The 126652-nt window shown below is 48.3% G+C and overlaps 4 protein-coding genes across 13 annotated transcripts; 2 read left to right on the plus strand and 2 right to left on the minus strand.

Moving 5' to 3' along the window:
- The first annotated feature begins 15578 nt into the window (after window positions 1-15578).
- On the plus strand, window positions 15579-31378 carry CCDC113 (coiled-coil domain containing 113). 2 transcript variants are annotated; one of them, XM_054048548.1, is made up of 9 exons: window positions 15579-15679; window positions 17734-17860; window positions 19481-19642; window positions 21514-21669; window positions 22237-22317; window positions 22962-23117; window positions 25215-25358; window positions 26722-26877; window positions 31152-31378. In XM_054048548.1, the coding sequence occupies exons 1-9, from the start codon at window positions 15582-15584 to the stop codon at window positions 31242-31244; spliced, it is 1173 nt and encodes a 390-aa protein (XP_053904523.1). In that variant the 5' UTR covers window positions 15579-15581; the 3' UTR covers window positions 31245-31378. The 2 variants fall into 2 exon arrangements, with proteins under 2 accessions (XP_053904523.1, XP_053904524.1); XM_054048549.1 differs by having other exon boundaries at window positions 25215-25322.
- Window positions 31379-32079: 701 nt separating this feature from the next.
- Window positions 32080-43332, minus strand: PRSS54 (serine protease 54). 2 transcript variants are annotated; one of them, XM_054048562.1, is made up of 6 exons: window positions 39175-39304; window positions 38477-38556; window positions 36750-36921; window positions 35327-35583; window positions 33280-33407; window positions 32080-32735 (listed from the first exon to the last, which is right to left on the minus strand). In XM_054048562.1, exons 1-6 carry the CDS (start codon window positions 39213-39215, stop codon window positions 32244-32246), a joined length of 1170 nt encoding a protein of 389 aa, XP_053904537.1. In that variant the 5' UTR covers window positions 39216-39304; the 3' UTR covers window positions 32080-32243. The 2 variants fall into 2 exon arrangements, with proteins under 2 accessions (XP_053904537.1, XP_053904536.1); XM_054048561.1 differs by lacking the exon at window positions 38477-38556 and having other exon boundaries at window positions 36750-36877; window positions 39175-43332.
- Window positions 43333-46355: 3023 nt separating this feature from the next.
- On the minus strand, window positions 46356-91719 carry LOC128848703 (diacylglycerol O-acyltransferase 1-like). 8 transcript variants are annotated; one of them, XM_054048792.1, is made up of 18 exons: window positions 91228-91719; window positions 86551-86671; window positions 76297-76384; window positions 75163-75203; window positions 73308-73393; window positions 70006-70058; window positions 69400-69505; window positions 66882-67007; window positions 65132-65215; window positions 62578-62681; window positions 61478-61516; window positions 59802-59843; window positions 59660-59704; window positions 55786-55898; window positions 51336-51401; window positions 49469-49556; window positions 47952-48014; window positions 46356-46944 (listed from the first exon to the last, which is right to left on the minus strand). In XM_054048792.1, exons 1-18 carry the CDS (start codon window positions 91415-91417, stop codon window positions 46777-46779), a joined length of 1623 nt encoding a protein of 540 aa, XP_053904767.1. In that variant the 5' UTR covers window positions 91418-91719; the 3' UTR covers window positions 46356-46776. The 8 variants fall into 8 exon arrangements, with proteins under 8 accessions (XP_053904767.1, XP_053904766.1, XP_053904768.1 ...); XM_054048791.1 differs by having other exon boundaries at window positions 65132-65218; XM_054048793.1 differs by lacking the exon at window positions 66882-67007.
- A 3-nt stretch (window positions 91720-91722) lies between these two features.
- Window positions 91723-97667, plus strand: GINS3 (GINS complex subunit 3). Its single transcript, XM_054048799.1, has 3 exons — window positions 91723-91913; window positions 93391-93624; window positions 95797-97667. Exons 1-3 carry the CDS (start codon window positions 91734-91736, stop codon window positions 96025-96027), a joined length of 645 nt encoding a protein of 214 aa, XP_053904774.1. The 5' UTR covers window positions 91723-91733; the 3' UTR covers window positions 96028-97667.
- Window positions 97668-126652: the final 28985 nt, after the last annotated feature.

Genomic DNA, 126652 nt, shown 5'->3' on the forward strand with positions numbered 1-126652 from the left:
CAAGAGAGTCCGCGGCGGAGACCGGCTGGGCGCGCGGGCGGGGCACAGCGACCCCTGCGGCCGGGGGGACTCACCGCAGCCGCTCGCGCCCTATTACTCCCATGAGCCCCACCTACCCTAGAGCCTCTAACTCCGCCCACCCCTAGAGCCTCTAACTCCGCCCACCCCTAGCGCCCCGCCCACCTCTAGAGCCCTCTAACTCCGCTCCACGGCCCCACCTACCCTAGAGCCCCGCCCACCCCTAGAGCCTCTAACTCCGCCCATCCCTAGAGCCTCTAACTCCGCCCACCCCTAGCGCCCCGCCCACCCCTAGAGCCTCTAACTCCGCCCATCCCTAGAGCCTCTAACTCCGCCCACCCCTAGCGCCCCACCCACCTCTAGAGCTCTCTAACTCCGCCCCACGACCCCCACCTACCCCTAGAGCCCCACCCACCTCTAGAGCTCTCTAACCCCACCCCACGACCCCCACCTACCCCTAGAGCCCTATAACCCTGCCCACACCTTGAGCTCTCTAACCCCACCCTACAACCCCCACCTAGCCCTAGAGCCCCGCCTACCCCTAGAGCCCCACCCACCCCTAGAGCCCTCTAACCCCACCCTATGACCCCCACCCACTCCTAGAGCCCTCTAACCCCACCTACCCCTAGAGCCCCACCCACCCCTAGAGTTCTCTAACCCCACCTACCCCTAGAGCCCTATAACCATGCCCCTAAATCCTAAATGAAGCCCCTAAATCCCCATGAACCCCAGTTTCCCCACCTATCCCTAAAGCCCTATAATCCCTTCGACCCCCAACCTCCCCTCCTACTCCTAGAGACCTGTAACCCTTCTCCAAACCCAAGTGGTATAATCCCTTTTATCTCAAAACCCTATAAATCTCCCACATCCCTGCTATGCATAGAGCCCTATAATCCACAATCTTCACTGTCCTATGATTACCCAAAGATCTACAACCCCCAGTCTCCACTACTAGCTTTCAAACACTAAAGCCCTATAACCCCTCACCTCCCTTCCTAATCCCTCTAGTCCTATAATCCCCTATTCTATTGCCCCAGACTCTGAGCCTTACTGAGCCTCCACTCCATTCCAGCTCCATAACTCTGAAATCCAACATGTCCCTAGAACCCCCTACAAGCCAAAGGTCCCAGAGACCTGCAACTCCCCATCCAACCAGGTCCCATCCCACATCTCAGAGCCTAAGAACTCCTTCCTAGTTCTTCAGTCCCCACAAAGTCTCCATCACACATCCTCTGTCACCTACTCCTCCATCTCCATCCAACCTTACTGCTGCTTCTACACCATCACCTCCTACATACCCCACCACCATTTCAAGCTAAACACCATGGCACCTCTCACACCATCCCTAACATGCAGTGGTGGCTAAAAGACACAACGGAGCTCAAAATAAAGGGAACCATTTTAAACCTAGCCTGGCCTGGTCTCCTTTGAATCCTTTCTATAGCAGTTTAGAAGGGCACCCCTTTCCTCCTAGATTACTGCCATTATTACAGGGAATCCAGGTAATAAGTAGGGTTCTGTTGGTATTTTAAGCCAAAAAATTATGATTCACTGATTCCCCTATGATGCCTCTCAGAGAAGAGGAAGTGAAGTTGGTTAATTAATACATAGCAGTAAATATTCTCTCTGGAACATACACAACACAATATCAGTAACTACTACCTTAACTTGTGGCTACCGCTCCCAAGTCCCTCTTTGTAGTAAATCAAACGCGGAGTTAAGATTGACCTGCAGCGCCATATCCTTCCAGAACATCTAATGCACCTACACTTAAACCTCTGAAAACTAGGAAATACACCCTTGAGGCAGGGCCGGCTCTAGGATTTTTGCCCCCCCAAGCAAAAACAATTTTGGCTGCCCCCCCCACCCCGTTTTTTTCTTACCCCGGCCCCGCCTCAACTCCGCCCCTTCCCCAAATCCCCAGCCCTGCCTCCTCCCCCCAGGCTCTCAAGCCTAGGAGGGAGGGAGGGAGAGGGAGAAGCAGCGCGTGCGCCGCGGCCACTCGGGGTCTCCCCCTCCCTCCCAGGCTCTCAAACCTGGGAGGGAGGGGGAGATCCCGAGCGGCCGCGGCGCACGAATCAGCTGTTTTGCACGCCGCGGCCACTCGGGATCTCCCCCTCCCGGGTTTGAGAGCCTGGGAGGGAGGGCGAGCAGCGGCGTGCGAGCGGCAGCAGCAGAGGTGAGTTAGGGCGGCCGGGCACATTTTTAGGTGCGGCATGGCCCGTGCCAGAATGCTGCCCCTAAAAATGTGCCGCCCCAAGCACCAGCTTGTTTTGCTGGTGCCTAGAGCTGGCCCTGCCTTGAGGTCTGCTATCTGAGATCAATCCCAAGTGGGTGATACAGACTTTAAAGTCAGAAGGGACCATTATGATCATCTTGTCCAACCTCCAGCACAACGCAGGCCACAGAATCTCACCCACCCACTCTTGTAACAAACCCCTAACCTATGTCTGAGCCACTGAAGTCTTCAAATCATAGTTTAAAGACTTCAAGGTGCAGAGAATCCTCCAGCAAGTGACCCGTACCCCACGCTGCAGAGGAAGGCGAAAACCCCCAGGGCCTCTGCCAATCTGCCATGGGGGAAAATTCCTTCCCGATCCCAAATATGGCAATCAGCTAAACCCTGAGCATGTGAGCAAGACTCACCAGCCAGACACCCAGGAAAGAATTCTCTGTAGTGACTCAGATCCCATCCCATCTAACATCCCATCACAGGCCACTAGGCATATTTACCGCTAATAGTCAAAGATCAATTAATTGCCAAAATTAGGCTATCCCATCATACCATCCCCTCCATAAATTTATCAAGCTTAGTCTTGAAGCCAGATATGTCTTTTGCCTCCACTATTCCCCTTGGAAGATTGTTCCAGAACTTCACTCCTCTGATATCAGTTGTGAGTGTGTGTGGAGGGGAGGGGGATCAGAATGACAATTTGAGCCCCATTTGTGTGCAGAAAAACGTAAAAGTGCAGTAAAAGACCCTTGAATTTTTGGGCGGAGGCTATATTTTAGCAACTCCTTGCCAAATACCCTCAGATACAGAGCACTGACCCTACCTTAGATCCCCCTGAGGCACAATAAATGTCAAGACAATCTCAGTAAGCATGTAGATTTTACAGCACTAGGAACAACCAGCCGTTAAACAGTAAGCCAGTCTCAACCTTAACTATAGTGGTGGTACCATCCCACTATGGTAGCTGGGAGTACGCAGGGCAAAACGCACCGGGACAATGCAGAGTGGTGCAAATTAGACCCCCTTTCGTTAGTTTTACGATTCCTTTATACTAGTTAATAGGGCTGGTCTAGCCTATGGAAATTTGCATAGGTACTGCTCCATAGATGTAGCTACTTTGAGGCAAACCCCTAATGTAGACACAATGCACTGGTGAAAACAGTGCTTGTGTTGGTGCGATTTACCCCAGTGATTCACTGAGATAAATTGCACTGGTGCATTCCCTGTCTTTCCCCAGTGCAGTGCCCCAGCCCGGGGAGGGTTGGCTGGGGTATAGCTACACTGGTGCAAAATACTCCAGAATAGACAGAGCTTTAGACTCCCGAAGGCCTATTTACATTAGCTCTACCAATGTGTTCCTGTGCCTAAGTGATTTCACTGGGAGCAGGACTGGGCTCAAATTCTGTGGAGTAAACACAACTGCAGCTACATAAGGGCTAGATTCTAACACCCTTACCCACACGAGCAGTCCTACTACTTGTGGAGCAAAGTACGACTCAAAAGGAGTAAAGGGGCCAGAATCTGGTCCTAAAATGGATACAGATAGCTACATAGCGCCAGGGATAAGCACCACACAGGCTTTCCGATAACCCTGGGTCAGACTGAGAACCTCTTACTCCCACTGGTGAGTAATTACTCACACAGTCCCAAGGACTTCACTGGAACTGTTTGAAAGAGTAAGTGCCCACCAGAGTCAACAAGGGCTCCACAATCTGACCTGTGGAGGCTCTTCTTGGTAAGGTCTAACTTTTGCCTAAGTATCTTGTGAAAGTAAGAGGCCTCTCCCTTAACTGATGTAGTTTTCTCAAAGTCATGAGTTTCTATGACTTGTTTTCCTTGGTCTCCAGTGCAACACATTCCACTTCTCCCTGGAACATATACGTAAAATGCTGCTTTATGCTTAATCCAATTCCTTAGACCTTCGAATGAGTCAGTGAACTTTGTGTGAAAGAAGCATTTGTTTTATGTAAGACCTTGAGTCATTCACTCCAGGGAGCCTATACCAGGCACTCTTGGTTTAGAAATGGGTAGACCCATTATTCTAGTGCCTAGAGCAAATCGGCTTTGCATTCTCGCTCTTTTTTTATTCTCCTTATCTTGACCCAAGAGTTATAAGTTGCCACCATTACTGGGCTATTTCTAGAGCTGCTCAGAAAATGGTGTTTTCTGTGAGCGTTTTTGAAAGAATTTTTTTTAATGGGTTTTCCATTTGTGGAAAAAAAATTAAATTTTGGGGAAAAAAAAAGTTTTCAGTTTTACATTGAAAACCAGGAACTTTCTAACACAACAATCTTTTTTTTCCTGTGAAAATTTCATTTAGAAAAAAAGGCAATTAAAAAGAAAAAAGGTTTCAACGGAAAATTTTCATTCAACTCTAGTTATTTCTCGTTTGGCCTGGGAGCTCTTGTTATATACAACATCAGATAACATATTGATTAACGCCATTTCGGTCTGTCGGGTGACCAGATGTCCCGATTTTATAGGGACAGTCCCGATATTTTTTCTTTTATAGGCTTTTTCTTATATAGGCTCCTATTACCCACCACCCCCGTCCCGATTTTGCACACTTGCTCTCTGGTCAGCTTATCAGTCTGCAGGAAGGGCCACACCAGAGCTGGCCAGTGAAACCTCTAGCTGAATACCCTGTCTCTTATATTGGCTAGTACCAGCTGCTCCTGAGGAAGGGGACAAGAACCACATAGTGGACAACTATGGAACAATCTGCTCATAAGGGAAAATTCTCCCTAACTCTCCTCAGTTAATGTTTGGCTTTTGCCCTGCTGCATGACAGTTTATACTACTTTTAAAAATTATCCTAACATATCTATGCATGTTCTCTTATCCATACAAATGGTTCCTCTTTTTTGAATATTCTTAAACTCTTGATTTCTATGATGTCCTGTGGTGGTGAGTTCTGCTGGCTAAATAAGGGTATGTCTATACTCCGGCAGGTAGTGTTCGATGTATCGCGGATCGATTTATTGCGTCTCATCTGGACGCGATAATTCGATCCCCGAATCGACGCCCGTACTCCACGTCGGCAGGAGGAGTAACTGGAGTCAACGGGGGAGCCGCGGCAGTCAACTCGCCGCCATCAGGATGTCCAGCTAAGTCAAACTAAGATACTTCGACTTCAGCTACGCTATGTAGCTGAAGTTGTGTATCTTAGTTTGAACCCCCCGGCTAGTGTAGCCCAGGCCTAAGGTGAAAAGTATTTCTTTGTCTAGATCCACCATTCATTGGTTTGTCTACTTTACCTTGTCCCCTTACCATTCTTCTTCTCTCTAAACTAAGCCTGACTGTGGATGTTCCCCTTGATTTTTATTTCTTTGACAAATTTGGATTGCCTTCTCCTCCTTTCCCATCCATAGCCATTTGCTCTCCAAGGGCTTCACTTCCATAGCTGCTCCATCTGGGGTTTCTGGTTTCTCTGTATCCCTTTGATCTCCATGTGCCCCCTCTGTTAGGGTGGGGGGAGCTGGTGCAGGAGTGGCTTTATGCTGAGAGCTCCCCCACCCTAGAAGAGAATTCTCCATTGGTCACTAAGATCTTTAGCGGGGCATAGGAGGTGGATAAGAAATAAAAATCTGGGCAGTTCTTTGAACATTGCTTTGCAGATGACTAGTGCTAATCATTGTGTGACAAAGCCCTTGCCCTCACTTAGGCAATGCTCCCACCGAAGTCAGTGAGAGGGAAAAGTGCTAAGGGTCCCATCCCCCATCATCAGGAGTTTTGCCTGAGCCAAGCTGTCAGCACTTGGCTCTCTGACTTTCATGCGCCCGTTTGTTTCCCCCATTCTTGGTGACTCATGCCAGGGAGTTGTTAAATTCAGCCTTCCCCCCGACCCTCACTCTTTGGGGATGGGGGGACGAACATGCGAGCGATATCAAGAGCTTCTGAAAGGTTAAACTGTTGGTTATTTGGCAGCTTTTCCAGCCTCCAGCAGCTGGGTGTGGAGAGAGACTGACTGAGCTGAAGTTTTATCCATTGATGAGGCTAATTTGCAGACACTTAAAACCAGCCCTTCTAAATACAGCCACTGTTTGCCGGAAGCTTCCCCGCTAAGACATCATGATTCTCATCTCAGACCGCATGAGGAAGCCCTTTCCTAGAATTCTTCTGATGGAAGGAAGCGGTGTCAGGGCTGGGAGCTGGCTTTCAGTGACAGGCTCTGTCATCTGGATTTAGGCCCTGGAGCCCCTCTCAGCTGCTAGACACGGAGGAGGAGAGACAGTAAAAATCAAAGGAATGGGGCAGAAATGCCCCAGAAGCAGTGAATAGAAGGAGAGGGGAGTACAGGCAGTGCTGCTTGTTCCCTCCTCCCCAGGAAGGTCCCTTAGGGTGTGTCTACACTGCAGCTGGGAACCAGCCTCCCAGACCCAGGAGAGGGACTCCCGCTGGCAGAGGTTGAGCGAGTGTGCTAAAGATAGCCGTGTGGATGTGGCAGCCCTGGGGGCTGAGTGGAGCTGCAGCCTGACATGCAATGTCCACACGGCTATTTTGAGCACTCTACTCAAGCCTGGCTAGCGGGGGTCTGTCTCCCTGGCCTGGGATGCTGGCTCCCCCCGCAGTGTAGACATACCTTAGGCAACAGGGCTCTGAGGAGGGGTATGTTGGAGGGTGAAGATGTGGCGCACTGCAGACAGTTTATGTGGAGGGCTCCCTTTAGATTAACCCAGGTGAGTGAAAGCAGGAGGGGTTATGGCCACTAGAAGCAGCATTAGCTCCGGCTCTGTGCTGTCCTTTCCCAGGGAAGGGCGAATACACTGCATGTGTGGCCAACAGCAACACTGCTTCTCTGGGAGCTGTGAGGGACCGCTGGGTTCCTGACTGCAGAACAGAGGGGCAGGCAGCCCATCAGTGGGACTGGAGCAAACCCATCTTTCTTTCCCCTGGAAGGGGCATGTCCATCAGGAACTCCGTCTAGTAGGCTTGCTTGGATGTATTCCCAGAGGTTTCATCACATGACTTAATCTTTAAAGATTGATCTTTAGTTCCTGGAGATTCCAGGACAATCCTGGAGGATTAGTAACCCTACTAGGGAACTTCCTGCAGTGTCCTGGGATCTATGTACAATCCTGCCTTTGGGCTTCATCACAAGAGGGGATAATATGGACTGGACAAAGGGAAATGAAAAGAAACAGAACAGAAAATAAAGGAGATACAGGGAGGAGGAGCTGGCAAATGGGGAAAGAAGACATATGGGGAGAGAGTCAGCTTGTTTGGGCATTTCTGTGCTTCCCTGGTGCATCTGTTTTTCAGTATTCGCAAATGCTAATTGGTACAAACTCCACCACGCTGATGCTTTCCGTGGGAACTTCTGTCCTCTTTGCCTTTGGCTGGGCCTGGAGATTACGTTTAGGAGCTTTACAAGCACCAAAGGATGGCGCCCTTCGTTCTCTACTGAGAAACTGCGGCTCTATTTTCATCGGCTGAAGAAAACAGAACTCCCTCGTGCTTTGCTTCAACCAGCCCCCAAAGACCAACCAAACCAGTGAAACAATGGCAAAGCCAGTGCAGGTGCCATTTGGGACCCGTTACCTAATGGCTGGGAGAGAGAGAGTGAACCTCCGGCTGTGTGCTGTGGTGTGTAAGGCCGTTATCATGTAGAGGGTCAAACTCACTGCTGGCACACAACTCCATTGAGGCCAATGGAATTGAGCCTGCTTGTGCCAGGAACTGCCAATGGTGTGGGATCTGCTGAGAAAGGAGAGTCAGCCAGAGAACAGATGCAAGAGTAAGTGTCCATCTCTAGCTTCAGAGAGGAGCTGGGGAAAGGAATCAGTATCAGTCACAGCACAGCGATGGTCTTTTTTTAACCCATCAGCCCCTGGTTCCCAACTAACACACTGTTCTTTTACTGGGGGGGATTTTGGAGCAGTGTTACGGTATTGTTAGTTACCTAGTATTACGGTGCTTTTGTTCCTGAATAGCCCTGATGCAAACTTAGACTCATCTGTTTACTATTACTGCTGCTCTGTCACTGAACACCTGGGACGCACTCAGCCCTGCATAAAGGGACACAACTCCATTGAGCTCCACAGAGCTGTGCCCGCTTATACCAGCATTGCATTTGACCCATGCTGATGCAGAGGAATCAATTCTATTTCTCTTCAGTTTGGTGTTTTACACCATGCCCATCAATGGTGGCCCACTGGTCAGATTTAAAGCTTTGTGCACCTCCAGAAGGAAAGGTGCAATAGTAGCTTTAAATCAACTTTACTGCCTGCCAATCCTGGGGCTGTCCAAGCACCAATTCAGACCCTGATGGAAATTAGAGCAGCCACGGGGCTGCTCTATTTAATGCTGGCTACCCATCGCACCCACAGGGCCTTTCCAGCAATCAGCTCATAAAGGCTCTCTAGCCCCACCCTCTTTCCCTGGAGACATCCCATAGATTGGGAGTCACAAGGAGGGTGGTGTAGGAGCCTTTACAATGGCTTTATGCTACCCAAGGATTTAGAGCTGCTTTGCACTGCTGGAGGGCCAAAAAGCAGCCATAGTGAAGCCGAGGCTCTGGCCCATACAGTACATCAAGTCCTGGAGTGCATTCCCTTACAGAGAAAATAGCATGGAAAAGCACACAGTGGGCCTGATTCTCTTCTCACACGGGTGTAAGTCCGGCAGAACTCTAGTGCAGTCAGATGAGTTGGATAGTGTGATGTGAGATCAGAATCAGGCCCATAGAGTCTTCTGGGATGAGAGCCGAGGCAGCGTCGGAAATATTTCAAAAAAATAAAAGAGACAGATGGAATCTACCATGCACCGGATGGCAAAATCCTGTAAAGCTTCCGCTTCATGAAATTGACTAGAGAACCAAATGAGACTTTATAATAACAGACGTCAGGGCCTACCTCGCCCCGATGTGGGACACAGCACTGAAGGGAAATGTCAGAGCTATCTACCACTTCAAGAGGCCTTCGCAAAGGAAAAGAAAAGTTGTCCTTGGAAATTCAGGATAAGATGATTAGGTGCTGTGTATGGTGGAATAAGAATCTGAGGGATACAGAAATGCATTATCTTTGCTTTTGATTAGAGAAAGGGAATCAGTGATTCCTACCAGGGTCAATTAGATTTCATGATAGTGTATGAAAAGGGTTGATTCATACTACCATATGGTATAAAGTAGCTCTGTGATACTGGCATGTCTGAAGTTCTGCTCTTAGTATAGATCACAGAATATCAGGGTTGGAAGGGACCTCAGGAGGTCATCTAGTCCAACCCCCTGCTCAAAGCAGGACCACTCCCTAGATTTTTGCTCCATATCCCTAAATGGCCCCCTCAAGGATTGAACTCACAACCCTTGGTTTAGTAAGCCAATGCTCAAACCACTGAGCCATCCCTACTCCAGGGGCTAAAGCAACAATATCATGTAGTTGAACAGTGCATATGACACAGACAATTCTAGCTAGTGATGAACCCAAATCAAAATCCAGCTCCAAACACCCTCAGTCCTTGAGAAGGTTTGGATCCAGGTCTGGCCCCGACTTCCCCAAATTCAGTTACATTTCTGCTTCTGACCAACACCAGAGCATGCCGATAATATTCCAAACAGTCATATTAGCAGACTGACACAGTTGTATGTTGCAGCACCATCAAGTTAACATTAGAGATAACTCACATCACCCCATGAATGTAAACAAATTATGCAGGTAAGTGTGTCTAGCTGCTATGGCTGCACGTGCAGGTCGGGCAAGTGTACATACAAATGACTAATTATGGTAACTTGCGTGCACAACCACCTGACCTGTATGTGCAAACTGAGTAACTAAGCAAACATGTTAGGCATGAAATTACAAACCTTATTTAAAAATGAGGCTAAAACTGTCCATCTTTTGGCTACTCTCCTATTTGGAAGTATGTACTTGTACCTATTAGTACAATCCCAAGGGATTTTGAGGGACTCACAGAAATATAGGGCCAGCTCCTCATCTGGTGTAAATCAGCTAGGGTGACCAGATGTCCCAATTTTATAGGGACAGTTCCCATTTTTGGGTCTTTTTCTTATATAGGCTCCTATGACCCCCCACCCCCGGTCCCGATTTTTCACATTTGCTGTCTGGTCACCCTAAAATCAGCATAGCTCCGTTGAATACACTAACATAAATTCCTGGATAAGACTCCTTGCCAAATCTTCCTTCAGTACCAATCTGACTTTCTCCTTTGAACATGCTCTGTTACTTTTTTATTGAGAACCAAACTGGACCCTTTGCTTAGCTTGATGTTTGATCATCACCTCCCAACACCCCCAGTTTGTTCCCCCTGAAAGGTGGATACTTTAACCTCTAAGAATTGACTTACTGTCTATTCTAGTTCTTGATCATTTGGAGGCCCATATTGCACATGGTAACCTCAAGAAGAATCCTGAAGTAATTTTTAGTTAGCTAATGGTACAGGTCAATATATATATTAGTTATTAAGGTTGCCTGGCACTTCCCATTATAAGACCTTGTTTTGAGCTGCTTATAACTTTGCCAAACTTTAAGCTTTTGGGCTAAAATTTTACATACTGGGTTCCGTCTCAGACTGATTGTTTTTGATAAGTTCCAGCCAAAATGGTTCAGCCCCTTCTGAGAACAAGGCTAGGGAAAAAAATACATTTTTTGCCATTTAAAAAGTTTGGATGAACTTTTATTTTAAACACGCTAGCATCCCCTTCAGAACATTAAGGTTACAAAGCACCCAAAGGTTAGGAAATGCCAAAATTACCTAAAGGTTAGGAAATGCCAACCTTGTTTCAGCTCCCTGGGCATACGCACTAGGAGACAATCTTTAATTACATGATCACATACTATTTTTCCACAGGACCCGTGCCTGATTCAATGCACAGGATGGGCTTGCCTTGGGGATGAATCAGGGTTGTGCAGTGAAGGAGGCTGTTGTCTGTAGAACCCCTGCCTTATTTGGTACAGAAGTTGGGAGGTGTGTGGTAAATGAGGCAGGGGATTGCAGGAAGAGAAAGGATGGTATCAGGTTAAGGCAGTTGAACACTGCCCTGGAGTCTATCCCTGCCTCTGCCACAGAGTTCCTGTGTGGTGCTGGGCAAGTCACTTAAACCAGACTTTTCACTAATGGTCGCTAATTGGGTGTTCCACATTTTCTGGATACCCAGCTCGAGACTCTGAGGTCTGATTTGCCAAAGTGCTGAGAAGTCACAGTTGTGACTGAAAATCAATGGGAGCTGCACTTGGAACGTGTAAGTGCTATATAATGTGAAGTAATCTGAAAAATCAAGTCCTAGGTGGCTCAAACTGGGCACCCAAAATCAATGGATACGTTTGACCTTAATCTCTGTGTGTGTCAGTTCATCATCTGTACAATGGGATTAACACCACCCTCTCACCTCATAGGGGTTCTGTGACGATAAATTCATTAATATTCTGGAATACTCCAATACTATAGCAATGCACACGATAGAAAAGACCATGAGGAAAAGAATAATTCTGTCTGCATAGTTTGAATGGTGTGCAGTAAATAAGGCATAGGGTCACACATTGAACAACGAGGATAAAACAAAATACAGAATAGCTGCTCAATAATTGAGCACTGCCCATCCTGTGCACTGAATGAGGTAGGGTTCCTGTTGAAAAAATAATATCTGATCATTAATTAAAGACAAGAGGGACAAATGAAGGTTGCACAGGCAGCTTAATTGTGGCATTTCCTAATTTTTGAGTGTTTGATTTTTGCAACCTTAATGTACTTTTAAATGAATTGTTTTGTATGTCTATAGACACACACACACACACTCCCGTAACCTTTTTATAAAAAGCATAGCTTAGAAAGCTTTGTTACATTCATAGCCAGTCTCTATAAGTGATATAAGACCACAAGTAGGTGGCCATCTTGCTGGAATAGTAATGAGGCCACAGAGCTTGTTTGTTTGCTGAAGGATCCGATCTGATTATTCCTAAGATCTGTTTTGTACATGGGTTTTGACATATTCCGGCCATTCTGTGAATATGCTGTATCCTTGCTCGGTTCCTCTGCAAACATGATGTGATCATAATTGTGACACAATAAATCAAGTTTTAGCAACAGACCAGAAATAGGGAGACTGTTGCCACTGTCCTGATCCCACAGTAGTTATATAAATAGGTTAACATCACGTATCCCAACTCCAGTAGGGTTGGATGAATTTGTCACTGTGCTACATGCGGAGGGCAGAGATGTCTATTTACACGGACTTTGCAAACACATTGTTGGTGCTGCCACTGCCCTCCTACTCAACATAACGGCAGCGAAAGGCCTTGCACCTGCTTACCCCAAGTTTGAATCTGATTCAGTGACATCACAGTGGTGAGACACAGGCCCAGATCTTCAAAGGTAGTTAGGTGCCTAAATCATTGGGAGCTAGGCACCTAAATGTGTTTGAGGATCTGGGCCTTAGAGCCTATTCCTGCACACAGTTATTCTTATGCATAAACTCCTGGGAGTAGACATACACACAAGAGGAACTGTTTGCAGAACTGGGCTTTGACATTTTACCTTCATTTTACTACTGGATGCAACGGTATCATAATAAACATCAGCTCCATAGTCTGAAACAAAGAGATCCAAGGTCCACACATATCCATACACCTGCAGTTGTGTGCGTACATACTGCAATTGCACTCACAAAGTGGAATTCGGGTATAAAGTGTGTCTTTGTCCCCTTCTAGTGGGTGGGCCACAGAAAGAGGTTTATGAGGTTGCTATTGCCTCCAAGTTAATGAACCTGACCCCTCAGCTCGGGCAGCTACATCAGATCTGCAGCTATCCCACCTGGGGTGTTACAAAGGCGCTGATCGAATCAGAGGTTTTGGACAATGCTGATAAGTTAAAGGAAAACATTTAATATGGGAGCTTCTGGAAGTATCAAAAACATGAGCAAATGTGACCCTAAAGGAAATAGTACCCAGAGATCTCCATTAAACTCCACTTACAGGATTATTAAACACATGCCAGTGTTCATTCTGAGAAGCCACACCTGGGTATTTGCAAGTGAACCTGGAGTCTCTGCTCACTGACAATCTGGCCTTCACAGTTGCCTCTACCCCTGTTGTACACTCGCTGTGAATCTGCCTGCTGCTTTCCACTGCAAGGGTGGGATCATCTCCCCAACCTATGTGCATTAGGGACCTTTCATATCCAACCCCCCCATTCCAATGTGGGGGAGACATAAGGTGTGTTCCAGCACCATTCCCCCACAAAAAAAAAAAACCCTTACAGAAGATACTTTGTTGGAGAAAGGGCTGGAGATTAGTTGGGGCAGGGCTGAGATATTGCCATCTTCCCAGCTCTAGCCACACACAGATTTCCCCAAAAATGGCCACACTATCTGGGACCTTATTGTCTCTTCCACAGAGCCTCCTTTAGTGGTGGGACCCCAGTTTTGAGGGAGGTCCTGGGGCAGCCACAGTCCAGGGAATCTCTGGTAGTGGGACTCCAATGGAACCATACTGCCAGGGGGCAGAGTGTGTTTGGGAGGGGAGGGGCAATGGAGGCTGGAACAGCAGGGGAGGCTCAGAGCCTCTGCATTGATGGATCTGCGAGGATTCGGGGAGGGTGACAGGTCCCATGTTTCAGCACTTGGGGTGGGATGAAAACAGAGAGCAATGGAAAGATCAGGGAGGGGCTCTGCAAGGGGGGTCCTTGTGGAGATTTCCTCCCTCAGAGACTTGGGGAGGTGGAGCCAGGTGGGACATGATGTGATGGTCCCAGTGGTACAGGATTCGTTTAGCACTTTGGGATCTTTCAGAAGGAAAGCCACAGGAATTGTAACACTGTCAATGTAAATTTGGCTCCTTGTGCTGTAAAACCAAGCTCTTCTCAAATCTACGCCCAGCAAAGATGTTTCCACTTATTATTTTTTATAATGCCCATGAAAACGGTTCTTTTAAACACATCAACATTCCCTTGCTGTGTCTGAAACCCAAAGCCTAAGAATCTGAGTGAAAGTGACTGCAATGAAAAGTGAAACTGACTTCACCGATTTTCCTTATTCAAGCATTTGCAAAAACGAACAAAGCATTAGTAGTGACAAATACACCGGACTTTTCAAATCTTTACTTTTTAATGATCTAAGGTTTTATTAGGAACAAAGATACACCTAGATATCCTGGCTCTCAGCCCAGTACCCTATCCCCTAGATGACACTGCCTTTCAAATGGTCATTGCTGCCTGAGAAGATTTTGACGGCCTTGAGCAAATCCTATGGGACTGAGATTTCTCACTCCCCAAAACCTACTGTGATTTTATCTGTATTACAATATTTGGTGATGTTGTCACAGTTCCAGGCAACTACACCTGTCTTTCTCCTCAGTGGTTCAGCAAGGGCACCACTCTTGGCTTTCAGCTCCTCAGCTGTTGCTTCTCTTGAGTGGAGACCTCATCTCTCTCCCTTCTGACGGGGTATTCCCAGGCTGGACAGTTCCCCGCCTTCCCAGCATGGATAGACTGCCCTGGCACACCTTCATGCTTTCCCTTCAGAGAAGGATAAGACATAAGTTAATACAGATCCGTGTACGCAAGCCGGCTTTGTTTTTAAGGTACGAAGCATTACAAAGAACAGATTACAAACAACAAAGGAACCCACATGCATGCTTCTAAGCACACCAGAGTTCATCCTCTCACATGGACTTTAGCAAATGCAGTCTGTTCACACCTCACCTGGTGGGTCAGCTCAAAACAAGCACTCTGGTAACATGCTCAGTTCCCTTTGGATACAGATCTGGGATCTTTGAACTGGAGTTTCCCGAAGGGGGTTAGGTTAGCATACAAAGGGTCTCTCCCCAGGGCGTGTAAAGGTGGGTTTCGGAGGGAGAGATTTTGCATTCCCTGCACACCTAGTGTTCCAAAAAGACCTTTCAGCTTCCTCAGACCCTCCAGAGACGGCACTAATCAGCCTGCTGGGGAGGGCTGGGGGACGGGGTAGCAGGGCTCTGGGGGGCACAGGGAGAACCAGGGCTCTGGGGTCAGCAGCCAGCTGTGGGGAGGGGAGGCAGCAGGACTCTGGGGGGCACCAGGGCAGCAGGGCTCAGGGGAGGGGGACAGCAAGGCTGGGGGCAGGGGGGGCAGCAGGGCTCAGGGGATATCAGGACTCTGGGGGGCACCAGGGCAGAAAGACTCGGGGGGGGGCACAGGAGGCAGCAGCTGGCCGCTGGGGTAAAAGGGACGGCAGGGCTCGGGGGGGGGGGCAGTAGAGTTGGGGGGCAAAGGGGGCAGCAAGGCTGGGGGGGGAGGGGGCAGCGGGGCACCCAGAGCCCGGGCGGCCTAGGGGGCGAGTGTTCCGCGCGGGCCGGGAGCCCGGAGCCGCCGCCTCCCGCTGCCATGGTAACCCCGGGGAGCGATGGCGGACGAGGACTCGGAGAGCGTCCGCACCGCGGAGTCCCAGGAGCTCTCAGCCCTGCCCCTGCCCCAGCTCGAGGCCCTGGTGCAGGAGACCAGGTACGGGACGGGGCTGGGCACAGCGCCCCCCAGCTCTCATAGGGGGGTACAAAATGCCCCCGATCCCACATGGGGGTGGGTGGGAACAGCGCCCCCAGCTCTCATAGGAGGGTCCAAAATACTCCCTATCCCACATGGGGGGGTGGGCACAGCGCCCCCCAGCTTTCATAGGGGGGTACAAAATGCCCCCGATCCCACATGGGGGGGGCTGGGCACAGCGCCCCCCAGCTCTCATAGGGGGGTACAAAATGCCCCCGATCCCATGGGGGGGACTGGGCACAGCCCCCCCCAGCTCTCATAGGGGGGTACAAAATGCCCCCGATCCCACATGGGGGTGGGTGGGAACAGCGCCCCCAGCTCTCATAGGAGGGTCCAAAATACTCCCTATCCCACATGGGGGGGTGGGCACAGCGCCCCCCAGCTTTCATAGGGGGGTACAAAATGCCCCCGATCCCACATGGGGGGGGCTGGGCACAGCGCCCCCCAGCTCTCATAGGGGGGTACAAAATGCCCCCGATCCCACATGGGGGTGGGTGGGCACAGCGCCCCCCAGCTCTCATATGGGGTCCATAATGCCCCCGATCCCACATGGGGGGCTGGGCACAGGACCCCCCCAGCTCTCATAGGGGGTACATTATGCCTCCAATCTCACATGGGGGGCGGGGGGCTGGGCACACCACACTCCCACTCCACAGAGCATGGTCCTATTCAGATATAATCTCCCCCAGTCTTTATAATCAGGGCAGGCTGAGGCAATACCTTCCCTATGGCCCTTATGTGCAGGACTGTTTGAAAACCCCATCCTCTATACACAAGAAAGCTGGATTATAACATGCTCCTCTTCCCCCTCAGTCTGTTCATATTGGCACAGGCTTGGCTCAGGTTTAATGCCCTCTGTCCCTGATGAGAGAGGGGTTTTGGAGTTATGTTTTCTATGTAAATCAGTGCGAGGCTTGAAGCTGCTTCCACCCCTCTGCCTTTGGGTGCTTGTACCCCTGATGAAGGGCGAAGCATCGTGACGCATTTGATAGTAAAGGAGGCATCTTGTGTGTATTTGTGAGCAAGGTCCATCATTCCAGACTGTTCAGGAACCATCTGCTAAACATTTTCTTCCCTTTATAATGAGTTCCCAGTAGATGATTCCATCTGTCACTCGCTGGAAATAAAATGATGGAGCAAATGTAATAGAGAGGAAATATACTGGGGATGTGGGTGGGTGGAGCTGTACAAAAGTCATGGATCACATGGGGATTGAGGGTTACTTCTGTGGTCTCAGCACAGCCTCCTCAGAAAGGTGTGAGCCTTGTATGCAATCAGAAAGCCTTTAAGTCTGGTGGGTTTTTTGATAATTGACAGGAGCCCAGTGGCAGTTCTTCTGTAAGGATGTTCTGGGCTCGGCCCCAATCAGAAACATGAGAAAATAGATCAGTTACTTTATCTACATCCCGATTGTGTGTGTCACTAGGGTGACCAGATATAAAGTGTGAAAAATCGGGACGGGGGTGGGGGTAATAGGTGCCGATATACGAAAAATTCCCAAATATCGGGACTGTCCCTATCAAATCGGGATATCTGGTCACCCTATGTGTCACTCACAGCTGTTGATTTACCAGCTGGGGACAGCTCCACAGTGGGTGCTGCTTGTTCCAGCTGGGAACGCCTTACTGGGATCAGGACTACCAGCAGAGATCCTGTATATGAAAGATCAGCCCAGCTGCCCCAGCAGAAGATTTGAAGGGGTGCAGTCAAAGTCCCCTTCCCCTAGAGCCTGAGCTCCCATTGACGTCCATAGCAAATCTTCCATGGATTTCAGTTTGAACGGGATTGGGGCTTTCATGAGCATGGGCCTGATTCTTTCATTTACCCCACTGTTGCATCAAGAAGAGAGTCAAGTCATTTGTGTGCATCTCTGGATGTTTATGGTGCCCCACCTAAAATTTTCACCGCTATGAGCCTTATGTTTCCCCTCTGGTTTCATACACTGACCATATGCTCTATAGTCTCTTGTACCTGAAAGTCAGAGCGTGCTCATGCCAACCTCCACCTCCTTGCAGCCATGCCCTCTCCATTTTCAAAGTCGAGACAGAAATGTTTGAAAAATACTACAACAAGATGGAGCCAAAGGATCTGGTCAGCCATTTGTTGCCAGATATATACGGATCCTCGCTGGACCTGGGGCAGGTACGGTACAGAGCTACAGCGATAGTTACTTCTTGTTTGCAATGCAGCATTTCGGGGTCTGCCTGTCAACATGACTCCGACTATCCAGCCGCCTCCCTCTCGCTGGGATTCTCATTTAATGCTTGCGTGAGAAGAGGTACAAGGGGAGCAGTCACCCATAAACACATCCAGTGGGTTTCCCTTTGCATCTCACCCAGTTTGAAATGGACCCTGGAATATTTGAAAATAAGCGAGTGGAGTCGGAAAGTGATGTTTACCAGGCAACTTCTCTACCTTGCAGCCACAGTGCTCGGATGTCTTAGAAGGAAATTAACCACATACTCGAGGTGAGATGCCGCTGCTCTAGCAGGCATCAGGGTTTGCGCTGTCCCTTGCTGCAGCTGGATTCAGTCTGAAGACCAGTCCAGTTCTCAGTTTCCCATTCACCTTTTCTCTTATACGATAACACTTTATCCTTCATGGCACCTGCCAGAGATCATTTATAAGCACTAATGAATTTCTGGAAGATGGGTTTATCCACATTTCACAAATCAGGAAACTGAGGCACAAGATCAAGAGACTTGTCCGAAGCCACACATCAAATCTTTGACAGGACCCACCTCTCCCAGACTCTCCCTCTTGTGCTCCAGCGAGCACTTTACTTGCCCCTGTGGCCTGTGATCCATGTGTTTGAGTTTCACCTTCTCAGCAATGACTCAAGGGGTGGGAGCTCTATGGGCACTCCTCACTCACCCTGGTCTCCTTCCTGGGGGGATATTGCACCGTCTCCAAGCCTCAAACTGAGACTGGGGTAGCCTCTTTGGCAGCTCTTTCCCAGGTGGGGTGGAGTTTAAAAAGCAATCAGAACAGCCCAAAAGGGGCTACAAATGGACACCACTACTAAACTGTCTACGAGCCTGATTCTCATTTACATTGCTAATTTACACCCTTTTTAAGGCCCCTTTATGCTGCTGCTCTGGGTCTGGCATCAATGCAGTTAACTCAGATGATGGGCACCTGGGTTAGGGTAGCCCAAGTGTGAGCAATCACACTGCAGAGCCCCGTCTGAGTTACTGGGTCCTCACTTGTTCTGCACCCACCTGTATGTCGCTGGGACTTCTGGGGGCACATCCCAGGTGTCTTTGTGCTGCAGTGCGCTGAGCTGCTCTGTGAGTCTTTCCCAGTGAATTGGGGGAGAACTTGTCTGTCCTTCTGGATGCCCGGGGGGAATTGTGGGAAGACATTGAAGGAGTATCAGCACCCGAGGGATTTAGTTGGCATCATCACTGCCAAGTGGGTGCACTACCTGCTCACGTGAAAGCCTCCCTCAACCTTTACCCTACTAGCCCAGGTTGAAAGCACCACCGAACTTGGGTGAGAGAGTTTTGTGTGTGTACTGGATGGAAGTTGGAGCAACACGCGGGTAAGTGCCTGCAGTGAAGACATACCCTAAGTGTAAATGAGAATCAGGCCCATCATGTGTCTACAGATCCCTCACAGTCACCGTGGTTATTTCCTATTCTAAGTACAGGGAAAATACGGTAACCATTGGCAAATATTGACTTTTTAGTGGCGACCACTTTGAATGGGTTCTGTCGCTATCTACTTGCTCCTTCAGTTCTTTGTTTCTCCGGATTGCAGACACGTACCAGACGTAAATCTAAATCCCGCGCTACAGCAGATCGTTTTATAGGCCTGACAGTGGAGCAGAAGAATGATCTAGCGCAGCGGGAGCTGGATGAGACAAAGGAAGAAATTCAGCGGACCAAGGGGGATTCTGAACGGATTATACAAAACTACCAGGTACAGCCTTCCATGAGCTGTAGAATCCCTGGTGTAGTTAGTAACCTCATTTGTCCTACCTCTTTTTAGCCTCACAGCCCTTATGCTATGAAGAAAGGGTAGTTCCTCTGAGGAAGATAATTTGCTAGAGAAATGTGTTAATTTCTCTTAGATGTCTATAAATTGCTAACCCAGCGAGGAAGGTTAGTATGATTTATTTAGCTTTAGGGTTTTTTCTTTGACTGCCTTGGAGGATGCAAGTTGGGGATTGGTCCTGCTTTGAGCAGGGGGTTGGACTAGATGACCTCCTGAGGTCCCTTCCAACCCTGATATTCTATGATGCAAGAGCTGGTAGATGAACTAAGACAGATTCTCTCAGCTGCAACAGCTGCTCAGGGTGTTTATGATCCTTGGTAAGGACAAAAACTACAGGGGCACCAAACACTTGCCTCATGCCCCCATTAGATCATTTGTCATGGTGGCATTCCATTGCGTTATTACCCTCCAGTTTGCGTATCGGCTTCTTTACGCTACACAAAGAACAAAGGGGCTGGAATGTCATCATGCCAACACGTAGCATGTGTGCTGCTAAATGCTGTGATCGCTCCTCTGTGAGCTTAGAGTTACTGGGCAACAGCAACTTCTCAGGAGGCAACAGGAGGTGCAGGGCTGCTGCTATAAAGAGAGGCTGGTCCTGCTCTAAAAATGGCATGTTGGGCTTCCATATTTTGTCTCAGTGACTCTGTCAGTTTTACCCAGTTTACAAGTGTTACCCAGTGTTTTTTCCTAACTTCAGTGTCACAGACTTGCCCGAATCTGAGGGCCAGGCTCGGGGGCAGAAGGGCTGTTGTGCTTCACTAATGATAAAGGGCCAGAATTTTGATCTCACACTGATGTGATACCAGAGTAACACCATTTAAATCAATGGAAATACTCTGATTTTTACACTGAGATTCATCTCACAATCTATGCCAGGAGTTGCTTACTTGCCATACCTCGTAGTTCAGAAGAGGAAACGTTGGGATTTTAAAGAATCACCTTTGCTTAACTGAGTAGGCAGGTTTGCTTGATACAGTGCCGCGAGTGTCAGATCTGCCGATCCATGTGCCCCTTCACCCAATAAGGGTTTGTTTTTTGAGGTCCCTAAAAATTGCAAAGAGGTCTTTAAATGGCAATGCTGCCTGGATTCCTAATCCAGAACATCAACACAAATCAATTTGGAAGGGCTTCTTCTACACTGTAAAGGCATCTTCCTTTTCTTTCATCCCACCCACTTCTGTGTTGGGAGAGTGAAATAGAAGCCCTTTGATTAAGCTAAATGGTTAGAACCTAACTGTATCATCCTGACAGGTTTCAGAGCGGTGGTAGCCGTGTTAGTCTGTATCAGCAAAAGCAAAGAGGAGTCCTTGTGGCATCTTAGAGACTAACAAATTTATTTGGGCATAAGCTTTCGTGGGCTAAAACCCACTTCATCGGATGCATGGAGTGGAACATAAAGTAGGGAGGTATAAATACACAGCATAGGACTTCTTGTTGTTTTTGTATCATACTGAACATTCATATGTTCTTATCAAAAGTGGCGTTTTGAACACAACCGTTCCTTCAGACTTGGTAGATCTGGAGATATTTGCAAGTCAAGGCAGAACTGATTAACCCTGAAACTCAAGTACGGTAGATGTTTTGCTTTTCTTGTTCTTCAGTGAATGAGAGATAGATATTATTACCAAAACATCATTGCCACAGGGCAAATAGGGCAAAATTCACTGACGTCAATGGATTTATGCCAACAGAGAACTTGTCCCACTGTTCCTATGTGTTGTTCTCCACCCCAAGGCCCAAAAAATGAATGGGAGATGACATCTCTTTACTATAATGTGACTTCGATTCTACAGGCTGTCATGGAAGAAGCAGATATTCGGTGGGCTGATATTAAGAAAGCCATGTGCAACTTTAACAAAGACATTATCCAAACGATATCCAAGAAGAAAGGGAGTGTCATAGCTTCTGAGAAGGTGCTGAGATATCTTGAGGAGAAGAACCACTACAGGGTCAGTTCAGAGTTGTGTATTTATACATTCATTATATACCAGGCTAAATAGTTTAGACAAAATCCTGATCCATGAATAATTTCCCCCATGTTTTGGGCCATACGTACACCTACCTTGGCAGGTCTGTTTGGATATCTCCCTTTACCTTGCAATTCACTGTTACAGTAGTGCATTAGAAGCCAGCTTGGGGGCTCACCAATGACATGTCCAGCTATGACACAGGAGACTTGGTACGTGAATGACTGCATAGCTCACCTATGCACACCCTAGTGGAGGTTGGAGGAGTTACACGGCTGAGGTATGTGGGATTTGGGGCAGGGTGCTGTCCCGGTTGCTGTCAGAGCATTTCTTATTGATTGATTTATATAGAGGGGCGTGAACGACAGCCTCGTGTGGGGGCTGCCTCCCCTCCTTTTCTGGCTAGTGACAAAGTGTCATGAAAGTTACACCGTGGCTTGGAAGAATGGGAGCGTCACGACAAGAAGTGGAGCCCGGGGGCTCTCTCACGTTGGGCCCCACCGGAGAGAGAGCCATGACCATGACAGTATATCCCGGTGTCTTTTTTAGGATGCAATGAAAGAAAAATTGCGTTTGAAAAATGATTCTCTCAAAGTGCAGAAGAAAAAGTTGCAGCTGCAGCTCAAGCAGGTGTGTAAAGACTGAAGAGAAACGGGGAAGCTGCAGCCCTTTGAAAATGAAAGGGGCCAATGGCAGCTCAGTGCAGGCAGGCAGGGAGATTTCAGGGGCTCACCCAGACAGGGGGGTCTAATGTTTCTGCGTAGTTTCTCTGCTTCTAATCTTAATTCCTGTGATTGGCAGAGATTGTAGTAATCTCTGAGTTTATTAAGAAAAGGCCCCAACCTAGAGCACCTTGTATGTTCGAGGCAGGCCCCAAAGCAGCTTAATACCTGTGAGAAGGTTGTGCAGGGTGACCGCAGCAGAGATCCTGCAGAGTGGGAATTTGCACCTTTTTGTGCTAGGGAGAAGATCTTGGGTGGATTTTTGCAGCTCCTCCTGGAAGGGGTCGTGTGGGTGTCGCAGAAGAATAGCCAGTGGTGCTGGGGTCAGGCATTGCATGGATCCACTGAACGGAAACTCACATTAAGAAGGGAGCAGCAGGTTATGTCCCCTACTCCTCCCCATTCCCTGAGTTAGCAGCCCGGCCAGGTTGGGTTGAGGATTCCATCCTTTAGGAGCCCCCCGCTTGCTGTCCCCACAGAGCAAAGCCCTATTTTGTGGCATTTAGCCTCAGCTCAGTGATCATCAGCCTCTGTGTCTTTGCTGGCTTGCAGAAGGAAGAGATGGGCGAGGCACTCCATGAGGTTGATTTCCAGCAGCTGAAGATTGAGAACGCTCAGTTTCTGGAGAAGATTGATGAGAGGAACCGGGACCTGCTACAGCTAAAACTGACAGCGGGAAACACTCTTCAAATCCTCAATTCCTACAAAGTGAGTCAAGTCCATGGCACCTGCATTCTCTTTATCTCCTGCAGGGTAAGGGGGGGGGGGGTGCTTAACACTGTCCCTCTCTCTCACACACACTCTATTTCCAGGCCATCTCTTTCAATCAGAGGCATTTTTATTCCTGCTTAGCAGCTCCCTGGCTTGCCTGCGATATACATTCCAGCAGGTGGGGGCTGGGAGTTGGCACCTGCCCTGGAATTTTTGGAACCATTCCCTTGTTGATGGATTTGCCTGCTTATAAAGATCCTTACATTCGCTGTGGCTGCTAGGGTGTGTTCGATACATCCTCCTGATGTGCGTTTTGTGGCATCCACACAGGGCCGTCCTTACCCATACGCAAACTACGCAGCTGTGTAGGTCACCAGGAAATTTGGGGCACCAAATTGTCCCAGATTTCCTGGTGCCCTACACAGCTGCGTGCTGCTCCTGCGGCTGGCCTGATGCCCCGGTTGGCTGAGCCGGCCAGAAAAGCTGCCCCTGTTTCTGCCCCGCCCCCATAGCCCCGCCCCTGCTCCACCTCTTCCCATAGCCCCGCCCCTGCTCCACCTCTTCCCCAAAGCCTCCGCCCCTGCTCTGCCCCCACTCCACCTCTTCCCCTGAGCTATATCCCGGGGGACTGCAGCAGGGGTCGGGCCTGCACTCACTGCGTGGTGGGAAGTGGAGTGACCCGGCCCTAGCCAACTCCACTCCGCCCCGCTGGCTCCCAGCTGCCCCGCCAATGAGTCCTAGGGGGCAGTTCCGCCCTGCCCCCCAAGTCCCAAGGCTGGGAGCCAGGGGAGCAGAGCGGAGCGGGCTGGTTCTGGGGCTGGGGCCAGGTCACTCCACTTCCCGTCGCCTGGTGAGTGCAGGGTCAGGCCCGCCCTGCAATCACCGGGCGGCAGGAAGCGGAGCGACCCAGCCCCAACATGCTCTGTCGGCTTGTGCTGGGGGGGCAGTTTCCCTGACCCCCAAGGCTGCTCCTGCCCCCCCGCGGAGGCCTGGGGCCAGCCCTCTTCCCCCCCCCCCCTCCATGGGGGGCTGCGTAGGGCACCAAAATGTCTAGGGATGGCCCTGTATCCACATGTGATGGTGCAAAGCTGCAAACATTGCAGTGTGGTTATTTTGTCCCAAAGGGCTGTAAGCAGTAACCTTAGCATTGACCTACCTAGAGACCTTTGTGTATCCTTGCAGCTGTGATCTCGTCAGTTACGCAGGGTTAAGACTACCCAGTCCTTGGACGGGTGATCTTCAAGAAAAATCCAGGTGCTGCTGCAGGTGGTGGAAGTGACTCATTAGGCAGACTCCTCCTCTCTGAGTCAGTACTAAGGTTGGGGCACTGTGCTGCCGCAGATTCTGTCTCTCAGCTGTAATATAAAAAAGAGGGATGTGGCCATTAAAGGTTCATCCCGTGGCAGTTTTTGCAAGAGTTGGGATATTGGGCATAGTATCCTGGGGAAAATAACACCTTAGGCATTTCCAGTGCACCTTTCTCTTCCCCTCCACTCCTGCCTCCAGCGGGGTTATTGCATCCCACCCCAGAGCTGGCTGCACCTCTGCGGGAGGAAAAATGAAGAGCTTGTGAGTCCATTGCATATTTTAGGATCCCTGGGTATGGCTACCTTATAAACCAAGGGGGAGATTTTCACAGGCATGTGCAACTCCCACCGACAGTCAATGGTTCTGGATGCTTTACTCCTTTGGAAATCTTCCCCCGAGTTATTGTTAAACTACACTGGGAAAGGGCAGGGGAAAGATTTTTCCTTTCCTTTTTTCTGGAGTAAGAAACGTTGGGCTGCAGCAGTAACTCTGCCTCTCGCAATATTAGGACACAGGCCCCACTGCTACCAAGTAACATCATGCTAGAACGTGTTAAACAAAGGTTAGATCCCGAGGCTGCCATCTACAAGGGAAACTCAGAAATGAGATGCCACGTTGATCAATGCATTCTACGACGAAGTGGCAGTAGGGAGCGGAGTCCCAGAAGGCCAGCCCGAGATAAAGCTTGACGGTGTAGCGAGTAAAGGGACTCCAGCCTTCCATGGTCACTGATGAGCTGTTGCCCTCTTTTGGGCTCGCTGACTTTACCGCATTGTGCTGTTTCAGAGAAAGCTGCAGAACACCACCGCAACATCCGCCCGCCTGATGAAAGATATCTCCCAGAGGAAGGAGGCGCTGGAGAAGATGGAAAGGGAAACCATCCTGGTGGAGGAGGTAGTAGGAACATCAGAAACAATCCATACTGGGAATGTGGGTTTACTTGTTTTTTTAATCCAGAAATTTCATGTTACGAGACCATTTCTTTTAAGATTTTCTAACACTGGGTTACTGCATAGAAGTAAATGAGGCTGGTATTGAATTACACCCACATTTTGATCCCAGTTCCACGGGCGTAAGGCTGGAGTAATTCCATTCAAGTCAGTTGACCCAGTTCTGATCACACCCTTGTTTTGCACCCTCGGTAACTCTATTGACCTCAGCGGAGTTACTCTTGAGTTATACTGATGGGATCACAATCTGGCCCCACGGCTCTTTGTAAGCTGCCCTTCACTGACGTAGCAATGGGAGTTATTTTCATTCCGGCAGCAGTCAGGAGGGACTTTAAAACATAAAAGTCAGGAGATGAAGGAATGAAGATTCTCAAAGCTGTGTTAACTTGGCCACATACTTAGATCAAAGCAACAGAGGGTCCTGTGGCACCTTTAAGACTAACAGAAGTATTGGGAGCATAAGCTTTCGTGGGTAAGAACCTCACTTCTTCAGTCTTGCATCTGAAGAAGTGAGGTTCTTACCCACGAAAGCTTATGCTCCCAATACTTCTGTTAGTCTTAAAGGTGCCACAGGACCCTCTGTTGCTTTTTACAGATTCAGACTAACACGGCTACCCCTCTGATACTTGATACTTAGATCAGAAGCTCTTCGAGGCAGAGACTGTCTTTTTGTGCTGGGTTCGTACAGCACCTAGCACAGTGGAACCTGATCTTCCATTAGGGCTCCTAGACACAACCCCATACAAATAAGAGATGCTCATAATAATATCATAAATTGTCTATTACGTATGTAATTAGCAAAGGAATATTACAATAGAGTTAATTGTAATACTAGAAGCTGGGTGTCTAAAGTTATGCTGTGAAATGTACATTCAGGCACCTGCAGGCAAGTGCCCTGGTACCAGAAAGGCTGTGTACCTGCAGCTTCGATTGAAGTCAGAGGGTTTAGTGGTGCTGTGAAAACCAGCTCTCACTTGAGGTGCTGAAGGATGGAGTTTGGACTTTAACTTTAGGCACCCAGCTTTGGCATAGCTTCCTGCATTTAATATCCTTCCTCTTTTTAGAGGCACTGCCCTTCCCCCTCTAAGGGAGCCCCCGGCTGGGTTTTGTGCCACTCCACTGTCCCAGGCTGTAGCAGCAGGGAGTGTCCAGTGAGTTCAAGCAGCTCCGGAGTGCCCCTGGCAGACAGAAAACCGGAACGCTAATAGCAGCTGCATTCTGCACAGTTTAATCGCTCGACCTGCCGTTTTAGGGGGATGGGTTTGGCTTTTTTCCAAATTGCGGCTTTGCAGAAAGCAAAATCCCACCTAATCTACCTGCCCCGGCTCCTTTTCCTCTTTCAGGAGCGAGCCAAAGCAGAGAGTGTGAATAAGCAGCTACGGCAGCAGCTCTCAGATTACAGAGTGCCCCCGGTGGTGAAGTATGTCAATCAGAAGATGGCCATCTATGACCTGGAAAACAATATTAAGATCTGGGAGAGGAAGGTGGAGATCGCCGAGGTACAGTAAGACAAGAACTCCCGGAGTCTGTAGCTGCGCATAGACAGTGTCTGTGTCCTTCCCTGTACACAGCTGGGGTTTAACTTCAGAGGGCACCTGTCTGTGCCCACCCACGTTCATGCGATTATGGTGAAGGGGTCTGTTGCTTTGCAGCATGAGTGGGCGATTTTAGTTGTGGTTTTAACTACAGTGTAATTGAACAACTCGACGAGCTTCCTGTTTACAAAGCAGCGATGGTGTCAGAGGCTGAACTGAATGTATTCAGAGGACAGAGTGGGTCTCACAGTTGAACCCAAGGGGTTTTAAGCCAGGACCTGGTTATTAGTGAGTTAATAGGAAGCATCATCCAGTTATTATTATCCTGACCTTTTTAACAACTATCAAATACAGAAGAGCAGCAATGTAAACATCTCACCTCTGCCCATGGAACCAGTTTGGGCCTTTTCAAACACCCACGCTCGTGACTGTTTGAAAATGTTTTGGAGCTAATTTCTGATCATCTTCCTGTAACACGCTCCAAGCACTTTACAAGCATTCACTATCAGTGACTAATCGTTATCCCTATGTCACGCTGGCTGGGGCGGCTATGACTGGGAGTGCCAACCTCAGGGCAGATGGTCAAAAAGCAGGGCAGAGACACCCCAAATTGGTGGTATGTTCTGTAATTAGATTTCACCAACACAGTAACAAGTGTGAACTCCTAAAGCGCTGTAACAGCCTTACCATGGAGTCACAGACAGTCGCCTTGGGCATTCCAGTTTATCTTGCCACCCAGGCAAACTGGATTATGTGATAGATAGTCACTGTCCCCCGGGGTGCCTGGGGCAGGCCTCACCGAAAATGTCAAGGTCAAGGCAGGCTGCAAAGAGGAGAGTAGATCCTCCCGAGACTGGTAGGTGACACTGATGTTAAACTCCCCAACCAGTCCCAAACCGTGCTCCTGATCCCCCACACTAGTTATCAAGAAGCAAAAAAAGAAATCACACAGCCCCCTTTCTTGCATTCCAGTTCTCTGGCTCCCAATCAGCACCTAGGTGCAGTAAGGTGAGGAGTTCTTTAAAAACTCTTCTCACTATACAAAATGTTCTTGTGATCCCAAAGGGCCAGCCACATTGCCAGGTCTTACCCTAAATCCCACACTGCCAGCCAGTCCTTTAGTATCTAAAACTAAAGGTTTATTATAAAGAGAAAAGAAAGAACAAGAAGAGAGATGTTAAATAGTAAAGCGGTCACACTCATACAAAGATTTCAAAGGCCGTACATCAGATTCTTGGTGAGTTTGCTGGCTTAAAAGTCCCTCTGGAACACATCCACAGGTACAGTATATTCAGTCCTTTGTTCAGAGCTTCCGTTTGTAGCAAAGTTCCTGCAGAGGTAAGAAGGAGGAATGAAGACAAAATGGAGATGATGCAGTTGCCTTTTATAGTCTTTTGCCATGTGGCTCTTATTTCCTTTGTTCCAAACAAAAACTGCCCAGCACATGGCATGGAAGCCTTAGACTTCTCTGTGCACAGGCTTTGCTGCTCACTCATAAGGTGTCTCCCCTGGTTCCTTTCAGTTGAAGTCCCTTGATGGGCCATCAAGCAGGCTAGGCAGGGCAGATGCCAATCTGTCTGGGAGTGTCACCCAGCAACACAGCACAAGCTTGGAAATATAGCTATACCCTACATATCTATAACTCATAGCACAAAGGTGATACAAACATATAAACAAGATGATCATACTTGGCAAATTGTAACATTTTTGCAGATGCCTCACACGGCATATCTGGCACGATTCATTGCAATTTTACAATATTGGCATCCAGAATATCATAACGTGTCTCCTATATTCCATACAGCGTCGCAGTCACTTTCCACCAAAAATCCCAACAATATTCAGGCCGTACATATCCCAGGCGAATTGTACTCCGATCTCAACGCAAAGACAAAGCCTGTAGCCAATCCTGTCATTAACTAACTAAATATTTATTAACTAAGAAAAGAAATGAGAGTTATTGACAACAAGGTTAAAGCAAGAAGCACACACAGTCTTAGGGCTGGTCTACACTGGGGGGGGAATCGATCTAAGATACGCAACTTCAGCTACGTGAATAGCGTAGCTGCAGTCGACGTATCTTGGATCAATTTACCTTAGGTCCTCACTGCGCGGGATCGATGGCCGTGGCTCCCCCGTGGACTCCGCTACCGCCACTCGCTCTGGTGGAGTTCTGGAGTTGACAGGGAGCGCGTTCGGGGATTGATATATCGCGTCTTAACGAGACGCGATATATCGATCCCTGATAAATCGATCACTACCTGCCAATACGGCGGGTAGTCTGGACGTACTCTTAGATTTTAAACGGTAATATGAGCTTCTGTAATAAGCAGCTCTCTATGTCTTTTAGGGCTGACCCATGCCAAGCAGCATGGGGATCTCTTGCTTATGTTTTGCCCCTCAGAGTCCAGACAATATAAAGAGACATGGTTCCTCCTTGTCAGGGATTTTTATCCCTTTCACTCCAGAATCCAAGCTGGTGGGATGAGTTTATGCACAGGCCTCTGCTTCCTGGGGGGAGTGAGAAATGCAATCAACAAGGTCTCTGTCCTGTGATGAAAACAACGAGGAGTCCTCATGGCACCTTAGAGACTAACAAATTTATTTGGGCATAAGCTTTCGTGGGCAAAAACCCACTTCATCAGATGCATGGAGTGGAACATACAGTAGGCAGGTATAAATACACAGCACATGAAAAGATGGGAGTTGCCTTACCAAGTGGGGGGTCAGTGCTAACGAGGCCAATTCAGTTAGGGTGGATGTGGCCCATTCCCAACAGTTGACATCTTGCCCAAATAAATTTGTTAGTCTCTAAGGTGCCACAAGGACTCTTCCTTGTTTTTGCTGATACAGACTAACACGGCTACCACTCTGAAACCTGTCCTTTGATGCTACACGATGCCTCATTTGCCTTCAGTGGGCCATCTTGTGTGCAGGATGAGCATTTTACCTTAATTAATGGTTCTCTTCCTGTCTGGTGAGTTACACAATTGCAGAGGGTTACAATGCAAACACTCAATATAACTTTATACCAGGGGTAGGCAACCTATGGCACGTGTGCTGAAGGCGGCACGCAAGCTGATTTTCAGTGGCACTCACACTGCCCGGGTCCTGCCCACCGCTCCGGGGGGCTCTGCATTTTAATGTAATTTTAAATGAAGCTTCTTAAACATTTTAAAAACCTTATTTACTTTACATACAACAATAGTTTAGTTATACATTATAGACTTATAGAAAGAGACCTTCTAAAAACGTTCAAACGTATTACTGGCACACGGAACCTTAAATTAGACTGAATAAATGAAGACTCGGCACACCACTTCTGAAAGGTTGCCGACCCCTACTTTATACCATGGGAGACAGATGTAAGTTGGATTAATACATGCAGCATCCTACAAGCATTCCGGAAAGTCTAACCCTGAGATCTATTTTAACTCTACTAACCAGACTGGTTTCTAGCTCCGCATTTGTCAGTGTTCACTGACGCCCTGGGCTTGGCAGGAGCTGGTACCTGGTCTGCCAGCGTCACAGCCCACTTTACCGATGAAGAAACTGAAGCACAGAAAGGTTGGGACTTGCCCAAGGACACACAGTGAGTCGGGCGCCAAGCTAGGAAAAGGATCCTGAAGCTATTGCCTTAGATCATGCCTTGTTATGCAGCGAGATGGGTAGAAAGAAAACAACAATAAAGGGGAACCATTTAGTACCTACTGGTGAGTTCTCTGTATTGAAACGCAACCCTCGCCCCACAGTCAGTGAATTGAGATATGCAGTAGTGTGATGAAACCTGGGCAGGTTCCTACTAATATCACACACACACACACACACACACACTCTCTCTCTCTCTCTAACGCAGAGAGATGGCCCTACGTTGCATACTTAGATTGTAGGGTCTTTGGGGCAGGGACCAGCTTTTTGTTCTGTGTTTGTACAGCGCCTGGCACCATTGGTTCCTGGTTCCGAATGGGGCTCCTAGGCACTAGGGTAATACCAATAATATTAAGGGTCAGATCCACCCTGGGATCTGAATCCAGCATTCCCCAAAGTTCAGTGTTATTCAGGTTCAGATCCCAGTATAAACTGCTGTGGGGGATCTCAGTGCTTTCTATACAGTATTCAGAGGAAAGCCATGGGAGGCAGGACCTACTCAAATGCCCTGTGAGCTGAGGGGTGAAAACATTATCTACTCCATGGCAGTTTGCTATTGGCTTCTTATTTCTCCATTTTTACTTCTGCAGATGTCCTTGCAGAGCTACCGCAGAGCTTGGAACAAGGTCAAGATGGTCAGTAACCAGCTACAGCTTTGTCTCCCCCTGCAAGGTGGCCAGTGAGAGATCTCGCTTGGAGCCAGCCACGCGAAAAATGAAGCTATTGACTGGGGGAATGCAGAACACTTTCTACTGCAGCTTGGTCTGTGATAAGAGATGGAACCATTTCAGCCCAATTGATAAAGAAATCAAAACCGCCTGGGTTTGGACTCCTCTAGTTTGTCCAGTCCCATTTGTTGGACAGGCTGGAGCATCCAGTGGGCTCTGTCACCTGGGTTCTTTGTGGGGCTCCCAAAGTTCTGAATCAGCTGTGCTCCTGAGTGTCCCTTCCCTCTCAAATACGTCTGATCAGTTACTCTCTGGCCATTGTATCTGGACACGTTTACAGTCATTGTCCTCTTTGGACTGGCCCTCGGGACAAAAGGAATCAGGAGAGTTTGGGGGGGGGGGAGGAGTTTAAAGTTTAATAGCCTGAGTGAGTGCTAAAATACAGATGGAGTTTACCACCAGCTTTGGGCTGCATTCCCAAGCAACCCGACTCCAAGAAGACCCGGTCCCGGCGCGCCGGGGGCCGCTACCGGCCTCACACCGTCCACGGGCCCTCCGGGCAGACTGCGCGGACCCCACCCGTTTACCTCTTAACGGTTTCACGCCCTCGTTCAAGAGGGCGTGAAACCGTTAAGAGGTAAACGGGTGGGGTCCGCGCAGTCTGCCCGGAGGGCCCGTGGACGGTGTGAGGCCGGTAGCGGCCCCCGGCGCGCCGGGACCGGGTCTTCTTGGAGTCGGGTTGCTTGGGAATGCAGCCCAAAGCTGGTGGTAAACTCCATCTAAGGCTAAATACCGGCACGAGACCGATAGTCAACAAGTACCGTAAGGGAAAGTTGAAAAGAACTAAAATACAGAGACGGATTAACACGCGAGGGCGTTGCTGTGGGGGGAGGACCTGTCAGCACCCCGTGCACATGGATCGTGCCACTGTCAACAGCACTAAAACCGATGGAGTGCTGGGAATGGTCCCCGAGGCCAGTCAATCACACAGTTGCCTCGATTACAGTGTCTCATCTAGTAAAACAGGAGCCCGAGCAGAAGGAAAACAGCGCTCATTTCCGTGAGGATCTGCGGCAGATGTAAGGTCCCCTGAGAAATGGGGAGCGTTTCCCCACTGTAGTAGTCATAGTACACTGGGTCAGACTTGCTGTAAGCCCTGGCTAGCCCTTCCTGGGCGGGCTGGATGTCCTTCGGTCGCTGCTTGGCTTGGCCATGGTCAGACCCAGCTTCTGCGATGACTGAGGATCGAAACACCTTCTCTGCTGACTCAAACGACCCCCCCAAATCCTCAGTCGGAGCTTGGAAAGCGGAGCGCCCTCTGGCAAACGTGGGATATACGGGGACTCCTGCGTCAGCTGTTGTGGCTGAAATCCAGTCGCTGTAATAGGCCACTTTGGTGTAGAGAAATGGTCCATAGCATCTCATGCCGCCCTGACTCAGCACTCCATTCAGAACCCAGTCTCCAGTTCCCTTAGCCTGGCACATGACTGGGTTCCCGGGGTCCCCCTTTAAGAGAGAAAAGGCAGGTTTCAGTCAAAACAGACCAGTTTTCCTCCTACGTGTGCTCTCACTGCTCCTGTATCCTGTGGGCACCTTTATACTAATCCTAAACTGGAAGGGGGACAGATCCCACCAGCTCCAACCAGCTACCAGTAATTCCAGGGGGCTGGCTCTTCTTTAGGCTGTGAGAGCACCCCCTTCACAAATGCATTGCCCAGAAATCTGCTCTTCGGGCTCCCCAAACATCCCCAGCATGTGGGCAGAACAGGGGCCGCATTCATGGGGTACGCAGGGGACCCCAGTTTAGTTTTCCCAGGCGAAGGCTAGTACGTGTGATGTGACAGAGCCTCAGGACAGAGGAGAGTGAAAAGTGGCCTGTGGAAACTAAGGCCTTTATTATGGCCCAAGGCTGATGCGGGCCCCGGATCTCCTGGACAATACAGTAGCTAACTGGGGGATAGTGAGTGGGAGGGAAGCAGAGGCTGCTCCCGTTCTTGCAGAGCTGAGGTCCCCCTGTAGTTCACACCCTGGATCAGTAGAAGCTCCTCACCAAACATCCAGTCACGTTATCGGAGTCCCGGTGGCTGCTGCACTCGGTCGTAACGATTCTCTTCAAGGGGCAGGGATCCACATCCACTACTGAGAGCTTCCTTAGAAAGCTCGCTGCTGTGCGTCGTCCTGTCTGAGCCAAGAAACCAAGAGATCAGAGACCCCCAGTCTAGGGCCTAGGAACCGGCAGTGGCCGCGTTTCTTCCTATTGACACGCCCAGCAGGCTAAAAGGAGTGCTCTCTGCTTCAGTCCATCGGGGATTAGCGTCGCTGGGTGGGCAGGGATAGGTCCCTGCACTGCCAAATGAGAGCGCTGGGTTTGAAACATGGCTCCAGCCTCTCCTTTCACCCGGGGGCACTGCACCCCCATCCCCCCCAGCCCAGAGACTCCGATCCAGCCGCTGTTTGCTGAGCAGAAATGGTCTAACAGCTCCCTGGGGAGCACTGTTTGGCCTCCCCTAGCATGAGAGGACATGTGGCTTTATGGGGAGGAAAAGAAAACAAAGACCTTTGTAGTTGGGATGCTGCCCTGTGTACCCAGACCGTGTACCCCTCCCCCCACTACTCGGCACTGGATTTCATACCCTGCCCAGTGCATGCTGACCCGGAGCGGGATCCACACAGACAAGACCTCTTGAAGAACCACAGTTACTGTAAGGCAAGTCACCATTCTGGTTTCTCACCGGCTTTTCGAGCTGGAAGAAGCCAGCAGGTCTGATTGGCTTTGCAGTCTCTTTAAAAGCACCCAGACTTTTGAATGCAGCTCTTGAGGTTTGCCCTTCTCCATGGGTGTAGTTGGGGGACCGGGGGGGGTGTTCCCCCCACATAACAGGGCCAGCCTCGTTGGGGGTGCGTGGTTGGGGGGATGAGGCTCAGTGCATTTAACATAATGCACCAGGACAGGTGCCTGCCAGCAGCCCCACTGACCCCTGACTTCCTCCTCCTCCACCCCAGCAGCCCAGAGTGCCGGTCCTAGTGGAGCCCGCGCTGCCGTGTGTCTCTGTGTGGTGTGGCGGGGAAGCAGCCTCCCCTCGTTAGCAGCCGCAGCAGGAAGGTGGCCACAGAAAAGCACTAGAAGGAGGCACTAGAAAAGCAGCGGCATCAAGTCCTGCTGGTGCCAGAGCGGCCGCAGCTCCTGCACTCAGGTCGCCACAGCGGACAGCAGCTGCTGGGGCTCCCCCGCTAAACCAGCAGCCCAGGTCCTGCGCAGCCTGCCACAGCCAGACTGCCCACCACTAGGGTTACCATATTTTGAGTGTCCAAAAAGAGGACACTCCACGGGGCCCCGGTCCCGCCCCAGCCCCAACTCCACCCCTTCCCCAAAGTCCCCGCCCCAACTCCGCCCCCTCCCCTGCTTCCAGCGAACATTTGATTCGCGGGAAGCCTGAAGCAAGCAGCAGGTAAGCTGGGGGGGGGGGGGGGGGGGAGGAGGCGCGGCCCAGTCTGGCCCCCCCCAACCGAGCGGCTCCCTCCGGCCCCAGCCCCGGCGTCTCCAGCCTGGCTCGGCTCGGGCCCTGGGGTGCTGGCCCCGGCCCAGCCCCTGGTCGAGCACCCCCGACCCGGCCGAGCACCCCCGGCCGAGCACCCCCGGCCCAGCACCACCGGCCCCCGGCCCCGGCCCCCGGTCGCTGGCCAAGCACCGCCGGCCCAGCCGCTGGCCCCCGGCCCCACACAGCCGGACCCCAGCCCAGCACCCCCAGCCCCGCATGTCCCTATTTTCCCGGACATGTTCAGCTTTTTGGGATTTCCCCCCGGACGGGGATTTGAGGCCCAAAAAGCCAGACATGTCCGGGAAAATCCGGACGTATGGTAACCCTACCCACCACTCCAGGCATGGGGGAGAGAACCAGTGAGCCAGGGGACTGGCTTCAGCATGTGTGTGTGTGTGTGTGTGTGTGTGTGTGTGTGTGTGCATCCGTCTGTTTGTCCCCCTCAACGCACACACACAGTCCCATTGGCCTGGCTAGAGCTGTCCCCCCCAAATATAGCAGTCAAACTCAGCCTGTGCCTTTTCTAGTACAGGTCACCCAGGAAAAGGAAGGGGTTACCTGCGGTGGGGTGAAGCCACCCTGACACCCAGCAGTTCTCCAGGGTGGCTGCGGTGAGGTTCCTGCCGGGGAAGCAGATGGGCTGAACAACATCACTGAACTCTATGGGGGTGGCCATCTTCAGCAGGGCAATGTTCTTGTCCAGTGTGATTGCGTTGAAGTCTTGGTGGGGAATGATGGTGCTGATTGAGTACTGGGGCTGGGGCTTCCTCTGCATGTTCCGATCTGTTATACCAACCTCGGCGAAAGCCGGACGCCTGAAGAAAGAGACCAGAGGAGCCTTAGCCGTGCAAAGAGCTCCGGGAACGGAGAGCCCCTTGGCAGTGGGAATTTGACAGCTCAATGGGCACAGGGTGACACCAGCTCCCGGAAGACATTGAGGCCACTAGGCAAAGCAGTTTATACTGGTGCAAAGCCAGTGCGAGATCAGAATCGGCTCCATGCCTTTGACTTGGTGGCTCAGGGTCCAGATCCCAGCACAGCTCAGGAGAGAGATGTGTGCAAAGGTGATTTTTATGCCGCCATCCCACCAGACCTGGGTGGCCCAGCCCCAGTCTGGTCCCTTAGACGTGTAGTCTAAGGACTGCTGTAAATTGCACAGCCTGCGGGGGCTATTCTGGTAGTAGGGAAACATTGGCCACCCACAACCCCCTCCCCCCCTTCCCTCAGCCATGCCTCTGACAGCAGGGAATGGAGCAGGGGGGCACAGATGCCATAGCAGCTCTGATACCCAGTGATTCCCCCACTGCCAGCTTTACACCATCAGAGCGCTACATCAGAGGGGAGGATTGGGGCCTAGGTGAACCGTGTCTGGGAGGGGCAGGCTGAAATGCTGAGCATCTGCTGACTGAACGCTGGCACACTGTCCAAATCACCAGGGTGGACACTATTGGCAGCAGCTGGGTGGCGTGTCCAGGGAAAGGGTAGAAGGCAGCCCAGGAAAAGAGGCTAGATGCCAGCTTTCTGTCCCTTGTCGCCAAGCGAGGGAGAAGGGAAGAGAGGAAGCCTCACAATCCCTTTCCTGGCCTTCCAAACCAGAGCAGATCTTCTCAGAGGACTAAACACGTGAGGGGCTGAAAGGTGGGTGAGAAGAAGAGCCCGGGGCAAATGGCGGCCGTGCCCAATGAACCATGTGCGAAGTGCTGTCTCCATTTCACTGGAAGTTCATTACAGCCGCAGCCTCGCAACGAGCAGCCCCGGCTACTCGGCAGTCGGAGATCATTTAATCTTCCGATTGGCTCAGTTCCTGGTCTTTTTCTACAGCAAAGCCTGCCTGTCAAGTCTGTGCTGGGGGGCTGGTTCAGAACATGGAAGGTTCTGGGTGCTCCTGGCAGCCTCCGTCCCAGGAGGACCTCAGAAGCAGCGTCCTCCAGAGCTGAGAGCAAGCCCGCACCATAAGGAAGAGCGCCACGGCACATCATACCTTGTCTGAAAACTGGATGCAGCACTCAGGATCCAGTGCTCGCTCAGGATGGAGCCAAAGGCCAGGTGGTTGTGTTGTAGGTCCTGTATCGACACCACCCAGGGGAATTCCCCCCCAGCTGCAAATGCCTGCATTGAATTAGATGGTGTCACGTTCCTCTGTATACCACATCCTGCAAAGCAAATGGAGGGCTCTTTCGGGACCTGACAGACCTGTGCTTCCCAGTCTATTACCACCCTCTCCTCTCTGCTTTTCCTCCATTAATACCTCATCCTTTCCTCCGCTTTGCTTGCGCTCTGCCTCCCTTCTCCCGCCCTGGCCCCTGTCATCTCATTCACTAGTGAGTGGCTGCTGCTGGTGCCTCCTGAGATCTGAGCAGGCCTGTCAGGCAGCGCCACCATCCCATGAGTACCAGCTGTCCAAATTGCTGACCTCACTTGGGACTGATTCAGGCAGGGCCCAGGCTCCGTCACCCCTGGGAGCAAGCTGAAGGCACTGGCTGGGGAGTGCAATGGTCAGGTCACGGTGACGGGTTGGATCACAGAAACCCTTTTGGGGCTGCCAACTGATGTGCCAAGACTACTTCTGCCCCTGCTTTCCCTGCCAGCCTGGGACTCCAGAGCCCTCTCTGGTTGTGCCAGACACGCTTGCTGGCCACAAACACAGACCCAGGTCTGAACCACATCCCACAAACTGCAAGCTTAACTGAACACAGCTTAAGAAATGTTCCTGTCTTTAACACTCAGATGCCCAACTCCCAATGGGGTCCAAACCCCAAATAAATCCGTTTGACCCTGTATAAAGCTTATACAGGGTAAACTCATAAATTGTTCACCCTCTATAACCCTGATAGAGAAATATGCACAGCTGTTTGCCACTCTCTCCAGGTATTAATACATACTCTTGGTTAAATAATAAGTAAAAAGTGATTTTATTAAATACAGAAAGCAGGATTTAAGCGGTTCCAAGTAGTAACAGACAGAACAAAGTGAATTACCAAGTAAAATAAAATAAAACACGCAAGTCTAAGTCTAATACAGTAATAAAACTGAATACAGATAAAATCTCACCCTCAGAAATGTTTCAGTAAGCTTCTTTCACAGACTGGACGCCTTCCTAGTCTGGGCACAATCTTTTTCCCTGGTACAGCCCTTGTTCCAGCTCAAGTGGTAGCTAGGGGATTTCTCATGACTGCAGCCCCCTTTGTTCTGTTCCACGCCCTTATATGGCTTTGGCACAAGGTGGGCATCTTTTGTCTCTCTGGGTCCTCACCCCCCTCACCCCCCAAATGGAAAAGCACCAGGTTTAAGATGGATTCCAGTACCAGGTGACATGGTCACATTTCCTGTGAGACTCCAAGCCTTCATTCCTCCCAGCCTGACTCACAGGAAGGCCTGCCCGCAAACAGAGCCATCCACAGTCCATTGTCCTGGCTGATGTGCGCCATCAAGATTCCAAACCAACATTAATGGCCCCCACTTTGCATAACTACAATAGGCTCTCAGAGTTGTATTTCATATTTCTAGTTTTAGACACAAGAGTGGTCCATTTATACAAATAGGATAATCACACTCAGTAGATTAAAAGCTTTGTAATGATACCTCACAAGAGACCTTTTGCATGAAGCATATTCCAGTTACATCGTAGTCACACTCATTAGCATATTTTCAGAAAATCATCTTGAGTGCAACGTCCCAGTCGCCTCTCCCAGACACAACCTCACTCACCAGCTGCCGGGGAGCGTGAAATGTACAGCCACAGCAGCACCAGGCCTCTCGTCTTGCTGCCCTGGCAAAGCGATGGACCCCTAGGGAAACCACAAAACAATCCTCCTGCCATCACCTGCCTGGTGCACCTTGGCTGCCTAGACCATTGCCTCAGCCCCTGCAAAGGCAGCCACACGGCAAGGGGAAGGGTTGTTAGGGTTTCCTCCTGCTAGACAGTCTGGTAGGAGGCCCAGGCGTCTGTTTGTCCCCCAGGCCGAGTTGGAAACAGCGTTTTCTCCCCAGCGCCGTCCCAGCTCTGCACATCCTGATGTCCGCCATGCGGCCTCGCCGTGGCTCAGCGGGGAACCCAGGGCCAACCAGTGCTGGACTTGCCCGGCTGGTCACGGGGCTGCACAGACCAAGAGGCAGGGCCTACTGCGTCGTGTTCATTCTTACAGAAATCAGCTCCCGCAGGTGGCTACCTCACTCCAGCGTATTCTTCATCACCGCTCTGATTACCTTCAGCTCCCCGTTCCTTCTCCCCTCTCCCTCACCCCAGCCAGACTCCTGCTTCTTCCCCTACACGATTTCCAAAGCCCCAGCCTTCCCTCTTCATCCCACTTGCCCAAATCCTTGGGTTATCCTAGCCATAGACTAGTGTGAGCCCCAATTCCCCAGCAGAGAACAGACTGACCTCCCCCAGCCACTTCCATCCCCACCTTTCCCCCGCTGCCAGCGTTCGCCCCGGTCTCCTCTGCATCGTTCTCCTCTCTGCAGCTGCTTTGCCCAGGGAGAAGGTTCGTCACTCGCTCCCTGAAGTCACTGTTCGTCTGGGCCGAGCCAAGGAGCAGGGCACCGCGTGTGCTGGCAGGGTTCTGATACTGCATAATCAGCCACTGTTAGATCACTGTTGCCATGGCATCTCCAGCCACACTTAGGGAGGAGGCTAAAGCGAGCCAGTTTAAGACGCTCTGTACAGTACCTGGTGCCCCAGGGTAGCTCAGCTGGGGCGTGGCTACAGGACCAGGAAGCATGAAAATCCCCAAACAATTCTATTCAGATTAGCATTAGGTACAATCCCCCCAATCCAAATAGAGACCAGCACCACGGGCCGATATTCAGTGCCCATTTGTAATGTGCAGCCAGCAGTGAGGCTCTCATCCTGCACGGGGGAGTGTGGAAGGGATCTTCTTTCATTCCCATCAAAGAGCGGTTTGAAAATGGTAGGGCCAGCCCACCACTTAGCACTGCCACACCAGAGACTGAGATGTGACTCATGGTCCCCAGGGCAGATACTGATCCCAGTGACGCTGGTGTGACTGCAGAGTGCACTCCATTACCCGGCCGAAGGAACTTTGAATTCACACCGCACTGAGGGAATGGAGATCAGAAGCTGCTTCTGCTCTCACGCCTCAGGGAGCTGCGGAGGCACCACCCTGACCGCAACCTTGGAGGCGAAGGGCGTCTCTTCTGTAATTCATTGGCAGGCGCCCTGGCAGAGTAAGGCCCAGAAATGAGATGCTCCAAAGTGACTCCTTTGCCCAGTCCTCCAACAGGAAGGATGGCGTGTTTAAAACAGAGCCTTGACAGGTGGGTTTAAAGCTGGGGGAAAGGACCCTTAAAATGGGGTCCCTTCTTGCCTCCCTGTGTGAACTCAGAGTCAATTCTGCTCAATTCAGCTACAAAAATAAGCATTTGCTGCACTTCATCTCTGCAGCGGTCACTCAGCTGGAATCTATCCCATCTCACGCATCACCCACAGAGCGATTTAGTAAATTCCAACCTGCTTATTGAAGGCAGTGGGGGTGCACGGCTGTAACAAAGGGCAGAACATTTGGCTGGCAGCATCTTTCTTGGTGGTGATGAGGCGCAAGAAGGAAAGAACCCAGCTTGACTCTGCCATACTAGGCTCAGTGGGCAGGGCTGGCAATCTTACTTTTAAACTCAGCACATTTATTACAGAAACCATGGACCATAAACCCAGCGCCCCATGGTGCCATTTCTAGAGTCACTTGTCAGAGCAGGCCTGTGTTGTGCTGGAGACCTCTGGGGGATCTGCCACTAAGCTCGTTTAGAGGGGAAACGTTTACCAAACTGTTCCATGTATGGAGTGTCTCTATTAGTGGAGCGGAATCCGGGTGCAACATCTCTTTATATGTCCCCTTAAGGGACGCTCAGCATTTCACAAGGCCCAGGAGATGCGTCTTTTAAACTCTCATTGCTGCTTCTATGCTGGCTCAGCCGGCGGGAACATGGCTTGCTGCTTTGTCACTGGAGAGCCTGCCTTGAGGTCAGGGAGAGGATGTTGTCTCCGTGAGCAGCAGCTGAGTCTGCAGACCACCAAATTAAACGGAGCCGTTTTAGTCTCGCAGCTGAGCGGTGACAGAGACAGCTCCTCATGCAGGGCTGATGCAAAGCACAGAGCAGCATGTTCACGTACAGGGCCGCGTAAGCAGCCTCACCAGCAACCGAAGGATCGTTGCCGTGCCAGAGTTTGGGTCAGGCCGTGCCTCAGGCCACAGTTTACTAGTTAAACTGAACACACAAGCAAAATACCCAAATAAAGCAGGTCCTCTGCCCCACGTAGGCTCGAATGCCCAGAGACTTTCCCCTCACCTTTCCCAGCCCCTCCAGTCCTTGCTCGGACCCCAGCACACCTGTAGTTCTCATTCACAAGGTCATCTGCCTGGGGATCACTTACTAGCTAATCTTTCCTCTGCTCTAGCAATCTGCTCCCTGCAATTCTCTGGCTCAGCTGAGCGCTCACTGGCCTTCAACTGACCCCTAGCCCCACAGCTTCATCTAGGAGGCAGCGAGCTGATCAGTCACAGGTGGGGCTGGGTTCTTCTTCCCTTAAAGGGAGACAACGAATGTGGGTTAGCTAGCTTGTGGTAGAAACACATCTTTTTGGCAGTGAAGCCATAGCCTATGAATTAATCAGTTTAAAACCCCTCTTTAGAGAAACCAGCATAACTCCTGTATGTAGACAGGCCTGTGGCCCCACGTCCACCTTTCATCCTACTGAAGTTGGAATTGAACAGGCTGCAGTTCTGAAAGCCAACCCAGGGCACCAAGCCTTCTCTATTCAGACTGAGGGGGTTAAGAGCATTCGTCCAAACAACTGATCTACTTGGCTGAATGTCCCCTTATGCTTTATCATGTTTCGGGCTCATTCAGAGTGTCAGGGAAGATTTAATGATTAAGAAGGAACTACCCAATAAAAATCTATTGATCCCGGAAAACCACTAACCCAGCAAAAATTGCACACACAGGACCGTCTCCAATGGGCTTCTGAGATGCATTCATTTGGTTTTCCACCTGGCAAAATAAATGCGGCCATTTTACTTACCACGTTTGACAGGTAATCTTGATTAAATTAACAAAACAAAGTGAGACATTTAAAAACTGGTTTCTACTTATTTCCCAGAACTCTGTCCCCTGTTGTGCAGAGTTGTACATCTGTGCCCTGCCTCTTCAATTATCGGCTCTGTGAGGCTGCTTTGCATCTCTAGATTAAAATCACATCCCCCTCAGTTCTGGCCTTATCACCGAAAAACATTGCTCCTGGTGACCTTTAAGGGCAGATCTCGGATACAGCCCCTTTTGACTCCGTTCTGAAGTCTCGGCAGGGTGCCCTGCAGAAATGCCTCCATGAGCACAGTTTCTCATGCTGCTCAGTGCCTTCCAGCGAGTTTTACAGACGGAAGTATTCGCCTGCAGGCAAGCCAGGAACTGGCAACTTCCTTGCTTAAAATGTCCTTATTTAAGATGCAAACAGGCAAAGATTTTCATGGAGCCAGCCAAATGTACCAGGATCCCTGCAGTTTCCAGAAGAATTTCCTGCCCACAGCTGTACAGGAAAAGCTTTTGAGTGGGTTTTTTCTGAATCCAGCCACAATGTAAACAGCTGCTGGAGGTGAACGGAGTTGTTATACAGTCACTTGGGTCTTTTGCTCAAGGGTGATTGACAGGGGTTTTGGATTTGTTTTTAGCATTCATGAAATGTGCCAGGTTGAGGGCCTTGGAGACTCACGCCTTCGTGCCACAGACCAAGTCCAACACAAAGAGTGGCGCTGGAGATTCCCCCACAGAAGCCCATGGCCTGGCCTGTAGGGATGACAGCTGCCCCTTTACCCATCCGTTCCTTAGCCCTTCTACTATCTGCCAACACAGGTGTTGATTAGTGCTGACTACGGTGATGGTTTTGTGATGCGGACAAGTTTCCACCGTGAACTGAATTGAACCCACAGCCTTATTCCACATGGACTACTGAGCAGCCACCAGAAGGCACCAGCTTTCAGTTACTACTGCCGGGGACTGTGTCTTAGATGTGAAAGGTTCCATCTCTCACCACCAGTTGCCTGAAGCATCCAGTCCCATGATGAATTGGTTTATTTTTGCTCCGAATACACTGACTGCACAAGGAGAGAAATGGCAGATATGGAAGCCCCGTGGAGAATGCTCGTTATCTCAGGGCTGACGGGAGTACAAGGACAGGAAGGCCTCAAAAACTTCCCAGTGTGTTCCTGTTGATTGACACATTTCTCCTACTAGAAAATATACACCGGGAGTATGTCACACATGCTGAGATGATGACATTCATCTTCGTGACACAGGGTGACCTTGTAATGAAGAAGTGGTGCAGCCAGGAGTGGCCAATGACTCGGAGCAAGTGCAGATATATTTCAGGATAGTTGATTGACACAACAGTCCATCTTTAAAAACCTCCCTGGATGGAAAACCCATCTGCTCTTTTGCCTACTGCTCCTAGCCTGCAGGGGTTCTGTGTCGCTCTGAAACAGCCTTACGAGTTCTGCCTTTCCTATGAGAAAAGAGGACAGGAAGGGAAAAACGGCCAGAGAACAAAGGCTGGTCAAAGCCGGGAGGGGGTGTGTAACGGAGCCACATTTTCAGCAGCTCTGGTGTCCCAAAAGGCCATACATGCAGCAAGAATATTTTTCACATGGAATGCATCTGAAACGTCCACATGTTGCCAGTTATGCTGAAATCATCATCAGTGTAAATATGGAGATAGCGAAAGAGCAGCGGGAGCCCATAACCCCCCCTTACAGAAGCTGAGGGGTCAGGATAAGTAATGGGCCCTCCTTGGCCTTTAACTGCTTTTAGCCGCCCCCCGTCAGGAGTGCTTTTCTAGGTCTGATTCTCTGAGGTGCAGAAGTCGATGGGAGTTGCTGGAGGTCAGCCCCTCTGAAGGTCAGACCGTGTATATCTTAACATCCCCATGGAAGTGCCGGAAATACATGAATGGTTCTTTTTATACCTCTAGATTCCCTATGAAACCCTGTGTTAAAAGAGCATTCTGACTGCAGTGACGCACAGGATGGCAACAGTCACAGCCTCCGCACTGTGCCTTTGTGTGCTCGCACGGTGAGAGGGGCTTTCCTTAAACGCTCGTGTACTGTCGCTACTGCACACTCCCGGCCCTGGTTGGACAGTGCCCAGGGAGCAAGGAAATGGCAAGACATTTCTGTTTAAATAACTTCTTCAAACAGAAGCAAAGAGGAAGGCTGCATGCAGCACCCCAGCCCCATCACTTCTCACCACTCAGTGATCGTCTTCGGGGAAAATGGATTACCATACTTATTGTTACACAAATCCACTGGCTGCAATCAGTGCTTTCCGAGAAATTCTCTTCATCCTCATTGTTCACTGAGTGCCTCGTTCCCTGTATGTCATCTGTCCTGCGCACACTGGGCCTGAGTCCTCTCCCTTCACTGTGTATTTGGAGTAACGCTGATATTATTACTCCCTGTCCCAGAGAATTTACAGTCTAAGCAAATCTAATCTAAGGAATTTGACTGTTGTCAATGGGTGCTTCAAAATCAGGCTGCTGATTTAGGTTCTGTAGCAGGGCGCCTCCTGATGGTCGCCCAAGGAATTAGCTCTTTCCATTCAGGAGTGCCCTCTGCAGGCCGGTGTCTCGCTTGCCGCTGGCCCTGGTGTCCCTCCCGAACCCCGGTACCCCTTACCTCAGGGTTCCACCCCGTGCAGTATCCGCTGTCTCGCTGGGTCTCCCCTCCCCAGGGAACCCCCAACCCGCTATCCCCACCTCACCTCAGTCTTGGCTACTGCCAGTCACCATCTAGCCCCCGCTCACTAGGGCGGACTGCAGTGTAAAAGCCACTCATCATCAGCAAGGGGGGTTTGGATCTGCTGCCTCTGCCTACCCTTGGGCTGCTCTCTGCAACCCCAGTACCCTTCTGGGCCTTTAACAAGGCCTGCAGCCTGGAGGGGTTTCCAGGCCAGAGCTCCCCAGCTCCTCTGGCCTTTCCCCAGCCCTACTCCACTCTAGGTACCCTGCTCAGCTCCCAGCAGCCAGGCCCTTCCCTCTCAGCATCTAGAGAGAGACTGGCTGAGCTCCAGCCTAGCAGCCCCTTTATAGGGCCAGCTGCGGCCTGATTGGGGCGTGGCCCAGCTGTGGCTGCTTCCCCAATCAGCCCAGACTTACTGGTTTCCCACCACAGCCCTCTCGCAGGGCTGTTTTAAGCCCTCCAGGGCAGGAGCAGGGTTACTGCCCCGCTACAGGTACCTATGTAGGCTAATGGAGCCTGCTGTTGTGCTGAGACCCCTGTCCATCATGCTGAATCCTGTCCCTCCGTTTCCTTGTGCTCCCCTGTCCGTACCCATCTATTGACTCTTGCTGTAGACTGTCAACTCCTTACAGCTGGGCTGACTTTTTGTGCTGCTGGTACAGTACACAGCCCCAGGGGGTCTTGGTCTGCACCTGGAACGCCTAGGCACTATGGTAATACAAAGAATGACAGTAATAAACAAACCTGGAATCAGATGCCTAACTGTAGACACCCACGTCTGAAAAGGTTGGCCTCACTATATGGTGCAGCAAGGGAGACAAAGAATGAGGCCAGGCAGGTTCAGAACAGCTTTGCCTCCTTCAGGAAAGTACTTAAGCCCAAGTTGTAAAGTTCAGCAAGGGCTTAAGTGCTTTCCTGAACAGGGATCCTTTGGCCACCTACTGGTTACTGTTGTGTGCGCTGTGAAAGCTAACTCCCTTTAGTACATCAGGTGATCCTTGTTACATGCCTATTGGTAAAACAATCTACTGATCATGTGTGAAATCTGATCCTCAAAGCCTCCTCACTTGCAGTGTTCTGGGGAGAATCCCTTTGAATTTGGCAAGGCACCTCGCTAGCCTCGGGGCTACTTCCCTGCCAAATGGCCGTTTTCTAGCTCCACCCACTTCACTGCCTCCAAATAGCAACACACAACTTCTTTGTCTTAAGAATACTGTACTTGGAGCCTCAGTTGGGTTGGTCACGGGGATGGGGGGTGTGATGCAAGTTCCACCCTCCCCCCCCCCCGTTCCCTCCCCACACAGGTCTGGAGACAGAAGGAGGCTCTCTGTCCTGCAAGGGAAGGGTGAAACCCACACCTTAGGAAGTTGTGATGCATTCAGGGCAGTCAGAAAGCAGTTAGTCATCCATTAGCAACTGCCACTCCACTACTGCATACAAAGGACTCAGAGCTGCCACCCTTAATTCCAGAGAGTAGAACAGCATTCTGCAAGCAGTCCCCTGGAGTTTACTGGGACTACTTGAGGAGCAAGGGAAGTGTTCAATACAAGTAAGGGTGGCAGAGCTAGGCCCAAAATAATGATACCTACTATATAGCAGTCACTTGGGATAAGAGAAAGAGAATGATTTTAATAAACCTTCAACGTCTCCTGCTGCGAACAGAAATGTCTTGGCTTCACCTTTGCATTTATCTAGCTGCGGGAGCCCATTCTCCGGTGACAACCTTCTGTTCAATTGACATTATCTCCTCATTAATTCAACGCTCCCATTTAAATCAGTGGATGAAAAAAGTGAGGAAACAGTATTAGGTTTTACCTGATTCTTAAATGCATTTCCCAGGCAAGATGTTATCATAAACAGCAGGACTTTAATATGAATAAAGAGCATCTACTACAATGTATATTTATCTCCAGGGCTGTTACCAGACTTTTCAGGGACCTTGTGCAGGTTTCTTTAAAGTCAGTCCTGCAGGAGCCAAAGATCAACTTTCTATTGAAGAGACAAAGGGATCAGAGGTGGCCAAAGTAAACAAATACATGTGGCCCACACAGCTCTGCGTTCACAGGTCTTCAATATGCGGGGGAGACCACCATGCAATTCTCTATCTCCTAGTGGCCAGATGGAGCATTGCAGGCCCGGGCCACCTCTCCCATATTAAAGAAAAGGGTGGCTTCAATCTGTGGTTCTAATTTGAGCCAAGTCTGGGTGCCTCTGTCGTACATAAAGACAGACAGACAGAGAGCACAAGGGAACTAGGACTGGGGTCGATTAGAAAAAAAACAGTCTCCAGCTTGAATCCTTCCGATGGTGCTGGATGTAATAGTCATGAAAATACAAGAGCATCATGAGGGGAGGACCCAAGACCAGACTGATCCACATGAAGATGTTGCCAAAATTACCACCAAAAAGCCTTTTCATTAGACAAGCCAGTGGGACCTGTAGGGAGAAGCAAACACCAAGTCACTAACAATATTCTTCCCAGTAGTTCCTACCATTTTCTAAATGGTGCAAGTGCCCTTAACTAGAGAACAGGTTCAAAATGAATTTGCTTTTATATAACAATGACTCATTTTATTTCTAACACGTCCCTTTGCCAAAGTACCCTGGGCCTGTGCACAGAATAATAAAACAATTTAAAAAATCATTAAAGAGACCACCTGCTAATACTTAACAACTGAACAGTCACAAGGAGAAGGAAAGGTCCTATACAGAGAGCCAACAGATGTCAAACTAAAAGTCACTGTTGGAACAGAAGGGCTTGAAGATGGTTTTTAAAGGCAGGGAGAGATTAAATAAGAAGATTTCAGGGGGGGAACAAATTCTGCACCACACAAACCATCATAGCAAAAGAGCGATTGTTACACTGAGGAAATTAACCCTCAAAATTCAACAGGTTTTAAAACCAGGTGGAGCTAAAGTGTAGAACAGGTGGCCTGAGCGACTTTTACTGAGCTGGTTACAAGACCACAATAAGGCTTTTTCTTGTTGGCTTAAAAAGATTTTATAAACTGTTCAGGGTTAAATTACTGCAGAATTTGGCACATTTCTTCCCAGATTGCCAATGGCTCTAAACATTATACCAGAGAAACCAAAGAACAAGGAAAAATTTCTCTGTGATGGGTTTATAAGCCAAGGCGTCTGATGTTTGACATTTTTTGCCATAAAAATAAAACTGGGGTACGGTTTTTTTTAGCATCTTTACTGCATGTCAGAAAGCGACAGCTCAAAAAGATTTTGTAATGTAGCTCCCCAGCGTGAACTATGCCTGCCCAATGCTCACCAGAAACCCTGGGCTTGGCAAAGCTTTTACTCATGGTTTAAACTAAAAAGCTTCAAGCCTTAATTATAAAGATCCTCGCTAGTTAGCAGCAACAGTACGAAGAGCTTGGTAACCACTCCCCGTTAGATTTACATTCACTGGCAGAGTTTCCATCTTAGCATACCTGGGCTGCCATAGCAAAAAACATCCAAAACCGGAACATCTTCAGTGGGATGGCAATTAGATACTGAAAAAGACAAAAGCGAGGCTCTGAGGTGCACTGCCCTGAATGAGACTACAAGACTCTGCTCTTTACTATAATAAGCAGTGGATATGTGAGTGTGAAGGGCCCGATCCTGACATGACTTCAATAGGACTTTTTCCTGAGGAAGGAATGATGTTGATAAATTCCCTTCATATTCAAAGGAGAGAAGAAGGGGAAAGCAAGCCTTCCGAGATGCATAGCTCGTAAAGAACTACCAGCCTAGTACACTGACCATAGGGACCAGGGTGGGGCACATGACAGCCAGCATTGCTGGCATCAGCCTGAGCTCACGTGCTCTGTCTAGTTCTAAAGCACAGTCATTCGGGCAGCTAACTGCCAAGAACCAAGAGTATACACAGGGAAGTCTCTGGCCCCGTCCCTGCATGCAGCAGCAGCAGTATGGCTTGCACAGGTGCTGGGCTGTCTCTGGCCAGGGGCCTGTCAGCCTTGTGCCTAGTTCCCCCATGACAATCTCGGACAGTCCTAAAGCAGGTGTTTCTGGATGTCTAGGGCAGCAGTAACTGCACCTATGCTGCACCCTGGTCATGGAGGCAAAAGAGGCTGTGACAGGTGGGTTATGTAACAGGTCATGTAGCCACCCACCGTCTGCAGGAATAGGGCTGTTCTACTATCCCCAAGGCTGCGTGAGTCCACAGGAGCAGATACCCGGGCAGGCTCTTCAGAACGGGGCTCACAGTGACAGTGCAGGATAGAGAGTGACTCAGAACCTTTGTCATGAAATATTACAACAATGGAATTCCCTAGGCCCTCAGGGCTAGCGTTCAGCTCTGAAATGAGGGATAGCCCTGGAGAAAACTGGGAACGAGGAAAGCGGCACAGGCCTTCAAAGAAACCTGTGCACCCTTAGCACTGTGTGGATCATCAGTTACTAGTGACGCATTTGTCAGTGGGAAAGAGTCCCATATTCTAGGAGTTAATTTTTCCAGAAAATTTTCTAAGCTGGGAAGTTGGCATGTCTACACCTGCTAACCTGCCTCAGGAGTTCTTTCCTCCAGCCATGCCCCCTTTTTAACTGACCACACCCCATTTTATAGCCACACCCCTTACGAGGCCCTGGGTCACTGTCTGCCTAAGTGGAATGAGACTCCTTGTGCACACCTGATGGATTCCAGACCGGTGAAGCTTAGCCTACTTTGGCACTTCAACCCATTTTCTGTCTAACTTACACTGCCATTGACATCGCCAGTACATTTAGTCCCATATGCTAAATGCTTCTCAGCTAGCGTACCCAGGACACACAGCCCAGACTGGGGTCTGTAGAAGAGACTCTTATTGAAGAGACCAGTCGAATCTTCGTAGATTTCTCAGTTTAAATGAGTGATCTGTTAAAAGTCAATGACAGTCACTTGTGGTCTCAGGACAGTGCCCCCTTGCTAGTGCTTAGAACTGGTCAGATCAGTGCTGTTGTGACCTACCTCATAGAAACATGCAGAGAGTAGGAATACTGTCATTCGGGCCTGCCACTTGTCATAGCCGTGATGCAGCAAGGGCCTGTATACATGTCTATGGACACAAGCCAAAAGGAAAAGAGTTACTTACGTTGTTTCCTGGTGCAGTCAGCCATTAATATCCGTATTAGTCCGACAGAGCTAGATATGTATCTTATACCAGAGTAACTCCACTGAAATCAGTGGAGATACTCCAGATTTACACCAGTAAATAAGTGCAGAGTTTGGCCCACAGGAAAACTATTCTGTCTTACAAAAGTACTGTTCATTAGTTTCCTGCCCTTTAGCCCTACGCAGTGACAGAAGGAGCTAGGGAGAAGGGTAACTGCACTGAACTGGCTGTTGCTGGTATGTTGCTAGGAAGGTAAGTTGCAACCTCCATAGGTTCTCCTGCGTTCTGTGAGCTTCCACACGGATCTTAGTAGCTTACTGGTTCCTCCATATGTTTTAATGAACATGCATCAAAAATATAATTACACCAAGAGGCCAAGATTTTCAAGAATGGGCTATTCATGTTGCTTCCAAGTTCATATTTAAGGTACTGAAAAGGGGTGGCCTGGTTTGATTTTCAAAAGTGCGGAGCACCAGTAATTGCCATTGAAGTCAGCTGAATCAAAATCAGGCCACTTATTTCGCTGCCTAAATATGACCTTAGAGCCCCCTTTTTGAAAATCTTGGCAATGGCTTTTACCTAGAAGAGTGGTCCTGCTTCTTGCACAGTACATTGGTGGTGGGCAGCATTAAGGAGCTCAGGGTGTATGATTCTCTGCATGGTCGGGGTTAGAAAGCTCACAAGCTCTTCAGACTGGTTACCCTGCTACCATGACTTAGGCAGCACAGGACTATCATGGCAAGGAACTCTGTCAGGTCATGCCCAGGTAACGTGGGAATGGAGTAGCACTGGCTTCGTTGGGAGCAGGAGTCACTTTAGCAGAGGCCCCAAATATTACGGGTTCCCAGTGGACTAAGAGGTCACTATTTATCCTTCCAAAGTTAAAAAGGCTTTTAGGCTGGAACACATAATCACCTGTTCAGCCTTTTCAACCTGTACCAGACGGCACTATAAGAGCTACCAGTTTCAATGGACATTGAATAGACACAGACTATTTGTTTGAGATGTAGAACCAGATCAGAGCCAGTGTACAGCTGGGATAGTTGGGCTGCATGCTGGGGAATCTCAGTGCTAAGGAATCCTTTCTCCCAACCTGCTACTGCAGCCACCAATATACCCCATGTGCATAGGGAAAGCGACTGGGAATGGCAGACCCACCATACTGCACGTTCCCTGGCCCATCCCTGACCATCTACACATTGGGGCGAAGCCTCATGGAGCAGAGGTCTGTGATGCAAAAGGGTTCCACATTCCCTGATGAGGAGGAGGTTCCCAAATTGCATCCCCCACAACTGGAACGGCACAGATCAGAACCCCCTGCAATTGCAGAGGGGACAGGGGTCTATGGGGTTGCTGTATTATTCCTGAAGATCCCATTCTCAGCAGCACACGCTAGATTCTTACAGTTATTTTAAAGCATTGAACTTAACAAAACTATTACATTTCCTCCACCACCCTGCTATTCCTCCACAACCACCTGAAATGTAAACTTCACCCATTAATTATGCCTAAATGTCAAGGCTTAATTGCAATGCCTCAGAGTTAAATTTCAAGCCAGCAAAACTACTGATGTGATACAGCAGGCAAATAGACCCACTCATGGTGATTTAATCCTTCACAAAGAAAATCAGTTATTATTATTATTATTGATTCCCAGCAGCAATATTTCATTCCTAAATGAAACTGAATCTGAACTGAAAAATGCAGAACTCATTTTTGTACCTGTCTAGCCACTTGTGGGCAGGGATATTCCATCTGGACCAGAACTGTAAGACGGAGTCTGCATTCCTACAAGAACAGAACAAGCAGAAGGGACGTCTTTGTATAGCACAGAAGGAAGGGCACACACCCATTCTACCAGACACACATTTTTCAGCACCAATTTTGGTTCACCAAAAATCAAAATGCAGCTCAGTCAATCTGCTGATTACAACTGCATTTTCCACGGCACTCCTGAAATAACCTCCGGATAAGGGCTTTGGTATTCTCTGTAACGCAACCCCTGGAGTCAGAAATAAATGCAGTGCTTGCTATTTACAGTAGAAGGGTTTAAAAAAAATCAAGTGCACCCTGGAGTACTGTACAGTTCAATCCACTTACTCACACATGTAACTACTCTGCAGGTGATTTGCATGCATATATCCCTCCAGTGGTAAGCCCATCATTTTTACCAGATCTAGAGCGTGGGAGCCAATTATTTCACACTTAACGATGACACATGATTAAGGCTATGATTTAATCACAGGTATTTTTAGTAAAAGTCATGGACAGGTCACAGGCAAGAAACAAAAAATCACAGCCCTTGACCTGTCTGTGACTTATACCATAAATACCCATGATTGAATGTTGGGGGAGGGAGGGAGAGGGTGCTGCTCCGGCCGCCGCTGGAGGGAGAGCCCCGGGGGCCTAGCCACTGATCCGGCGGCCGCTGTGGAGGGGAGCCCCAGGGCCAGCTGCTGCTCCCGGGAATGCTGCTCAGGCAGTCACCGGGGCCAGCCGCATCGGCCACTGCTCAGGCAGTCCCCAGGGCCAGTTGCCCGGGGCCACCAGAGCACCGGCCAGTGCAGCTGGCCCCAGGGCCAGGGCCACTCCAGCAGCAGCTGGCTGAGGGGCCGCCCGAGCGGCTGGCTGCAGAGCCGCTCCAGTAGTGGCCAGTGTAGCTGGCCCCGGGGCCACCTGAGCAGCTGGCCCCGGTGCCAGGTGCTTGGGCGGCCCTGGGGTCAACCAAACCGGCCGCTGCAGAAGTCACGGAGGTCGCAAAATGTCATGGAATCTGTGACTTCCGCGACCTCCGTGACACACACGGAGCCCTACACATGATGTATTCTGATAAACTATGAAACCACTAAGTGCTGTATGTGACAGCACAGGCACTGGCCTTTTAGGCAGTCTGGCTTGCTGGGGATATCTCCATGTAAGCCAGGGAGCTGTGCAGCCTTAAAATCCCTAGTCAGAAGGGAGTGAGATGTGAGAGGGAGGTGACGCTGGGAGCTGGAAGCCTGAAGTGGATATCCTTGGGGGGCCATGGAGGGGAAATACAGGTGCAGTTGCCTTGAACTGTGACAATGAGTTTAATATTTTAGGTCTCTCATTGTCAATGAATCAGTTATCAGACCTAACTGTAGAAAGGAAAGGCTAAGGTATTGGGTATGGAAACATACAGGGAAGAGAGAGCCCTGAAAGCCAGTAGTTTTTTATTTCAGCTAAATTCAATATCTAAAAGAGCATGCCTCCTCCAGAGATTTTAAAGGATGACTGAGAATGGCAAACCGATTTAAAAAAAAAAAAGAAAGAAAATAGCCCCCTTTTCCTGCAGATCTCACACCTTGTATCTTCTAGACCTGATCAGCGTGAATCCCTCATACTTTTGTGCAGAGGCTGCAGAGCATATCACTTCAAACTTTTCAGTGTTACCTAACTTAACTGGCAGCCATTCCTACTTTCCCTTTTACAGCTTTGGCCATCTGAGATAGGTGGATAGTCAATGAAAATGATGAAGAGGTATCCACCACCTACTGCACTTCCTGCCTCTCACCCACTCTTCTAGAGTGTAACATTCTGGTTTTCCTGACAATGTTTATACCAGCAACAGAAGATTATGCATACAAATGGAACTTACCCTGATGATACTCTAGTGACTATCATCTCGTGGTTCTCTTGAATGCTGTATTTATGGAGCTAGCTTACATTTCATTTATACTGTAGTTACAAAGAATTTACACATGGAGCTTACAATGAGATGACACAGTCTCTGAGTCTCATACTTGGTGTGTGTCATATGAATATGGGAGAATCTCAGCTTTTTGTAAAAAAAAAGTAAGTTTCTAGCCCTGATGTCTGCAGAGCAAAAATGGAAAACGTGGACTCTAAAGACTCAATTACCAGAAAGGCAAATAAAAAGAGCCGAAAGTTTTGATTTTTTTTAAATCTAATTTTTGAGCCAATCTAATGTTTTTAAAGGCCTGATTCATGATTTTTGAACGCTTGGGGTTGGCAATGCGGTAGCTTAATATTTACACTTACAAAGTATTTGTCCCTGGGGGTAGTGACTTGCCATTGGGTTATTGGAGTTTGTTTCTGTGATTAGGTAACAAATAGGTACCAGTGGAAGCCATTTGGGGAGGGCAGTCTCTGTCCTTGGAGAGCAGGAAATGTAATCACTGATCATCCTTCCTGAAACCGAGGGAACGGGAGAAGGATGCAAGGCTCCTAAAGTGCATCTCTAGGCCTCGGAGTAGGGCAGAGCAGGAATGACATTGTCAAATAGTTGACATGGGGCATCCTGACTGACAAGCAGACAACCCACCAATGAGCCCTAGGCACCTGGCCTCTGGGGTCAAAGCGCCACTCGGGTTTGGCCTGGTCACCGCCCTGTCAGGATGGGTGGAGAAGGAGAGGAGACGACCAGGCCAAATTTGAGTGAGTGGCATTGTGACCCCATGCTCGGGGGTTCCCTTTGCCCTGCCCCATGAATTTGGGCCCATGGCTGATGCTTAGTTTGCCAATGCCTTAAACATGCACAACTGGTTCCTGTAGACAGCACCAGGTCAAGCCTTGCCAACTGCTCCTTCTGCTGCCTCCAGCTGAAATTGTGGAGCCCTTTCTATACATGCATCTTTCTGATTGTTGTAAAAGAATTCACCTCCTGAATGCTCAACAAAGACCAAAGTATCATGGTTCTTTACATCCCTTTCATAACATGTATCTCGCAAATCCACTCAGACACTGCGGGTGGATTATGCCATTTCTTGGGAGGCTGAAATCATTCGTGCTTCATGTCGCCTGATCCATCCACAGTATGCAGAACGTCCCTTCCACCCCTGCAGGCCATGACTCATTGCTTAACTCTATACATGCTTGCACCTGTTTTCAGCAGCAGCAGAGTTAGGCTGTAACTAACATCTCTGTGTGCCAACAACTTTAAAGTATTTTCTGTACCAATGCTTAGGAAATGAGTATCAACAGAATAATTACTTTGTATTCTATGATAAATAATAATACACAGGAAAGTGTGTCATTTTACCAGGTTGAAAGCCAAAAGCACAGAGAATTCAACTACAGTACCTGCAAAGTAGGCATGTCTGGGTACAACTGTCTGATTGGAAATTAAATAACTATTTGATTTTTTTAAAAGAACCCAAAGTTGTTTTTTTTAAATGAAAAATATCCCTTTCCAATCTGAAGTACACCTCTACCCTGATATAACGCGACCCGCTATAACACGAATTCGGATATAACGCGGTAAAGCAGCACTCCGGGGGTGCAGGGCTGCCCGCTCTGGCAGATCAAAGCAAGTTCGATATAACGCGGTTTCACCTATAATGCGGTAAGATTTTTTGGCTCCTGAGGACAGCGTTATATCGGGGTAGAGGTGTACTGCAGGCTTTTGAGCTACTTATGCAAACTAGATCTTGCCAGGAAAAGCCAGCCCCTGGAATCCCTATCAGGTGCTAGTGATACTGACATTACCAGCTTTTCTGGAAATAGAGGTCAGATCAGTGAAAAATCAGACAATGGTTTAAACTTTGTTTTAGAACTCTCCTGTATCTTGTTTTCACAAGCCCACCTCCTGTGCAAATGGCAGTGGAAACAAGAAACAGATGCCAAAACACTTGTTACTTTCAGCTGCTGGCTTCCGTTTCCTGCTTCCACAGGGAATTAGCCGAAGTAAGGTAAAGCCTAGATTTGTGGACCTTACCTGAATCTTATTTTAACAGATCCAATGTCTATTTCTGCAGAAATAGCGGTAAAAGTTCAAGTATATTTGTAAAGTTTATGAGGCAGATTCTTGGGATGTCACTTACACGCGTGCAAAGTGTGGTGTAAATCACTGTCTGTCTGATTAGGTGACGTTTTAACATCCTCTTTCCATTGTGTAAAGGACTGCACAAGGTGCAAAGCAACAGAGCATCTACATCTGTACTTTAAATTCCTTACCTTGCTTTTCCCAGCCCCATTGTTACCTAACAATGCTAATTGACTATCAGTTACAGAACTCCAGTCAGTCATGCTAGATACTTGTACAGGTAGAACCTTTGCCAGCCAATCAGATTCCTCTTTTTTTGGAATGGTAATTTTACAGTCTCCCCATTGACATTAAGCATGACACATAGCGGTCTGATTCTATTAAGCAACAGCGATCTGTTTTGACAAGAGGTAGAAGAAACCTTACCACCAGTCTAGATAAAATTGCCGGTCTCCAAATCGGAGCAGTTCTGCAAGGCAGTTGAGGCAGGAGTGAAAGTACCAATAAAAAAAGATCAGCCAGATGAAATGATTTGGCACCTGTGTGGGGAACATAATAAAAACAATCTTTCCCTCCAGTACACTGACACTCCTCCAGCACTGCTTGAATATAATCAGATATAAACTGGCCCTTGCCACAGCAACTGCTCTCATAAAGAGAGCTACCTTCTCCTGGATTTAAGGTATCCAGTTGCAAGTGACGCAATGGAGACAGGCTTTTAAATATGATTAATATAAAGAAACACATGAAAATGATTCAAATATAAATAAAGCTCGTAGACTAATGCAGGGCAGGTTTTCTATAGGAAACTGAGAAACTATATGGGCCTATGGTGTGTAATGAGGTAATTTTGGAATTGAACCTAGTGAATACTGAGAGAGTGAGCAACTGGCTGGAGTCAGGCAGAGGACGGACAAACTTTTCCAGGCAGTTGTGCCAATGCGCCTCATAGATCTGGACTGAGTCGTGCTCTGAGGGGATGGCTCAATGTGTGTGTGTGTGTGGGGGGGGGAGGATAGATTTTTTATCTTCAGTGTGGATAAAAATGTAATATGAACTAGAATGAATCAAATACATTCCTCTTGTACCCCCCAGGTTTCCAACAGGGAAATACTCATCCATTAACCATGGTCCCACCTTCAATGCTTTGTTTTCTCTGTTTTCTTGTAAGAGATAATATCATTTTAGGCCTTGTCAACACACAAAAGACATACCGCTTTAACTGCACCGTGTAGCAGTACTACCCCCCACGGGTGGATGCAGTTAGACTGGAATAAAGGTGCTTTTATCAGTATCGCTTAGGCTTGGTCTACACTTAAATAAAACTAATCCCAGCATAGCTCCGTCAGTGAAAAAGCCACAGCCCCTAGCAATTTAGCTATGCCGATAAAATCCCCAGTGTAGATGCTGCTGTGCCGACAGAAGAGTGCTTCTGCTGACATAGCTAACGTTGTCTGGGGAGATGGTGTTTCTACACCAGCATAAAAATTCCTTCTGTCAGTGTACCCTGCATTCACACTAAGGGGCTATGCCAGTATAAATTTTACTATAGACAGGAAGGGAAATAAGCTATACCAGTACAAAGCACCTTTCTACAGCTATACCTGAATCTAAGGATTCAACCAGAATAACAATTTCAGTTTAAAAAAAAAGCACACCCCTAACCAAAAAGAATTATATTGGTACAAAATCTGTGTGTAGACCAGGCCTTATGGTTGCATAGCACTTTTCATCCTGAGGGATCCCAAAGTGCTTTACAAGTTAGAGAATGGTATAGACAGACATTTCCACTGAACGACTGCTAGCTCTCAGGTAGCACGGCAGATGAGGGGGACCCAGCATTCTGCGTAACAGTGGTGGAAGAGGATATTTTGGCCAAGGATACAGGACAAATCGCTAGACTTTCTAAAAGTGACCTGAGATCTTTAATCTCTATTCAGGAGAGACAGGATCTTGGCTTCTGAGGTTTCATCTGAAAGATCTGCACATGGGAAATTGCACAAAACTCAATTTATCCACAGTACACTGGAAGAGTAAAGGGTGGCACTGGCCCTTCTGGGCTTCAATCCTCAAGATTTCAGGGAATCTAGCTAAGTCGAACTTGATGCTTAGGTCACTAAGCCATCCTCTCTGACACACATCTAGACTGGAGTTGATTTTGTCTGGTTCTTTGCATGTTTTCCAGCCCCCCTGTTTGTCTCCCAGGAATTCACAGAGGAGCTTTGCAATTTTCTATTCCTAGAAAACTGCAGTAAACAAAACAGGGCGAAATCTTGGCTTCACTGAAATCAGTGAGAGTTTTGCCACTGACTTCAGCTGGGCTTGGATTTCACTTCAAATTTCCAGACATCTGCCACAATGGGAGTGTAGCAGCAGCACTTTTTAATGGTCTTTGCTTTGCTGTTTAGTACAATCCCATAACAACTTCAGTAAAACGAATGCAATTAGTAATGTAATCAGTGAATATGTGTAACTCCCAGGGGAACATCAAGGGAATATCACCCCTTGTATTTTTTTTCTAAAACGAAGGGTTACATTTTCCCATTGATACACTAACAAATATAGGACACCACATAATACCTTTTCTGCTCTCAGTTTAGTTTAAGATGAGATATGATCAAATGGAACATGATGGCAGTTTAAGATCCTGACAAAACGCAGTGCTATTCTGAAAAGTGATCATGTCAAACTGGATTTACTCAAACAGATCTGTTTCCTGATCCTGATTTTTTGCTTACTTTCATGGGTGTAAATAAGGAGTAACTGTACTGAAATCAGTGGAGCTTCTTGGTGGAAAACGAAGGAAGGGGAGAGGTGAATTAAGCCCTTTGCGTGCATCATAACTGCTGACTTCAGGGACATAGCTCTGCAGAAGCAACCCAGCTAAGAGTGAACTGGACTCTGTTCCTTCCTGTGCAACATCAGTTCAACTGGATACACAAAGTATGTCAATCTCCAGGACTGACAGGCCGGCATCTTCCACAAGTACTAAATCCATTTAAAGCAAACACAAAGATGTTGATACCAATCCATTGCCATAACAACTAAAGGGGCTTAGTGCTATGGAGCCAGAGCATGCAACCTCTGGGGAGAGGGCCTTTTCATCACTGACGAGCAACCTTTCATGGTGTTAATGCATCCAAAGGGAATGCTGCCTAGGCCTCCTTGGCCAGAAGCATGGGGACTGTTGACAGGCCTTGGAAGGGGACGCTACCCAGCTATGAACGGACGTAGCATAAAACAGGGGAAAGTGGAGGAAGGTTTAGGGCTCCACCAGGGATGTGGAGGTCTTTCCCACATATCAGTGAGGGAGGTAAGTGTTTGTGGAAAAGAAATAACTGCTAACCTAACACCAGGGTTTTCACTCCAGCTCACTATAGGATATTTTGTCCCCTCCTCCCAGATGAGGACCTGCCAATACCGATCCATGCACATGTCACCTACAGGCTGGATTACTGTTATTCATGGTATCTGAAGCAGAATGTGAAAACCATGCCCAAGCTCAAGATGGTATAGAATACAGCTGCCCACCTTCTCCATGGCTTAGGATGCTGTGAGCATATCAGGCTAGGGCTCAAGCCCCTCCCATGGCTCCCAGTTAGCTTCTGCTGCCAATTTAAGCCACTGGTCCTTATTTTCAAAGCAATTAATGGCTCAAGCCCTAGTTACATCGAAGATTGAATTTCGATCTTTGAACCATGACAACAGCTGTGCTCCTCTGGGACAATGCAGATCACAGAGCCCAGAACGAAGCACATGAGAAGTAGGGACAAACCATCCTCAACTGAGGGGATCTGCCTATGGAATAAACTCCTAGAGGAGACTGGGCCAATCCAGAATGTGAGGGTCTTCAAGAAATGCTGCAAAACCTTCTTCTTCAAAAAAGTAATTCCACCATAAGAATGACACAACACTGGCACCCCCTTGTACCCAATAATCTTCAACACCGATACCCTCTTCTGCCCAGTAACCCGTACTCAGAACAATAAAAAAAAAAGAAAATACCATACTTCAAATAAAGTTTTGACTCCAAAAAGTGAGACGTGCCAGAGATTCCATGAAGTCCACTAGGGACTTCACTATTGCTACTGATTTTACATGGAAGGCAATCAGATGCTATGGTGATGGGCAGCAATACAAAACCCTAAGAGAGATTAAAGAGCTAGAAGGGACTACATTTAGCATGGTTACTGGACCCCTGGCATTCCCAAATCTCCTTTGTTTTCTATTCCAAAGGAACATTTCTCATAGATGCACATCAGATTAACCCCTGAATCCAAAGCATGCAGATTGAACTCACCGCTAGTTTTAAGATGTATTCTGTAAGCAGGGTGGACTCTATTTCCTGCAGAAATAAACAAAATAGATTACTGTTATCTTTGGCACTGGTCTGAATGAGTCAGAATTTGGTTCAAGAAAATAACCAGGTGTGATTTGCTTACATTTATGGGCTTCATTGATTTATGAATATTTGGTACAATCCACTGGAACGAAAAATAAACACAGAGTTGAGGGTACAAACAGTTCTTTCTGGAAGGCATTGTAAAGTGACTCATTCCTTTATGTCTCTGCTATAATGAACAAGCACAACTGCAGCCTGTGTAGCATACAAATCCTTCCTGAGGCTGTCACACCAACTGAATAGCAGGGAGGACATCTGACACCCTGCTAAACAGCTGCATCCCAACCTGCCGGCTGACTACTGTCATCCTCATGGGTAGCACTCCCTTGCGGGTGTAAAGACCATGACGCTCTAGAATGCCTTCAGCATCAGTTTGGACATGGGCTGGAATCTGTATCCCCCTGCATCTCCCTGAAGCCTGGGGGTACAAAGCGCTTGTACTCTCTCTAGCTGTGAGCAAACACAATCAAATGTATGGGGGTACGTCGGCATGGCAAAGAATCTCAGCACTTGCTATCATGGTGCAAAAGGGTGGCATCTTAGATGACCATGCCGTAATAAGAGCTCTACGTGCAGTAGTAAAGTTAGTAGTTTACGAGATGGATTATTAAACTGCACTAATCCACTTCAAATTATGCTTGATTACTGAAAAACATCCGCATCCTCCTTCACTGCACTCGTTTGTCACCGCTGCAGGCAAAAGGAATTTGGAGCAAATCGGGGAAGGGAAAATACTGGACAACAAGGCAGATGACAACTGCTGAGGACAGAGAGTGAATGGGATGAGCTGATGAACTGGGTGTTAGGGGAGGAACTGGGAACAAATTTAGAAACAGGCCAATACGGGGCATGGATATTTGTGCACTTGGTGGAAGATTGTCTCCTCATTGAATCCTGACTGGTCTTCAGGTCCCGGTGGAAATTCCTTTGCCATTTAACCCCAGCCCCCCAGTTTAGATCTTTGCTATTAAATGTTTTCCAGCTTGCTGTGAGAGGAGCAGCTGAGATGGGGAGAAGCCCGAGGAAGCGGCAGAACAAGTTTAACAATCCTCTTGTGATGAGGGAAGCAGTGGGTATTTTCCCTACACGCGCTCAGCCACAAGAGTCTGTGGATTCCCAGTGCTTAACTTGAGGCTGGACAGCCGTAGGGGAGCCAAGTAACAGGTGCGGGGGGCATGCAACACAACTAACAGGAGTGGAGAACTCCCCCCCATCCCATTCCCCGACACTTCATCATCTTTACTTTGTTATATTATATCTGCACTGTGGTCTCATGGTAGCTCACTGAGCAGTAACTATGGCTTGGGCTATACTTAAAACGTGTCCTGGCATAGCTATGTCAGTCAGGGGTGATGGAGACACAACTATGCCAACAGAAGAGTGCTAACATCGGTAAGGGACGTGGTGTGCCTACAGCAGCAGCAAAACTCCTTCTGTCTGTGTGCATTGCATCCATGCTATGCTGGCACAGGTGCTGTAGTATAGATATAGCCTCAGTCTAAGCAGCTAAAGATAGGAATCTAAATGATTGAGCTATTTCCAAATTGTGTGAGTATTAAGGTAGGTGCAGGGGCTTATTTTGACAGTAAAGAAAATGAAGTGCTAAAGGTCAGACCTAAATAGCTTATAGCATTAAGAGGCAATACGTGGTTCACAGAGTCCTCGTTATCCATGGTAGCTGAATCCCTGGGGTTTAACCTCAGACAAAAAACATACCTGCTGTATTAGCCCCAGCATGAGATGAAAAAGAAAAATCTGCAAAGAAAACAACAAAAGAAGATTTTGGAACCTTAACTCCCTTAGGCTGAGTTGACCGTATCCTGGGTCATCACTGCAAAATCTCCAGTCTATCTTGTATAAAAATACCATAACCGCCCCAGCATCTTCAAGTACCACTGACACTAAAATATCTTGTGCTGCAGCCTCCTTGTGAAGATCTAGTGAATGGCATGCTTCCCAGCATATTATTCAATCGAATACAAGATGTCAAACATCTACATCTTCAAAATACAAGGACTCATCTCGTCATCTGCATTTTCAAGGAGTCCGCAGTGCAATTTTAATCTTGTGTATTTCCTGCATTAACTGACCAAAGATCAGCTGATCTGATGGACTAGTGGCAATGCAATGAGTTATACATGGAGTTTGGATGCTAAGTTTGATCCTTTGCTCTTTGTGTTGGTTGGAGACAGGAGAGTTCCAGAGACCTCACATCAATTTCAGTGACCTCACTGGCCAACACTTTACAGGCTGCAAAAGGAACCTTTAGCATAAGACTTGCTGTGGCACAGGGCTCTAAGTGGCAACATGGGGCATCAAGAGGGCTCCCCTATAGAGACAATTTCTCATTTGAGTGTTCTAAAGATGGGGATTCAAAATGGATTTGTGAAAAATGGACATTTTTGCAAAAATGTCAATAAAAAAATCTGAAATTTGTGTTAATTTGATGACATTTCACACCACAAGTACAGCACAATTTGCCTCAATGAAGCTAAAAGAGGCTTCAGGTAGCACTACTGGCTGTTGCATTTTTAGGATGCATTCGGGATGGCATTCCATCCCTGGTAGACCAAGAGCTGGAAGGATGTCCTAGGACATTCTTCTAGCCCTCCAGGGACTGAGGGGCCTAAGAAAATCTTTTTAACACAGCAGAAATGTGTTTGTAAAATATAATGGGAAAATCATGCCTGGCTCAGAACTGTCACATGCAGCCTCCAAGGAAACATATGCAATGTGAAACCTCAAGGTCTGATACATTCACTGTGATAGCGGGAGCAGAGAAGCAGACAGTTTTAAATGCAATGCCTTGTTCTCACCATTTCAATGAATCTCCTAATGATATAGCCTTGCCGGCAATTCTTTTGTCTTGGGAAATTCAGCTGGTAGCAAAGCGTGGGGGCTAGCAGGAAGTAATACAGATCTTGGGGAAGAAGAAAAATACCAGGTTTAAAAAAAAACACTTTTCATGGCAAATCGACTTTAGAATTCAGAATATCTACACAATTTGGACGATATTTATTTTTATTGTGAGGTACTGTGATTTCAACCAATGCAGGCTTTGTCTGAAAGCAAATGTTGCTAGATGGAACCGGGAAAGAGATGGAGGTTGCCATATTGTTGGAGACATGATATTCCAATCATAACCAGAACCATGGAGTATCTTGATGCCATCACTTTGGGTACCCAATAAACCGTAGGCATGCACAAATGAACATGTGTAATTCCAGTGACAGAAAATCTAAAGCTAGATCCTGACCTACGCTACATGTATAACTCCAGTGTAAATAAAAGTCACTTAAGAAGAAGTGGGTGTAGACATACCCATGGCTGCCCCATGCCATGCCAGCTGACATGGGCTCGTGGGGCTTGGGTAAGGGACTTTTAATTCAAGTGTAGACATGCAGGCTTGGGATGGAGCACAGGCTCTAGGATCCTGTGAGGTTGGAGGGTCCCAGAGCTCGGGCTGCAGCCCAAGCCTCTACGATGCAATTAAACAGCCCCTTAGCCCAAGCCCTGCAAGCCTGAGTCTGCTGACACAGGCCGGCCACAGGTGTCTAACTGCAGTGGAGACATACCCTCCGACAGCTAAACTGGGACATGAAGCAGCAGCCTGAGATGCGGGTGGTGCTGAGTCCCTCCATCCCAGTGCAAGCAATTACCGGCTGATATAGTGCCTGCTGGAGACTCACTGCTCTTAAAGAGGGCAATGGCCAGGCCTCCTCTCCACCCCTAGAGACAGACTTGGCAGCCCGAACAACCCAAACAGTCCTTATGCTCAGGGAAGCATGAGGACTGCAACTGTGGCCGGCCTCTGCATGGGGCTCTGTGAAGGGAGAAGTTCCTTGCATTCCCTCCACCCTTGCACATGTGCAGGGGACAGCACAATCTCGCCCTAAGAGGGACTGAAAGGTTCATTAAAAAATTCTCATTTGATGTTGTTTGCTTTTAGTGATAATGACTGTATTCATTTTGGGTGAAACCCTGGCCCTCTGAAACCAGTGGGAGTTTCCTACTGACTTCAATAGGGTCAGGATATCACCCTTTATCTTTGCATCTTCTAAGTGACTATACCACGCAGCCATAGTAGGGCTACGCTGGAAGAGTGAGATTGCTGCACAGTGTGCTCCATAATAGCTAAATTTCGCTACATTTGTCAACCAATTTGACTCTGACTGTATTAAGCTATCACTGCTCATCACAAAACGCTTTGGGATGAGTGAGGCTGCTGTGCTCATATGATGTCTCACATTTGGAAGCTTGCATGGAGCTCAATCAGAATTCAACAGCTACAAAACACAAATCATGCCAGAGACATGGCAGAACTGGCAACACAGCAAAGAGAACTCCTTGAACCAAAGACGTTCTCTTATGAGGACATTATCTTTAGAACAGCAGGTAAAATAGCATTAGAATAACAGAATCCTAGAAATGCAGGGTTGGAAGGGACCTTGAGAGGTCATCTGGTCCACCCCCTCTGCTGAAGTAAATCTAGAACCTCCCTGACAGGTGTTAATCTAACCTGTTCTTAAAAGCCTCCAGTGACAAGGATTCCACAACCTGCTCTGGAAGCCTATTCCAGTTCTGACAGAGCTGTGCAATGTTCATGCACACGTAAAGACAGTTAATTTTTCATAGAAGCAATGACTAGAACGCAGGCTAAATGGCGGTGCTGTGAGATGTGCCCCATACTTTCAAACTTAAGGCCAAGATTTTATAAAACGAGTGGCTAATGTTAGGCTCCTAAGATCATACTGAGGCCCCTAAATAAAAGGCCTGATTTTCAAAAGTGCTGAACCCCCAACAGCTCCCACTGAGACAAGGTGGGGATATCTTTCGAAGGCACTAGGGCCAGTTAGGCAGCTAATAAAAAAATCACAAACATGATTTAAAAAGTAGTTCCAGGTACTACATCTACCCCGAATGCAACTAGCCATTTTTGTGGCTTTACAAATATAGTTTCCATTTAAAACATTCTCCCCATTTCCCCAACACACAAACACTGTTGCGCTGTGAAAGACTCACAAACAACAGACTGTACAAGGGAAACTGTGAAATTGACTATACCTAAAGTGCTGCCAAATATACAAAGTAAACTAAAAAAACCCAGATATTGTTTTCTTTGTTCTCCTCCACTTACAGTTGTCTTAGGTGGACTTGTAACAGTGGCAGGCAAAGTATTTTCAGCCAGAAGTGCGATTTTTTAAGGGACAATGTTCTTTTAAGAAGAGCTATTATAAATGCAATTTTTGTTCATCTGGTTATCAAGGTAAGCTGCTAGGTTTCCACCAGCTAAACTATTTCAGCTGCTGCAAATACAGTGAAGACTGCTGATGCTGAAGAGGTAACTGCTGCAGTATGTGGAAATGTTACCTTTTACTTTCAGGTTCATTGGGTACATGATCTGCTTTGACTGTCCTCTTTCGTTCCTTCTGGACTGATGGGCCGAAGGATCTGCTGCTAACAAAAGGTGTAAGATCTATCATATGGTTTCAAGTGAATCGAAGGTCACGAATGACTTTATAGAAGAAGCTGGGACTGATGCCACACAGCTCAACTTTTACAAAGTTCAAGGCGGTGACACCAACACCAACTTTCTGTCCAGCTTTGACTTCATGCTAATCACTGGGTGCATAGTTTCCAACACTTTGGGTCAAGGGTCAACTTTTCTTCTCTCTCTCTTTAGGTACTTAGGTAGCCCCCATTCCCATAATATCTGAGCATCTATTATCCCCATTGTACAGATGGGGCACTGAGGCACATCCCCCGTGTCACACAGGAAGTCTATGGCAAAGCAGAGATTTGAACCTGGGTCTCCCGAGTGTCAGACTAGCACCCTAACCATTGGACCGTTCTTCCTCTTTTTTACAAAGAGAACCACATATTTATGAAAAAGAGATCATCTCATGAACATGTCTCCTGTGGTTCACGACTGTGAGAGCTACTTCCCCTTCCTTTTGTGATCACCCGGGAACAAACCAGCACACAGGGTTTGGTTGCAGGATGACTGGAGGAGGCTAATAGACACCCCACCCCCCCCAAAAAAGAGGAGCCTAGAAGAGGCAAGCAAGAGGCTAGAGTAGGTAAGACTCTAAGCAGGTAGGAGCTTATGGTGGGATTTTCACATGAGCTCGGCGTTGCCCTAACTCTTAGCCCACTGAAGTCAATGGTAGAGAGGAATTTAAATAATTTTTGTCAATGTACTCCCAGTTACAGCTATGTCTTCACTGCCAAAAAGGTGTGTTTTTACACCAAGACAGCTAGCTCCAGATAAAGACCCCAACCCTGCTGATGACTCATGTGGGAGTCAATATGGGTCCACAGGATGAAATTTCTGCTTTTTCTATTGTTTTTTAAAACCTAGGAAATTACATTAAAAAAAACTATGTTAAATGATCCTTACGGTTGCAAAGCCAAGCGCTCAAAAGTTAGGAAACGTCAGCATTCAGGTTGCCTGTGCAACCTTAATTCATCATCCTTGTGCGTATGCGTTAATGACATGATCACATTCTATCTTTTCCATTTGCTCCCAACCAAGGGCTCAGAATGTCTTTCGGAGGCAGAGGAGAACTAGGGCTAGGAATGCTGCAGGGAAGAATGCTAGGCACAAGCGAAGGTCAGGAGAAAGTGTAGGCTGAGGAGTAAGTATGGCTGTTACTTAAGTTAACAACAAAGGCAAACCTTTGGAGGAGTGAATGTAGACATTAACCTACTGAGTGCACGCTGTTCTGAGAGCAGGGTGAGAGTCTGCCTGCCTGTTCATAAACACCGAGGCCCTGGTCCTGTTCCCACCGAATTCAGTGCTGCCATATCTAGCCCTTATAGAACACTTTATATCTTATATCAAATATTAACGAGTGAATCCTTACAATAACCGTGTGAGATAACAGATGCCTCGATGCCACAACAAAAGCACATTGACAAATATTCTGGACAGAGAGATTTTCCGTCAACAGATGGAGAAGCTGAGACAAGGAGACTGCCAAACAAGGAATCCATGACAGAGCTAGAATGAGAACCCAAGCCCCTGGCGTTGCTCTGCTCACTTCACTGAGCCATACATAAATAGTACGTTCTTTTCGGTGCCGACTGATAGCGATAGGAGGGTTCGGAATTTGCTGACCTTGCATTCTGGAAGTTCCTCTGACTGGTCTGGGGGTTCCCTCCCTATACCAGCGATTCACCTGATAGTAGGAGAATAGTTTCAGGGCAATGATGATATACACAAACATGGTCAGCAACCCTCCAGCTAAGAAACAAGAGAGAAAATAACCTGTTGTGGTAGTTCCAGGTTCAGTTTATCTTTTCTTCCCAAACACACAGACTTAGTACAACGATGTTGTCTTTGCTAATTAGATAAAGGATATCAGTCTATCTATGCAGCCTGCCTAATGCAACCATAAAATAGATTTGCAAACTAATTCCTTCATTACAACGAGGTGCCCAATGACACTTTACTGCTTGAGTGTCCTTTAAATCTATACACACCTTGGAACCAATTTTCTGCTGGCACCGACTTTGACAGAGGGCCCTGGCAGCAGATACTCCGCCTAGAGAGGTTGTCACAAAGCCCACAAGAGCCAACGCAGCCCCAAAGGTGGGCAACCATGGCCAGGGAGAGGGCATGGCAAGTCAGCCAAGAGATGTCCTGGCTCAGCACATCCCCACTGAAGCCTCTGCCAGAGAAGCTCCAAGAGACCCCTAGAGATTAAAACTGCTGGATGGCAGCAGTGGGCACACTGCCAGCTCTCCCCCACTGTGAAGCCCCCCTATAGCAAAAGGGGCCTTGCTCCTATAGAGAAGCACAGCGTAAACCGCACTGCCCCGGGAGGGTGGATCAATCCCTAAACCAGGCAATGCTGTGAATCAGGAGGTTGGTAACAGAAGTGACCATTGAAAAGAAAGCATATGTCAGCTTGTTACCACACAGTGATACGAGAGATACCATAGGCTCTCTCTAGATTTAGTATAGGAAATAACTGCGGTACCTGTGACTTTTTAATGGCAAACAATGTTAGTAGTTAAAATTATAAAGCATGGCAGAGAAAGCCTCTTTAAATATGGTTTAATACGGTTTCCTTCTCCCTAGTGATGTAGCCATATCATATTAGTTACATCAGATGATGGTGTTACATCGTTAATCTGCACACCGCAAAACTAAGTGACACTCCAAATTTTGAGAGCGCTTCTTTATTTATTGTCACCCATCAGTTCACTTGATTGAATTAACACTATCACCCACCGCACACATTTACCCTCAAAAATCTGAATACAGATTTTTTTTTGTTTGGGGTATTATTAAACAGAGCATGCAAGACATGACAGTGTCATGGCATACTAACAGTGTTGGGAGTTATGGGTAGGAGTTCACTTGGCTGTGACATCTGGAGTTTCCAATGATTTACTATTTGTTTCAGCAGATGGAGCTATTGCTATTGCATTACTATACATACCCAATGTGTTCAAAGCCAAAAGTACTTTTTCTGCTTGGTTATTTGTTGAAAGAATTGCCAGCTACCTCCAGGGAAATTATAAACAATATGATAGTTTATTAAATTGGTTAACCTGCTATGTACATTCAATGCCCAAGTTTCAGAACTCCAGGTTCACTAGTGTGCACACAGGTAGCACTTGTAATCATCACATATGTGCATATGCAAACTGGGTGACTGCACACTCAAATGACTAGCTGTGCATTTAACTGGTCATTTACACCACAAATTAGGCTCACTTGTATGTCCATTTGCAGGCCTCTGGGTCCCAAATTTAGGCCTTTACGTAATTCCTTCCTGTGTGTATGTAAACAGCAGCTTTCACCTTGATAATCAGCCATCTCCTTCAGCCAGATTACCTCACTGAAGTCACAATCCAGTGTTTTAAAACATCACAGGTCACTACAATGGAAGTGACCTGGTGCCAGACTGGGACACTGAAGGATACATTTGCCAGAATGAGCAGGGTTTTATATTACGCACAGGTATATTGGGAAAAGGAATATAAACAAGTACACAAAAATTGAATATACATTTCCTAAAATAGATTTTAAAAATATGTCTACTTGTGGGAGCAGTGCTTTAAATTAGAATTTGGGATAAATGGCCTAATAATCTACTGTACAAGCATCTATGTATTATATGAGGCTATAGACCAACAAAGGTTTCTGTGAACATCATAAACTTTGAGAGAGGAGAACTGGGACTCCGGACTCCTCTTGGTACGGAGACTTATTATCATCATCCCTGACAGAAGCTACACACACGTACAAAGGGGCCAGGGAACAGAACACTTGGCACAGAAGGATAGAATATCTTGAAGAATTGTCTTTTTATATTCTGCATGCCAAACAAGTCAGATGAATATGCATGCACATTACTAAAAGAACTTCGAGATGTCCAAGTCAGAATTTTAATGCCTGTTGTTCTGTGGCACTGTTCAGAGACCACATGATCCTGAATTACCAAGACTGCCCTATACACTTTTAAATACTTTGTCATATTGAATTTTAAAAACAATATATTGTGGCCAGCAGCCCTTCCCTTCTCCTCCCACCTGAAGACAAACACATCTGTTGTGTGACAAACTGCACATTACATTATAGTGTTGGCCATAAGTACCTCTAGCACAAAACAAGCGTCTCTCACCTGGAGTTATGGCTTGCATTCTATAAACCATCACAGCTGGGAATGTTACCAGTAAAAGGAGGTTAACTGACTGCAACACCAAACCAATGCTTTCAGATCCACGAACCTACAAAGGATAATAATGTTATAGCATAACCAGTGATTCTTTGGCCTTAACACTATAGTGCTTTCTAAATCAGGATGTTTTTGGTGAATTTACTGCTCATGAAAGTGCTGGACAGAAAGGAAAACTAGGAATGTTGCAAGCTTCCTCCATATACCTCTACCAAAGACCAACCATCTTAGCTTCCAAGATATATTTCAACTCCAGTCTCCGACTCAAAGACTGAGAGTTGTGCCAACTGTGTGGTAGTTTAGGACTGATAAAAAGCTAGCCAGACTGAGGCCACATAACTCATTTTACTGGTGACCAAATCTACATTTGATTCTTGATCTCCAAAGCTGAAATGCACGAGTGCATTAAACTGTGCTACTAATGTTCTTTACAATCAATAATGGCTTATGGGTATTTCACTTCTCCCAGTAGATCCATAACAAGAAGTGTTCAGTCAGAAATATCATTCCAGAGAGCAAGCACAATGCATAGCAAACAACCAGTTCACCTACCTTTCTTAAATACCTTTCTATAAAAACTGCAGGAAGTGCAAACAAAACAGAGGCTGAAAGGAAGAAAAATAATAAAACATCAGGAAATAAATCTGTATCAAACACATCTATGGTAAGTAAGTGCACGGGTAGGACTCAACTGGTGGGCAGTGACATGTTCTACTAGAACTTTTCTGGAGATCTACAAGTTTCAGCAGAATGGAAGCTTTCCTTTTTTTAAAATGATGTTTCTAGCCCTTCTGGTTGTGAATATGCTGTTCTGAATGTGATCCAACACCAAGATGACACTTCAGACAGAATGAAATCATAGCTCCCAGGGCTAAATGCTAAACTCTGCTCCACAGAAGTGGAAGGCCCTAAACACACTGTGGAACAACTGGGGTTCCCTGCAAGGACAGGGACAGCATGCAGTGGAATGTGGTGTGACAGAGGTCATGTAGAAGAGTGGCACAGGGAGCAGTTACTATATGGACAGTTCTAAACTGCTCACTTAGGAAGGCATATGGGCCCCAGTTGTTATTAAAGCACATGCGCTATTGAAGTGGCTATGCAGATGCTCAGCATCAACCGGCTGGGTTGGGGAAGGGAAAATGTCTTTTCCTACAACCCCTCTTAGATCTTTTGTCCAAAACTGGACTTTGCATGAAGCTGAAGGGAAAATGTAAAACAACAAGCACCATATGGTTAAATTTTTAGTGCCATATGTGGGGAATGAGATGTGCAGTTCTCATTAATAACAAGGAGCTGAGTATCTCTTTTCCTGTGCTCTACAGTGAAAACCACCACCACCACTTAAAGCCAAAATCCACTTGAATTCCATGCTGTTTTCCACAGCATCCTGCTGGAGTGTGGGGTAATCGTATCAGATCTTTATTTTCAGAGATTATTTAGATTTTTTAAATGATTAGCATTTTTAAAACTGCTCACTATTTCTGCGTATCTGCACTTGCTGGGAAAAAGGCAGCAAACTGCTCTGTAAATCAGGAAGGTTTAAGATATACAGCCATTCTGAAGTTAATAGGAACTGTGCATGCACAGTAGCTGCAGAATCCGATCAATTGTACTAACTACAAACCTCCTCAGCTTCTGCTCCACGTGCCAGGTGCACTCCTCTGACCTGTCTTCTCTAACATTAACACAGACCAGCATAGACATTTTAAAACTCAAACAAAACCCTACCAAAACAAAGCACTCCATTGCACACACAAATCTCCCCTGGGGGAGAGAGAGAACAAGTCACATGTGATAGATGTTAGTCTTGTTGCTAAATGCACCACTGGAAGGCACTTAGGTCACAACATTTTGCTGGCATAACTATGTTGGTCAGGGGTGTGAAAAGGTGTGATCCCTGACCAATATAGCTGTCCTGGCGAAGCCCCTATTGCAGATGTAGTTATACCAGCAAAAGCGCACTTTTGGGGGACTCGTACTTGTGACGGGTTGGATCACAGAACTCCCCTTGGGAGCTGCCACCTGATGTGCAAACTACCTCTGTTCCTGTTTTCCCTGCCAGCTCAGGACTCCAGCACCCAGTCTTGCTGAGCCAGACACTCCCATCTGCTCCAACACGGACCCAGGGTCTGAATCACTTGTCCCAAAGCTGCAAGTTTACCTGAAAACAGCTCACAGTAGTGTGCTTGTCTTTAGCACTCAGATGCCCAACTCCCAATGGGGTCTAAACCCAAATAAATCCATTTTACCCTGTATAAATCTTATGCAGAGTAAACTCATAAACTGTTCGCCCTCTATAACACTGATAGAGAGATATGCACAGTTGTTTGCTCCCCCAGGTATTAATACATACTCTGAGTAAATTACTAAATAAAAAGTGATTTTATTAAATACAGACAGTAGGATTTAAGTGGTTCCAAGTAGTAACAGACAGAACAAAGTAAGTCACAAGCAAAATAAAATAAAATGTGCAAGTCTATGTCTAATCAAACTGAATACAGATAATCTCACCCTCAGAGATACTTCAGTAAGCTTTTTCTCAGACTGGACACCTTCCAGGCCTGGGCACAATTCTTTCCCCTGGTACAGCTCTTGTCGCAGCTCAGGTGATAGCTAGGGAATTCTTCATGATGGCTCCTCTCTCTCCTTTGTTCTCTTCCACCCCTTTATATATCTTTTGCATAAGGCGGGAACCCTTTGTCCCTCTGGCTTTCCACCCCCCCCTCACTGGAAAAGCACCAGGTTAAAGATGGATTCCAGTTCAGGTGACATGATCACATGTCACTGCAAGACTTCATTACTCACTTGCCAGCACACACATATACAGGAAGACTCACAGGTAAACCCAGCCATCTGCAGACAATGGGAGTCATCAAGATTCCAAACCATTCTTAATGGCCCACACTTTACATAATTACAATAGGCCCTCAGAGTTATATTTTATATTTCTAGTTTTAGATACAAGAGTGGTACATTTATACAAATTGGATGATCACACTCAATAGATTATAAGCTTTGTAATGATACCTTACAAGAGACCTTTTGCATGAAGCATACCCTAGTTACATTATATTCACTTTTTACCATATTTTTCTAAAGCTATCCCAGTTACATTATATTCACTTATTATCATGTTTTTATAAAACAATATAGACTGCACAACATCACAGTACTCTCACCCTCACCTGTATTTTCCTCCGGGGCCTGAGAAAAAACATACTGTCAAAAGCGCAGGTTATAAGCTACGACCATTCTAGCAGCACTTTGCCTGTATAATGCTCAGCACAGCAATACCAACAAAGCATTCCTAGTGTAGACCTGGCTTCAGACACTATGGTGATGAGGACAATAGGCTAATCAATAGAATAGAACAGAAACTCTTCCTCTCAAGTCTCTCTCCTAGAAGCTAAAATTCATGATAGGTGTAAATGGATTCAACTCTGCTTTCTCCAGTGGAGTTACAGCTTCTTATACCATTGGTGTATTTGGCCCTGAGACTTCATTGCTAAAATCCAAGTCTCAAAGCATCACTCATAATAATTGAGCTAGGTTCATCCTGGGTTTGGCATTCTCACTGAATGTGCTTTTGTTTGATTTCATTAACGCTGCTCGTAAATATGGAAATATGCAAAAAAGAGAAAACCAGAAGCTACGCTGCTTCTCCTACCAGGGATTTAAACCCTGCCAAAAATCCACATCTGGGTTTGTATGATAAAACTGGATGCTGCTTGTGATCCAGAAAAGTGCAGAGAAAATACATTTGTTATAGAAATATTTCATGGGATGGTGTTAAATTCAAAAGTGACACCATTAAGTATTCAGCAAATGATATTTGCACACTGTCATCTTACCAGCAATGAGATATACTGCTGGCCACTTATAGGGGTCTTTCAGGAAAACGGAGATTATCTTTACTGGGTCGAATAGCAGTCCATATCTGAGAGAGAAAAACAGTGAGGTGGTGCAGAAACTCTATGGTTTGATACTTAGAACCATGGATACTACACTTCTACCTAATTGTCAAACTCAGAAAAGATGCTTGTGTCATTTCTCCTACTCGCTCCCCCAGACCTTGAATCCCCAAACCTCTCCCAACTGTAGTTGTTCAAAATGGAGAGCATGATTCCCCCAACTTTTGAGATCGAGGACTGAAATCCGATCCCCCCATATTCTCTCTTTGCTCCAGCAGAGACACTATAATTTAACATCACCCAGGGGTTCCACCAGAGGGAGCAGTTTTAAAATGTTGGTGAGGGTTCTGCAGGAGCCTTGCAAGTGGCATGTGCCCAGAAGATGCATTAAATCAGCACACATTCCCTGGCACTCACTAGCCAGTCTTGCTCACTTGCTAGGATGCACTGACAGGTTCGGAGTCTCCTAAAGAAGTGGAGATTGTTGGCAACATGTGCTGCTTCACTCCTCTTCAGATGGACCTGTTAGTTGGTTCCCCTGGTTTACATTCCCCTTTTCCAAAGTTAACAGTTTTTTCCAAATACAGTAGAACCCTGATTTTATGAACGGCCAGTTATAGGAACCTTTTTTCTGCTGCCAAATGTGACTTCAATCCCTCAGCCAATGTTCAAGCGGCTGTACAGGTTTGAAAAGACTAAGAGATCTGGAAGCGGAGAAAGGCAGTTCCCTCAAAGAAAAATCAGGGATGCTGTATACATATGTTACCATTCATTAAGGACACTCACTGAACAATTACTACATTCACGTATGCAGTGTACCTACTATAATTTTCAGATTTCAATTTTATTAAATTTTCGGTTCCCAATTAGTTCATAAAATAAGGGTCCTACAATAATGCAAAATATCCTTGCTGAGCTGGTTCTGATAGTAATCATATTATACGGGCCAAATTCTCAGAGGGTGTACACTGGTGTAGATCCATTGAGTTCAATTGATTTGCACCAATTAGCCCCAGCTGAAGATCTGGTCTTACACTTCTGTAGCATTTTTCACTCCAAAGGATCCCAAAATATTTCACAAATTATGGACAAGATTCTGCCGTGGGCACCCTCCGGCTTGGAGGCTGCATAGGGTCTACGTGGCAGATGAACACATGAGGATGCTGCATGCTCTACACAATATGATTCGGGGCAGCCCCTACACAGGGAGTCAGTAAAGCAACTTCTTTGCATCCTTCCCCACTCTTGGACACCAGAAGAAGGGTCCTATAACCACACAGCAGCCCAGAAATGCAGCTACTTTGGCAGTGGAAGGCAGCAATCAGGTGGACAAATGATGCACAGCATGACTGGGGGATGCCCAGGAATTTTGGTCAAGGACAGCAGGGCAAACCTGTACTCGTCTGAAACATACCACGGGATTGTTAATGATCAGGCAGAGCAAACAGGTTTCTAAGGACTAAATTATTTAGTAAACATCATGGAACTTAACTTATCCACCACTGAAGGCTGAAGGGCTGAGTTAATCATGCTGGGATTTGAAACCATGGGTAGAGAATCTAGGTATTTTGAAATCTGAAGCTTAGACCACTATGCCGTCCTGTCCAGCAAACAATTCTGGGACACCGTCATAGTGTTCAGGGGAAAATTTGATGCAGTTGTTTCTTTTTTTGTTGTTTACTGATTAATCACAGAATGACTCTTCAGTCAATATATGCCTACTCCCCCTGCAACTAAGAATTCAAGTTCCCCAGAACTGCGAAACACTGCTTTTCTTTTTTAGTGACATACTTACCTGATGAAATTCTCCAGGCTCATGTGAACGTGTGTGAGGACCTAGAGTAAAGAAATATACACAGTTCACCAGAGTTCTATGCAAAAACGCATTTAAAATATCAGCATTCAGATTGGTTGGAAACAGCTTGCCTGTAGCCTGCAAGAACTAATTTCCTTTACACAAACCAAAAAGTTGATGACAAACGCATTCTTTTGGCTTCCTTTAATTAGAATAAGCCAGAGTAGCTCAGAAGAAGCTGATGGGTCCATTCAGAATAGTCAAGTTTATGTAAGAGAATAGCCTCTTTTTTCCCAAACTGATCACCAACTCCAATTTCTTACATTTCTTGATGACATTTGTTTTATTCTGCTTGAAAAAAACCTACAATCTATTCAATAGATCCCAGGGAAGACAACAGATCTTATTCTTCTCTCCTAAGGTGGAAGTCAGGAGTCCCTCCCCATAATGGAGTTACATCTGTGCATAGCTGATGTGAGAAGAGAATCAGTTACAAGAAGCCTGCTGTGCGAGGTGACAAATTTCAGGGAGGGAGGGTGTTAAACCCTAATGATGAAAATGGAAGAAAGGACTGATTGCTTTGCTCAGTTGGCTGAGCAAGGCTTGCTTTCCCTCTCTAGGAAGAAGAGAAGTCCTCTCTCTAAAACAAACAAAACACATATATTGAGTCTGGCTCTCCATGGCATTACACCAGATTTACACCCACAAAATTCCATTGACTTCAGGGGTCTGAAACTGTGGGGAATCACACTGATTCACTGGGATCTACTAGAGAAATATGCTGACCCACATTAAACAGGGCTTCATGTTGTATCAACTTCTCCCTAAAGGAAAAATGCATTTCCCCACCATTTCCCCACAATTCTAAGCTGCAGGTACTTGCAAAGAGTTAGTGATATACATAAAGGAACACAAAGAGAATGGAAAGTTACTGACTTGGTACAACAAAGAAGTGACAGCTGCTGGCTCTAAATTTAGGAGCTGAGACAAGAAATACCAAACATTTTTGTAAGTATTACCAAGTAAATCATGAAAGGTTTAATCTATTCAGCGCCTCCCTGTAAGGGTTTAAAGTCAGAAACACTAATCAAACATCTATTATCGGTCTACGTTACTTGGTGATTTTCCACTTACCAATAGGACTACAGACCAGTTAAAAATGCCTTGAAAATTGTTGAATCCACTCCCATACGATAATAGGGATTCACACAACGTATGACAGCTAAGGGGAAAAAAACGAAGAATGACTGTAATGCTTCCATTTTCATTTTTATTGAAAATGTAGTTTTCAATAGAAACGGTAGTATCTGAAAGACAAATATATTCTCACTTTAATTTTCCTCTTCAGTGGCTTCTTAGAAAACTTTGAAATTAAGAGCTTGTCTACATGAACAGTTAGTTCGTGGCACGCTGGATTGGGTGTAAATCTACCCTGTTCTAGCCTCCTACATGCTAAGCGTCCATGTGGACCCTGCTGATGTCCGCTAACATTTCGGTTGTGCAGTATGCTGCGTTGAAACAGGAGTAGATTAAAGTGTACTGGGGAAATCTTAGTGCATAGTAGCAGGGTCCACACGGACACTTAGTGCAAGGCAGGCTAGTGCAGAGTAGATTTATACCCGACTTGCCATGAACTACACAGAATATCCGGGCTGGAAGGGACCTCAGGCGGTATCTAGTCCCACCCCCTGCTCAAAGCAGGACCAACCCCAACTAAATCATCCCAGCCAGGGCTTTGTCAAGCTGGGCCTTAAAAACCTCTAAGGATGGAGATTCCACCACCTCCCTAGGTAACACATTCCAGTGCTTCACCACCCTCCTAGTGAAATAGTGTTTCCTAATAGCCAACCTAGACCTCCCCCACTGCAACTTGAGACCACTGCTCCTTGTTCTGTCATCTGCCACCACTGAGAACAGCCGAGCTTCATCCTCTTTGGAACCCCCCTTCAGGTAGTTGAAGGCTGCTATCAAATCCCCCCTCACTCTTCTCTTCTGCAGACTAAACAAGCCCACTTTCCTCAGCTTCTCCTCATAAGTCATGTGTCCCAGCCCCCTAATCATTTTCATTGCCCTCCGCTGGACTCTCTCCAATTTGTCCACATCCCTTCTGTAGTGGGTGGACCAAAAATGGTCGCAATACTCCAGGTGTGGCCTCACCAGTGCTGAATAGAGGGGAATAATCACTTCCCTCGATCTGCTGGCAATGTGCCTACTAATACAGCCCAATATGCCATTAGCCTTCTTGGCAACAAGGGCACACTGGTAACTCATATCCAGCTTCTCATCCACTGTAATCCTCAGGTCTTTTTTTGCAGAATTGCTGCTTAGCCAGTCAGTCCCCAGCCTGTAGTGATGCATGGAATTCTTCCTTCCTATGTAGGCAAGTCCTAATCTTATAGGCCAACCGTAGAAAGCAGTAATGTCATAGGGTGGTAGTGTGGCCTAGAAGACCCCACACTAGACTAGAATTCAGAAGACCTGGTTTGTTTCACTAGCTGTAAAATGTGTTCCTCCTTTGTCAGGGAAAAGTGCTTGGAGATCTAGGGGATGACGAGTCTTAGGCCTGGTCTACACTACGAGTTTAGGTCGACTTTAGCAGCGCTAAATCGAATTAAGACTTGACACATCCACACAACGAAGCCCTTTCTTTCGACTTAAAGGGCCTTTTAAACCGGTTTCTTTACTCCACCTCCAACGAGGGGATTAGCGCTAAAATCAGCCTTTGTGGGTCGGATTTGGGGTAGTGTGGAAGGAATTCGACGTTATTGGCCTCCGGGAGCTATCCCACAGTGCTTCATTGTGACCGCTCTGGACAGCGCTCTCAACTCAGATGCACTGACCAGGTAGACAGGAAAAGCCCCGCGAACTTTTGAATTTCATTTCCTGTTTGCCCAGCATGGAGAGCACAGGTGACCACGCAGAGCTCATCAGCACAGGTAACCGTGATGGAGTCCCAGGATCGCAAAAGAGCTCCAGCATGGACCAAACGGGAGGTACGGGATCTGCTCGCCATATGGGGAGATGAATCAGTGCTAGCTGAACTCCGTAGCAGTAAACAAAATGGCAAAATATTAGAAAAAGTCTCAAAGGCCATGAAGGACAGAGGCCATAACAGGGATGCACAGCAGTGCCGCGTGAAAATTAAGGAGCTAAGGCAAGCCTACCACAAAGCCAGAGAGGCAAACGGAAGGTCTGGGGCAGAGCCGCAAACATGCCACTTCTACGCGGAGCTGCATGCCATTCTAGGGGGTGCAGCCACCACTACCCCAACCGTGTGCTTTGACTCCATCAATGGAGAATCACATAACAGGGAAGCGGGTTCAGGATACGTGGAAGATGAGGATGATGATGAAGACAATGAAGATAGCTCACAGCAAGGAAGCGGAGAAACCGGTTTCCCCAACAGCCAGGATATGTTTATCACCCTGGACCTGGAACCAGTAACCCCTGAACTCACCCAAGGCGTGCTCCCAGATCCTGAGGGCACACAAGGGACCTCTGGTGAGTGTACCTTTGTAAATATTACACATGGTTTAAAAGCGTGTTTAATGATTAATTTGCCCTGGCAATCGCGGCCAGTACAGCTACTGGAAAAGTCTGTTAACATGTATGGGGATGGAGCGGAAATCCTCCAGGGACATCTCCAGAAAGTTCTCCTTCATGTAATCCCAAAGCCTTTGCAAAAGGTTTCTGGGGAGGGCTGCCTTATCCCGTCCGCCATGGTAGGACACTTTACCACGCCAGGCCAGTAGCATGTAGTCTGGAATCATTGCACAACAAAGCATGGCAGCATATGGTCCCAGTGTTTGCTGGCAGGCAGACAACATCCATTCCTTATCTCTCTTTGTTATCCTCAGGAGAGTGATATCATTCACGGTCACCTGGTTGAAATGGGGTGATTTTATTAAGGGGACATTCAGAGGTACCTGTTCCTGCTCGGCTGAACAGAAATGTTCCCCGCTGTTAGCCACATGGTGGTGGGGGGGAGGGGTGAAGTGATCATCCCAGAGAATTGTGTGTGTGTGGCGGGGAGGGGGTAGTTGGGTTTGTGCTGCATGTTAACCTGGAAACCGCAGCCCCTCCTTTTACATTGCAAACCCATTTTAAATGGCCAACCCAACGGGTCCTTGGTATGGGAAATGAGGGCGCTGCTGTTTGAAACCATTCCTACATGTTATGAAGGTTAAAAAAGCCAAAAGACTGTGGCTTACCATGGCTGCCTGCAAGCCGAATTCTGTTGCCTGGCACTGCGTGAGTGATCTCTCACACCAAACCGGCAGGCCCTCAATATAAGAGGAAAAATGCGACCTTGTAACGAAAGCACATGTGCTGTGTAATGTGAACAGCAAAATTTAACGTGAAAGAGTGTACCCATTGTTCTCTAAAATGTGTCTTTTTTAACCACCTCTCCCTTCTCCTCCACCAGCTGCAAATGTTTCTCCTTCACAGAGGCTAGTGAAGATTAGAAGGAGAAAACGGTGGACTCGGGATGATATGTTCTCAGAGCTCCAGATGTCCTCCCACGCTGACAGAGCACAGCAGAATGCGTGGAGGCAGTCAATGTCAGAGTGCAAAAAAGCACAATATGAACGAGAGGAGAGGTGGCAGGCTGAAGAGAGCAAGTGGCGGGCTGAAGAGGATAGGTGGCGTCAGCTTGCTGACAGAAGGCAAGAGTCGATGCTCCGGCTGCTGGAGCATCAAACTGATATGCTCCAGCGTATGGTTGAGCTGCAGGAAAGGCAGCAGGAGCAGAGACCGCCGCTACAGCCCCTGTGTAACCAACAGCCCTCCTCCCCAAGTTCCATAGCCTCCTCACCCAGACACCCAAGAACGCGGTGGGGGGGCCTCCAGCCACCCAGACACTCCACCCCAGATGATTGCCCAAGCATCAGAAGGCTGGCCTTCAATAAGAGTTAAAGTTTTAAAGTTTTAAACTGCAGTGTGTCCTTGTCCTTCCCTCCTCCCCCACCCCACCCGGCGCTTCCCTCCTCCCCCACCCCTCCCGGGCTACCTTGGCAGTTATCCCCCTAATTATGTGATGAATTAATAAAGAATTAATGAATGTGAAGTAACAATGACTTTATTGCCTCTGCAAGCGGTGCTCGAAGGGGAGAGGGGAGGGTGGTTAGCTTACAGGGAAGTAGAGTGAACTGGGGGGGGGGGGGAGGGGGGGGTTCATCAAGGAGAAACAAACAGAAGTTTCACACCATAGCGTGGCCAGTCACAAAACTCGTTTTCAAAGCTTCTCTGATGCGCACCGCTCCCTGCTGTACTCTTCTAACCGCCCTGGTGTCTGGCTGTGCGTAATCAGCGGCCAGGCGTTTTGCCTCAACCTCCCACCCCGCCATAAATGTCTCCCCCTTACTCTCACAGATATTGTGGAGCGCACAGCAAGCAGCAATAACAATGGGGATATTCTTTTCGCTGAGGTCTGAGCGAGTCAGTAAGCTGCGCCAGCGCGCTTTTAAACGTCCAAATGCACATTCCACCACCATTCGGCACTTGCTCAGCCTATAGTTGAACAGGTCCTGACTACTGTCCAGGCTGCCTGTGTACGGCTTCATGAGCCATGGCATTAAGGGGTAGGCTGGGTCCCCAAGGATAATGATAGGAATTTCAACATCCCCAACGGTTATTTTCTGGTCCGGGAAGAAAGTCCCTTCCTCCAGCTTTTGAAACAGACCAGAGTTCCTGAAGACGTGAGCATCATGTACCTTTCCCGGCCATCCCACGTTGATGTTACTGAAATGTCCCTTGTGATCCACCAGGGCTTGCAGCAGCACTGAAAAGTACCCCTTGCGGTTTATGTACTCGGTGGCTTGGTGCTCCGGTGACAAGATAGGGATATGGGTTCCGTCTATCGCCCCACCACAGTTTGGGAATCCCATTGCAGCAAAGCCATCCACTATGACCTGCACGTTTCTCAGAGTCACTACCCTTGATATCAGCAGGTCTTTGATTGCGTTGGCTACTTGGATCACAGCAGCCCCCACAGTAGATTTACCCACTCCAAATTGATTCCCGACTGACCGGTAGCTGTCTGGCGTTGCAAGCTTCCACGGGGCTATCACCACTTGCTTCTCAACTGTGAGGGCTGCTCTCATCCTGGTATTCTGGCGCTTCAGGGCAGGGGAAAGCAAGTCACAAAGTTCCATGAAAGTGCCCTTACGCATGCGAAAGTTTTGCAGCCACTGGGAATTGTCCCACACCTGCAACACGATGCAGTCCCACCAGTCTCTGCTTGTTTCCCGGGCCCAGAATCGGTGTTCCACGCCATGAACCTGCCCCAGTAACACCATGATTTGCACATTGCTGGGGCCTGTACTTTGTGAGAGGTCTATGTCCATGTCAATTTCCTCATCACTCTCGTCGCCGCGCTGCAATCGCTGCAATTGCCTCCTCGCCTGGTTTTGCTTTGGCATGTTCTGGCTCTGCATATACTCCAGGACAATGCGCGTGGTGTTCATAGTGCTCATAATTGCCGCGGTGATCTGAGTGGGCTCCATGATCCCAGTGCTATGGCGTCTGGGCTGAAAAAAGGCGCGAAACTATTGTCTGATGGAGGGAGGGAGAGAGGGGCAAGTGATGACATGGCTTACAGGTACAGGAAATTAAAATCAACAAAGGTGGCTGTGCATCAGGGAGAAACACAAACTGTCACACAGAATGGCCCCCCCCCAAAGATTGAACTCAAAACCCTGGGTTTAGCAGGCCATTGATTTCACGGAGAGGGGGGAAGCAAATGAATACAGAACAAATCTGGTCCATCTATTTTTTACAACTTAAGCTGGCAGCAGACGGTGCAGCATGACTGATAGCCATCGGCATCTCCTGGGTGCTTGGCAGAAAATGATGTACTACGACTGCTAGCCATCATCATCAAGACGGTTCAATAGGCCAGGAGACAAAACATGTCTTCCCAGGTGCCTCTGACTGAACTCACTGAGGAGTATGACGACGACGGATACCAGTCGTAATACACCATCCACTGCCAAAAGGCAAGGAGCTGCTGCTGTGTAGCAATGCAGCCCCGCGTCTGCCAGCACCCAGATAGCTGATGACGGCTATCAGTCATACTGCACTGTCTACTGCCAAAAGGCAATTAGCTGCTGCTGTGTAGCAATGCAGTACCATGTCTGCCGGCACCCAGATGACATATGGTGACGGTGAGCTCAGCTGAGCTGAGCGGGCTCCATGCTTGGCGTGGTATGTTGTCTGCACAGGTAACCCAGGTAAAAAGGCATGAATCGATTGTCTGCCATTGCTCTGACGGAGGGGGAGGGGCCTGACGACATACCCAGAACCCCCGCGACACTGTTTTTGCATCATCAGGCATTGGGATCTCAACCCAGAAATCCAATGGGCGGCGGAGACTGCGGGAATTGTGGGATAGCTACCCACAGTGCAATGCTTCGGAAGTCGACGCTAGCCTCGGTACTGTGGACATGGTCCACCGACTTAATGCACTTAGAGCATTTTATGTGGGGACACACACAATCGACTGTATAAAACCGATTTCTATAAAACCAGCTTCTATAAATTCGACCTAATTTAGTAGTGTAGACGTTCCCTGAATCATTATTAATGGACCTTGCAGGTGTCCAGAAAGCAGCAGAAAGGCTGTTATTCTCACCCAGGCTTCAGCAGTGACTCCTAGTCTTGCTTTCTTCTTTTTCTCCAAGAAATGAAGTAGCTGCTAAATTGCTCAAGGAGGGACAGATTCTGCAATATTTATTCATGCGAAGCAGCACTCACTCCCACAGGTAATCCCACGGAAGCCAATGGAACTACTTCCACAAGTACTGTCAGTCCTACTCAACATATGGGTTGCAAAATCTGGCACGGAGGATACAATATGTCTGGTCGCTACAAGTATGCTACCCCCATCATAGCCCAAGGCTGAATAAGAAACACAAATTGTTCCTATCAACAAATGTTCCAGTAAGGAAAGAAATGGATTTAACCAATATTTGGAACAGTTTCAGGTTGAAGGATAATGACAGTAACTTATAACTTCAAAGCACCCATGACAAACACTAAGGCCCTGATCTTCAAAACTGTGCATGCCTAAGGCTACGTTTTAGTCACAGGTATTTTTAGTAAAAGTCATGGACAGGTCACAGACAGTAAACAAAAATTCACGGCCCGTGACCTGTCCAGGACCCGACTAAATCTTGGGAATGCCGTGGGTGCTCGTGGAGGAGGGGTGCCCAGGGGGCGGGCTGCAGGTGCCCGGGGGGCATCGTGGATGCTGGGGGCTTGGCCCAGGGGGCGCCATGGGTGCATGGGGGGGCAGCCCGGGGAGTCCTGCGGGTGCTGTGGGGGAAGAAGCCTCAGGGGTGCTGTGGGGGCAGTGCCTGTGGACAGAGGCAGCACAGAGCTAGGAGCTGAGGGAGGGACCTGTTGCCGCTTCCAGGGAGCCTCCCCACCAAAGTAAGCGCCACCCAGAGCCCTCACCCCCTCCCGCGTCCCAGCCCCCTCCAACTCCCAAACTCCTCCTGCTGCTGCTGGGAGACGGGGGGGCCCAAGACTTCCCCAGCAGTGGCCAGTGCAACTGGCCCAGGAGCTGCCTGGGCTCCTCGGGCAGCCCCAGAGCCAGCTGCATGGGCCGCTGCAGAAGTCACAGAGGTCATGAAAAGTCACAGAATCTGTGACTTCCATGACCTCGATGACAAACTCGCAGCCTTATGCATGCCCCTAACAGACATGAGCATTACCTGTGCACACAATGACCCCTATTCCATGCATTATGATAGAGGGTGAAATCCTGGCCTGAAGATTTGGGATTCCAGATCGTGGGGATATAGATTAATACCAAGAGAAATGGGATACTGCCTGCTTTTCCCCCAGTTTCACTACCATGAGCTCAGGTGATTCAGTTTGCCCCATAACAGCCAGTATTTACTGCTGCAATACTTTACTCCCCTCTTCAGTGGGGCATCACTTCTCATTTATAACCTTTATGGTAAGATAGACTTTCACCTTCTCTGTTTTCTGTGTCCTATCCTCTTGATTCCCCATGGAAGGGCAAACTATACAAAACATGACCTGGCAGCTGAATTCCAACATTTCTTACAACGCATACAGAGACACAATTCTCAGGCCTGGTCTATACTTAACAGTTAGGTTCACATACCTGTGGTGCTCAGGGGTGTGAAAAATTCACATTGCTATGCCAACCTAACCGACAGTGTAGACATGTCTAGGATGACGGAAACATTCTTCCATTGACCTAGCTACTGCCACTGGGAGAGGTAGATTACCTAAAGCAATGAAAAAAACTAGGGCTGTCGATTAATCGCAGTTAACTCACACAATGAACTCCAAAAAATTCATTGTGATAAAAAAAATTCAATGCGATTAAGCGCAGTTTTAATCGCACTGTTAAACAAAAGAATACCAATTGAAATGTATTAAATATTTTGGATGTTTTTCTACATTTTCAAATATATTGATTTCAATTGCAACATAGAATACAAAGTGTACAGTGCTCACTTTATATTATTTTTATTACAAATATTTGCACTGTAAAAATGATAAACAAAAGAATTTTTTTTCAATTCACCTCATAGAAGTACCGTAGTGCAATCTCTTTATCATGAAAATGCAACTTACAAATGTAGATTTTTTTTGTTACATAACTGCACTCAGAAACAAAACAATGTAAAACTTTAGAGCCTACAAGTACATTCAGTCGTACTTCTTGTTCAGCCAATCGCTAAGGGTATGTCTTCACTACCCGCCATATCGGCGGGTAGCAATCGATTTATCCGGGATCGATATATCGTGTCTCGTTAAGACGTGATATATCAATCCCCAAACGTGCTCACCGTCGACTCCGGAACTCCACCAGAGCGAGCGGCAGTAGCGCAGTCGACGGGGGAGCCACGGCCGTCGATCCCGCGCCATGTGGACCCCAGGTAATTCGATCCAAGATATTTCGACTTCAGCTACGCTATTCGCGTAGCCCTAAGAGAAACAAGTTTGTTTACGTTTATGGGAGATAATGCTGCCCGCTTCTTATTTACAACGTCACCTGACAGTGAGAACAAGCATTTGCATGGCACTTTTGTAGCTGGCATTGCAAGGTATTGACGTGCCAGATATGCTAAACATTCGTATGCCCCTTCATGCTTTGGCCACCATTCCAGAGGACATGCTTCCATACTGATGCCACTTCTTAAAAAAATAATGCATTAGTTAAATTTGTGCCTGAACTCCTTGGGGGAGAATTGTACGTCTCCTGTTCCGTGTTTTACCTGCATTATGCCACATATTTCAAGTTATAGCAGTCTCGGATGATGACCCAGCATGTTGTTCGTTTTAAGAACACTTTCACTGCAGATTGACAAAACACAAAGAAATGTAAGATTTCTACAGATAGCTACAGCACTTGACTCAAGATTTAAGAATTTGAAGTGCCTTCCAAAATCTGATCGGGATGAGTCATGTTTTCAGAAGTCTTAAAAGAGCAACACTCCAATGCGGAAACTACAGAACGCGAACCACCTAAAAAGAAAATCAACCTTCTGCTCGTGGCATCTGACTCAGATGATTAAAATGAACATGTGTTGGTCCGCACTGCTTTGGATCGTTATTGAGCAGAACCCATCATCAGCATGAACGCATGTCCTCTGGAATGGTGAGTGAAGGGACATATGAACCTTTAGCGCATCTGGCATGTAGATATCTTGCAAGGCCGGCTACAACAGTGCCATGAGAACGTCTGTTCTCACTTTCAGGTGCCATTGTAAACAAGAGGCGGGCAGCATTATCTCCTGCAAATGTAAACAAACTTGTTTGTCTGAGTGATTGGCTGAACAAGAAGTAGGACTGAGTGGACTTGTAGGCTCTAGTTTTACATCGTTTCATTTTTGAATGCAGTTATTTTTTGTACATAATTCTACATTTGTAAAGTCAACGTTCATGATAAAGAGATTGCACTACAGGATTTGTATTAAGTGAATTGAAAAATACTATTTCTTTTATTTTTACAGTGAAAATATTTATAATAAAAATAAATATAAAGTCAGCACTGTACACTTTGTATTCTGTGTTGTAATGGAAATCAATATATTTGAAAAGGTGGAAAACATCCACAAATATTTATATAAATAGTACTCTATTATTGTTTAACAGCATGATTAATCGTGATTTTTTTTAATTGTGCGTTTAATCACAATTAATTGTTTTAATCACTTGACAGCCCTAAAAAACCCCTTCCGTCACTGTAGGAAAGGTCTACACTACAGCGGCATAGCAGCAGCACTGCTCCAGTGCCACTTGTACCACCGGCAATGTAGATATGGCCTCAGAGTAGTCCTGTAATAAGTATAAGAGTGTTCTTTGAAATTATGTGATTCTTTTATCTTTGTGTTTGCCCTGTACCTCAGTCTCTCTGGGTCGTCTTGTCTCACTTCAGTATCATTCATTTCAGGCTGAGGCATCTCGGGATTGATGGAAATATTAATTTTCTTTTTTCTCTTTCCGGACATTTTGATTCCAAACCCTATAAAAAGAGATGACTCCATTTGTACAATCCTCTCCTTTCACAATCTCTGCAAACATCCATTTTCAGCACAAAGACGTTGTTCCTATGACCCGATTAAACAGGGATTATTTTTTAGTCCAGTCTTGTCAATTAGACTCTTCATTCAAAACTGTCCTTTAAAAAGGACTCTTGAAATCTGTTATACCAGCCCTCTGGAAAATGTGCAAGGATGGAAATAAAATTATTCCAAAATTTCTCTGTCTCATCACAAATCAAGGACAATATTTAAGACTTCTATCTGAAATATACCAACTGTTTTCTGTACAATGGATGAAAACTTGGAATCTTACTAGGGAAAAAGACAAAATGTTGACCTTTTCATTTTTATGTGAATCTTTTTTCTGGTGTTGGTTTTTGCCCTTCAGTTGTGCATTGCATTGTTGCAAAGATTTAATGTACCTGAGACTTTCTAAAACTGGCAAAGTATGGGTGTCATATTTGTATACACCTGTGCAGATATTCCTTCTGCTCCTTGGTCTGTGTATGTCCTTTCTACTCAGCTAACTAACAAATCAGGTTCATTTGGATTTTCACAACTTCAGCATACTGGAGTTCACAAAAAACTGTTGTTACTTTTTATCTACCTATGTTTTTTGTATGGCTCCTATTACCATGGTATCTAAGCAATGAATAAATAATCCAAGTGTGTATTCTTAGCCCAACATTTTGTACTTTAAAAAAAACTTTTGATGACATTTTCCTTGAACAAAATAGATAATACAAGATTTAACAAAGTGTTGCAAATTTGGCTGTTTTAGCAGGTTTGATTTTGATCAAAATAAAAGTGTGGAAATGAACACAGTCAAAACAATATCAAACCAGCCTGAAACCAGCTTGAGCAGACGGCTCCATGGAGAACACTGTGATCATAAGAATGTAAAAGTAATGAAAAAAGTGACATTGACTGGGGAGTTAGTCATGAACTGCAAAATCTCTTCCTTTATTCTTTCTCTTTTTGATATATATAAATTTTTAAAGGGAAATCTTGGAAGATTCAAATGTAGATTTTTAGTTGGCAAGTACAATGACTGATTTCACCCCTCAAAAGATGATAAAAAACAAGTGTTCATGGGAAATAATCACACACACTTTTTATAATCCCAGTTCAATCTATACATTTCCATTATTATTTTTCCCAGTAAAACAAAGAGTGGCATACAGAATCCCAACCCTCTGCACAAAAAAGGGTCAGCTGGGTGATCCATTCCACGGAGCAGACTCAACTTCCCCACTCACTCTTTTAACAAGCCGTGCCAGATTAAACCAGAATCAAAGGTGGAGGTTGGGGGAGGTGTGACAGGCTAGGACCCATGTTTCAAAAGTTCCCCACATTTTGCTAATCTGATCCCACAAATATATGAACCTATTTGGGGCCATATATTTTGCATGGATCCAAGCCGAGTTTACTCTAAAACTTTGGCTGTATTCAATTGTAAGAGTGGTACAATCGGAGAGGCTCAAAATCAATGAAAAGTCAATCTCTGACAAATTGGCCCAATATGGACCTAAACTTAAAGCTACATTCCAAAGAGAGGATAAGAGCCACCAGTCTTTCACACTGAATCAGAGGCCGTCAATTTTTAAACCACTAGGGAGAAATTTTGCAATTCATGGCTAAATCATCATGAGCCAGTGTTCATTAAAATGTATTGAAAAAGTCTTATGATCACAGTATTCCCTATATTGTTCTTCTATTCAGGCTTTTTTTCAGATTAGTCTGGTTTTGGCTACATTAGTTACCACCCTTCAACTTTAATACTGACCACACTAAAAACAGGATGGAATTTTCAAGAACGTTGATGAGAATTAGGCCCTGACTCCTACTGAAAGCGGCTTAGTGTTTTTCAAAATCCCACCCCATACCTTTGATTCATTCCTGGTCCATTTGCCAGTATGTCTTTGGTTGGAAGGGAAACAGAGTGAGTTTCAAAAATATCATTCTGCTTAAGTAATCAAAAACTGTGGGAACAACCCAAATCACCATTTCCCACGGTGTACCGATGCTCATGTTTCTTTCAAATCTACTCAAAGCTTTATATGAGCAGAGATTGATAAACATAGCTATAAACCCTGATACAAGGAAAGTAAAATATTTATCAATGACATAAAAGCTCTGTTACTTTATAGATTATTGTGCTTAGTAATAGTACAGGGGTTTTGATGTTGTTTTATTTCTAACCTGCACAATTAAAGGCAAGGCAAACAAGGTTTAATTAAGCAAAGAGAAAAACATGAATTCCCAAATAAAATGTAAAACTTTTTAAAATTTCTAAACAAGCAAGACAAGGACAAAAGAAGTCTGCTTTCAGTTATACCAGTGTAAGTCTGGAGTAACTCCGGTTAAATCAGTGCAGTTACTCTGGAGTTATACTTGTTTACTCAAGATCAAAATCTGGCCCAAAGAGTGTGATTTTAACCTAGAAGCATTATCTCTGGTCTATTGAGTTATAGCACTAAAGCGAATGTGGCATTTGAATTCAAATCCAATATCCTGCTTCTGCATGAAAACAATTAAATAATTAAATCGTTGGCATTCAGAGATCATTAAGATCTACTTAAACCTAATTAGCACAGATATTAATTTGTCTGGATTTTCACTATGTCCCTTATTAAGCAAAATGACCCTTGTTTCCACTCCAAAGAAAAAAAGGAATACCTAACCACGCAGATCCAATTCATACTCACTGTGGTCTTCATACAGTTTGTGGATAGGGCCAGATTCACCCCCTGGGCATAATGGAGTGCAATTTGCAGCTCCCCTGTGCTGTCAGAGTGGCTGCACTGACGAAAAGATTCAAACCTCAAATACAGGCAGTTGTGCTCTCCCCTAGGGTTCTGATAAGGAAGGAAAGAGAAGCAAGGATGGTTTGTATCACTATGCCCCTTCTCCAGGCTGACTTCCTGCTGTCAGCGACTCACTACCTGGGTTGCATCCGTGTGAACCTGTCCCAGTGCCTCTGGTTAGATCCAGTCGGCAAAGGCTTAGCTGAAAAGATGAGCCTAGCACAACATGCTGAAGGTTAACAAATTCAAGATCTGACACCTGCCTGAATGAGAAAGTTCCACAGACAGGGACCTTCCAACCAAGAACTGCCTGCATCAAGATCTTAGACCAGGGGTAGGCAACCTATGGCACGCGTGCCGAAGGCAGCACGCGAGCTGATTTTCAGTGGCACTCACACTGCCCGGGTCCTAGCCACCGGTCCGGGGGGCTCTGCATTTTAATTTTAAATGAACATTCTTAAACATTTTAAAAACTTTATTTACTTTACATACAACAATAGTTTAGTTATATATTATAGACTTTTAGAAAGAGACCTTCTAAAAACGTTAAAATGTATGACTGGCACGCGAAACCTTAAATTAGAGTGAATAAACGAAGACTCGGCACACCACTTCCGAAAGGTTGCCGACCCCTGTCTTAGACAGTCAGCAAAAACACTCCAGCTGATTTCAGCCATCACAAAGGAGATGGCCACACTCTAAAACAGACAAATGCCAAATCACGCCCAGATCCTCAAAGGTATCGAGACACTTCACCCCCATGGGAGTGAGGCGCCTAAATACCTTTGAGATTCTAGGCCAGAGGGCTTTACGTTAAATTAAAAATAACTTGCATGAGGGAAGCCAGTACAGTTTATGGGATGGAGGTATGTTCTCATGCCAACCAGCTCCACTGAAGAGACCTGCCATCAAATTAGACAGAGCAGTCTAAAGCTTCTGAATGATATGTTTTTAGTTTTAATTTAAATTCACTAGGGATGAAAATCTAGTCCCATTAAAGTCAATGAGAATTTTGCCAGAATTTCTCCCAAGATTTTAAAAATCTAAACAAACTGTAACTTCTTTGGGGCAGGGACTGTCTTCCTACGTGTCTGTACAGCCCGATGAACTCTTCTGTGCAACATGTCATTCCCAGGTCCTTTCTTCACAACTTTGTAGTGAAGCGAGAGGTTCCCAAAAGGCCGGGCTTTTACGTGACTGTCCTGATTTCACCGGAGTGGTCCTGCATGCAGGGCTGTTGGAGGTTAGCCTGAACACTACCTCCTGCCAGTGCAATGTTATTATGCCACAGCAAGGGGGTGGCGTTGTCTCATGCGGGCATTTCATGACATCACGACTCAACCTGTCCCAGACCAAGGCTGGATTCAACCCAAATGCAAACTGCCCGTCTGGACCGGGGGGGCAGCGGGAAGGGATGTGGGCATTGGGAAGAGCCAGGGGCCTGGTATCCCCAGAGGGCAGCTGGTGTCCCCAGGGGCCAGCCTGGGTGCAATGGGAGGGGCAGAGCTGGTGATGGGGGGGGGAAGCAGGAAGCAGTGGGTCCATTTGGTTTAGAAATAAAGCTGTTATACACTGTGTCTTTGCAGCACACCACTGAGTATTGGGGGGTCCCCCAGGCACACCACTGAGTATTGGGGGGTCCCCCAGGCACACCACTGAGTATTGGGGGGGTCCCCCCGCCCGAGGGGAGCTCCCCCTCCTAGCCCCCTATTGACGGCAGGGGGCCTCACCCTCACATGCTCCGCCTCCCGTTGGCCCCCGGCCCCGCGCTTCGACGCCGCGGCGCTGTCGGTTACCGGCCGCCCCCGCTAGAGTCATGAGGCAGCACGCGCCCCGCCAGCCCCGCTCGCGCCGCCCGCAACGATCCATCGGGCAGGGCGGGGGTGCAGCACCCGCGGGGCAGGAGACCCCTCCCCCCATCGGGCGGGGTCGGGAAGCAGCGCCCCTCCCCCACCGGGCGGGGCCGGGGTGCAACACCGTTGGCCTCGCAAGTGGCAACTCCCAGCTGCGCGGGCCCCCATCGCGGCTCTTCGCAGCGTGTGACTGATGGCACGTGCGCGCGCGCGCACACCCTCTCCCCTCGATTGCTCTCGCCTGGCGCTGCGGCCGGCCTCCGGGGTGGGGAGAAAGGGACGCATGCGCGTTGTCCGTCCCCTGGCCTAGCGGCTGCTTCTGCCTGGCAGCGGCTGAGCGGGAGCCGCGGGGTTGGAGCGCGCCGCCGCCCCGCCGCCCCGCCATGGCCGAAGCCTATTTCCCAGTGGGGCCCGGGCTGGGGCCCGAGGAGAACTTCCTCTCGCTGGAAGACATCCTCATGTCCCAGGAGAAGCTGCCGGGGCGCGTGGAGGCTGCCCTGCCCCGCCTGGCTGCCGTGCTGGGCAAGGGCGCGGGGGCCGGCCAGAGCGACGGCATCCCGGAGGTAACCCGCCGCCGGGGACTACAGCTCCCGGCAGCCACCGGGCCTGGCCACGTGACAGACCGGCGGGTGGGCGAGAGAGCGGGGCGGGCCGGGCGCTGACGCGGGCTGAGCAGGCGGGAGCCGCGCGTTGTATCTGCCCGCCGGGGCTCGGGCATGAGGAGACGCGGGGCCTCTGGCCGAGGGCTGAGCTCAGGGGTGGAGCGGGGCATGCTGGGAAGTGTAGTCTCCCCCGTGAGCTCGGCGTTGGGCGGGTTACTGGAGGTCTCTGCTGGAAGGCGGGATTGCACCCTGGGGGGTGGGGGGGCAGGTTTGCCTGGGGTGCAATACATCGCAGTAGGCTCTATGCCCGTTTGCATTAAAGACTAGCGGGGCTGCACACTGCTCTGTGTGGGCCCCTTTTACCCCACCCCATAGTCTGATCTGAGATCCAAGGGCTGTTTAGTGAAATTAAAGGGTAATGTCGCTTCAAACCAGTATCAGAAAGTACTTATTTATATAGCATACCCTCAGCCTGTAGAATGCATTTACTAATGCAATTACTGTGGCTGGGGTATTTTTTTAAGGGCCTATCAATGTTATGCCCACTAAATATTGCAGTGAAGTGAGAATTTTTGGTAGAGAATGTAGTTACTGTTGGTTAGATGTTTAGTTTAAATTCTGGTTATTGTCTAGGGACCGTGCCCTGCAAATAAATTGTATGTGTAAAATTACTTCCCGGAGTAATCCTATTGCGGGGAATCACATGAACAAAGTTGCACATACACCTCTACCCTGATGTAATGCTGTCCTCGGGAGCCAAAAAATCTTACCACATTATAGGTGAAACTGCATTATATCGAACGTGCTTTGATCTGCCAGAGCGCGCAGCCCCCTCCCCCCCCCCCGAGCACTGCTTTACCGCGTTATATCCGAATTCGTGTTATATCGGGTCGCGTTATATCGGGGTAGAGGTGTATGTGAAAAGTATCAGGGGGTAGCCGTGTTAGTCTGTAGCCACAAAAACAACAAGTAGTCCAGTGGCACCTCAAAGACTAACAGATTTATTTGGGCATAAGCTTTCGTGGGTAAAAGCTTTCGTTTTACCCACGAAAGCTTATGCCCAAATAAATCTGTTAGTCTTTGAGGTGCCACCGGACATATGTGAAAGTGTCTGCTGGATCAGGGACTCTCCTTGTAAATTTCCTTACACTGCAATATTGTTTTTTATTTATATTCTACATGTTACACATGCAGCTGTCTTTCGGTGCCTCATACTTTGGCACTCATTCTAACATAAATTTTATGCCTGTGGACTTTGCCAGTGACAACCAAAAATCTATGATTTACATTAGTTTCCACTATTGTAGACTGAAATAAAATCACTCCCTTGTGAAACTTCAGTATTCATCTGAGAATCATGTTTATTTGTTATCCTGATCGAAGTTCATTTACCTATTTTTTTTTGGGGGGGGGGGGGGTTTCTGTTGTGTGAATGCAGGGTTCAAAGGTGGAAATACCCCTGTGGCTAGCAAAAGGGTTGTATGACAACAAACGGAGGACACTTTCAGTGGAACTGCCCAAGATTTACAAGGAAGGCTGGCGGACTGTGTTCAGTGCTGATGCCAATGTGGTTGACCTGCATAAAATGGGGCCGTACTACTATGGCTTTGGCTCCCAGCTCCTGAATTTTGACAATCCCGAGAATCCAGAGATAGCTCAGACTATACTGCAGGCAAGTATTTGAACCAAGTCTGGTTCCTTTGGTAGATATGGTTTCCTTTTTCTTTGCTGCTGCCTCCTCCATATTTCCTGCAACTTTGCTGTAAACAACATGTAAAAACATGATTTTAGCCTGAGTAAGGACTGCAAGATCAGGCCCTCTGGCCTCAGATGTGCATATTCAGATACCAGAAAATTCAGTAAGATTCACACGTATTCATCCAGGAGCCGAATTTGGTCCTGTGAGTTTTGTACAAGGAACATGGTGTCACCTAGAAGAGGAACCACTTTGCTGCATCACTTCTTAATAACAGAGTATGCAAAGCATCTGTCAGAGATTGTACCTCTAGAGCATCCCGTTGGGGTGAGAGTGTGCGCCTCTTTGGTCCCAGATATCCTTCCCTGGCTGTACGCATCACGATTTTGCTGGTTCGGAGTGCAGCGTTTAGTCCTCTCGTTGTATATCTGAGGGACACTGCTCCCCCACCTACATGCTCACTTCTTGGTATAACAGCATCCAAAACAAAAAAGGCAAACAATAATCCTGCAGTACAGGCTCACCCCATTGTTCTCTGCAAGGCAAAAGTTAAATAGTCTCTGAAGAGAGTGGGGGGAGTCTAGGGTCTTAATTGTCTGTGTGTCTGAGGGGCTCAGGTTGAGTGCCTGGGACTGTAATAGAAAGAAAACAAGGTAAAGATGGTCCTTTTACCGTACCAGAGGGTCAAGGTGGCAGAGATTCATAAGCAGCCCCTGTGCTGTGAGCCTCCGGGGCTCCGCTTTCCTCTGAGTGCCACATTGCCCTGAGCAGGGATACTCGCCTGTAAGGACTTGCTCATCTCCAGGCTTGACAGGCTTCACTGGTGTGCTGGGCTGGGTGCTGATTGTGCCTACCCTGTTTCCCCGAAAATAAGACATCCTCCGAAAATAAGGCCTACTTACAGTTTTGCCTCTCGTTGTAATATAAGGCATCCCCCCGATAATAAGACCTCCCCGATAATAAGGCATCCACCGATAATAAGGCATTTTTCATTTCTGAAAAATAAGACATCCCCTGAAAATAAGACCTAGCGCATCTTTGGGAGCAAAAATTAATATAAGACACTGTCTTATTTTCGGGGAAACAGGGTAGAAGAGCTCTTTAACCCCTTCCTGACTGGAGTGAGGATCTGCCCCACCACAGTGTCCCTCCTCCCTGTTGATGAGTTGGGTTTTGTAGATCATGGCATAAATAAACTAACGTTCAAAGAAGTGTAAATGAAATGTGTGACTAAATTTCAGAGCGCTCACTGAGAGTTTGAAAGTCTCTATATGGTGCTTGTAGAGCACCCAAATACCAAAGTTTTAGATGCCGAATAAATGCATATACTAGAAATAATAAATAAAACCCAGTCATATTTTGAGACTGGTGCTTCTAAAAGCATGGTTTCCCAAGTAATCTTAAACCCAATTTCCAAAGATTATCAAGAGTTTAACCCTTTTTCCTTTCTTTGTAACTTATTACATCCTTTTTTTTTTTTTTTTTTAACCCCGGTGGTAGGGAAAAAATCTTTTAAATGATCCCCTCTTTGTTTAGCTTTTTAAATGTATTGTTTATGTATTGTATGTTTTTGAATTGTACTGAATGTGAAAGTGTTTGAGCAGAATCCCAAGTGCTTCGGAGGCAGAGGGAGGTTTGTGTTTGGTAAATGCAATCAGGAGTAATAATATTGCCTTTAAAAAGGAGTCTCATTTGGCTCAATTTTGAGAAGAACAACATTAAGCAGCATTGTAACAAATGCATGACCACAGATTAATGGGCTGCAGCCGAGCAAGGCCCCCTGCTCCAAAACCAATGACTTCTCCCACTTGAATGGAGGTGGAATTATAGTTGTATTATGTTTTAGTAGCCTCTCTTGGCCAGCCACTAGAAGGCAACAATCATGCTTGACCAAAACTAATTCCACCCAGTGATGCAGGATTTTGTATACTCATCCATCCACCCCAGTTAGGTTAAGCTTATCCTTGAGTACGTCGAGCTCAGTACCAGCAGTCAGGTGCTAGCCCAGAACAAATCCTTGGCTGCGTGCATACAGACAGCATAGGGACTAGAACCCTGGATCTTTCAGCTCCGTAAGCAAAGGTCTCTAGCACCTGAGTTCAAGAAGAATCTTCCTTAGCCATTGGTAATTCTGCTTCTCTCCCTTAGACATTTATTGGCCGTTTCCGTCGCATCATGGACTCCTCCCAGAATGCCTACAACGAGGACACCTCTGCACTGGTGGCACAGCTGGACGAGCTGGAACGAGCGTTGTTTCGAGCTGGCCAGAAAGGGCTGAATGACTTTCAGTGCTGGGAGAAGGGGCAGGCTTCTCAGATCACAGCGTCCAGCCTGGTGCAGAATTACAGGAAGAGAAAATTCACAGACATGGATGGTTGAAAGCTAGAAGGACGCAAAACTGCTACAGGGGACACTGAGGTACTCTGTGTCAGAGAGAAGAGAGACCAGCCAACCTTGGGAAGGGACAGACTCTCCTCCCAGTTTAACTGAAGTTCTTCTGCACAGCATCTTCAGATTAGACCAAAGCATGTTTTAGACTAGAGGACGAGTATAACAGGAATACATCACACAATTGTTTTATAGCACACACATCCTTCTCCCATGGAGTTACGGTAATAGTTTTGGCTTCATAGCTGAGTGGATATAAAAGGCTCTTCTGAAAGAGGATCATTTAATATTTACTGTTTTTATCATGTAAATAGATCTGGAATTGTAAATAGGGATTCTGAAAATGTAGTTTCAGCTCTTTCACCCCCACCTCAAATCCCACCTTCCCCACACATACCCCAATGTGTTGACATGGGAACAGCTGATTCCAGAGGACATCACAGTAACATGAGGAGAAGAGTGGTATAGACTGCATTGTGTTATCCCCTTCTTTCTTGCTATGGCTTAATGTGCCAGTACAAGTGCCTTTGTTAGGGGTAAGCATCTGCTGTTAGCTGATTCTGTTGCTGCTTTAGTTTCGTATGTGATTTTAATGCTTGTCATTGGTACAGTGGAGACTGCCTTCTGTTTGTCCACACAGCAGTTGAAGTGGTGCTGCAAGCTTTATGCACCCTGCCTCCACCTCCCACTGCCACTACTATACCCGGAAAGCCCACTTCTGGGCAGCAGGTGGGAATGGAATGCCCATTCACTCCTAGATGCATGGTGGTTTTTGTGATGTGGACACCGGTTCGTGGAAGAAGTTATCCTGATTGCTAGTTTTGGCTAATGGTGAAGGGGCAGAGCTAATGAGTTGTTTCTTTCTTTCTGATCTATTGGCATTTCCAGAGAGGAAACAACATTCTTGCCATTGGGAGCGAATGGAATTAGAACTAATTAAACAGCACAAGGGTTGCTATATGGAGATGTCCTCAAAACCTAGCTCTGCTTGTGAGTCACATTGGAGGGCAGGAGAACACCCAGAAACACATGGTTCCCTCTCTAGAAAGCTACTCATGGGACCATTGGAATTGGTATTCTTGGGATAAGTCATTAGAAACTATCTGGGTGTTTCTTAGCCTTCCTTGGGAGGAAGCCCTTTAAAAAGTAACTAACAAGAGGGGCCTTCTCCTGAGAGGTGCTGAGCATTCACAGTCCCTGTTGACTTCATTAGTAGCTGTGGATGTTAATCAGACTTTCAGCATCTCTTGGGATCAGGCCCATGGAGAGCTAAATTTTGTATGGGCAACTTGTTCTTGTCCACGAATACTTAATGTAAGTGTTGGCTAAGGGATCCCCCAGAATGGGCAAGTGACCACTCTTTGGGCCTCAGGAGTGAAAGCTCTGCCTCTGCAGTTAGTCAAAAAGGACACTGACTGCTGGATACGGCAGCATCTTCAACTTGCCATGGTCTCTGAAGTGCACAGGGCAACCTGTCCCACTGCAGGAGACGAAGTAGCGGCTAGTGGACTATGAAGAGGGAGTTCAAGCATGCACATTATTAAATGCCACTGTGCTAAGTGACAGCATGCTATGAAAATGATGCATTTTTTTATAAGAAACTAATTTTAGCCTGGATTTGTATATTTTCTATTTTGGGATTTCTGTGCTGCATAAATGAGCGTTTCATGTGAAATAAGTTCTTCACACAGAGTCTCTCTCTGTAATTGCCCTGCTGCTGAGAATCAGTCGTGGCCAGGAGAAGAATGGCCACTCGGAAACCTTAGCCACAGGGTTAGCGAAGTCTTGTTGCTAGAACCCACCATGTTCTTCACACCGCTCCCCAACATAGGAGTGTTACGTTTATACACTTCCGCTGGCATAGGAACATCTTCTGTTTGACTCCCAGCTCCCCTAGCATTTGCCACGAGTCACATTAGAGACACTGCTAGCATAGGCGCCAACTTCTGCTCCTGCCGATGGGTGCTCAACCCCGCTCTGCCCCCGGCCCCACCCTGACTCCACCCCTTCCACGAGGTCCTGCCTCTATTCCAATCCTTTCCCCAAAGTCCCCACCCAACTCCGCCCCCTCCCTGCCCCTATTCCGACTCCTTCCCCAAATCCCCGGCCCCACCTCTTCCCCTGAGCGTGCCGCGTTCCCACTCTTCCCCTCCCCCCTTCCCAGAGCGGCCAAACAGTTGTTTGGCAGCGGCTGGGTGGGAAGCGCTGGGAGGTAGGCAGAGGAGCAGGGACCCACTAATTTTTCCCTGTGGGTGCTCCAGCCCCGGAGCACCCATGTAGTTAACGCCTATGACTCCTAGGTTGATAGAAGGCTCCAACCTTTGATTTTGTTTTTTAAAAAAAAAAAGTATAAAACCCGAGTGACAGAAATGTGTCAGTATTTAGGCTTAGATTTTGGAGTTTTTGTTTTTAATTCTGGGGAAAACTATTTGATATTTTTGATGTAAACATTCTCTTGCAGCATGTGCAGCCCAAGCATTGTGGTAATACTCAAGAACCGGAAAGTGAAATTGACTGATGATGATAATACTGTACAGCAGTCACGGTATATAGTGCTTATGTTCAAACACATTCCAAATATTAGCTAATGAATTCTCACAATCCCAGAGGGGGAAACTGAGGCACAGACATACGTGACACACCAAAGGTCACACATCAACATGATGGCAGAGCCAGAAATAGAATCCGTGTCCTGACTCCTACTCAGTGCTCTAACTACTAGAATGCAGGCGCTCCAAAATAAGAACAAAACAAACACAATCTGTTTTCATTGTCCAAGCTTAGTGAAGTGAAAAATGAGACCAATCAACATATATGATTTAAAAGTCATTTAGGTTTTAAAAACCCAGTTTTAAAGGGGAGGAGCAATGACGTGAAATCTAGTCTGATTGCCAAACAACACGCGTTCCCTAAATTCTTTTACCAATTTTCATGGCATGTTTTTAAAAAAAATTGTTTTCTCTCAAGCAGAAAAGACATTGAAATGATTCTGCATAAAATGCTGTCAAACGCACAAAGTGAACAACTTAAAAAATAGAGAATTTTTTTCTCTAACCTCTTTCAGTAATCTTAGGTGTACTTGTGACAATAGTAGGTACAAAATTTTCACATAAATGTGGTGGTTTTTTTCTGTAGACAAATGTTCCTTTGATACTTTCAGGTGTTATTAATAAAAATAAAAATAGATAGGACTTTTTAAAAGAAAACATATTTAACCTGACAATGTCCTCTTAAATTGCAGCCACCAGTTAGCAGATTTTATGTGCTATTGATTTTCTTGCTGCCTTGTATGCCTTATTCTATCCAGAAATACTTCATGGCTGTTCCAGAGACTAGATGCCATTGAGAAGCCTTGTAAGGTATCTGGCTAAGCCTACTGCGTAATTTTGATAAACAGAAACTGTACTTCGTAATCACACAGCAGCAAACTAAAGTGAGAAGAGTTTGGATTTGCATACTTGTAAAACAGAAACAATCCCTGGCATTTGACTAACAAAGTTAAGGAGCATGTATTTAACAAACCAGCAAAGTGGAAGGTCGCTCTAGAAAACTGGCAGCGAATCCCTGTCAGAAGTAGTGAGTTGGAAAACTCCTACTGAGTCTACATTTGCACTTAGATTCTCTTTAAACTTTTTATTTATTGCTTCTCAGGTACTTTTCTTTACAGCAGAGGCAGCCACTGAGGTATGATGCCCAATTAAATATAAATAGCTTTTCACCCAACATGCAAAACCACCCATCCCAGTTCTTTCCTCCTTTTTTACTTCTGTTGCTGCTTCTTCGCCAGCTGCTTTGTGCTCTAATCAATGTTTCAGTCTGTCCTCTGGGCTTGGGTTATTTTTGGTTGGCAAAGAGAAGACATTGATTGCCCCTGCCAGACTGGAAGTAGTGGGTGTAGTCGTTCTGAATTCAGTATTGGACATCATTCTCCATAGCAGAGAGGTCAAGCTAGATCAAGAAATAGCAATCAGGAAAAGATAAAGCAAAAAGTGGCACCAGACCTTTTAGCACATCCTTTGGCGGGAAGGAATCTATTTAACAGGAAGACATTTTAGGGTGGGATTTTTGAAAGTACCAAAGTGAGTTTGGAGCACAAATCCTATTGCAAATCAATGAGGTGTGTGCTTGTAAGTCTTTTGAAAATCCCACCACTGTCCTGGCAAGGGGGGTTCTGAGCCAACACCTACAGATTAGCCAGTGGCCGAGCCCTACTGCATCAATTTGAGCAGTGAGGTATGACCCAGGGACTTCTTGGTGCCAACCAGCAGAGAGCACAAGGGATGCATAGGGTTGCACAGGGATCCCCTGGGTCAGATAGAGGCATATTAGTTCACCAAAGGGTGACATGTAAGGTCTCTACTGAGAGGCAGTGGCCTACAGGTCTCCATAATCACTTCAAAATGTTTGCACAGATAATATTTAAGGAGTTACTTATCCATACTGGAAATTGTGTTCTTAAAATCTTAAAGTTAAGATAGGTAACCAGGAGATGACATGCTGTGGACACGGTGTTTTTAGGCAGGGCATCTCGCCGGACACTTGTATGGTTATTGTGTGCCTCACAATGGATGCTGATTTACAGACAAAGTCAAATGCTGATTGAGATTGTGAAATCTACAAGAAAGGAATATACAGGAAAAAACAACCAGCAGGGGGGCATCTGGTTTATGAATAAGGACAGTCAATAATTCTGATATATCTGTGGGTGCAAACAGACGCCCTAGATCTTTCACTGAGGAGGCACGCTGACGGGGCAATCAAGGCAAGATCACAGCCAAACCTGGCTGTAAAACGGTGCAAGGACTTTGGGTGAGCATTGCTCTCTAAGACATGAAAGTGTCTAGGTTCTAGAACATGATTTTATTTTATATGTAACCATATGTTTTTAGTACTTCTGCTTCCTATCACATGAATTTCTACACTTTGTTCAATAAACTTTTACTTGTTTTCACTGTAAGTGTTGTGTGTCAAGCAGAATAGTGATCTGAAGTGGAACTGTTAAGTTTGGGTGGTTTTCCCCGAGTGGCAGTATTTCTGCTGGAGCGAGCGGAGTCCTAAGCACTTAATATTGCAAATAGTCTTCAGTGAGATTCTGTACGAAGCCGCTAATAACATCCCCGATTGCTCATAGTGCTGGGACTATTCAGGGATGGGATGAGTGGGGAGTATTTGGGGAGTCTGGTCTACACTAGCATCCTATGGGACCACTGGTTTCTTTTTCCAAGACTAGCCTGAGAAAGGGATCTCTGTGATGGGTTTGACTTGGCTTTCCAAGCTTCCCTGTGAACAGGCAACATGATTTAAACCTGTGGTGGGCAGAGTCCATTTCTAAAGGCACTAAGATAACAGGAGGGCGTATTGGTCTGGGAGTAGGGCTCCTATGTGCTACAGTAACCTATATAATAAGATTCCAGGATCGTCACTCTCCGTGTCACTCTGAGAGCGTCTGTTGAATCAGGGAGAAGAGATGGGGACAGAGCTACAATCATGGCTGAGAGCTCTTTTTGTTTAGGGTATCACCAGACTGACTCATCCCTGCGATTCACATTCTGTTACTTGTCCAGTTCTCAGCCATTTTCACCTTTTTTACACTCTGCAAAGTCAGCCTGGGTGACAGCAGGTTTTTTACCTAGGGCAGATCGTTAGTGTTCATCATAACACAGGCTTCCCATGGAAATACCTCCTGGGGGAAGAGTCACCTCACAGTGGAGCTTTCAGTTGGGGAATGGAGCTGGGTGGAGATCCCTGCAGAATGAACTGTGATTCTTACTCCAAGCCCATTGACTCTTGGGGAATCTGTAAGAAGCCGCAAACTTTTGCTCCAAGGTCATGCGTTCTGTTTCCTCGCATCAGCAGGACTGTAGGGGTATATCGGCACTGAAGGCTGGAAGCAAGCGCCTTGACCTAGCACGCTAAACATAGCCGTGTGGGTGCTGCACCTTGGCCTCTCACGCCTAGGAGCCCAGGTGTGCTTCAGAGCCCAAGCTGTCCCTGAACCACCATGTCCACACAGCTATTTGTAATGTGCTAGCTCGAGCCAAGCTCTCATGAGTCTCTCTACCCAGGCTGGGAGGCTAGCTCCCCCCTGAAGTGTAGACAGACCGTAGGCATCTTAACCACCTCTCCATGCACCCCCAACCCCACTTCCCATTATTCACACGCCTGAAGAGAGGACAGACACGCTGGGGCTGGGTTGGATTTTGACATGTACGTTACTGGCCCAACACCTTCCCCCACAGTTAAATCTGACCCCGGAAATGCTCCGATCCCTTGCTGATGATCCACAGATTCATTGGGAGAGGGAGGAAGGCTTGGTGATGTCTGACTCCTATGACCAAGCCATTGTGATCTCAGCCAGTCATTTAGACCAATCATGTCAGGAACTCAAGCTGTATTGTCTGCTGCCAACGTTATTCAAAGTAAGGGACACACCGTTGCCCTTCTTTTTATGGCAGTGTTTGTATTAACCTCTTGCTTGCGGAATCGGACACATTTATCGGTTAATTACTGAATTTTCCCCACTAGTTCCGAGAGGAGTTTGAAATGACCCTGTCTGTTCACTCACCTTCTTTGTGCTGTTTGTGAACCGCCTTGTCAGAGTCAGCAGAGGGAGCACTGAGCAGAAGATGCTGTTTTTGTATGAGTCCTACTGTAACATTTTTTTTTTTTATTATTAAATCTAGGCTAGTACGAATCCAGGTGCTATTCTCCACCAGCTGAGGTCAAAGTTGGAGCCTAAATTACTTGAGAATGTCTTGTAGATACTGTAACAGGATGGAACAAATATCGAATGGGACCCAACCTGAGCCCTGCTAGCGGCGAACAAAAACCAAAATGTTAATTTCAGGCTCCACCAGGGACGAGAAACTATACCTCCGTTTGCCAAATAGAAAAAGACCAAACTGGCGAGAATGAAGCTGTGACTCTGAGATACAAAAAACAGCGCGTACAACTCCGTTAAAGTAAAACAATGCTAAAGACAATTCCTTATCTGTGTCCTGTTAACAACAGCCTTGCTTGTGTTAACAGATTGTGCATCCATGTTGGCATAAAACTAGCCCCATCAAGGCATGAGTAACTATCAGTCACCTGGAGGGCCGGTAGATGCTACAATGAGTAAAGGAATGTTCTGACTCCCTGTCCAGTTCTCTAACTGCTTTAAAATAGCTGCATAAATATCCATCTGTCTGAGAGCAGGAGAACAGCAATTCCCACCAGTAGTTTGGTTATGAATATGTTCCCCCTCCATCCCATAGATCAGCACCTTGTGCTTGGCTTTATTTCAACCAGTGCTAAGAGGAGGTGAAAGGGACATCTTTGGATTAGTAGTACCTAGTTCTTATACAAAGGCCAGTATCTTTAAGCCCACTGTACAGATGGGGAAACTGAGGCACGGGGAGGGATGTGAGTTGCCCATGGTCACCCAGCAGGCCAGGTCTCTTGAAAACACAGGTCTCACTATCTGCTAGACTACACTGCCACTCCCACCCCCATGTGGTGCATTCACTTTCCCTCCTCCCCCTCCCATTTCCAGGGCACAGTGCTGCGGGCCGTGCTTCCTGCGCAGGTGAGGAGCACACCTGGCATTAGTCTTTGCTGTTCCCTTGTAGAGCAGAACTCCATTCCAGAGAGCTGTGCCCTGGGCCTCCCAGTGCCTCCCTTAGACTGTTGTGGAAAATTACAAGGAATGGCACAACCCAAGAAGCCAAGGCGCTCGCTCCGCTTTTAAAACACCTCATTAATGTCATTGAGAATTCCAGCAGGTTCCTGAGATTAGCACACTTCTATTTTTGAAGAGTTCTTTCTAGCGGCGGCCTGCCAAGCAGGGCCAGCAGCCTCAGAAATCTTTCTATCTGGATTGGCAGGACACACTGTGGTCTTTCACCTTGCATTAGCCTCTGTGAATTCTTGTAGCTTCAGCTCTTCCCTGCTGCTCCCCTGTGCCTTGAAAAAATGTGTAGTCATGTTTTGTAGTTTGCCCTGCAGGAAGGTGGAAGCAGATTCTGTGCCAGGGCCGAGAGCGGCAAGCACCAGTCTTTGGGCATGATCAGCATGAGTTTGTTGCCCCGGTTGGCAGAATTCTGGGCATGGTGAGACTCCTCCTAAAATATTATGGATCTTGGGAGGGGCCCCTTGCCTAGACATGAGTCACAGAATGCAGTGTGTGTTGCTATTGTAAGCAGACACCTGCTCGCACGTTCAAACACTTCACGTAGGACTCAGCTTCTCAGAGGAAGCCTGGCCAAGCCTTTGGATGGATGAGAAGCAAGAAGAGGTGTGGGGCTGCATCGAAGTCAATGCGGGGAGGTGCGGCTGCACACCCACTCGCAAACGTGGGTGGAACCAGGACTCTGTACCTTGGTGCCTCATGAAAATGTCCGGCTGGATTAAAACAAAAAAAATGTTCGGCACCAAACAGCAACCAATGCTCTCAGCATTGGGGGCGGAGTGTGAATGTCCATTGTTCTCAATGGTAGCTGAGCCCTCTTGAAAACATAGGCCAGATCCTGCCAGACTGCAATTGGAAGCAGAGGGAGCAAAGCACCTCCCAGGATCAGGCCTGTACTGCCCGGGTATTTCTCTTGCAGGTATTTCTGTAGTGCCTGATGCTGTCGTAGGTGAGTGCTGGGCAATAAACAAAATTCAAACAGAACATTACTTCTAAATCCTCTTTGCCCTTGTGCTTCGCAGTCCATACCCTCACTGAGTCCTAGGCACATTCGTAGCATTAAAAATTGAATTATCCCAGCCAAAAAAGCCAGGGAAATGCTTTATAGCCTGGAAACCCTCTTCTGTTCACCCTGGGGTCAGAAGAGAAGAGGCTTCCTATATTAAATCTCTGCCAGAAAAAAGCACCATTTGGCCTAAGAATAAATATGAGACATTTCAATCTAAAGGTAATCTACCCCACCCCCAAAAAAGTAATAACTGCCTGAAAACAGGGGCTTGTAATGAAAATCCCCTTCTGGACTATGACTTCGCTGTCACAATTCTGCTGTGACTTTGTAATAAAGGCGTCAATGTAAAAAAGCAAATAGAAATGTTACTAAAAAGCCAACCCCCATAGAATCTGAGCTCTCAGCTTTTGCGGCCCATAAAAGCAGAGACAGATGTTCTGCTAGCCACAGGAGGGCTCTGGACTTGTTCCCTGGTTGCGGTAGAAGCATAAGGAGAATTACAAGAACAAGAAATAAAAGAGAAAAAATCAAATACCAGAGCTGAATTGATCAAATAAAGCCCTGCCCCGGGGTCACACCGAGAAATTGCAAAAGGACTGTGCAAAATTACCATGGAAAAACAAACCCAAAGCCAGCTCTTTGGCGGCTGTAAACCATTGTAGCACCAGTGGGGCTGATGGAGCTATGCCAAATTTACACCGGCTAAGGATTTGGCCCACAGTCTAATGGTTTAAGTATGGGACACAAGGCCAGGAACTCATAAGAACGGCCACACTGGGTCAGACCTATGGGCCCTCGAGCCCAGTATCCTGTCTCTTACAGTGGCCAGTGCCAGATGCTCCTGATAGTAGCTCTGTTTTGAGCCTGGTGCTGCCACTTACTCATTGGATGATCTTGGGCGAGTTACTTAATTCTGTGCCTCAGTTTCCCTAGATGTAGACCAGGATTAATAATGATCCCCTCCTTCCGTCCCTCCTGCAGATGGTGGGATCTCCTTTGTGGCTGTCATGCCCAGCTGGAGGGGGAGTCTGCCAGGGGCAGCCCTGCTTCTGAAGGAAAAACGGGGAGGAAACCGCACCAGTCACATGTCATGAAGCTTCCTGGTGCTGAATAAGGACTTCAGTAGCCGCCGTCATTAGAGCCATGAATGCCTGTCTGGGCTAGCAGAGGCATCTGTATCTGTTCCGGGCTGTCCAGCTAGGTTCTAAAGCTTTCACGATTGAAAATCGATGTTCTATCCAGCAGGTCAGGGGTACTTGGCTCCTGTGACAGGCGGCAGGTTACAGAATGGGTTACGGTGAATTTAAATGAGCATATCTGTCTTTAACAGACTCTTTACCTAAAATCACTGGAATGAAATAACCCCCAGCAGCCCTGGGGGCCTCCTCTTCCCTGCTGCTTGAAACATGCAGCCAGCCCACAAGGGTACTGAGCGCCTGCAGCGAGGCCCAGAAGCCCCTTACGCCATCCTGTTGGGAGAAGGGCCGCGGTAACGGACTGGGGACAGGGGGCATTCAAACACCAGAAGACAGGCCAAAACCCACCACATAACTCTTCTGCTAAACTCTCCTGATTTGGGGGTCCGGCGCATGGCTTTGGGGGATTGGCAACACTGAGTGATATGGCCAAGGGGACATAGTGTGTCAGTGGCGAGCAAGGAATCAAATCCAGCTCTCCTGACTCCCAGCCTAGTGCTGTCTCCATTGGACCATGCTGTGGCCCATCCAGCATTGTGCAGTGCCTTACCCTGTTCCGTTCTACAAGGCCCAGGCAGTGGAGATGTCCACTGTGACCCCCAATGTAAATTCTGAATGGGCGTTATTACTGCGGGAGGGGTAATCCGATCATGTGTGTAATTCACGTTAGTGTAGGTTGTGAATTAAACTCCCAGCAGTCAGGAACCAGCAAAGAGAAATAACGCGGGGCCCTGTTCAGAATTAATGACGTGCATGCTCCCAGCCTTCCTCGGCCATCTAGAAAATGGAGTTTTTTAATGACTGTTCAATAATTGATTTTGAGGCCAGGCTACACTACATAAATCAGTGGAGCGACGGCATCCATTCCTGAGCCCTCCTCAACACACGCTTCCTCCGCACGGGCTTTCAAAGGAAAAACCACTAGAGGACAAAAGCAAGCCAAGGGCCAGCTTCTCACGGTGTAAATCAGGTGTACACTGGAGGAATGGAGATCAGAATCGGGTCCCAACTGTACCACTCCAAGCAAGACCGCTATGTGGTCACTCTTACATTGGTGTCAATCTGGAGTCATTCCAGGGACATCAGTGGAGTTGCTCCAGATTTACACCAGTGTGGATGAATCCTGCCCTGCTCTCTGATCAGGTTTCTGAAAGTCTCGCCTGCGTTTCTGGTATTTATTCAGTGCTAAATCATACCCTCAGCTACACAGGCACTGCTCCCATTAACAGCACTGTGAATCCAACACTTGCCTCCAAGGATAGAACTTGGCTCATGTACTCCCCCAGGACAGAGATCATCGGCTAGACTCTGATCTCTGTTACACCGGTGTAACGCCATCGACTGGAGGGGTCTCTCCAGATTTACACCAATGCCTTGGAGCTCAGAATCTGGCCCATGTCTCCATCTCTTTATACAGCGCCGACTGTACGGATTTGCATCTGAAGAAGTGAGGTTCTTACCCACGAAAGCTTATGCTCCCAGTACTTCTGTTAGTCTCAAAGGTGCCACAGGACCCTCTGTTGCTTTTTACAGATTCAGACTAACACGGCTACCCCTCTGAGACTGTACGGATGGCATTTAGTGACCAAACGATGTTTCTAGGAAGCAGTTGCCTCACTGCAGGCGGCTAGGGCTACCCATAAATCTGGGGTTACAAAGCGATTGCAAATGAGTCTGTGGAGGCCCAGGGGCTTTGCCTGAATCGGAAGCGCAGTGATACCTCTGGAGGACATAGGAAGAGGTAACTGCTTTAAAAATCGTGCCTTGGGAACGGCCTTCAATACACGGGCAAAGAAAGACAATCTCACTTACAATTGCTTCTATCATAAAAACAAGCAGGGAGCTAATTACTCGGGAGCCATCTGCCTGGGAGAGCTCTGATCTCACCAGGCTTTGAGCAAATCTGTTGAATCCGTTCGTTTTTTAACCATAATAGCTGATCGCTGCCATAATGAATGGATCGGCTGCCTTTGGTTGGCACCCTCTGCCTTTACCGTCTGGACTGCGGGCGATGCCTCAGGATGGGTGGATTTTTGCTGCACCGTGACCATTGTTTCATGCCCTCTGCAGGCTGTGAGCAGAGAGTGCCTGTTACCCTGCACATGGGCAGAAGCGTCTCTGCAAAGCAACCCCAGGTGGCAGGAGATGGAGACAAGCCCAACTGATGCCGCTGAGCACAGTAAACAGCAATCATCTCATTTGGGAGCCAGCTCAGAAATCAGCTGCATTGGGACAATAAAAAGGATTTGCAGCCTAGTAAACAAACGCACAAGCCTGCAGACAGGATTTCCGGAGGCCTGATGCTGAATCTCCCTCGGTGTGAAGGGAGAAGGAATCCTGGCACTGCAGCGAGAGGAGCTGAATAAATACCTAGGTAGGTTACACTGGGGAACCGCCTCTTAGCAGCGCGATCAGTGCATAGAAGACTGGAGATCCCAGAACATGGGGCCTTCCTCTTGGGTATCATCTCCTAGAGAGACCAGCGGTGTCTGGCCATGCAAGACTGACTCGCACCGCTGCCATCTCTTGAGAACGGTGTGAGAACAGCACCCACAAAAGCACGTCAGGCAGGGAAGCTGAGATTATTCGCCCCTTGTGTTCCCCTGATCAGAAAGCCAGTGCAGAGACCAGCGGGCAGGCGTTACGTGCTCTCAGCGCCACGTGCCACTCGGCATGGAGCTATATTCTGCACCGGGTGCACACCACAGGTGGCTGCGAGCAGAGTGCATTGCCTGGGTCCATCCTGGAGGGGGCAGAAATGTCACTGATGCATTGGCGAGCCTGGCGATGAGCCTGGCTTGAGAACCCAGAGAGAGGAGTTGCAGTCTGTTGGCCTGCTGCAGGCGACGTAGCAAGTGGCTTGTGGCGCTTTCCTGCATGGGAAGGGATCCAGCGGGAGCTTGGGGCTGCAAATCATTTCAACCTCCAACAACTGGGTGCGTATGTAAATAGTCCTTCGGGGGTTTACCCGGCACAGAGGATGTGGCTGCACAGACAGAACTTCTGACCTAGGGTTGGTCCTTAAGCCCATGGCCACTGCAGATGCCTGCCCATGATGCTACCTCTTGTTCCTAGCAGCCTTTCACTTGGCTCAAGAGGAAGCAGTGACTGTTGGGAGGTGTGGTCAAGGGGGGCTGTGTCTCCACAGGAGCTGGGGGTGGGGGTGCTATGGGAGTGCCTGGCAAAGAACCTCACTAATACACAAGTAATGAGCTCCACCCTGCTCCCCTCGCTGAGCAACGAATAGCTTCCAGGCTGCTTTCAGCCTTCCACAGCCCCTGTCTGCCTGCCTCCCGCTCTGCAGCAGAGCTCTCCTGGGGGGCATGGCCTTGCTGACCCAGAGCCCCCTCCCCCCCCTTCGAGCGCATTGTGTGACATTGACCCTTGCTTTCCCAGGAGAGCAAGAGAGACGGGGGTGGGGAGGGGATGCTCCCAGACCTGCGACTCACGGGCCTGAGAGCTGGCCCCTAACCCTCCACAAGCCGATTAAGCCCAGCGTGTTAATTGGCTGTGACAGCTCATTTTGTTATCACCCGCCTAGTTATTGACCTGGTGTGTGTGACCGGGTGCAAAGTGAAGGTCAGAGCCAGCCCACAAGCCTCCCGTTCCAGCAGGGCTCGGAGAGCGGCAGGTCCGGGTTTAGCCTTGGCAGCCTCTAATCTGGGACTGGGCTGGAAACAGGCCACGCTCTGGGACAGGAGAGAAGCTGCTTGATTTGGACGCTGTAACTTAATGCCTCTGCTGCTGGACAGGCCCCTCCTGGCGGGCTCCTCCAGGTACACAGCCCTCTGGGCTGACAGCCCCCTCGCCCATCACACCCTCCAAAGGTCTCTCTTTGGAGTCCACCCATTCTGCTCCTTTAAACCATCCTTTGGAAGTCACTGCCCAGCAATCTGCTCTGTCCACCCGGCACGCTAAGGTGCAGTACTAGGGAAAAACCAGTGGTAGCAGAGGGTGGGGCACACTCCTGCCATGGGCAGTGGAACTGGAAGTGAGCAGGCAGAGCAGAGACGGCCTCCGTGATGAGAGGTGGGGAAGATTAGGCACAGAGAGAAGAAGCCAAGAGAAAATGAGTGTCAGAGCCAGCATTACAAGTCAGGCACACCTGGCTCCCAGGCTGTGCTGAGACCCACTGAGGTCAGCACGGCCCAGAAGTACACAGGTATATGGCCCGGGGGTAGGGGGGAACTAAACCCTCTCAGCTTCCGATCTGGCCGGTGCATATATTTTTTTAAAGGGCAGCCTCCCTTTCCTTGGGTGCAATTTGCCCTTGCAGATCATGTGCCCACAAATTTGTTCTGCACCTCCAATGAACGACAGGCACCTGTCTGACTATTTAGAAGGTTAAGCCTCTGAATTGCAAGGGCCTGAGCCCTCGATGTGGCTGGATTTGCATCCGCAGTTAGCTGCAGGTACAAAAAATAACCCCACATCTATGATGGGATATGATGTGATGGCTTCTCGGCCAGAAGCAGAGGCAGGGAACTCAACCTCTCTCGAGCTTGCTGATGCTCATGGGATGCACACTACACAGTCTGCTTTCCTGGACTCCTGCAGCTGCCCCTCCAGCTGTTCGGCCATCTGCCTGGCTATGGCTGCACTTCTGGAAGGAGGAGCCTTCTGTCCATGAGCAGAGAATTGCCTTAAGACGAGCTGACTCAGCCCTCTGCAATGGGGCCTTCACTTAGAATCATAGAAACATAGAAGATTGGAGTTGGAAGAGACCTCAGGAGGTCATCTAGTCCAACCCCCTGCTCAAAGCAGGACCAATCGCCAACTAAATCATCCCAGCCAGGGCTTTGTCAAGCCTGACCTTAAAAACCTCTAAGGAAGGAGATTCCACCACCTCCCTAGGAAACCCATTCCAGTGCTTCACCACCCTCCTAGTGATATAGTGTTTCCTAATATCCAACCTAAACCTCCCCCATTGCAACTTGAGACCATTGCTTCTTGTTCTGTCATCTGCCACCACTGAGAACAGCCGAGCTCCATCCTCTTTGGAACCCCTCTTCAGGTAGTTGAAGGCTGCTATCAAATCCCCCCTCACTCTTTTCTTCTGCAGATTAAACAAGCCCAGTTCCCTCAGCCTCTCCTCATAACTCACGTGCCCCAGCTCCCTAATCATTTTCTTTGCCCTCCATTGGACTCTCTCCAATTTGTCCACATCCTTTCTGTAGTGGGGGGCCCAAAACTGGACACAATACTCCAGATGTAGCCTCACCAGTGCCGAATAGAGGGGAATAATCATTTCCCTTGATCTGCTGGCAATGCTCTTACTAATGCAGCCCAATATGCCGTTGGCCTTCTTGGCAACAAGGGCAAACCGTTGACTCATATCCAGCTTCTCATCCACTGTAATCCCCAGGTCCTTTTCTGTAGAACTGATGCTTAGCCAGTTGGTCCCCAGCCTGTAGCAGTGCCTGGGATTCTTCTGTCCTAAGTGAAGGACTCTGAACTTGTCCTTGTTGAACCTCATCAGATTTCTTTTGGCCCAATTCTTCAATTTGTCTAGGTCATTCTGGACCCTATCCCTACCCTCCACATATCTACCTCTCCCCCCAGCTTAGTGTCATCTGCGAACTTGCTGAGGGTGCAATTCATCCCATCATCCAGATCATAAATAAAGATGTTGAACAAAACCGGCCTCAGGACAGACCCTTGGGGCACTCCACTTGATACCGGCTGCCAACTAGACATGGAGCCGTTGATCACTACCCAGTGAGCCCGACGAACTAGCCAGCTTTCTATTCACCCTCATAGTCCATTCATCCAACCCATACTTCTTTAACTTGCTGGTAGGAATACTGTGGGAGACCGTGTCAAAAGCTTTGCTAAAGTCAAAGTATATCACGTCCACCACTTTCCCCTCATCCACAGAGCCAGTTATCTCATCATAGAAGGCAATCAGGTTGGTCAGGCATGACTTGCCCTTGGTGAATCCATGTTGGCTGTTCCTGATCGCCTTCCTCTCCTCCAAGTGCTTCAAAATGGATTCCTTGAGGACCTGCTCCATGAGTTTTTTGGCAACTGAGGTGAGGCTGATCGGTCTGTGGTTCCCTGGATTCTCCTTCTTCCCTTTATTAAAGATGGGCACTATGTTTGCCTTTTTCCAATCAGCCGCAACCTCCCTCAATTGCCACAAGTTTTCAAAGATAATGGCCAATGGCTCCGCAATCACATCAACCCCCTTGGACGCAGTGCATCTGTCCCCATGGACTTGTGCATGTCCAGCTTTTCTAAATAGTCCTTAACCTGTTCTTTAAACTTTAAACATATATAAAAACATGAGGCTGAGGCTTCGATATCAGAAGCAAAGCAACCTATTGTGTGGGCAGGTGTGTCAGGCCACTCACCGTGAAGGATCCCCAGTTGCATTACACGCTGGGTCTGTAGGGATCATTCACCAACCACTGAAATGCAGCCCCCTCTGGGGTGCAGCACCCGTTTTACTCTAGCAACAGCTTTCAGGAGGTGGAAGGAAGAACATCTTTTTGCACCAAAAACCCCTTTGGGAAATTCAAGGAGGCAGAGCTGAAGTTTGGCCAAGATCCCAGAGCACATACTCCTGCTATTGAACAGTGTCAAGGGATCTTTAAGGCCCACGAGGGGCACCTCATCGGCAAGACACCCCTGTCAGCAGCACTGTGCCCCTTTAGCACCATGCTGGGGCGTCTTTCCAGTACTGACTCGGCGGGGGGCGGGGGGCAGGAGGGAAGAGCGCCCCCTATTGAATCGTTAACACTGCTTCCTAGGTTTGATGTTGAGGTTTCCCACCCAGTTCTGGAGCAGGACTGATCCTGCTTAATACACAAGATTACAGTCTGAGTGAGTAGGGCTGCAGCAAGAGGGGGGTGGCTCTTTATCCCATCCCTCCTCCCTCTTTCGATAGCTGTCTCTCTTTTCGAAAACGTTGCGCACACCGCTGTCCTCAGCACAACCCTCAGGCCGATTCCCGAGAACCCGGCCTGGACACTCCCTGCACAAGTTCGGAGCGCTTGGCCCGGGGGCTTGGCTGTTCCTGGAATTCTCTGGCCCCCCAGAGCAAGTACTGAAGCACCTGTGTGACAAGAGCCATTACAATGGGAATGAAGAGGGTCCAGATTGGGTCCCCTGGCAAGTGAAATATTAACAGAGCTGGAGAACCAGAGGCAGTAAGATACTGCTGCAGGCAGATGCCTTTTCAATGCTCCATCAGGTAGCAAGACATGGGTAAGAGGCAGAGATCAGACTTCTCCCTGGAGGGGGGACAGTCCTTCCCTCTCCACGCCCCGCCGCCACATGCGAGCTGTCAACGGCAGCAGCATCTGGCATGTGCTGCGGAGATCGGCTGGCAGAGGTTACTGCAGAACCAATCGCTAAGTCTCGTGCGTCACTACCGGCATGCACTGAGCTCGCCCGGGCCCTGGGGATTTGGCATCTTTCCTTGCACCTGGGTTTTCTTATTTTGCAGTTCAGCAGGCTGGTGCTGGGAAGATCTCTGCTCAGCTGCCCCAGGGACGTAATGGCTCTATGAGGGGTGGGGAGCTGGTGTGATCGCTTTCCCCTTGAATGGGCGTTTCAGAGGTTCCCCCAGCAGTGCAGATTGTACAGGGACAGCAAGGCAGATAGGATGCAGCCCCAAGAGCGCTGTCTGCTAACCTTTCCTAGCCACCCTGGAGGCGAAGGGCTGGGGGTTGTGAGGGCAGTTCCCCTCACTGGCACCTCCCTGCATGAGGTGGAAAATCCAAACCTGTGCATGACTCCCCCAAAGTCCGGCAGTAGGGGTTGGGCCAAAGGACTGCAGTGATATCCGAGTACCCCAGGGAAGTTGTAACAGTGGGTTGAAGCAGAGAGGGGGCTGTGGAACAGGGGGTGCGGCCCAGTCCTGTTTGATTATCACACCCAGCTGGGAAGGGGTTAGGTGTTCCCTGGAAAGGGCTGAGACACCGCGGGGTGAAGATGGGGCTGCAGGAGGGAGGCTGGCTCCTGTGACTAGCCCTGGGGTGCAGAGTGAAAGGTTCTGGGTTCTGCGTTGGCTGGGAGCTTTGTGTTACTTGGGGAGGTTTTATTGGAATTAAGAAAACGGTGGTTTGGAGGAAGGGGCTGAAAGACCCTGGATGTGGCAGCGAATCCTTCATAGGCTGGGGAGACAGGCCAGCAGCCTACGGTTGAGACAGCAAAGCCCAGAGACAGCCCTTTACTTGTGGAGGTGCTTGAAATCCAAACTCCAATTCAGAACTGCATTTGACAAGCGGCTCTTGTCTGGATATGATTATTAATGATTTATTTCTGTTTTGGTAGCACCCAGGAGCTCTAGTTAGGGGCCAGGACCCCCTGGTGCTAGGTGCTGCAAGTCATCGAACAAAACAACTGTCCCTGCCCCAAAGAGCTTCCAATGTAAGGGCAAGACAACAGATGGATACAGAGGACAAGGCAACAAGGAGAGAACCCAACCCCCAGCCCCCCAGTCCAGGGAGCAGTGTAGCCAAGGGGGGAGGATTCCAGACTGAAACCTTGGTTTTATTCCTGGCGCAGCTATCGACTTGCAGCGTGACCTGATGCAAATCGCTTCCCTGCCCTGTGCCTCGGTTTCCCCATCTGTAAAAAGGGGTTAGTGGTGGTTTGTAAAGTGCTTCAATCTCCTTAGGGGGGATTTGCTGAGTGTTGTTATTGAGCATCTCTGCCCATTGGCTGTTTCAGAGATTCCAAGGCTAGGAGGGACCGCTGTGATCATCTAAGCTGACCTCCTGTAGAACACAGGCCAGAGAATTTCCTCAAAATGATCCCTACAGCAGAGCTTTTAGGAAAACATCTAATCTTGATTTAAAAATGGCCAGAGATGGAGAATTCACCATGCCCCCGAGTCAATTGTTCCCTGGCAAATTGCTGGGCTGAGTTGCTTTGCAATCCAGGTCCAACTCGGCCCCTTGAGCTCCTCTCGCTCTCGCAGAACGCTGCAGCAAGTTCTGAAAGCGGAGCAGCAAGCCCAAAGCAGCAGGAGCTGACAGAACAGTCCGGGGAGGAGGAGGTGAACAGAGCTGTGAGTGGAGCGCTGTGCTGCACAGCACCCCGGCGTGGTGTCTGCAGGGAGGCGGAGAGCCCGTACTTTACCACGGGGGCGGGGTGTGGGGGTGTGTGCAGGCAGTGTTGAAAACCTGATCAGACACTCACGCCAGGTCTCATCAATCAGCGCGGATCCAGTGCCCGTCTGACGCGGATGTGCTAGCGGGGAAGACTGCCAGGCTGGGATGTGGCTGCTTCTTGACATACCAGGCTGTCTCTTGGGGACTGGGCAGTGAAAACAGGGAAAGGAGCGGTGCCAGGGCCCTGCACTGGCTTTCTGCTAGCTGGCCTGGGGCAAAGGGGCCACTAGGGCAGGCATACAGCCACCCCAGGGGATAACCCAGGTGCAGGGGCCCTCTACGCCAGGGGCTGCAACAGGGGCTGTTCAGGGCAGAGCAGGAGTGGACCACAGGAAGGAGAGGGAGTGTCAGGGGCATGGATGGGGTGTTCTTATGCCTGCTGATTCTGCACACCTGCAGTGGCCCATGGGGCTATTCCAAGAGGAGTCCACGTTGGAGCAGCTGCTAGGGCTGCCTAACCCATGCTGGGGGCTGAGTTGTCCCCTGGCAGCCCCTAATTAGGGGCGGCACAAGTGTACCCCTCCAGCCCCTAGGGATGCCACTTTCTCTGTTAAAGGGGCAGCAGCTCAAACATGAAAACCACAGAACCTCTGTGTTCTGCATCCCTCGGGAAGTGACTGAGAACCAGCTTCCAGCCCCACACACGAGTGATGTCTGGTCTGGACTGAAATACCAGTTTGTGGCCGTTAATCTTTCTCTGAAGAGTGACTCTGTGAAAATGGCGCTGTGAGGTTCCTTGTTCATTGGACTGATAATTTCCATCTCAAATGTCTGCCATTTACTAAGAAAAAGATACGGTTTTATTTTCTAACTGCCAGGTCTGCACGTTCCCCTTGGGATCTGAGACTCAAGCTTGGTTCTTTCCTTCTTGAGCATCATCAGCTGTAATATAATTTGCCGTGAATAACTTTGTCCTCATTCAGACCTTTATAACACCAGTGGTTTTAAGCTATGCCCTGTGGGACCTCTCTGGAGTCACACTGGTTTCACTGGTTTTGGTGTAAATGCAACTTAGTAATCAGTTCTAGCGATAATACCCAGGAGCTCTGGCATGGTCTAGGGCGTAGGGCACTGATTGGAAGTCAGATGACGTGGGTACTTGTCTTAGCTCTGTCACTGAGCTGCTGTGTGACCTTGGGCAAATCACCTCTTCTCTTCCCCTCCAACTTGTTGTCTACTTCGAGTCTCACCCTGTGTGTGTGTCTAGCACCTAATACAGCAGGGCTGCAAGGCGCTGTGTAACAGACACCACTGAAAGAACAGGGTCCTGCTTCCATAGCTGTGTAGAAGTTACAAGCAGTTCCATTTTCTGAAGTCAGAGCAGATGCAACCCTGGATACAGGCGGCGGAGGAGGAGGTTTCTTTGAGTCCGAAGGTGCCATTTTGCCCTGGTCCCTTTCCAGTGTTGGCCCACACTTCAGTGCGGACGCTGGGGTCACTGAGAGAGGCTGGGCTGCAGGAATTCTGCTCGGGGAGCTCTGGTTAGACTGTATGCAGAAGAGCTGTTGACTCATGTCCCGTCTGCTCCCTCGCTTGAATGCCTGCTGTATACAAGCAGCAGTAGCAGCGCTGACTCTCCCTGGCCCAGGAGAGCCAGTCATTCCTTTTTGAAAAACCTGGTGCAGATGCTGGAGAACTGTCTGCTTGTGGCAGACGCTGCGTGCAATGCAGTCACACGGCCGGAAACAGTGACATGGCCTGGATTGCTGTGGGGCTCGGATACAGGGCAACAGCATTTTTCTCTCTTGGCTGAATGTGCGTGATCTATTTTCCTCCACTGCCTACAGCGTTGTAGCGAAGCCCAGAACTTCCGCAGATCTTCTCGTGAGGGGATCTCCACGCACTTTGCAAACAGTCAGGCATTGAGTCTCGCATCACCCCTCTGAGTTATTATCAGCATTTTACAAATGAGGAAGCTGCGGGCCACAGAGGTGAAGTGACTTACCCAGGGTCACTCAGTGAATTAGTGCTGGAGCTGGGAATGAATCCCAGGGCTCCTGATTCTCACATGCCACATTTTGACCGCTTCACTCTGTGTGCTTTAGAAATTCGCCTAAGGCAGGCGCTGAGCACCACATGTTCAGAAAACGAGGACGACGGCCCAGAGGGGAATGCAAGCCAGTCTGTGCTGGTTCTGAGAGCCCTGTTAGGAGCCTGTGAATAAGGTCATGGAAGATAGATGAAAGGTTTACTGAGCAGGGAGAGGCAAAATGCCCAAATTGATGAGCCTGTTACTCGAACCCGCTCTGACAAAGGAGAGAGCCTTTATTATAGCAAGCCCCAGCGTGTCAGCTATTAATAATGCAGAGGCACTCACAGAGGAAGGTACTTGGTCTGTAGAGTCAATTTGTCCTAGATGGAGCCACGCAGCAGCATTCCAAGGAGAGAAGTGAGGCCTTGTCTGCACAGACTTGCCCTGATTTCAGCCACCAGTGACCAGCAGCCAGTGCAAACCCCTGGGGTAAACAGGCAAAGGCACTATGGGCACCAGGGAGCGGAGCGCCTCCTTACTTGACAGCACGGCTTATAGTGGCGTACCCTGTCTGCACGAGGGATTTGCACAAGTGCAGCTACACTGCAGCAAAGCCCTAGTGCAAGCCCTGAGTTTCATTCTCCCACTGAAACCGCCTCTGTCCCCACCAAATATACTTGGTTCTCCTTTTGTGGTTCTATGGCCCACTTAGTGGCAGATTCCAGGGGCCGGATTCTCCTCTGCTCTGTATTACTTGTATTGTGGAAGCCCCTTGTGCTAGGCACTGTACAAACACCCACCCAGCAAAAAGATGGCCCCCGAACTGAAGAGCTTCCGATCCAAGTATAACAGCAGGGACAACAGGTGGGCACAACAGATGGATAGCGGGAGCACAACTTGTGTAGCCACCTGGGCAAAGGGAGTGAAAAATGCTACCAGACCAGAATTCTCCGCTCGCAGCCGTAGCAGCGTTTTACTGTCACGGTGGCCAGGTTTCAAATGACGACACCAGAGAGCTGGGCCCAAGGTGCCCTGCACAGCAGGTGAAATGCGATCATCGTGGGCTGCATAGAAGAATGCTGCCTGTGAAACCCGCATGCCTGCCCTGCCTGTCCTGGACTGATATGCTGCTGCATTTACAAGAAGCAAAGCTTGTTTGTAGGGCGACGGGATCAGTAGCTGATGCTGCAAGTCTGGTACTGACCTTGTAGTAGACACAGGCGGCCTGATTCTCCCCTCACTTACACCGGTTTAATTTTCCCTTGACTTTCATCGGAGTGAGGAGAATCCAGATTCTGCAGCATTTCTATTGCCAGTTTCTTCGCCAGGAGTACGGTGTCTTCAACGCAGCCCGAGAAAGTCACCAGCGCCGGTAACTTAGGGGGTGTCTATGCTGCAGCTGGGAACAAGCCTCCCAGTCCGGGTAGACTTGCCCTCGTGGGGCAAGCTAGTGTGCTAAACATAGCCGTGTGGACGTTGTGGCTCTGGCGGAGAGTCGAGCTAGCCACCTGAGCTCAACCCCAGTGGGTCAGGTGGGCTTGAGAGTCCAAGCAGCCACTCAAGCCGTAACATCCACATGGCTATTTTTAGCCCCCTGGCTCATGCCCCACTAGCACAAGTCTGTCTGTGTTGGCTGGGAAGCCTGCTCCCAGCTGCCCTGTAGCTGTACCCTGAGTTAAGGGAGAATCGACATCTAAAAGATGAAACACACACTAGAATGGCAGGAACTCACCAATCCGACTCTGTGCTCTTTGATCAGGGAGCTCTCTTGGTGGGTCTGGATCTGTGTCAATTACCAACGTCAGGAAGACAGGTTGCTTCCCTTAGAGTGATGCCAGGAGCACAGATCCTGCTCAGCGCACTCAGAGATCCTCTCCTATGTGATCACTAAAGTTTGCCTAATACCGTACCAGGCATGACAACTCTCGGGGAATTTATCGCGAGAGACGTGATTCCGAAATAAAATTATGCTTTACTCATGATCATAGAATCATAGGACTGGAAGGGACCTCGAGAGGACATCTAGTCCAGTCCCCTGCACTCATGGCAGGACTAAGTATTATCTTCTAGACCATCCCTGGCAAGTGCTTGTCTAACCAGCTCTTAAAAATCCCCAATGATGGAGATTCTGCAACCTCCCTCAGCAATTTATTTCAGTGTTTAACCATCCTGACAGGAAGTTTTTCCTAATGTCCAACCTAAACTGCCCTTGCTGCAATTTAAGCCCATTGCTTCTTGTCCTATCCTCACAGGTTAAGAACAATAATTTTTCTCCCTCCTCCTTGTAACACCGTTTATGTACTTGAAAACTGTTATGTCCCCTCTGTGACAGACCCAGACCAGTGGGGTACAGGAGTCTGGTAGAGGGCAAATATACTGGTCACTGGATGAGTAGTTTTCTGTTCCCTGCGTGACCAGAGCAGGGGCTGCACTAGAGTAATCAGGAACCTGCTAGAACCAGGGCCGGCTCTAGGCACCAGCAAACCAAGCACACGCTTGGGGCAGCACATTTTCAAGGGCGGCATTCTGGCCATTTTTATTTTTTGTGCTTCCGGCAGCAAACGCCTAGAGCCGGCTCTGGCAGCAGCAGCGTGTCATGTGGGGGGGGCGCCCTGTAGCCACTGCGATTCGCGCCGCAGGGGAGCAGCGCCCACACCTTGTGGCTGGGCCGGGCAGGCTTTGAGCGGGGGATACTCAGGCTGGGGGCTGCCCCACAGGGCACACGGCGCCGCCTGCAGGTGCGGGAGGGCGGCTGCCCCCCCCAGCGCTGCAGCTGGGGCTGGGCGAAGCGGCCCAAGCCGCCCAGGGACTGTGGCAGGGCGGCCAGAAGCAGCAGCAGCGGGGCCACAGAGGGCGGGGCGCTGTCGTGCGCGGCCTGCGTCCCGCTCTCCGGGGCTCCACTGCCTCTGGGGCTACCCTGCCCCGGCTCCTCAGCCCCCTGCTGGGCGGTCCCCCGGCTCTGCCCTCCCAGGTCCTGGCCGGTACTGGAGGCGGGAGCCCTGGATGGAGGGACCCTGGGCTGAGACGTGGTCCGGGAGCCCCGCTGCTTACCCAGACCCTGCCAGTGCTGGACCTGCTGGAGGTGAGGGGGGAGCGGACAGAGTCATCACTGGTGGGGGGGAGCCCAGGGCTGGGATGGCAGGGGGTGCGGGGGGAGAGAGAGTCCAGGGTTGGGGCAGCAGGGAGTGTGGGGTGGGGGGGGAAGAGAGAGCCCAGGGCTGGGGTGGCAGGGGGTGTGGGTGGGAGGGGGGGGGAAGAGAGAACCCAGGGCTGGGGTAGGGGGCAGCCAAAAATTTTTTGCTTGGAGTGGCCAAAAACCTAGAGCCGGCCCTGGCTAGAACCAGTTAAGGCAGGCAGGCTAATTAGGACACCTGGAGCCAATTAAGAAGAAGCTGCTAGAATCAATTAAGGCAGGCTAATCAGGGCACCTGGGTTTTAAAAGGAGCTCACTTCAGTTTGTGGTGCGAGTGTGAGGAGCTGGGAGCAAGAGGTGCGAGGAGCTGAGAGTGAGAGGGTGTGCTGCTGGAGGACTGAGGAGCACAAGCGTTATCAGACACCAGGAGGAAGGTCCTGTGGTGAGAATAAGGAAGGTGTTGGGAGGAGGCCGTGGGGAAGTAGCCCAGGGAGTTGTAGCTGTCATGCAGCTGTTACAGGAGGCACTATAGACAGCTGCAGTCCACAGGGCCCTGGGCTGGAACCCGGAGTAGAGGGTGGGCCTGTGTTCCCCCCCAAACCTTCCAATTGATCTGGACTGTGGGTTCTCCCAGAGGGGAAGGTCTCTGGGCTGTTCCTCAACCCACATGGTGAATCTCTGAGGCAAGAAAATCCGTGAATAAGCGCAGGACCCACCAAGGTAGAGGAGGAACTTTGTCACACCTCGTAGTCTTCTCTTTTCCAGACTAAACAAACCCAATTTTTTCAATCTTCCCTCACAGGTCATGTTTTCTAGACCTTTAATCATTTTTGTTGCTCTTCTCTGGACTTTCTCCAATTTGTCCACATCTTTCCTGAAATGTGGCGCCCAGAACTGGACACACTACTCCAGTTGAGGCCTAATCAGCACGGTGTAGAGCGGAAGAATTACTTTTCGTGTCTTGCTCACAACACTCCTGCTAATACATCCCAGAATGATGTTCGCTTTTTTTGCAACAGCGTTACACTGTTGACTCATATTTAGCTTGTGGTCCACTATGACCCCCAGATTCCTTTCCGCAGTGCTCCTTCTTAAGCAGTCATTTCCCATTTTGAATGTGTGCAACTGATTGTTCCTTCCTAAGTGGAGTACTTTGCATTTGTCCTTAGTGAATTTCATCCTATTTACTTCAGACAATTTCTCCACTTTGTCCAGATCGTTTTGAATTATAATCCTATCTTCCAAAGCGCTTGCAACCCCTCCCAGCTTGGTATTGTCTTCAAACTTCGTAAGTGTACTCTCTATCCTATTATCTATCATTGATGGAGATATTGAACAGAACCAGACCCAGAACTGATCCATTCAGGACCCCACTCGTTATGCCCTTCCAGCATGACTGTGAACCACCGATCACTACTCTGGGAACGGTTTTCCAACCAGTTTTGCACCCACCTTATAGTAGCTCCACCTAGGTTGCATTTCCCACGATCTCGCGATAGACCTCTCAAATGTCAGGCTTTTGTGAGGAGTGTAGGGTCTGATGGGGTAGGGGGGCTGTACTGATGGTGGGCTCTGAGCAGTGGGGTGAATGCTGGGAGGGTGAACTGAGGGTGGTGGGGGTCACGAGGGTAGGGGGGCTGAACTGATGGGGGTTGTGGACTGAACTGAGGAAGAGCTGAACTGGATGGGGACAGAACTGATGGGGGGCAGGATTAATTTCTGGGCATGAGAGGGGCAGATGTGGGGGTGAGAGCTCCTGCAGCAGGGGCAAAAATCACCTTATCCACTACATGTGGGAGAGTGGGCAAGAGTAATTGTCACATGTACACATCCTGGGGATGGCCAGAGAAGTTAAAAAAATCAAGTGACTGACCTAAAAAAAGAGATTTTTTTTTTAAATTGTCATGATTTTGGGGCCAATCTCACGATTTTGGTGGATCCAACTCATGCTTTTTGTTCTCTTGAAGTTGGGAATACCGTGTACACAAACCAAACAGTCATGAAAACATGACCTGAAGCCAGAAAAACCCACACCAGTCCCCGCTGCCAGGGTGGCTGTCTTAGAAATGTTTCAAAGTAGCAGCCGTGTTAGTCTGTATCCGCAAAAAGAACAGGAGTACTTGTGGCACCTTAGAGACTAACAAATTTATTTCAGCATAAGCTTTCGTGGGCTACAGCCCACTTCATCAGATGCATAGAGTGGAACACACAGACAGAAGATGAACTCTTCTTGTATGTATAAATATCTTCTGTCTGTGTTCCACTCTATGCATCTGATGAAGTGGGCTGTAGCCCACGAAAGCTTATGCTGAAATAAATTTGTTAGTCTCTAAGGTGCCACAAGTACTCCTGTTCTTTTTGTCTTAGAAATAAGGAAACTGATATTAATAAAAACTGTTAATAGTACAAACATTTTATACATCTATAGCCTCTGTTCCCTGGGGATTACAAAGCAATTTACAAACATTGAACAAACCCCATAACCCACTGTGTGATAGGAAAATAACACTGACCTTTTCTTAAAGATGGAGAAACTGACAGAGGAGAAGATCAATGTTTTCAAAGGTGGGCACAATAATTTATATCTAAGCCTTATTTTCATGGGTGATGAGCGCCCACAACTCTCACTATCCCCAGTGGGTCTCAGCATCTCTGGGAGGAAAATAATCAGGACTCTTATTGAGGTGCCCAACTTTGAAAATATTGGTTTAAGTGACTGGCCTGTCATCCCACAGCAAATCAGTGGCAGAGCTTAGAATAGGATCAAGGTCTCAGTTCCCAGGCCCTCACGCCGATCGCTAGACAGTACTGCCTCCCCTTAAAAACAAACAAAGAAACCAAAAACATAGCCAGTACCACCACAGCAACAACGTTAACGCAACTGCTCGCCTGTCTTTTATTGCGTCTGCACACACTGAATCTGATGGCCCAGGTGCATTGTGTGTGGGAGGGGCAGTGGGGTCAGGACACATCACAAAATGATCTCATTCCCTAAGGGAGAGGAGCTGTTCTTTGGCGTTGCAGGAAGGATTCATTCACATTTTCAAGCTATGACACTACTACACTGTTTTCCAGGTACACCAAAGTTACCGTTACTGATCTAATTTTTGCCTGTGCTGCTGCTGGATGCACGACTCCACCTGTCAAATTGTTTCACTTACAGGATTGAAACGGAGGAAAGGGAACATCGTTGTTTTTTTTTTTTTTTTTTGCATTACCCTCGCACCTGGGAGCCCTCGTCCTGGACCAGGACCCACTGAAATAGACAACTGTTGTCAGCAAACTGCATTGAGGTAGGTTGATTTTTTTGGCTGCATGATGTTACAATTGTTTAGTGGCTTTACAATCCCATCCCTTGTGCAGGAAGAGAATGGGTTGTTTATTTCCATTTTAAATGGCCTTTTGTTTACTGGCATGCAATAGCATTTGATGGAATTCATTGTGGCCAGGCATCATTGGATCAAAGACTGATCAAATCAAGGTGAGGCCGACGATCGGCGAGGTGATCGGCTCTTCCGGGAGAAGGACTCGGAAAGGTTCTTCCCAGGGTGTCCATGCAGCACCAGAGCGAGGTGACTGAGCGAAGGAGTCTCAGAGGTGCTGAGATCCTGCTTGTTATCTCTACTGGTGGTGGTCTTGAGTCGAACCCACTAGAGTTGGGAGCACGTGACTTGTAAACAACCCTCGAGCAGCTGCAATGTCCTTTTAAAAGAGCGTGGCTGAAAGTGACTTTGGCACCATGGGACTCTGTTTATTGTCTCTCGGGTTTCCCAGTTAACAGCTGCTCAGTTTACAAGGGAAAAGGTGGCTCTTTCCTGTCTGCACAGAGCTGGGAGGTATAATTTCCAGCTCAGGGAGACATACCAGCACTAGCTCTGATCAAGCCAGTGTGCTAAAAATAGCAGCGTAGCTGTGGCAGTGCAAGCGGCGGGAGAGTTTACCTGCCCTAAGAATGATCCTGTCTGATGCCCTAGGTGCGTCCTCGGGGTGGCTAGCCCATCCCACCGCTTGTGCTGCCATGGCAACACTGCTCCACTCCAGCTTGAGCACAGTTAGTACCGATAAGTCTCTGTAATGAGGTTGGGACTCACCACCGCGGCGCCTCCCGCTGGTCACTCCGGGAATTAGCTCAGTCCTTGGCAGGGCGCCCGCTGCTGGTGGTGTCCCGTCCATCCTCTGCTCCTTTGTTGTTGTCTGGACCCGTGTTGCTTCCCTCCGGCAGTGCCCACTGCTCTGGTCTTACCCCCTTCCAGGGGTCTGGTGTTATCAGCAGTCCTTCTCTGTGCCCAGCCACCATGGTCAACCACACCCCTAAAGTCTAACCCCTAGTGTCAGGGGTCTGGTGCAGTCCACTATTACCACATCCACTGGCTGGGTGTTCATGCAAGGGGGGGATCCGGGCCCACTCTCTACTCTGGGTCCCGACCCAGGGACCCTTTGGTGGCAGCCTTCCTGCCCTCCTTCTCTCCCCTTGTGCGCCTCTCTCCCTGGGCCACTTCCCCTTCAGCCCCTTTGCACCCGCTAGGCCCTTCCCCTCAGGGCCTGCAGCCTGGCAGACAGCGGGCTGGAGTTCCCTTCTGCTCCCCCGGGCCTGCCCAGCACTGCGCTGTCCCAGATGCTAGTCTCCCCACTCAGGAGACAGCCCTTCCCCCTCTGAAGGTCTGGGAGAGACTGACTCTCGGCTCCCTGAGGAGCCTTTTTATAGGGCTGAGCCGGGCCCTGATTGGCTGCCTCCAATCTGGGCCCCGATTGCCTCCCACTAAGCCCTTCTCCGATTGGCTGCCCATCTGCGCAGGCACACTGGCCTGCTGCAGCCCACACTCTCAGGGAGTGGGGCAGTCTGCCCCACTACGGTCTCCTTTACACCTCCCAGCTCGAAGGTAGACGTACCCTAACTGCCATCCCCGCAAACTCCTCCTGGGTGCGAAGGTCACTCGGGGTCCTTCCGGGCTCCTACACCAGCACCAATAAAGATTCGGCAGCTGGAGCTCGGCTGGCCTGATTCTGATGGCGCACGATCCAGGATAGCCAGCTCCCTCTTCCAGAGCCACGGTGGCATTGCAGCCCTGACAGGGGAGATGGCCTTATTTAGGCAGTGAAATAAGCGGGCTGTGGCTCTGAAGGGAACAGAACTATTGAGTAAGGACGTGGGAGCAACCATAGGTGGTTTTCAGGGAGGAACAGTATTTTAAGGGCCTGGGTTCTGCTCAGTTACATCAGCACCCATCAGGAGTGACTCCACTGTGGTACACTAGTGTAACATCAATGTGAGATCAGAGTTGGGCTTAAAGGAATGAAGTGTTGTAGTCTGACGTCTCAGAGGGCCAAAATACCAAACCAAATGCACAAATACAGAGTGGAGGATAACTGGCACGGCCGCAGCACTGCTGCAAAGGAGCTGGGAGTGGTGGTGGATCACAATCACCACCTCAACATGAGTCAGCAAGGGGATGCTGCTGCAAACGATAAAAGTAAATGCAGTGTTAGATTGCATTAACAGAGGCATAGCCTGCAAGTCACGGGAGGGGATAGTACTGCTCTACTCAGCGCTGGCAGGCTTTAGCCAGAGTACTGTGTCCCATTTCGGAAAGAATCCAGAGGCGAGCGACAAAGATGACCAGAGGGATGGAATGCAGCCATTTGAGCAATGGCTAGTATGTGCAGGTTGGAAAAGAGAAGATTAAGGCGGGGGACATGATAGCGGTCTTCAAATCCTTGAACGGCTTCTATAAAAAAGATGGAGAAAAGTTGTTCTCTCTTGCCACAGAGGGCAGGACAAGAGGCAGTGGGTTCAAACTACAGCACAGCAGATATAGATTAAATCTCAGCAAAAACTTCCTAACTGGAAGAACAGTAGGACAATGGCACAGACCCCTAGGCAAATTGTGGAAGCTCCTTCACGGGAGGTTTTCAAAAAGAGGCTGGAGCCATCTGTCTTGGATGGTTTAGAGCAGAGGTGGGCAAACTACGGCCTGCAGGGCCGTCCTGCCCGGCCCCTGAGCTCCTGGCTGGCCCCGGCCCCATCCCTGCTGTCCCTCCTCCCCCGCAGCCTCAGCTCGCCGTGCCGGCAGTGTGGCGGCGTGGCTGGCTCCGGCCGGGCGGCAGGGCTCAGGGGCAGATTTACAAGTGAACACAGGATGACCTGGCAAAGGCCCCCCAACAACAGGGGGCCCCAGAGCTGGGCACTCAGGCTGCTCAGCACTGGCGCACCCCCGCGGGGGGGGGGGGGGGTTGCACTGCAAGGGCAGGGGAGCAGGCGGGCGGTGCGGGTGGCGGGAGTATGGGGAACAAGGCCACAGGACTCAGGAGGAGCCCCGGGCGGAGAGAAATGGCGCTTTGAAGGGGAAAACACTGCTTCTCTCCAGCTGCGCCGCTGCCCCTGCGCCTCCTGAATCCTCCGCCCGTGTTCGCAGGGCCGCATTCCGATAGGGGGTGGGGTCCCAGGGGGGCAGTTAGGGGCGGGGGTCCCGGGAGGGGGCGGTCAGGGGACAAGGAGCGGGGGGGTTGGATGGGTC

The sequence above is a fragment of the Malaclemys terrapin genome, chromosome 14 (assembly GCF_027887155.1).
Source record: "Malaclemys terrapin pileata isolate rMalTer1 chromosome 14, rMalTer1.hap1, whole genome shotgun sequence".
Taxonomy (NCBI): Eukaryota; Metazoa; Chordata; order Testudines; family Emydidae; genus Malaclemys; species Malaclemys terrapin.

What these genes read in the sequence shown, in the direction of transcription:
- CCDC113 (XM_054048548.1), top strand. Translation starts at nt 15,582, where the DNA reads ATGGCGGACGAGGACTCGGAGAGCGTCCGCACCGCGGAGTCCCAGGAG. An exon ending in GCCCTGGTGCAGGAGACCAG is followed by an intron (nt 15,680 to 17,733) that starts GTACGGGACGGG and finishes ACCTCCTTGCAG; the next exon opens with CCATGCCCTCTCCATTTTCA. An exon ending in CCTCGCTGGACCTGGGGCAG is followed by an intron (nt 17,861 to 19,480) that starts GTACGGTACAGA and finishes TCCGGATTGCAG; the next exon opens with ACACGTACCAGACGTAAATC.
- PRSS54 (XM_054048561.1), bottom strand. Translation starts at nt 39,342, where the DNA reads ATGCAGTATCAGAACCCTGCCAGCACACGCGGTGCCCTGCTCCTTGGC. An exon ending in GCATCCAGTTTTCAGACAAG is followed by an intron (nt 35,584 to 36,749) that starts GTATGATGTGCC and finishes CTCTTTCTTCAG; the next exon opens with GCGTCCGGCTTTCGCCGAGG. An exon ending in ATAACGTGACTGGATGTTTG is followed by an intron (nt 32,736 to 33,279) that starts GTGAGGAGCTTC and finishes TCTCTCTTAAAG; the next exon opens with GGGGACCCCGGGAACCCAGT.
- LOC128848703 (XM_054048791.1), bottom strand. Translation starts at nt 91,417, where the DNA reads ATGGGGGGAGGGGTCTCCTGCCCCGCGGGTGCTGCACCCCCGCCCTGC. An exon ending in GGGAGGCGGAGCATGTGAGG is followed by an intron (nt 86,672 to 91,227) that starts GTGAGGCCCCCT and finishes CTCTTTTTATAG; the next exon opens with GGTTTGGAATCAAAATGTCC. An exon ending in CAATTTTATCTAGACTGGTG is followed by an intron (nt 51,402 to 55,785) that starts GTAAGGTTTCTT and finishes CTGTTCTTGTAG; the next exon opens with GAATGCAGACTCCGTCTTAC.
- GINS3 (XM_054048799.1), top strand. Translation starts at nt 91,734, where the DNA reads ATGGCCGAAGCCTATTTCCCAGTGGGGCCCGGGCTGGGGCCCGAGGAG. An exon ending in AGAGCGACGGCATCCCGGAG is followed by an intron (nt 91,914 to 93,390) that starts GTAACCCGCCGC and finishes GTGTGAATGCAG; the next exon opens with GGTTCAAAGGTGGAAATACC. An exon ending in TAGCTCAGACTATACTGCAG is followed by an intron (nt 93,625 to 95,796) that starts GCAAGTATTTGA and finishes TCTCTCCCTTAG; the next exon opens with ACATTTATTGGCCGTTTCCG.